At 39.8% G+C, this 142511-nt stretch overlaps 11 protein-coding genes across 13 annotated transcripts in view; 7 read left to right on the top strand and 4 right to left on the bottom strand.

The window, feature by feature from the left end:
• LOC138605810 (carbohydrate sulfotransferase 11) overlaps positions 1–1940 on the top strand; it is a 16708-nt gene extending 14768 nt beyond the window's left edge. Inside the window, exon 3 of the mRNA XM_069678250.1 lies at positions 275–1940. Within this exon, the coding sequence (XP_069534351.1) occupies positions 275–1120 (846 nt within the window). The 3' untranslated portion in view covers positions 1121–1940. The remainder of the gene's footprint in view (positions 1–274) is intronic.
• A 2512-nt stretch (positions 1941–4452) lies between these two features.
• On the bottom strand, positions 4453–13605 carry LOC138605805 (solute carrier family 41 member 3-like). The gene is made up of 10 exons (XM_069678246.1): positions 13411–13605; positions 11750–11857; positions 11262–11333; positions 9899–10043; positions 9473–9619; positions 8930–9074; positions 7832–7911; positions 5019–5153; positions 4742–4890; positions 4453–4632 (listed from the first exon to the last, which is right to left on the bottom strand). Exons 1-10 carry the CDS (start codon positions 13603–13605, stop codon positions 4453–4455), a joined length of 1356 nt encoding a protein of 451 aa, XP_069534347.1.
• A 7925-nt stretch (positions 13606–21530) lies between these two features.
• ppp1r3db (protein phosphatase 1, regulatory subunit 3Db) lies at positions 21531–22704 on the top strand. The gene is made up of 2 exons (XM_069679013.1): positions 21531–21567; positions 21755–22704. The coding sequence occupies exons 1-2, from the start codon at positions 21531–21533 to the stop codon at positions 22702–22704; spliced, it is 987 nt and encodes a 328-aa protein (XP_069535114.1).
• A 3797-nt stretch (positions 22705–26501) lies between these two features.
• phactr3b (phosphatase and actin regulator 3b) lies at positions 26502–77365 on the bottom strand. The gene is made up of 13 exons (XM_069677721.1): positions 77223–77365; positions 55387–55545; positions 55182–55256; positions 54841–54981; positions 53564–53794; positions 53276–53483; positions 51046–51236; positions 49893–50046; positions 30838–30893; positions 28834–28895; positions 28543–28683; positions 27507–27583; positions 26502–27047 (listed from the first exon to the last, which is right to left on the bottom strand). Exons 1-13 carry the CDS (start codon positions 77329–77331, stop codon positions 27032–27034), a joined length of 1620 nt encoding a protein of 539 aa, XP_069533822.1. The 5' UTR covers positions 77332–77365; the 3' UTR covers positions 26502–27031.
• A 6902-nt stretch (positions 77366–84267) lies between these two features.
• acot8 (acyl-CoA thioesterase 8) lies at positions 84268–90387 on the top strand. The gene is made up of 6 exons (XM_069678839.1): positions 84268–84432; positions 85011–85147; positions 85384–85609; positions 86070–86227; positions 86640–86831; positions 90140–90387. The coding sequence occupies exons 1-6, from the start codon at positions 84281–84283 to the stop codon at positions 90256–90258; spliced, it is 984 nt and encodes a 327-aa protein (XP_069534940.1). The 5' UTR covers positions 84268–84280; the 3' UTR covers positions 90259–90387.
• Positions 90388–92959: 2572 nt separating this feature from the next.
• Positions 92960–97717, top strand: ift52 (intraflagellar transport 52 homolog (Chlamydomonas)). The gene is made up of 14 exons (XM_069678369.1): positions 92960–93121; positions 93358–93526; positions 93644–93731; positions 93928–94057; positions 94171–94246; positions 94351–94422; positions 94521–94647; positions 94725–94808; positions 94940–95008; positions 95096–95250; positions 95333–95420; positions 95559–95667; positions 95765–95910; positions 95994–97717. The coding sequence occupies exons 2-14, from the start codon at positions 93405–93407 to the stop codon at positions 96030–96032; spliced, it is 1305 nt and encodes a 434-aa protein (XP_069534470.1). The 5' UTR covers positions 92960–93121; positions 93358–93404; the 3' UTR covers positions 96033–97717.
• Positions 97718–98223: 506 nt separating this feature from the next.
• On the top strand, positions 98224–104627 carry mybl2b (v-myb avian myeloblastosis viral oncogene homolog-like 2b). The gene is made up of 15 exons (XM_069678521.1): positions 98224–98362; positions 98813–98909; positions 99013–99084; positions 99193–99285; positions 99401–99621; positions 99747–99879; positions 99971–100030; positions 100166–100369; positions 100846–101118; positions 101203–101345; positions 101733–101832; positions 101924–102034; positions 103189–103305; positions 103387–103518; positions 103619–104627. Exons 1-15 carry the CDS (start codon positions 98343–98345, stop codon positions 103745–103747), a joined length of 1905 nt encoding a protein of 634 aa, XP_069534622.1. The 5' UTR covers positions 98224–98342; the 3' UTR covers positions 103748–104627.
• A 614-nt stretch (positions 104628–105241) lies between these two features.
• On the top strand, positions 105242–112196 carry rpn2 (ribophorin II). 2 transcript variants are annotated; one of them, XM_069678957.1, is made up of 18 exons: positions 105242–105297; positions 105629–105819; positions 105962–106057; positions 106394–106569; positions 106655–106730; positions 106856–106990; positions 107091–107267; positions 107358–107476; positions 107717–107822; positions 108027–108118; positions 108215–108329; positions 108448–108642; positions 108753–108839; positions 108953–109048; positions 109530–109605; positions 110279–110408; positions 111007–111103; positions 111538–112196. In XM_069678957.1, the coding sequence occupies exons 1-17, from the start codon at positions 105285–105287 to the stop codon at positions 111056–111058; spliced, it is 1932 nt and encodes a 643-aa protein (XP_069535058.1). In that variant the 5' UTR covers positions 105242–105284; the 3' UTR covers positions 111059–111103; positions 111538–112196. The 2 variants fall into 2 exon arrangements, with proteins under 2 accessions (XP_069535058.1, XP_069535059.1); XM_069678958.1 differs by lacking the exon at positions 111007–111103.
• Positions 112197–114348: 2152 nt separating this feature from the next.
• ghrh (growth hormone releasing hormone) lies at positions 114349–120131 on the bottom strand. Of its 2 annotated transcripts, none has more exons than XM_069678910.1 (6): positions 120059–120131; positions 119736–119844; positions 118866–118970; positions 114895–114999; positions 114637–114762; positions 114349–114513 (listed from the first exon to the last, which is right to left on the bottom strand). In XM_069678910.1, the coding sequence occupies exons 2-6, from the start codon at positions 119810–119812 to the stop codon at positions 114501–114503; spliced, it is 426 nt and encodes a 141-aa protein (XP_069535011.1). In that variant the 5' UTR covers positions 119813–119844; positions 120059–120131; the 3' UTR covers positions 114349–114500. The 2 variants fall into 2 exon arrangements, with proteins under 2 accessions (XP_069535011.1, XP_069535012.1); XM_069678911.1 differs by having other exon boundaries at positions 114895–114963.
• A 4555-nt stretch (positions 120132–124686) lies between these two features.
• On the top strand, positions 124687–132273 carry cdk5rap1 (CDK5 regulatory subunit associated protein 1). The gene is made up of 13 exons (XM_069677763.1): positions 124687–125191; positions 125273–125376; positions 125457–125491; positions 125636–125736; positions 125817–126027; positions 126178–126298; positions 126507–126737; positions 126959–127056; positions 127867–127922; positions 129662–129792; positions 129925–130074; positions 130491–130631; positions 131279–132273. The coding sequence occupies exons 1-13, from the start codon at positions 124900–124902 to the stop codon at positions 131420–131422; spliced, it is 1815 nt and encodes a 604-aa protein (XP_069533864.1). The 5' UTR covers positions 124687–124899; the 3' UTR covers positions 131423–132273.
• Positions 132050–136182, bottom strand: LOC138605483 (bactericidal permeability-increasing protein-like). Its single transcript, XM_069677764.1, has 15 exons — positions 136080–136182; positions 135878–135992; positions 135642–135773; positions 135401–135556; positions 135213–135276; positions 134015–134075; positions 133844–133935; positions 133571–133747; positions 133426–133485; positions 133179–133346; positions 133026–133093; positions 132876–132918; positions 132730–132793; positions 132360–132436; positions 132050–132192 (listed from the first exon to the last, which is right to left on the bottom strand). The coding sequence occupies exons 1-15, from the start codon at positions 136180–136182 to the stop codon at positions 132151–132153; spliced, it is 1422 nt and encodes a 473-aa protein (XP_069533865.1). The 3' UTR covers positions 132050–132150.
• Positions 136183–142511: the final 6329 nt, after the last annotated feature.

Below are 142511 nucleotides of genomic sequence, written 5' to 3'. Positions count from 1 at the left end.
GAAGGGAAGGGCTGTGATTAAGACCTCCAGAGGAGAAGTTACTGTAAATATACTTTGTCATACTCAGACAACTTACAAGGTTTGGCTACATGCAGAATGTGAGTTATCTGCTCCATTGAACTAACTTTAATGTTTAACACTCAAGTTTGTTTTTCTCAGACCCACCTAGGTCTGTTGACACAAATTCTTAAATGGCACCTGCAAATAAGCTTGGCTAACGTAGGGGTTTGTACAAAACTTGTCTGATAAATTCTTCTCCTGCTTTTCCCTGCAGGTCGAGTCAGCAGTACAGGCGATCCATCAGGGCCGACGGGAGGTGTTAGAAGAGGCCTGCCGCTCCTACACCCGTAAACGCAGAGTCCTCATCCCTGAAGACCTGAAGCATGTCATAGTGGACGACCAGCATGGCTTGCTGTACTGCTACGTGCCCAAGGTTGCCTGTACCAACTGGAAGCGGGTGCTCATGGTTCTGACAGGCGTTGGCGGGACCCACCAAGACCCATTGTCAATCCCTGCAAACGAGGCCCATGTTGCAGGGAACCTCCGTACTCTGTCTGAGTACTCCACCTCCCAGATCAACCAGCGCCTGCGCTCCTACCTTAAGTTCGTATTTGTACGTGAGCCCTTTGAGCGGCTGGTTTCCGCATACCGCAACAAATTCACACGGAGCTACAACACAGCTTTTCATAAACGATACGGCACAAAGATAGTGCAGCGGCACAGGCTGAACCCACAGCCAGAGGCTCTGGAGAGAGGAAACGACGTCTCCTTTGAGGAGTTTCTGTATTACCTCGTGGACCCAGCCACGCAGCGTGAAGAGCCTTTTAATGAGCACTGGGAGCGGGTGCACTCCCTGTGCCACCCCTGCCTCATCCACTACGATGTGGTTGGAAAGTATGAGACGCTGGAGCAGGACTCCCGCTATGTGCTACAGCTGGCGGGGGCGGAGAACCAGGTCAGCTTCCCTGCCTCGTCCAAAAGCACTAGGACTACAGGAGACATGGCGGCCGAATTTTTTCATAATATCAGCCCCTTCTATCAGAAGAAGCTGTATAACCTCTACCGCATGGACTTCCTGCTTTTCAACTACTCTATACCAGCCTACCTCAAGCTAAGTTGAGGCTGGGACGTCGTTCATCCACAGACTAGACTTGAACTCGTGGAGCTTGGACTCTTTTTGTAGGCCTTACTATGGACCATTGCAAAAAAAATAGACCCTGACTAAAGTCAAAAGTAACTTCATTACTTAAAAGAACATGAGGCCGGAGAATGTCTGTGCACACACAGGATATAAGAGGAGGTGAGAGTTGTTGCAAATGAAAATTTACTGTAAACAGTGATTCAGTGGATTTTGGTCACTGCCTTTGAATTTGCTAAATGCCATTTAACTTCTGGTGCGTCTTTGGTTTTCTGCTGTTTTAAAAGTGTCATTTTCATGACAGTTGTAATCTGTGGCAACAGAATTTAAGTATTGCAATCTTCAGTGAATGTCCCCAAACGTATGTGCCTTTGATTGAGCCTTTTCTTCACCTCAGCAGACAATGACAACTTTGTTTTAACTGTGACTGATTGTTTTTGTTGTGCTGCAGGAAATGTTTGATGATGATATGATTTTGTTTTAATTTATTGTGTTACTTTTTACTCCTTGAAGTCAGAAAAAGCAACATGGTTATATAATTCCAATCACAATTTTCAAATAAATCTATGACAGCAAGAAATTGTTTATTGGTTTAAATATTGGAGTCATAACAGTTCTGAATGCAATAATCATGATACTGCTATACAAACGTCCTGCAGAACACAGTAACCATGACTTGCATGTCAGTCTTTATTTCAGTGACAAATCATGGCTGCAAAGATGTCATCAAGAAGTTTTTACAAACGTGAGAGCACTACAAAGTCCAGTCAAGCTTTTTGTCATTGTGCAAATAGGATTATTACCATCTTTGGATGCTATTTCCAGATCAGTAAAGACAAGTATCTATCTAAAAGTGCATATCAAACACATGAACAGGCCCCATACAGAGAGATCCATACTAAATCATCTGTTCACAAAAATAGCACAAAAGAATATCTGCATTGTCAACACCTGGAACACATACTAACATAGAGACAGTTGAGTATAACTGGCTATATTCAGTGGCAATGTGCTGCACAGAAAATAAAATATCAGTAGAAACTCATGGAAACACATCAGAGAACTGAAGACGTATCACAGTTTAAAGGCACAAATCAACATGAAAAAAATACCTTAAATCCTAACATTCATTCACACAGTGCATCGTCTAATTTATCTTCATATACATTTACACACAATTCCTATGTTATTATTATTATTATTATTGCCTTAATACAATCATTTGTCATCTAACATATAAGAGCTGACAATAGGTGTACAGATGTGTCAACAGTTAACATACAGTGCTTCTACAGTTTTTCCACCTGTGTACATTTTAGATGTTGTTGATTACAGAGCCAAGCTGTGAAGTGAAACTCCAGGGAACAGTGTACAACTATTGACAACAGTGAGCTGGCAAATATGAAGACCAAAGTGCAAAGTATGTCACCTAATATATGTCACACCATTCCTCACCTCATTCTTTCTATACTGAGCCGGTTGTTTACGTTTTGCTGCCGTTACACTGTTTGTATTTGTGCCTCAATCCTGAGAACAAGGGCATATTTTGAGCAGAGAAAACAATGCTTTCAGGCCGATACATTATTATCACACAAGAAGTTATTTAATTAGAGCTAACAAATATTCTGTGCTCAAGAAATGTATGTGTGTGTTTGCATTTACATCTACAGCATCTAAAATCATAACCCGTTTTCTCTGTCAGTCTCTACTATGCCGGTTGTGGGCGGTTCAAACCCCAGCTCCTGCAATCTACATGTCAAAGTGTTCTTGGGCAGGACACTAAACCCCAAATTGCTCCAGAAGGGGATGGTTAAATCCTGATTGGAGACTGGCACTTTGCATAGTAGTAGCCTCTGCCACAGTGTGTGTGTGTGTGTGTGTGTGTGTGTGTGTGTGTGTGTGTGTGTGTGTGTGTGTGTGTGTGTGTGTGTGTGTGTGTGAAAGGGTGAATGTGACATGTTGTTTAATGATCTGAAGGCTAGAAAAGTGCAATGTAAGTGCAGGCAATTTACATAAACAGTAACCAAGTAACCTAGTTGGAAAATTGAGTTACTCTTCCTACTAAGCTATGGAGTTATAATCATTAATGTCGTGTCTGTAAAACTGAAGTATTACTGAAATTATCTATGATGTGATTTGACTTAAACTCCACATCTGTTCCCTGTGGCTACATCTATGGATCAATACACACTGTACTGGTTCACCGTTACATTGTGAACTTTAAAGTGTTAGGCTGTATGTCTCGTACCTCAAATACCGGTAACAGGATTGTATCAGTAATAAAGTAACCCCTCTTTGAAGAAGGACGAAGTATTGTTTTATTTATTGGTATTGGTTGTGGCTTTGCAACAAAATAGTGGTATTCACCCACAGGGCTATTTCTGAGGGAGAGAAGAGAGTTTTTGCAGCGTTTTGAATACATTGGTTCTGTATTAGTGGGTGAGCATTTTCTGTATACATACATATATATATATGTTAAAATTCTAATTGGTTCGTATTTTTTTGGTTAACTTAATTTAACGCTGACTAAAGGTATTGTGTAGCCAACATGCTATAAACTAAATACTACATAAGATTGACAAGAAATAGCAGCTGTGCTGGTTTACTTACCACAATGTTACAATGTTACAATTTCATTTAGGGAACACTTTTGTCCAAAGTGACCACCTGAGAGTTTATACAACACAAGCCTACCAACCTTAAATATACCACTAATAATATTTCAGTTTTTTTGCTGTGCACCGTCCCAATATAATAATTACTTGGAAAGCACTGTTACATTTTCACGTCTTTAGTCAGTGGAAGAAGTGATTTAAAATTGTATTCAACTAAAGTTTAAAGTACTCACGTTTTAGCATAAAAATATGTTTTGTTTTAAAATTGAAAGTACTCATTGTGCAGAATGACCCATTTCAAAATAATTTGTACTATATAACAGTATAATAATTACTCATCCATTATGTGTACATTAAAAATGCTATGCATAGAGTTGCAGCAAGTGAGACAAATGACTTAGAGCTTTGCAGTGGATGATGTGCAAACAACACATTTATGGGCACAGAATATTTGTTTGCATAAATTAAATTACCCTTTCACAATATCTTGTCCACAATATAAAACTTATGTACGTACAAAAAACATGTCTCTGTCCTGTCATATAATCAGTTTTGAGGCACAAATATGAAGCTATAATTACCTCCTTATTCTTTTCCCCCCACCTTCCCTCTGAAACCCAATGAACTTGGCAGTGTGTTTCAGCCACTTGCATATAGTGAACAGTGCATTCAGGGTGTGCAAGACCACAAGTCTATGTGTCAAACTCCAGCAGGAGAAGAACTGACCATCAGAATCAGTCTGAAGCTCAAAGCCAGTAAGCCAGTCCCCATCAAGTCACCCAGAGCTGTGAGGTAGGGGATGGAGAAGTTGTCTGGATCCTGTCCTCTGCGCCACAGCCATCGCACCATCAGACTAGCCACATACAGCAAAATCACCACCTGGGATAAAGCGATCATGAGGAAGATGTTAGAATTTGAGTATTTTGAATTGGTGTAGAATATAAACAGTTAAATATAATTATATCTAGCACATATAGGTTTATGTGACCTGAAGCAGAGCTGCAGAAAGGTAGCAGATAATGAAGGTGGGAGTCATGGCTGTATGGCCTCCCTGCAGGAGGTGGATGAAGTACAGGAAGAGGAGGTGACCCGGGACTACAAGGATGACCAGGACTCTGGCTGATTTTGAGTTCACATCTGGAGAAACAGAATGAGAAGTACTCATTAGTAATTTCCTCCTGTTTCTAAAAAGCAGCTTAGTGTTCTGCTGTTTGCTGTTTCCTGTTAAAGGATTCTACGTGCGGGTTTTTTTTTTTGCATCTGACCTGATGAGCAAAAGGTAGCACAGGGTCCAGGACAGTTCCCATTCAGTTTAAATGGAAGAACTCCAGGAACACTCCAGTAATGGAGGTAGGTGGACATCCTACTGGCCTGAATGGCCACCAGATTTCCCCCTACACCTGCATGGATGTAGAAAAGCGTTGCAGTGATAAATATGTAATCATCAACATGTAATAATATGTAATAAGACAACAATAAGTGCATTTCACGATTGGACCTAAAATGGCAGCCTGCAAAATACATTTAATTACCTTGTAAAAATCCTCCCAAGGCATCTCCTCCTTCTACCTCATTAAAAATTCCCAATTCTCCGTCGTCCCCGCCCACTATGTTCTACGTTTCTCCATTCGTAAAATTACAGCCGAAAAATAAAACACGTCCCCGCGTGTTAGTGGCAACTTGTTGAAACTTAGCTAGCTTGAAAGTAATTAGTAGCAGTAACGTTAATGTTAGTAGTCAGTAGTGAGTTTGCAAGAATTACAATGACGGTTACAGCTGGCTCGGGCATCGTCGAAGTGGTTGCCATAGGTTGCACATAATTACATGCATAGCGTCACCCCGTCCATTAACGGGATTGGCTCCTTAGGTTTGTGACGTCTCAAACCTGCCAATCTGAAAACGTGTTGTTCAGCCTGTCCTTGGTACACTGCAGTTTAAAAGCAGACAGGCCCAGCCATGGAGATGACTGCTTATGTTGTCCTTGATATGTCTTGTAGCACATGAAAGATACCACATGGAGGTGTTTACAAGGTTAAAGACAAACTGCAGGTCCTTTATTAGTTATTTATTTAGCTAGTGCTCTCTTACCATCTAAATGTCGTATGAGAGGCTGAGTAGTCGCTTTAGAATATGAGCGTTCTTGGAAAGTGATTATTTTACTTGAAAATGTATTCAGCAGTTATTCCTCAGTCTCCTAGAGGAGTTAATTCACTAAAGGCTCGGAAAAGTCATACTGAAAATCTGTGCCATGTTCATTATAAGCCTGCTCTCCCCTCAGGGTGATTTCAATGGGAGCTAAACAGAACCTCTTGGCTTCCAGAGCTTAAAAGCACATGGATCATTTGTACAAAACAGGAGCAGTGTTCCTGGCAGAGGGGGAATATAACCAACTATATTTAGTCAAGTTGTGTAGTAAATTTGAGCTACTGGTTCTTTACTTGAGTATTTCTATGTTATGCAACGTTATGCTTCTCTTCATTTCAGAGGAAATGTTGTACATTTTACTTCACTTCATCTATCTTACAGCTATAGGTACAGGTCCCTTTGTTTATCAAGAGTTTACAAAGTTGAATTCAAATAAAGTATGCAAATGAAATTAGTCCATTATCTATTTGTAAGGTACAAAGATGGAATAAGAGAATAAACTGTGATTATATTACACAGTGAATGTCCATCTTCATATTGAGTACGTCTTCCACCACTGGCTTCGAATCAACGGGGTGAGAAGGGAGAGGGCTGAATTGATATGCAAATGCACTTCCTGTACGATGACTTCAATACATGCTTTGGCAGCGGCTAGTCGAGAGGCTGTAATCAGGAGCCAGAGAATGCGTAGTTGGCATTCGGATCAGGTTCGTGGTCTATGTAAAGACCATTCTTATTCTCTCTACTTAGTATGCTGCTTTGTAGGCCACAAACTTCAGTCAGTTCAGTTCTGGCCCAAACTCCTCTTTGGGGTTCATTTGACAGGGAGGAGACTGCTCAACTTCAGTAACACTTTAATACCTCATGATTGATTAATAGCTCAGATATGAAGCCCTTATAAATAATAATGGGATTAGCTGCAGGGCATCTGCATGCTCTGACAATTTCCACATGACATCAGTTGCTATGAGGCTTTTTTTAATGGTAATAATGAAGCTTATAAAGAATGATTAGGACTGCTGAAACACCATAACCCCAAATCCAAGCTCAGTGCTGAATAAATGTCACAAATTGTTTCAGTGTCAGTAAAAGGAATGAATATCACAAACATATCTAAATTAGGCAAATGTTATCTTACGTTATTAGTTTTCACAAAGATCCTGTCTGACACAGTGTCAACTGAGTGCTTAAGCAGAAGTGGTCCTCACTAATGTGGGAAAAGCCTGACTAAAGATAAAATCCATTTTAAAACCTCATTTATGCAGGTTTCCACTACAAGACACTGTAAGTTTTAACAAATGTATTAACAAAATGCTCTAAAATCTCCTTATATCTGCTTATAAGTAGCCTTCATTGTAAAGTGTCATAAATAACTTGAACTTAAATGTTTGTATACTGCTTTTAATGTACTGCTTGTAAATGCTTAAAGGATTAGTTTGGGGGGTTGTATGAGGAGCATTTCGTCGTTTCCATAATATTGTATTTTCTTTTATTTGTTGCCTCTTCTGTAAACCGCTGACCCGGACAGCTGATCTGATACTGTCCACTGCATGCGGGCCGTTGTGCAGAGTCAGGCATACTGCTGAGGGAAAGGGCTGTCTGACGCCAAGATGAAGCAATAAAAAATACAGCATACACTTAAACTGTAATGTTTGTTTATGTGTGTAGGACTCTTTAAAGTGGCTAAAGTACGTGGTACTCACAACCCCGTCTGCAGCGATGCTTAGCTTCAGGGTAGGAACTCCGGCCGGCGTCTCCTAACAGGGCCTGTGCTGACTTATCTACTGTACATAGGAGACTTACTTTTGATAAGTATCTCGTACAAACCCATTTCAAAGCAGGAGTATCCCTTTAAGAGGGGGGTTAAAGGTAAGGTTTATCAACAAGTCTGATGGCTAAGATTATTTCTGAAGGAAGGTCATCTGCCACTCACCATTGATGACTGGAGTCAACACTGCCATACCCTCGAAGTCTGGATTGCTCACTGTCTTATCCAGAATCAGACCACCAATACTGGGGAGAAGACAACATACAGCACTTTAGTCCGAGTGGGACACCACCCCTTTGTGAAATAGATAGCAGAAATTCTTAAACACTTGTGTTCTGAGCAAGAAAAGTTGTAGTCATTAGAAGAAGAAGAAGAAGAAGAAGAAGAAGGAGGAGGAGAAGGAGGAGAAGAAGAAGAGATACTTCATTAATCCTCAAGGTTTCTCTGTCTCTCTCCCTCTCTGTCTCTCTCTCTCTCTCTCTGTCATATTAATGCAGCTCATTAAGTCTGTATCTTCTGGTCCCATTTACATTACTAACCATATATCTTACCGGGAGGTTCTTGTGCTCCCTTGTCTTGAAGGTTCCTTGGAATCGTTGCTGCAGACCACCTGCTGCTGTGGACCTGCTCGACTGCAACAACTACTAACATCAGCCTTCCCCATAGTATCATTATTGTTGCTGCTAATGCTAATAGTAGACCTGTTGACTTCACCTGTTACAATTACGATTACCTCAGCCTTTATCATTACTCTGCTTCTCTCGCTAATTTATTTATTTATTTATTTAGCTAATCTTCACCCTAGTCTACCACTATTATTGGCATTGTAACCATAAGTATGTGTCTGTTGTTGTTCATGTAACAAGGACATATGTTGTTGTTGTAACAAGAACATATGTTGTTGTTGCTCTCTTTGCCTGTCTCTATTCTGCATCTCCTTCTATCCCATTTTCGGCCCATCCAGTCGAGGCAGATGGCTGTTCAACATGAGTCTGGTTCTGCTTGAGGTTTCTGCCTGTTAAAAGGAAGTTTTTCCTTGCCAATGTGTCGAATATTGCTAAGTGCTACTCATGGTGGATTCATGTTGGGCCTCTCTTTAAATAACATAACAAAGAGTCGGTCTAGACCTGCTCTTTCTGTAAAGTGTCTTGAGATAACTCTGGTTATGATTTGGCGCTATACAAATAAAATTTGATTTGATTTGATTTGATTTGATTTGAGGAGAAATTCAATTAGGGCCTCTAGTGTCACAGGTTGGCTCACCTGCTGATGGACATGGCCAAAATGACTGGTGTCCAGCCTGACTTTAGGACCTCTCTGATTGGTGGAGAGTGACGGGCAATCATGAACCAGGCTGGGATAAGGAGCAGGAAGAAGCCACACACAACAGGAGGAAAATACCACAAGCCTGGATAGCAACATAGAACAGAATCAATCTGTTACAATCTTTTATATGATTTAGAAATTGGGGTTGGAATAGAAATGACCCTTGTGTCATTTTTATTGGAGAAGGTAACAAACAGTTCAAAGATTCTGACCATAAAAGAAATTGGGAAAGACAATAGGAAGACTTTTCAGTTGTAATGTTGCTATCTTGTGGACTATGGTGCCCTCTTCTGGAGAAAATACTCCTTAATGGCCAAAACCTTGGTGTTATGCAGTTGCATGGATTTTATCACTTTGCTCTTAATTAGGCCTCACCTTATTTTATCATTAAACTAGTGTCTTTAAACACAACAACTGCAGACAAATATGGTACCAGAAGTACTCATTGGTGCTCTCTTAGTGAAATGTGTGACCTCTGACCTTTGTAGCTGAAGAAGAGGCTGCTGACCCCAGCAAGCAAAGACAGAGTGGTGAGGTCTCCAAGGCTTGCAGCGATGGGCGTGGCCACATTATCCGGGTTGATGCCCACTTTCCTGGATCCAATAATCACTGCTACCATCACCAGACCTGACAAAGCACCAGATGAACACTTGACATAGAAGTGGTACCACCAGTCTCTATTGTTATATTTTCTGTTTGCTTTAGTTGTTGTTGCTTTCTCTGTTATTATTAACACTGAATTTCCTTCAGTGTATGAAATTTGCTATACATATAAAGCTTCCTTGCCTGTTCCCCTCTTCTTGTTTGTCTGTATTGTTGAATAAATTAATACATGCTCCTCTATACATTGTATTCTGTGTAGCTACTGCATTCTGAGCCATCCTGCAGCTTGTGTCTTTGTCTGACCTAGAGACAGTGCAGTGATAAAGGCAGTGGTGACGCTGCTGGCACAAAGAATGGCAGCGTGGATAACATTCACTCTCCCCCGGGTCAGAACCCCAAGACCCACTGCTGCAACTGCTGCCAGGAAGCCCACAACTGTGGCCTGGAGCTGGAAGAAGAAGGACAGAGCAGAAGGAGATGAGTCTATTTTTAACCATATTATGTCTGTGTCATTTCATCTGTTTGTCTGTCTCAGAGAGACAAGACAGCAGGTTGACAAATGATTCAGAGGAAGACGGTGAAAAAACAGAAAATAATGTCGTCACAAGTGTGTGATTTAAAATAGAATGTTAAATAAAACCATTAGGAAGTAGTCATATGATAAGATGAATAATACATGAACGAGCAATTGAAGAAAACTCAACTTTATACTATTGTTATTATACAGATAATAAATAATATGTAATAAAATCCCTTTATTTCATTCTTTTTTACATTTTCTACAGTTGAATGTTTCTGTATGTACCGCTCCAAGCTGGCATCAGGCGAGCAGCTGGTACATCCTGGGCAGGTCGCCAGTAAATTACAGGACAGAAAGCTATTCACACTCACACCTACGTGCATTGGAGAGGTGCTAATTAACCTGCATGATTTTGGGATGAAAAAAGGGAGTTTCCAGAGAAACCTACACAGTTGCAGGGAGACCATGCAACTCCAAACAGACAGAGCCACAGTCAACTAGCACGTAGGCACCCTGTGGGCGACAGTACTAACCTCCTGCCCTCCTTTTTTATGTCAAGTTTTAGGTTATAATGTTACAAAACCCAGAAAAAACACGCCTCATTCCACTTTGGAGCATTTATGCATTACCCGAAGGTGCTTAGTGTGCTTAGTCCTAGTTACATCTTTGTAGTCACACCAGATAAGTGGTGTAAATTAGCCACCTTTGCTGTGTTACATATTTGTAGCAGCTCATTAACAAGAGACGCCAACTGCCAGCACTGTTGCATCGGCAGACATTTGTGAATAGTGAATTTTTACAGGATGTGTCAGTGTCAGAAATACTAGATATATCAGACTTGGAATTTCAGGTAAGATGACCAAATTAAATCAATGATCTAACATGCCATTAAAGAATCCGCCCAATTATATCATTTAATGCTTTAATATCTTATCTGAATAATTTGGAGACCCTCTCCAACTGATACTCTATGAGATCAATTGACTGAGGTGCATAAGTGAAGTGTTTTGAATGTGAGAATGACCTTAACCTGCCAGCGAAGTTTCTTGAGTTAAATTGAAATGTCTAGGAGCCAGAAGAGACAGACCAGAGTGATGGAGTGCATCGTTAACAGGATGGAGAGTGTGCAGTGGAGCAGTGTGTCACCTGAATGAGAGCCAGATTACAGATCACCATCCTCCACTGCTGCTGAGCCTCGTCCATCTGCCCCGTGTTGGCCTGTGGATGGAAACAGTTTGACATCATCTCATTTCTCACTCACATGGTGCTGAGTGTCACCATGCAAATGAATCATTCCCCCTGCCTGTCACCATGAAGTCAGAATTACCTTTACAAATGTTCTGATGTGTTCACAGTGTGTATCGTTAATGAGTAATAACCCCTTTCACAGTAATCAGCAGAGTAAAAGTCAAATGCTCTATTATTAAATTAATATGCACCGATGCTGAAATTTCAGCACTAAGCATACAGTTCTCTGTATATTGTTTGGTACTGGTGTCAGGCATTTGTTGATTAAAGGAAGCTGAGAGACAGAATGGTTCCATTTTAAGCACATAGCCAGCATGTCTAGGAAGTGTGTGTGGCCCACAGTGTTTATGTCTCTGTGAGTGCGTAGTGAGTGTGTTTCGACTCACTGCTGTTGATAGTCTGGATGCCAATGTCATCTCCAGATTGCCCTTCAGCCCCACCAGGGCTGGCACTAAGATAAACACCTCAGAGATCTCCTTGAACACCTCCCAGTGCTGAAAAACACCACAGTGTTTTTAATACATCTTCTTTCAAGACGAGATTATCAAACACAGTCCACTGTTCAGATCGATGAAAGTGACACTACGCTGCAAGAAATACTGGGACTTCAATCTGTTCACCACTTGGGAAATACAAGTTGACATATATCCTTTAAGAACATAAAAACAGCTGCTTATTTACACAGCCAGCAATTATGGAGCAACATTATCATCATTTGAAGTCGTGTTTGTGTCTTCCATTTTTACTCTCTTTAATTCTCTGTTCTTTGGTCTCTACCGAGCCCTGAAGGAAATATCTGACTTGTGTTTTTGTCACAGGCTAGTCAATGGGCCTCATGCAGCAACAGTCTGTTACATTTCTCTTAATTTTCTGTTAAGAGAAAAAATAAGAGAAGACAACACCTGATGCACCAAATGTTCTTAACCATCCCAATCTGCTCTTTCCCAGGAGAGCTGAATGATGAATCCCACTTGATCTCAAATTGGAGGCGCATGGTTGATTTTTGTAATCAGCATAGGTAACGCCCCTTAAACACTATATAAGGCCAGGTGCTTGTTGTTACATGTGCAAATCGGGCACTAGGAGAAGAGGAAACACCACTGAAAAAAGGTAGTAAGAAGAAGAACTACAGCAGTAGCGAAATCGAAGTACTTTTAAATCAACTTAAACAAAGTAAACATGTGCTCTTACAGACCGTGAGTAGTGGCGTTACAGGTACATCAAAAATGCAGCAATGGCAAAAGATCTGTGATGCTGTGAATGCCGTAAAGTGAAAGTGAAAAAAAAAAGTGAAAATAAACAGCAAAGTTTGGGGCTGGAAGTTCTTTAAAGCAGATATGCAATACCAAGGAGCTTCATACCTGTTTGTATGTTAATAAGTTCAAGGCCCTGCCAATGGAGGTCCATGGTTCTTATTTTCAGTATACTGCAAATATCAGTCCTATTATTAAAACACACAAAAGCCTGAAAACATTTGTGTGAATGACATCCTGAGGCCTGCAAGGCCATATTTTTTTCTCTATCAGCTTTAAGTCTGAATGCTTTTGTTTTACGTGAACATGGAGCTGATTATGAAACAGATTGAAATTAATACTGATATCTCTATATGACCCACAAAAGCAGACTAGGCCATCAGCGACAAGTTTGACTATTTTTTAATAGTTATTTTTAACGCCAGTTACCGCTGCCACAGACGCGACGATTAACTGCACGCTGTAGAAACATCTTTGTCCACAGGGGTCCTCAAGATCGACACAAAATTTCCCACAGTAGCTAAAAAGCCATTTTGGTTACAGCGCATTTGGTTGTTGCATGCATTTTTTTGTGCCTCTCATTAGTCTGAAGTCACATCGACTCCCTTTCAATGTGCGCTCTCCCCTTCACTTATAAAAATGTTATTTTATTGATGAACAAAATTTGATGAAATATATATAAAATTCAAGTGAATCGAAGCTAGCATTTAGTGCACAAACACTTAATTATGGCCTCGTAATGTCATTCAGTCATCAATGTTATCTCTCATGCACAGACACTTTTTTTTCCATACTTGCACTATATCCATGACAATCCCAGCTGCCACCATGCCCAGGCCCGACACCAGGTATGGGAGCAGGACTTGCAATGCAATGATCCACGAGCTCTCAGGCAGGACACCGTGGGCAGAGCGGGTCAGTTTGCATGTGAAGCCCCTCAGCTTCTTCCCCTGGAAACGCAGCTCCAAGGCCAGATGGGTCACCACCATGGCAAATTCGTGTTAACCCATCCTTGTCTGGAAAGAGTCCGTGGTAAGGGGCAGTCCTCTTCGCCACTACCAAAACCAGCTTCCAAATGTGTAGTTGAATCACTCAAGCTGACTTGACAGAGATGTAATCATCAAAGCAGAGAAGACGATTTCCTTTTCTGACTTTTCCAAACTTGTTTTAACGTCACTCCCTCCTCTTTCAAAGTCACAGCAGATGGTTCTTTGTTGAAAAAAATGTCCATGAAGTAGTTTTGGAAAAGACAAAAAAATAGGGATTCAACAAGTTTGTTTGCCCTTCACCTGTCACTCCAGCACTAGTGGGGCAGCAACACAAAGTACTTTTGCAAATGGTGGACTAGGCACAGGAAGCTGCTTTCAAACACTTGAACAAAGCACACACACATATTAAGACACACACACACACACACACACACCGAGGTCCACTTGACAGCAGGTCTGTGATGGCTCTTCTGACACTCTGCAAATGACAGACCTCTGAACACACATACTCACACATGCACTGACTACACACACACACACATACACACACACACACACACACACACACACACTCTTTCCTTCCTTATGCCTCACTCTTCAGCAGCCGGGCAGCTGAGGCAGAGCGCTGGAAGCCCGGTCTCTCACGGGGCCTGAAGAAAGTCCAGGTCCTGTGGGACAAGGACATCCAGAAGGCCAGCAGCTTCTTCTCAGCCCTCCTGTGTTGCCATTCCTTCTCCTCCTTCTCCCACCACACCTCCTTTTCCTTCTCCTCGCCACTATACTGATGCCCCGACTGAGCTGGACTAATCTGGAGCCCCTTCCTCATTTTGATCAGGGGAACGTCTGGATGTCCGTCCAGGCTGCGAGCTGTGTGATGGGACACTGCTGGATGTTGGGACGTCTGAGGCTTCTCTGAAGAGGCACGGCAGCGGTCGTTTTGCTGCCAGGGCTTCCCTCTCGTTCCAGATGGAGATGAGTCGTGACGGTGCTCTGTGATCGAGGGAGGGATAAGACGAAGGACAGTGTGTGTGTGTGTGTGTGTATGTGAGTGTGGGATGATGCTGCAGGTGTCTTAGTATAAGCAAGGTGACCAGACTCTCTCAGGACTCTCCTTTCTTCAGCTCTCCTCTCGCCCCTTGTTTCTTTTGCAACCACTTCAGAGGATACTGCAGTTGTGCTCTCCCTCTCTTTGATAGCTCCTCCTTCCCCTGTTCTTCGATGCCCTCTCTTTTAGTGGGTGACGCACTCTAAGCAGCAGCAGGTGCTGTACCTGTCACCAACACGTGGTGCTGCTGCTGACTGGGAAGGACACAGTTTATCCTCCTAAATCAGGGGAAACACACAGGCTGCCACCAGCTCATCCCCTGGACTTTTTATGTATCAGAGTTAATACTGTTACATATTGATTTTGATTGTTTATGTATATATATATTTATATATACTTATGTAATTTGGTACTCCATATTACACAAGAATTTATCACAGTCAAGCACTGATATAACAATGAATAGCCTCCATCTACACCTGAATTGCCTATCAGCAGTTGAAGAAGGAGAAATAAAACAAGCTCTAACATTTTGTTCTCGTGCTGGCCTCCCATTACTCCTTTGTTCCCACTACATAATGTAACACAGGGGAGAACATAAGCCTGTACAGAACACTTAGTCAGACCATGTCCTCACACACACACACACATACACACACACACACGCACACACACAGCCAGTGACTCAGCTGAAAAGTGTCCTTGAGACATGCCATTAAATCTGTCCTCCGGTCTCTGCAGCTCCCCCTTCTGACTTCTGGCTGGAATTTGAATTATAAAGTAAAAACAGCTGCGTGTACACAAAAATTAGGAGTCATATCACTCTCTTTAAGGCCGTCTTTGTCATAATTTGCTAAACTGACAGTCAGGAAACAGAAGAAAGACAGGGTGAGAGGGGGTGACATGAATCAGGCCAGCACTGTCAAACAGCATGCAGCAGAGAGGCAGTGCTAACAGCTCTTCTCATTACTTTTCATTTAATGCTTTTATTGGCCTCTTTCCAAATACGGTAGTAGCTACAGCTTCTGTCAACGCCTTTCAATGTTAGTGATGATTCACGGCAGCTGTGCTGTGACGATGTGGTGAATTAGACATAATAAAGAAGAACCCTTACTATTGACATACACTCTTTGTTGCATAGCCACATGGTATAATATTGTGCAAAAGCAATAATGCAGGAACTACGAGAAATTTAGCTTTGTGTTGATTTTTGAGGCCCCTGTGAACAGAGGTGGTGCTCTGCATGTCGTACAGATTTTTTATCAAAATTTTTTTTACTGTTACAGCAGGATGCATAATATGATAGTGACCTATCTGCTCTGTCTCTTCTGTTGCTCGTTAGGGCAACAAGCCACACCTTTTATTCACCCCTCAACACCTGTACACAGCTATCCTTAACCACATTCTACACCTCTGACTTTTCAGAACTTCACCCCTCATGCCTTCAATATTTTAGTTAATCTATTAATGTGGTCTTATTTGATTAAATACAGTATTCTTTAGTTATTGTTTCTCATGGTGTGTCTTACTTTTACATAACAGTAGTGGTAGGGTAATGTAACAAAGTACACTTTGTTTTAATTGTTTGTTTGTTTGTTTAATACCTTTGATACGAATAGTTTAGCCTGAATCTAACAGATTTTGGCTGTTCGGTAATAGTAATGTTGATAAGAGAGCTAAAGTTATCTGTTATGTCTTCATGATAATAAGCCAACAGCAACATGAAGGTATTTTTTTCCCCAGGACATTAAGATTTCACATGAAGTTGACCTTTGAGCTTTAATATAAAAAGATCATCACTTTATCATTTTATCCTATAATGTGTTTTTTTAATAATTGGCACAAGAATTATAGCCATGCTTTGTGAAGTGACGCATTCATCCATCCATTATCTAGACCGCTTATCCTGTTCAGGGTCGCGGGGGGCAGGAGCCTATCCCAGCTGTCATTGGGCGAAAGGCGGGGTACATCCTGGACTGGTCGCCAGTCAATCACAGGGCTGACACATAGAGACAGACAACCTTTCACGCTCACACCCACACCTTTGGGCAATTTAGAGTCACCAATTAACCTTACAAGCATGTCTTTGGACTGTGGGAGGAAGCTGGAGACCCTGGAGGGAACACACGCATGCACGAGGAGAACATGCAAAGTCCCACAGAAAGGCCCACCTTGCCAAAACCGGGGTTTGAACCAGTGACCTTCTAGCTGTGAGGCAACAGCGCTAACCATGTAACACATCCACCAAATTCTAATGAATTTATCCTTGAGTCCAAGAGGATGTTTGTGCCAGATGTCATGAAATTACCTCCAGCTGTTCCTGAGATGTGGCGTTCACAAGAATGGAACAAATGTACATACAAACATTTGGCCTAACAACCTGAAAACATTATCATTATTTTATCTTTGACATTTGTCTGAAATACGCTCATAATTAGGCCACACAAAGAGATGAATGCTCATGTATTACTTAGGAGATGTAACTTTCATTAACCTTTTATGCAGGCAGTTGTAACTTCTGCTATCTTTTTAACATTGGCAAGGAGTAAAAAAAGATCAGGTCAAAATTACAAAGAATGGTATACATTAAGTGACAGCTAATAAGCAGTTAAAGAGCACTTTGATTTATATGTTGTTTTTTTGGGTTGGAAATGAAGTAACATCACGATAACTTTTTTTTTACTGAGCGGGAGTAGTTAAAACATACCGTGACTCACTCTTGTTTTTTTGTGGACTGTTTTGATACCTTGAGTTTGACCTTATGTTTATAGCCATCTTTGTTTTTGTAGGCCAGAAGGGTGACCATCCCAACACAAAAGATTGCTGGCCTAACGATCATTTAAGTAGCCGGGTTAGTTGGATCAACCGTCGATTCTTCCCAAGATGTGTTAGACAGAGCCACGAGTTCACTACTTTCAACAATCTCTCTTATACTTTTTTTTGTCTAAAATATGAAAACTCTGGTCAGCTACTGCCACCAATAGAATTAGTTCTGTAGGAAACAATCTTGTTAACTGGCTAGCCTGCTCATGAATTGGGATTAACTGTTAAACTATGTACCTTTGACAACTTAGCTTTCTCTCATTCCTCCTCTGCCACCTCTTGTCCGAAAATGATCACTTTTGGCTACAAAAATAGCGACAGCTTTGATGCACAATTCAGGGCTTCAAACTGACAGTCCAAAAACCAATAGGTGACATTACAGTGGCACTAAATATTGAAGGTTAACTTCTCTAACGGACCACCAGCACTTGCACTATATGTAGAATCAATCAGGCAATTATTTCTGTTTCTGTTTTTTCCACCCCAAGCAGGAAAAATAATAGTTACAACAAAACATTAACACTACTCGCAGGCAAGTTACTTATCAATAGTTGATGTATAACCTGCAGTAGATGTATGCAGTAAATGTTGACCGACATGCCCCCAGTTAGAAGAATCAGACCAGAGTTAAGACACAGAAGCAAAACTGTACAAAATAATTTTACTGCTGGGCACATGGACAGCAGCAAAATCTAATTTATCCACATAAAATAATTTATAGCCTTTCTATTACCAGTTAACCTGTTTATATTTAGTGTACCTAAATTCACAATATAGGCCTAGTCTTTATTGGCAATACTGTCTTCTTCTGTCCACTGTCTTCCCAGTTTATGCACAGCTGCATACAGACTTAATTTAGTTTGTAAATTCATGTGTATTGACAAGATGTCAATTTGTTCCCATGGGGCAAGGTCACTTTATACACAGATTAGGTCATTATGACCTCCCATCCCTCTGCCAACAGCTCACAGCTCAGTCCATTCACCTCAGAGACATGTAGACTTAAACAAGAACTTTTTCACTGCACCAATGACAAATGAACTGAGATTACTAAAGTAAAATAATTCAATCAAACATATTTTTTTTCTTTTGCAGATGCACTGGACATGTCCTACAGTAGTCCAGTTCATCTGTACTGCTGCGACAAAGCTGTAGTTCACCAGTCAGTGTGTTACTCACCAGTACCATGTCCAGCAGCAGGCCGGCTGTCACCATGCCCAGCCCGGCCAGCAGGTATGAAGGAAGCACCTGGAGGCAGATCACCCTGGATGACTCTCTAGAGAAAACATGGAGCTTCTCCTCCTCCATCTCCACAGGACAACTGCTGCTGCTGAGATTCACAGCTGCCAACATTCTGTGCACATTCAATCCAAACTGCTGCCAACTAAGAGCTAAAGCTGCCACCCACATGCATGATATGTAAAAGAAAGATTATCTATGTTATACAGATAATTACTGATGAGAGTTCAAGACTGTTGTTTTTTAATTTACAATATTTCTAGTTTTTCATCATATGATAGAATGAGCTAACTTAAATTGCTATTTTTAATACATTGTATCACTATTAAGGCCGAATAAAGTATTACTCTTATGATTACCATTTTCATGTAACTTATAAGATGACTTAAATTCACATTATTTATGTTCAGTTGGCTAGTTTAAAGATTGCACACTCTTCCATATTAATGTCAGTGTCCATAGAGCGCTGCAGAGACGATGTATTTCAATACAACTGTGCTGGTTCACTCGAGGAAAAAGAAAGAAAAGAAATGGGATCTTTCACTTTTTCCCCCTATGCTCCTTTTCTCTTTTCTGTCTCTTCCACTTTCCAATTTTGCCTTTCTGCTGGAAATTAACCCATGGGTTAAACTCCACTTTTGTTACCATGGAAACACCTAATTAATGAGCTAAAATCACATAACCCAGATAACATCCATGGTTTTAATATTCAAAGTCCAGCAGTGTTTCTTAAAAAGTAGGCTATGTTGGCAGTGCAGACTCTTTAAAGGCAGGTGTGCTCAGATTAGCAAATAGATGTTACATGAAGTCCATCTTCTGAAACTGTACTGACATGGACAAAGCATGGTGATCATGTTATGCACCTACCAGGAAATTACTAAGACCATGACCACAGCAAACTAGCTGACGTTAAATATTAGTTTAATGAGAAATTGGAGGGAAATTTACTTTTTTACAGTAGCTAGCATGTTTGTCATTAATTTCAGGGAGTGTCTTAACTCAATGGGCTGATTCATATCAGCTCCAAGTATAACTTTAGTTTCTGAAAACAGATTGAACCAGTAGTAAGAAACAATTAAGCTAACATAGCTAATGTTGTCCGTGTTGGAGGCTATGCTGTGGTAATGCTACAACAACGCCAATATCAATCAGAAGACAGAAGGTAAGTCCAAAAATCTCTTCCATCAGCCACATTATTAGCAATAGGCTACTGCAAGATATTTGACTTCCAAAGATACATAATAGTCTTTATTGTGGTACATTGCTGCTTGTAACAAGCAACTAATGAAAGACAATTTCCTTCAGGTAAAACACAAAAATTAAAGCTTTTGCACTCTTTGTAGTTAAAATCAGACATTACGGGGGAATTCACTAAGAATGAATTGTGGCCGCTGATAGCTCCATAAATTGCGCATCATTTACCACGCTATCTGCTCCGTCTCAGGGTCGGATTCACAAAGCAAATTGCACTGATGATATTCAAGCGCAAACATGCCCATATCGTTTCGTAGATCCGTGCAGTTTGCTCTTGTTTTGCGTCTGATTGTGGAAAGAAGCTGTCTGCACCTCCACTCTGCTGCGCGGTGCTGTGCTCTCAGGCATCAGTTGAGCACACACTGACAGATCTCAACTCCATCCACAGATGGACGATGAGCAGGGAGAGGAGGGGGCAGCTCTTTGAACAGCTTATTGTAAAGTGTCTGTGCCCATGTGCCGGGGTTGAGCCTCGCACAGCCCAGGACTGATTGGTCTCTCGATTATAATAATAATGACAATATATTATTAACAGATTGCTTTTACAGACAAATTAATTTTTTGATCACACAAAAGGTGGAATTTTGATCATGATTACTGGAACCTCAGAGTGTGACAGACATTAAAAGGTGCGCTGCAGTTACCACCAGCTCTCTGCAGGCGATAATATTTTCACTCTAACTGCGCGGTGCTGTGAGCGCTAGCGTTTGTGAATTAGGTGCTCTTTGACACGAGGCTCATTTGCATAGAAAGGGACCAAATTCGCCTGAATGTTTGAATAATGACTCATTTAAATACGCGCAAATGGCACCGGAGCACAGAGACGCTGTTTGATCTGCAGCACACTTTATTACAGCATAATACATTTTTAAAAATCGATTAGACCCTTTGTATCTCAGTAGTAGGGCTACATATGGACATGTGAACCCTTCCACATTACAGACGAAACAGTACATTGTCTTACATTTCTATGCAAAACAATACGAAACTGTTCACCTTTACCATTTAATGTCAGCAATTAAACAATCGAAATTTGACTGAGGGGATTTTGTGTGTGTGTGTGTGTGTGTGTGCGTGTGTCATTGTTCTATTCTGGGCACTCTGCAGCAGGTTTGACCCCCAGTGTTAAAAGGTGTGTTTCATGTCAGTTACTTTGAATAAGCAAGAAAGGCATCCTCTTTGAACAGATGCATACTACAACTAGCACTACTGCTGCTATACTGCTATAAATATCACTCTACACCTCCCATCCCCAGTTAAGGTCTCATGTTATATGTCACAGGCTGAGCCCGGAAGGTGGGAGCCATACATTTCAGTTTGTTCTCTGGATTATGTTCTGCAGTGTGTTGAAGCCAGCATGGGCTTTCTAGGAGGTTGTGTTGTTTATTAAGTCTTTTAAGTGGATCACCAGTTCTTTGCATAGCTTCATTACTATTACTCAAGATGTTGTGTTTGGTTTCCTGTGGAGAGTTACTGGCATTTATTGGCAGAGGCAGACTCATGTCTGTCATCTGCTCACAGTCGGGCTTGTAGCTACTTTGCTTCCAGACAGTAAACAAGGTCAATGCAAGAGAGCAGCGCAAGAAGTCTCTGCTGTAAAGGTTTGGTCTTTTAACACATTTAGCATGCAACAACTTTTGCATTGTCTTAGATTTTGGCTGAATGTTATTGTTAATTAATAATTGTTGTTTTGTCTATTTAACTTGGGGTTGTAAGGGGCACTATTTTGCCTGATGAGTTTAAAAAATGTAATGATAGGGTTATGTATTTGTTGGCTTCTTTGACAAGGTGTGCTGAATGTGAGGAACATGGCCGGAGCTTGTGAGAAATGGCAGCAGAGAGGTTCTGGTGAGAAGAGTGTGACCCAGCCTCAGTTCATCAATGGCTCCAGAAGTTTCTCCAGCACCAAAATCACCACCATTCGTCTGCGGGATCTTTATGATCCAAAGCCTCACACCCCCAAAGCCCCAGTCCGGATTCGCCCCCCAGGACCAAGACCTCCATCAGTGAAGGAGCTCAATTTAAAACACAGCCTGCAAAGTGATCCTCCCACCAAGCCAATAATGAGGAGACGCGCGAAGTCTCTCCCTCCGTCTACAGAGAGGAAAAAGGAGCTTAGGAGCCTGCAGGTACGCTTTGTGGACTCATTAGGACTTGAATTAGAGGAAATCAAGGTTTTTAAAGCACAAGAGCACCCAATGATACCCCAACATGTTACATTTAGACTACTGATGAGCTCTGAACTGGCTTTTGGGAAGTCATTGGAGCTGTCTCTGCCTTACTTCAAACCTTGTTTCCCTGAGAATATGGGAACCCATCCTGACTTCCTGAAGAAACTCCGCACTCAGAGCGTTTGTCTGGAGCAGGTCCTGTGTTCAGAGCAGGGCATAACAGGCACGATACAAGTACTTAATTTAGCTTATGAGAAAAAGGTCACAGTGCACTATTCTTTCACCAACTGGAGAACACACACAGAAATAATAGCCTCCTGGGTATCAAGCGGGTACTGTGGGGAGTGCAAGTGTGACGCTCCAGAAACAGATATCTTTAGATTTCGTCTGCCTGTGCCTCCCTTCATTTTGCAGCCAGGAGCCATTCTAGAATTTGCCATCTGCTACAATGTGAAAGGCTCGGATTATTGGGACAACAACAATGGACACAATTACAAAATGTCTTGCCACAACTACAAGGTGACAGTGCCGAGGGAGTGCGAGGACAGCATGCTGCATTTTACCTAAATGTCCACAGGGGGGAGCTGTGACACACACACACACACACACACACACACAAGCAAATACTGCTTCCTATGTTTCCTTGCGTGTTAATAGCAGTGGTTGAATGTAAATACATACATTTGCATTTATACTTGATAGCAATTTTAAGTAGTTTTCTACTCATCTGCATTTCAGGGGTGAATATTGCAGAGACAAATCCATGTTGTTTGTTGATTTCACAAACACCAAAGGGAATAATTTGTTGGTAATGCGAGCAGCTTTATTGTACTCTCTGCTATGACAAAATGTTATGACCTCATTCTACTTTTGTTTTTGGAGGAGGACTACAGGGAGCAGTGTTTACTCCACTGTTGCACTGTGACTGGCTCCCTTATATCCCCAATAGCAGTGACCTTTCACCAAAAAGTTTCCACTGATAAGAGAGGCCAGATTCCCTGGGAACTTTTTGGCAGGCTGCAACGTTTGGCTCACAGGAGGACATTCTTCAATCTGCATCACTGCAGCTGTATGTCATGCTTTAAACATGATAGCAGCTATCTGAACACCAAAAGCATGACACAGCATGTCAAGCCTTTATACTTTATCCTTCAATCAGAGAGAACTAAAATTAAATTAAAGTCAAATGAACTGTGAGTAAAGGTTACCATAACTAAACACAATAAAAAAACTATGATTCCTATTTTGATTGACAGGTCTTTAAATAAACCCTAGTATTTTTTTCTGGTACTATTTATAATTAGTACAGAAGTTTTAAGAGCAACACAGTATTTTCTAATATGATCTCTTGAGAAACAAAAAAAAGTAGATACAATTTCGTAAGTATGAATGTGACTCTAATTAAAATGGGAAAAGAAAACAGCTCATAGAGTTTGAAATTTTGTCATGATTTGAATTTCAATGATTTGTTATAAAATGTACATGCACATCAGTTATTAAAGTGCTACAGCAACGCCATAAACTCAGCACTCCAGGTACGCAGATACATTCATGTCATTTAAAGCAGCCAAATGTTGCTGTTATGTGACACTAGATGGCACCATAACTCAGTGTCAAGGTGTATTTGACTTGTGTTTTCAGTGATGAAAGATGTTTTCGTCCAATACTAAAGCAAATGTGACCGTGCAACATTGTAACAATTCTCTAATGCAAATAAGAGTCCTGCATGCTTTATCTTTAGTGTATGGAATGTGTTATAAGCAAAATGCATGTTAAGCATTCAAATTAAAAGCCCTATTAATGCAGCAGCATAGCCCCTGTCTTATGGAAGTTAATAGTGTATATTTACAGATTGTTATTACTACTGCATAAATACCTCAGATGTACGTCTGCTAAAGCATCTGCTAAATTAAATCGTGACATTGGAAATATGTAAAAACTATTTCGTACTATTAGTGTCAAGACAAAGCACATCACAACTATTTAATTCACTGTTAAGCAGCTCCATTTGTAACAATGTATATTTTTTTAGATAATACTACGATTTTTTTTTAAAAGACGGTACTATAACTAATGTTCATTGTTATGCTCCACCTGCTCCTATTATCTGAGATTCATGCAACATAAATTTGTTTTCTTTTTGAAATTGTTCCCCCTATTAGAATCCTTACAAATGTCCATTGCAAATATTGCTCTTTTGTTGAGCTTTTCTTAAAACACCATTAAAAACAATAATAACAAAAAAGGGAGTGGAGCCCTTTAAGTGACAGCATCATCTGTTTTGATATACAGTACACTGCAGTGGCGTACTCAGGCTGTTTGAGAGGCAGGAGCAAAAAATAAAAATAAAAAGGGCTCCAATTGTTTGCCATGGGGCACTAGTTGTGATGTGAGACAACAACAGGGGCAACTAGGGTCAACTATAGGCATCCCATGCGGCCATGATGTGTCACACGTATTGGAAGGGCACCTGAGGGGGCACTTTATCATTTTTTATCTACTACAAGTGCATCCATGAGGGCACTTCCGCGGCATTTTTACAAAAATGGAGGCACCAAGGGGGGCGACACCACTGGTACACTGTGTACTGATTATTTATATGGGCTGATTTATCCTCACAATCCCATTAACTCCTGAATGCATTCTGTCCAACCATTTGATTTTAAAAAGTTTGTTTGACTTTTTTATTCAAAAGTAAGATACAAATTCCACAGCTGTATTATTGTAAGGTGCATTGTATTAAAGCTTGTGCATAGCAAAAAACAAGCACCTATAGCACAGTAACAACAATACAGCACACATTTGTGAGCAGCACTCAGTGTTGTGAGGCTTTGGTTTTTCTTCTGTGCTTTGAATTAAGGCACTGATTCTCCTAAACCTTTCACAGTTGCACAGTAGGATGTTTATAGCTGTCATGCCAGTGTGTTGTTGTGGCATACATCCATGCTGCCTTTCAGCACCGTGCCTTTATTTGGGGCTGTCATCTTGTGCTTGCCGCCGGCAGTTATATAACAAGCCACCATATTAGGAGACAACATCATAGTGAATAGTGACGTTTTGCTCCATGCCAGGCTGCAAGTGAAATGTAGAAATCAATGCATGATTGTGGGTCTTAGTGATGGCGACTTAAATCATTAAAACCCCATTATGGCTTAAATGTCTTTTTTAGAATGAAAACTGGGTCCCCTGTAATTATTGTTCATTGTTAGTCTCATAATCATCACTGTTAATATGAGATCCAAAATAACAGCTCAGAGAGTAACAGTGATGTTGCATAAAAGTAAATTGGTCCAATTTATGATGTGTCTTACAATCCAAAACCTATTTTTGAATGAGAAAGTCGTCATGCTTTACAGTTGGCTAAAAACTGCTCAACAGATGTCCAGCATGTGCGTGGTTACCTTTGGCCCACGGTCATCTGAGGGACACCCGGAAGTCAGGATTTCCCCCTCACGCCCATGAGAGCATCCCTTGTTCCTCCCACGCAGCTCCACAGGTAACCGGCCTGTTCTGGACTGGACAGGTTGAAAATTGTATTACTCCACACAGCGAGCAGTCCTGGAGTACAGTGGAATTCAAACTGGAGCTGCCATCTGTTCCTCCACCCATGCCAGGATGGAGGCCGTGACTCACATAACGGGCATGTTGATGTCAGAAAATAAGCTAAAAACTGCACTGCCAATCTGAACACACCTCACAAAGATGCTACAGTACCATGTCAGAGTTACTTCTATCTTTTTCAAATTTTATATCAAGTAAACTGTGTCTTCTGAAAGAGGCTTTTTAATGACCTCATGTGCTTGTAGCATTTTAATTTGTTCTTGTCTGGGAATAACAAGCTGAGGGATAAGTGTGCCGCCACATCAAACTAAACCAGACAGAAAGGCTTATTGCTCTAATTGTTCCGCTGCCAGTGTGGCGCAGCAACTTAATTGTTAATTGATCAACAAAATTGCTCAGCTCCAAATTTGAGAAATGCAGCCAGGTGAGCTACTTTCAAGAGAGGATTTAACTAAATTAATCTGCCTAAACCCCTTCAAATGATGCCAGGTCCGGGTTTGTCAGAGAATAATACACGGCATGATGAGGGGAAAAACTCACTGCCTGCATTTTTAAACTAATTGCTGCTTGATCTGATGATGTTGAACTTACAACAATTTTATTATCTGCTTACTTAAGCATGAAAATGTTTAGATAAATCTGAAGGGATTAGTCAGTGCAGTTGACGTTTATCCCCCTAATTCTTTGTGAGAAAAACATGGCCTATTCACGTTTGTTAAATATCACACATTCCTGTTTTTTTAAAATGTGGTTTAAAAAATGACCAAAACACAAAATACAGAAGACAAACAAAGTTTGCTACAAATTGAAAACTTGTATTGTGCAGACAATAAATAGTGCTTACAAAGGGATTTTTGTCTTTTACACAGACAAGGTTTCTGTTTACATTTTTGATATGAAACGCATCTTCAACTGAATCAGTGAGACTCAGACACAGCTCGGGGATGTGACTACTGATACTGGAGTGGGACTGGTCGACTCGGTCACATGCACATTTCCCCCCTGTGGTGGCATCAAAAACAATGTCTTTCAAAAGAGTCTGTTTACAAAAAAATGTCTCTGCTTGTCTATGGCGAATAAATGACCTTGCTTCTTCCTGCCCCTCTGAAAAGGTGAAGAGAGGCTTCAGGTCATGTTCCTCTGAGCAGAAGTGGAGCTTTCCGCATGCGTCCTCGTCTACAGGCAGCTCCATTTCTAGAGACATAGCCTCTAAGGTTAGCTGGACATTAAACCAGGACACCCACTGACTGTGGGCCAGGGTGCTTGGAAGACTCCGTGCAAAGCCTTCACTGACAAAACCAGATATCAGCAACTCTTCACAGAAGAAACCTTGCTAAGGCCGGTGGAACCTACAAGGGGGAGAAGAGGAGAAAGTGTGAATGTGGGCAAAAATATTCACATATAAGGGTCTCATCAATCAAGAGTGCTATTATTAGCCAGTGGACGGTGCTGTTAAAAGCAGCCAATGACCTCTCCTCAAGAATGGGGTCCTGCGTAAGCATTACCCTGGTTAATTCAGTTCTTTTTTAGCTAAAGACAGCATAGACATAAGTTGAAAGCAAGCTAAATATGTACACACATTCATTATAATGGAGAGGTGGTGCAAAAGGTTGCAACTTTCTCCTCTCAAGAGGCCTGGTTGCAGCTAAATTTAGGCCTCGCCCAGCAGGGTGTGCACTTATTGATGTGAAACTGTAAGATGATGCACCTTTGAGTCTTTACACAATGTCACACTAACCTTGTTAAGACACAATGCAGTGATAATAAAGCAGAATGAAAGAGCAAAAACAGTAAAATAATATTCTCACCTTGTCAGATGTTTGCTTGAAGAATGAACTTCCATCTCGTTACTTTTAAACTCGTTAAGCTCCTTTCGTATCGCTGCCTGCAGGAGAAAAAACATCAAGTGTGAGCCCAGGTGTGTCCTTTCATACATCGATGGAGCTGCTCAGGTGGTGAAGCTTGAATGAGGATGTTAAGAGAATGAAGAAACATCTGCTGTTCAGGTGCAGATTATGTAAGCTTAACTGGGTTTAATGTCAAAAGAAAAGGCGGTGATGCTGACTTCAAGCAGGGCAAAACCCATTTTTAATACCACAGAATGGAACTTATATGAATATATGCTACAAAACAAGTATCAAAGAGCATCCTGCAGCACAGTCCACTGTAGGTTCATATGTGTTTAGTTTCTCCTTACAGACCTTAAGTGCAAAATAAAAACATTTAAGACTGTAAATATTTGCAAATGTTATTTCAACCAATGTCATTTATTTATTATATTGGTTGAAATAACAAATTGCTAACACTGCCAGTTACTAACAATATTTAATTGAAGGGTTCCATTAAACAGCTTAAACACCCACCCCTTTGTACTCAGTAATTTTTAAAACAGGAACTGCTCAGAGTCAAACAACTAATTAGGAATAGCTTGAGACACATAGCAGCCTGTACATATCTTTCAGCTGGAGGGTTGCGTGACATCAAACTGTGTAATCTAAAACAAAACAGTCTTTTCATCAATTCTTAGCCAAAGAAAATGCATTTAGTGCATCATTTGTTAAGGGGCTAAGCGGAGTGATGTGAGACAGACGATAGAGAGGCAGTGTGTTATGCATTGTGTATGTTAAAGTTTCCAACTGCAGCTTTAAGACTTTCTGATACTTTTACAGGCCAGAACTGAATACGAAGACTTTCTATGAACTGCAAAAACCTTGAGAGAAGCTGACAAAGGTCTTTTTCACGTTCAGAATATGGCCCCTGAATTATACTTTTGCTCTTTAATATATGAAAGACCAGTGTTGCTGATCTCTCCTAAAAACAAAAGTGCCTTGTTTTTTCATTTACCTTGTCAGCAGCTGACAGTCTGGTCCAGGGCTTGTCAGCTCTCCTGTCATAGTCCTGAGCTTTGGCCACTTCCACATAGTCACTAAAACGAATGAGGATCTTTCTGTCCCTCAGCTCGTCCACTGTCGGCCGCTGGTTCAGCTGCAAAATACAGATAACTGTCAGTTATCAGCTTATCAATGTATCTAATCACCAAAGAGATTGATGACTGAACCTGCTGTGTATTACGCTTTTGTACTGATTATATGGATGAAATGTTATGACACTGCTCAGACCACTGCAGTCACATACCTTTCTGTTCAGCCGCTGTTTGATTTCCCTCCTCTCCTCCTGCTCTGTCTGGTCATTTCTTTCTGTTGACACAAAAAAGACAAATATTATAATCAAAATGCAAGTCAAAATCATTTAGTATAATGGGGCCAAATGACAATCCATTTAAAGGTGGCGTATGCTATTCTGAAGAAAGTTTGCTGGTATTTAAACTCAACAGCTAAACAAATATATTCCCCTTTTCCCCTTACAAAGCTCCAACCACAAAATCATGGCTTGGCATTGCGAGGAACAAACAAACTACTAATAACAAGCACGGCTGACCTACATGGAAGAGGGAGCGTGACCAGCACTATGTGTTGCTATTTGGCTGGAATCATGTTGTGTTGCGCACCACTTAACTTAACCAGACATCTACAGCATGCACACAGAATAGACAGCTGATGGACCAAAAGGAGATATTTGCTGTATTTGACAAAATATATATCCATATCTTATCACATACCCCACTTTTTTTTTTTTTTTAATTGTTTTTTTGGCCTTTTGGCTTTTTTATTTATAGGACAGCTGAAGATAGACAGGAAATGTTGGGAGTAGAGACTGGGGGATGACATGCACCAAATGATCGGCAGACCGGGAGTCGAGCCTGCGATCAGTGCGACGAGGGCTGTAGCCTCTGTACATAGGGCGCCTGCTCTACCGACTGAGCTAAACAGTGCCCCTCATACCCCACTTTTAATCAGAAATGTTTAAGCATTTTGGAGATGCTCAGTTATTGTACCACATGTCGAGTAAATACACTCTCACTGAGCAATTCATGGGAGTTAACGGTTGCTTAATAACAACGGAGCTAATGTGTCTGATCCTCCCAACAATCAGTACACCTGAGAGAGACACATGCAGATTGGAGCCCTAACAGGAAACAAGGCCGGCCCCTTTTAAAGTCTGCATATGTTTACTAACTGGCTGACTCATTTATTTGCATTTTTACTGAAGAATTTTATTTTCTGGTTAGTTTGTTTGGTAATTGAATGTTGACCATGCTGGAACACATGTTCCTGTGTGAGGAGAGACAGACAGCTGCTCAGAGCACACAGATGGCCCGTCTTAACTGGGAGACACAGTTCACCAAAAGACGGGCCTTCATTCTGTATTTGGCTGTTTCATAACAGTTCTATATCATCAGGACAGAGCAACTAGTTTCAAAGTTGGAAGCTCTACAATACGCTTTTGAATTAAACAGTTTCATGGCTCCCAAATGGATCTTAACTACTTCAATGATTTAAACATGAGCTAAAATCCAACAACCACAACCAGGAATATAGTCAGCTAACTATTTATCTAAAGCTTCCACCCTTTGGAAATAATAGAAATATATTAAAACTTTGATTTTGACATAGGTGATTTGTGGTCAACAAAGTAATTTCACCAGAATTTCTATATGTGGATCCTAATTAGGGCTGCAAGAAATGTATATTTTTTTATAAATGATTAACCTGTCAATTATTTCACAAATGATTCCAAATGTAACAATGTCCAGAAAAGGTCTATCACAATTTTCCAAAGTCAGATAAAATATTATAATTAATTATTTATTATCCTATTTTTGCCCAAAAATGTAAAAATGTATTGTATTTGCAACTTGCAAATTTAATTTAAGTTATCATTGAAGAATTTGATAATTTTCTATCATTCACTCATTAATAAAAAATCACGTGCATCTTACTTTGAAATACCCACGTATCCCACATTACATTATCAGTCATTGTAATGATAAACTTTATACATTTTTTAAACAGAGGCATTAACTATAAAGTCAACATGAAAATAAATCGCTCCTGATAGGAATTCATATATTGATATTAGAAATATTTCGATTTTTAAAGTTTATTTTCCCAAATACGCCGATATAGGCCTATAGCATATTTTGTTGGACTATCTCAAGTGAGATGTATTTAAATAAGTGTTAAGTGGCACAAGCAGAAACTAGCTGTTCTTCCATTAGAGGTAAACACAGATACTCACGCTTTAAGATGTTCCGGCTCTCCAGCTCCTCCACGGCCGGCCTCTGGCTCAGTCTCCTGCGAAAAAACACCAGAATTACATTCTGGACCATCTTTACTCCCACGCTGCTGGGTCTCTTTCCACAACCCACTTGACACAAAGTCTATTCAGTCCTTTCACTACTACTAGCACTTCGTGTGCTTACGCCGGTGTGCAGAGCGCCAAGATCCGCACATCCAAAAAGCAAACACCGCGTCCCACCTCGAGTCCAAAAAGCGACTGGTTTTGGTTTTAGAACATTTAAGGCTCCACATCGGGAAAAAAGTCAGCGCGTTTAAAATCACGCGTCAGATCCAGCTCGGGAAAGAAAAAGGGAGACTTTCCCTGTAGGACCAACTTGTATTCAGTGTTCCAGTAGTAGAGAGATGGGAAGTCTAGAGAGAGGCGCGTTGGTTGTTGCCCGGCAGAGCGGTGGCGGTGCGGAGGATGCTGAGCGCTCTGAGCTCTGACTGGAGTGAGTGAGTGCAGCACCGCCTGCCTCCTTTTTACCACATGCATAGTAGCATAATACTAATGTGAAGGGGAGGGACCGAGGAGGAGATTCCCTCCACACACACGCACGCACAGAAACCTGCTGTGGCGGAGGCAGGCGTGCTAGGACTGCTTGATCAGAAAAAAAGTAGGCCTATTACTAAGCTCGAAGAAACAGTTACCCATCGAAACTCTTTTATCTATTTTGCTTGATTAGGCTAACTAATGACTAATCCACTTATCAACTCATCATTTCAGCACTAGCCTATTTAACATTGTGGTAAAGATGCAGCAATATGGACAAAATTAAAGTTAACAGACACATTGTTAAAGATACTAGCACTTGTTTTTATGTGTTAATTTTGTTTCACAAGATATTGTGGTTTGTCACACCCAGGCTTGGCCTGTGTCAGTTTTCCACATTCCACATCCTCTGAATCTTGGGATTCCTCACATGACTTTCCCAGATTAATCTCCACCCCGCCCCCAACACATTCACTGCTACTAAATTTGCCACACAGCTGTCAAGACAACACCAGATTCCAAAAGGAAAACTCTTATTGACTCATCAGGAAATACACAGAGAGCTATATGTTTATCCAAACTAGGCTCTAAGGAGCTTTAGTTTTATCATAAAACAAAAATCCCTTCCCTGATCCTCAGCTCATGTAGGTGACGTGGACAAAACCGAGAGTGCTAAATTTGATGGTACCTTACCTCCAAGGTTGTTAGTTTAAATCCCTGGAGATATGACAGTGCTAACCCTACAGTAAGACCTGTTACAATTCTGCCCTATTTATTCAAAAAGCTACATACAGTAAAGAGCAATACTGATCTAACTCTGACTTTTGTCAAGATTTGCCAAATAAACCTTATTCAATCCCTAGTGTCAGTTGATGTATTCATGCATTCATATGTCTTACTTTTTCATTTGTGTAGCCTACCTGAGTCTATCTCCATAAGGTTCTAAATGCTTTATGTTCTAACCTGGCTGCAAGACAAATTTTACCCTGGGCAGCATAAAGTTGAAGATAAAACATATTATGGTATAAAAATGTGTCATTTCTGTGAAAAAGTATTTTAAAGTGGCAGTAACTTCTAGCTAAAAAACTGTGCAAAACTCCACTGTACTGCTACAGCAAAAACACTACATCAGGGGACATAACTAATTAGCTAGCATTCTTAAGCTAAAACCGATTTAATTCTTTTTAACCACTTGTTATCTTTAAATAATCTTCTATATCTATATGTATTTTCTAAAGTATCTTGAAAATACAGTTAGCTATCATGGAAATTTAAATGTGGCCTTACTATTTATATTGTACAATCATGATGAAGAAAAAACAGGCTAAACAAATGCTGAAGCTAACTAGCTTTGCAGATCTCAGTAGCTACCATCATATTTTTCAACCTATTATAACTTATGATTAGATAAACTAATGTCATGCAAAGTGTAGCTGGCTAAACACAATACGAATTAATAAAACAACCCATGCATGATTAAACAGAGGTTAAAATGAATATATGAGTTATATATTTTAATACAATATAATCAGAAATTCATTTAGAAAAAAAAAGATGCCGGCTTGTAATAATATGTACTTTTATAATCGACCAGGAAAGGGTCAGACCACAGTGTGGTCACATGCTAACTGGAGATGTACGATGATTCAGACCAGCAGCAGGGGCAACGTACAGCAGACCGGGAGAGCAGAAAATTAGATCAGATGTTGGTCTGACCAGCACAAGAGCTTAACGTGCTGACCAAGAAAGGAACATTACATTTACTGGGAACACAATGTCTTTTTCGGGGCAGGCCACCCTCAATCTTCCAAATTATTGAGGTGGGTGGACAGTTTTTACGTCTGGGCTCACAGCATGGTGACCTGGCATCATCTTTAAATTGTCAAAATGACCCCTGAAGAACTTGCTGTCCCCTGCAATTGCTCTTCTCAAGTTTAGTCAAAATAATTGTTACATGGATTTAGCCAACTAGCCATATAAGCTATAAAATAGTCTTGATAATAAGGTGTAATATTTTGAACCACAAAATCAATTCACAGAAACATGTTTAGAAGCATTTTCTATGCATTATATTTATGTTCCTCATTTCTATATGAATCAACCACATCCAGAGACCAGAATGTTGATAGTTTAATTCAGCACTGATTTTCAGTGACTGACTTTTTTTCTAAACTAATGCCCCCCTTCAACACTTGGTTAAAGAATAAGAGAGTTTTAGACTATGGTCGATATAAAATAAATAAATAAACCCTCCAACCAACAAGATATACAAGAACTACTGACCTGTGACCTGTGAGAACTGTGACTCAAGGAATACACTGAGGTTAAAAAAAACTATTGTTCTCAAAACACGCTTAGTAATATAATTGTCATCTGAAATAGTATTATTTATGGAAATCTTATCTTATATTCTACATATTGTGTAAAACCAAATTGTCTAAAAAGAAAATTGTTTTTTACTGCATCTTTATCTGTTTACTTCAAAATGACTGACAAAATGTATTTTTGTCAGTTTTGTGTTGATCATTATGTACAACAAATGTGTCGAAATGATGTCAGTATCTGGATCAAGTAGCTCATGGAAAATAAGATGTGTCAGATGTATTAAGTACACTTGTTTTTTCAGTCTCACTTTGAAATGTAATCATTTTTTCATATCTGCTGCTATGTATACGTTTATTTTTATAATGTATAGTGAGCATGGTTCGCATAAATATTTCTTTTGGGATGAACTAAGGTCTGCCTCATCTCTTTTTCAGGTTGTCATTGGTGAGTGTGCTTTGGGCACCACCTGGGCAATAATGGACTTGGTATTGAAGCTTTGGGATCAGGGCCAAAAGACATTGGGACATGCCTCGTAGTGGTCATAAACTCTGACACTGAAATACTGTCATGATGACTTGATACATAATTTTGCAGGCAGAAATAGAAACAACTTTTTTGTGTAACCTCAAATCATGTAAGTTCACACAATACAAAGACAAAATAATGAAACCCTTTTATAAGCTTCAACGTTTTGTCCACAGCCCCGAAAATAATGATAGGAGGGATGGCACCTAGAGTGCAGATCTAAAAAAAGCCTCCTGTCCTGTGTCGGCTTCAGCTGTGACCGGGACCACTGAGGGCTTATGAAACAGGACCACAGACAAGGCAATATTGGATGCTGAGGAGAGTTGATGTGCTAAATGGAGCAGAGCTATAGAAGGATGTGTGGTCTGCAGCGGAAAACATTCAGGTCAATAACATTTGCCTCACTTCACAGAGTGATTCAAATCTGCTGTGGACATACTCTTTAACCCCAAAAAATTTGCACCAGATGTATTTCATATTAGAAGATTGAAGTGCTGTCGATTTAAGGCAAAAACAAAATCCAAACACTGTAACAACAAGAGTGACTCAGCCTGTTTCTACCAAACAATCCTACTGGGCCTTTAGTCACAGCCTCCTGCAGCGGTTCGCACTTCATAACAACTCACCCACTCTGCTTGGTCAGAGGTAAAAGTTCCTCGTTTGTTGGAGGATTCACCAGCATGTCAAAGCAATGAGCTGCCTGTAAGAGCAGGGGCTGAAGGGAATGTCAGCCCATGAAAAGTGGAGGAGAATGGGATGCGTCAGGCGCCACGGGCTGGGCGCCGGCCTGCTTCTGCCCAACGAGGTGTGTCCTAATCCCTCGCTCCTTCCCCTCAGTGACAGAGCCCGAGGACAGGAGTGCCACGGTCGGATGTGGAGTCTGAGTGAGCCCAGAACAGCCAGGGGGGGAGTGGTGCGGGCGGGAAGTTGCCAGAGATAATAAGAGGAACCCTCTTTAATGGTAGCCTACCAGAAGCTCTGCATTTATGTAACTTGGTTGTTTTTTGGTGTTGACCTGGATGTACCACACTGTTACTAGGTCACATAAATATGAAAGACTGTATTTATGAAAGAAAAATTATTTGATATAGTGTATATTCAAACATACTTTTTCTATAATTTTTATATTTAGTTACAAAAAAACTCCATACCAGTGTTCAAAAGACTCTCTGTGCTATTGATGATAGATGAATGGGACACATTCAAAGACTCAGACATGAAACCAAGAATCAATTCTTTATCTAGCATGTTGTTGGTCTCTGAGGCTTTGCCCTTTAGCAAAGGCTCACAGATAAGGTGAGGGATCATGTCTGGCTCTTAAAACCTACGGCGAGCACAGTATGAAGAAGGCAACTTCAAATAGCATGATCCTTCACTATTGGTTACCCCAGCTGAACCATAAGCTTTCAGACTGAAGAAACATCAGGTGGCTCTGTACGCTCAGGAAAAAATCTATTGATTTGTTTTTAGAAAACAAAGAAACCTGAGTTCACCGCTATCTGTGATGCTATATTTAGGCTGAGGTAATGCTAGGATGCTAACTTGCTCGCAAAGAAAATCCTAAAATGGGATCCCTTAACATTTCAGTGTAGAATTTAAGTTTGGTAACATTTACCTGTAAGCACCAACACAGACAGCTAAGGCAGTTGGTAATGTTATCAGGGTGCTTTCACACCTGACAGCTTTAGTCCGGACTTTCAGACTTTACTCTGAAAGTCTGGTTCGTTAAGCCAGGTAAGAACACGTATTTGAACTTTGGTGTGGATCAAATCACTGGACCATGGTCCACTAGAAAAGATAGAACGTTTCTAAATAAACCACGGTCTGGTTCGGTTAAGTTGAGAACATAACAAGACTTGAATCGGACCTTATATAGGAAGCAAACCAAAAAAACTGTGAATTGTGGATCGTAAATGGATTGCAGAGACAGCCAGGCAGCAAGATGTGTAGAGGACAGACGTGGGGGAAGCGACAAGGTGAGGGTTCTAATAGAAATATGGGCTGACCAAACAATTTCAGGAATGCTTGTCGTAATGTACAAGAATACAGAGGTATTCAAACTGGTCAGTGAAAAACCAAAGGGGAATGGAATTGATCGAACTGTGGAACAATGACAGTTAAAAGTATAAAAACGTTTTTTTCACGTGAAAATTCAGATCAACCTAGCAGTTTTCTTGGGCTTCAAAACTTTCAGTCCGCTGGTAAAAGCTTTCGTGTGACCACAAATCACTCGAGGCAGGATGCCACATTGTAACAATTACGGCCTTTGATTCGGATCAAACAAACAGATTTTAGGAGTAAAAGCACCTTCAGAGACCATGACTGTTTTTACCAGATTTTGTGCCGAGCCATCTCTTAAATATCGACACTGACTGGTTGGTTACTCTAAGATTTATTAATTAGAGATAATTCACTAAAGGGGAAAATGTCAATATGGCTCAAAAGGCCAGTTAAAAATCAAAGTCACCAAGAATATATCTGGATTAATATTCTTTGCAATCCATCCAGTAGTTCTAAAGATACTTCCGTCAAGACCAAAGTGGTGGACTGACAAATTGCTGGATGGACTCATTGATCCATGGACCACCAGACCAAAAATGCCACACCTATTGCCATGCTGCTACCATGGCTTAAAATCTGCAAATGAGTTTAGTGTCCATTCAAAGTACACTAACTGACTTCAAACAAAACATACCACGTACAATGGCTGGACTGGGAGAACAAATGAACACCATATTGTATCTGTTTATTAATAGGTTGAAAATGTAGCAGTGGGTGACAAGCAAACAAAAATAGACCCTTATGTCACAGGTCAAGTCTCTGATCACTGGTGATCTAACCCTTATTTTAGACGAAGCTCGAAAGGAAAAAAAACAACCAGTGTTCAGTGAGTGGGTGCAAAGGCTTTGAGACTTTTGACATTTCAATTACAGGGTGCTCACAGCTGGATCTCTAGAAAAGAATCCATTGTATAACGCTAATTACTACATGTGGGGCAGGGAAGGTCTATAATGGTGACAACATGTAATTTGACGATTTCGCTTCATGCCATATATGTGCAGGCTTTGTCATCCGGTGCTAACGTCTCTCCAACTGCTGCACAATACGTGCCAACTCCAGTCCTGTAATTGGATTGATGCCCGGCTGTGATGCTGCTCACTATAAAGGCTAAAATAGAAACGGAAGAGGCGCTTCCAGATAGTTCCTTATTTGAAGCTGCAGACACAAAAACTACACAGTCTTCCAAATTTTAGCGCTCAGCTGTTTACAGACAAATTATTTTAATCAGAATCTTTTCCTTAGCCTCACCAAGTAGTTTTGGTGCCTTAATACTTCAAAACTGCAGCAGAAAGGCAGTTTATTTCAAAGCTCGGAAAATAAGGCAAACAGGATAGAAATATACATGAATATATACAATATGACTGAATGTATTTAGTTAGCCTTATGCCTATGTAGATGGAAATGACAGTGTACCACAGGCACATTTGTGCTTGGCATCTATTGGTGCAAGATGAATTTTAGAACAGATCTAGACTTAATGATGTTGATACCTACATGTAAGGTAACAGTTTCTTTACCTTGAGGCAATAAGAGTTACATCTGTGTTTTTTAAAACCTTTTTATTCTGCCCTTTTGTGTGTTTTACATATGACACTTGTGCCACCCATTATCCACATTAAGTTAAATTAAATAGTAAAAATAATAATAAATATAAATTGGGGGAAAAGGCTAAAAGTAAGACTATGCACCTTTTGAAAGTACAAATAACAAAATGGTTTTCTAACAAATGAAAAATATAATTCATAAGAAACTGCAGATCTTCTGATTAATCGACAACCCACGTTTCTCCTGAGCCACAGCTGCTTACCACTTGTGGCCACAGCCAATTAACACAAACATTTATTCAACATTTCTACATTTTGTGAAAAAGATGACTTGCCTAGCTGAGTTTTTTTGTGACTGCAGGAGAGAAAAAAAAGAACAGAGGGAAACCCAAAGCAGAGCATGCGTTAATATTTCATCTTAGGTGAAAGGGTTATGAAACAGAAAACATTCTCTGCAGTTTCTCCAGTACGAGCAGCAAACTGCCATCTGACACTCTCAGTTGCCTGTATTTATACTTTATTGCTATACAACTCAGACTTTAGCACTTAAGAAAATATATTGGTAATGTGTTTAATACCAATTACAGAAAAATAAGGTGAAATTAAAGTGAATGGAAAGGGGATTAAAGATCCTTAACAATACATAAAGAGGGAGTTTTTTTGAACTAATTGACATATTATTCATAATCTGTCCTTTATAAAATGTATTTAATATCAGTAGACATATTTCTTTCTGACCTTTCTGGAGCACTCATTAGCTAAGAAGAAAGTAATTCTCAGCTTGAACGTACTTTGCACTAAATGTAATAGTTAAGGGGGACTCCATAAAAAGAGCTGCTGTATGGTGAGTGCAATACGGAGTTATTTATAGCAGCCCTGGACAGCAGCTGTGGTTAGTTACTCTGTCCCTGCTTCGTAAGGTTGGTTGTGTCAGCAGAAATTGGCCTATGTGCCACAAATATCCAATTATTTGTCCCTCCCCGTTTCAGCAGAGTGCGGGAAATGCTAAATAATAAGTAGTTACCTGTCATCGTCATTACTGTGTGTCTTCCTTCCTTTGCTTCTCTCGTCATCATTAGTCCTGACATTATCTGCCATTTGATCCCCCTGACATGCTGATTAGAATTTGAGTTATCTCATGAGGCAAATCAAATGAGGCAAACAAGGTTACAAAGTTAATCTTGTTAGTTAAGTTACACATTTAATACCATGGTCAAAGAGGTTTCTTTCTAGGCAAATAGGACAACAGCTTATTGTAATTAAAAAAATGTGTAGTACAAATGAAAAAATCACAATTGTAGAATGGATATAACTAATTCAGGAATAATAATCAGCAAAATCTTTTTTACATCAGTCAGCTATGATAAAAAAAGCTTAAAAGCTAAGCTGGTTAAACCTCTTTCTGCACTGTTAGGTCAATTATTTGGGTTGAGTAATGTTTTTTGCTTGTGAACCTCAGGACTCCCATATCAAACAAAAGCTATATAAGCTATGTGATTACAGCCTAGTTGTCTACAGTATCATGATCATCTTAAGTGCCAACTTTATCCAGCTTGATCTCAGGGTAGCAGCCTGGTATGGCCCTTGGCTTTTTGTTGTATAAGTAGTATGATTGTAAGATTTGAGTTGATCAGCCCTTATCAGACAAAGAAAATGTAACATTCTTGGTTCATCTGTTAAAGGGGAATCACATCAAATTCAGTTTAAAAGTTGTTCTGGATTAAGCCCAACACTTAACTGTCATCCACAAATTTAACGATGAAGTTTGTGTTCTGCCTTGCACCACAATTGTTGGTAAACAGGGAGTTAAACAGTGGTCTGAGGACACAGCCCTGTGGCACTCCTGTATACAAAATCCAGGTTTTTGAGGATCGGTCATCCTGATTGAGGTCTACCAGTCTGACAATCCAGGATCTAGTGGTATGTCCAGTTAAGAATAGCAAGGACTTGCTGAACAGCTTTGTAGGAATGATGGCATTACACTTCCAAGTGTCTCTGTTGTCAAGGTGCATGAGTGCGAGGTTAGATGGCTGTTTGATTGTATCTTCAATAGAGCAGTTATTCGGATAAGCAAACTGGAGTGGGTCTATCATTTCTGGGATGCATGCCTTGGAGCTATTACCAGCCTTGAAGCACCGCAAGTCACCGAACTATATCTGTAAAACTTAACCTGCAATCTACACACAATTGCTGATGAAGAATACATTCTAAACATCTGCCTCACCCCCCTGCATACTGCTGTTTCCTCTCATTTCACTCTCTTTTCTGCATCTCCAGCATAATCACCCCCCCCTGGCTGTCACATGACAGGCACAAGGTAACAAACAATGGATTCAAAGAGACACCCTTCTAAAAAAAGAAGCCACATGTTTCTACTAGGATTCAAGTGCATTAATGCTTCAGGGATTTTGACACATGCATGATCACAACCCTCTCACAACTTTACAGTGGATCAGGTGGACTGCAGTATAATCTCAGCAGTTTTTTTTTAAAGGAAGGCCTTCAGAGTGTCATTTTTAAGTAATGATGCTGAAGGTGCCTGCATGAAACCTTGTGCTGAGGACAGAGATGGAGATGTAGAACATTGCAGTAAACTTTGTCCTGAACAGCTCTCCAGAAAAGCGCTGCAGGGGAAGGGGATGGTTCAATCAGCGGGGAACATGGGGGAGGAAGCGCAATCTCTCTATCAGTGGGGACCTAGGCTGTGACGTAGATTGGCCATTGATTATGGCTGCTGCTGCAGCATTTTGCCGATGAGAGCTAAATTTAGAAACAGAGGGTTCCCTTCTGTGATACTGGGCCGGCACACTGCTCTGCATTCTGCTGCAGAGTGCAGTGCTTTAGTACTGCAAATCAATGCAACATGTGATGTGCTCTTCAATACATATCAGCGGATGTGTTGCATCACAGCACGAATGAAAACAGCACAATGATGTTCAGTGGTGATTAAATATACCATAGAGGCAACTATAAAGACTTGTATAATTATCATTATACCACTAGGACTGTACTCTCACTCTAAATGTATTTATGGAAAACTACAAGCTGTTAATTACACTGTGGTATTATAACTTTTTATTACCTCAGTTTGTTTGGCTTGTTTGGATACTTTCTGACAACCTTTATTTAATACATTTAACAAAATTGATGAATGAAACAAATTGTGAAAAGATTGAAAATCTGAATTTGAAATGTATTTTTTGCACATGGTGGTTAAAACTATTAGGTTACAATTGTAAGGTCACTATTTCTTTTTTTTTTTGCTTTTTGCTAGAAAAATCCAGCTTTTATATCCCACATAATCCTAGGATGTCCCTGCAGTGCAGTAATGCAGACATTACCACTTAGTGAGTCACAAGAAGGACTTCTGAATACTATTATTATGGAACTTCAATATAAATGCAACATCCTTCAATGACTGCATTTTTTGATCTTAAGAAAAAAGGGGAATAGTGAACATAAAAGGCATATTACACTAAAAGGTAGGCTATGACGAGGATGTCACTTTTTATGCAACTTCCTACTGTAGAACATTACAATGTGTGAACTTCTTGAACCTATTTAATGCTGTTTTAACATTTAGACGAATTTTGTGTTGTATAATAAGTTTCTCCCAGCTCTAATATAAAGTAAGAGTCACAAGGCTCCATTTCATGTGACAGATTTACATCAAATGATCATGTTTTGATCTCTCATGTTAGACTGAGTGATTTTAGTGCGTGGGGCCAATAGTGAGCTGCTAACTCCCCCGCATAGCTCCTTAGCTTGTTACCAGGTTTCCTGGCCCAAATTCCATTTTAACATTTAATTGTATTCCAATACTTTTTAGGTTGATTTTTGGAAGGGCATTTTGCTCAGCTGATGACAGAACAGCCTAAGGTAGACAGGAAAGGCAGCACGGAGAGAGAGGGAAAGACAAGCAGTAAAAGGGAATCAAACCCAGCCTCAGCCTTAATACATGTGTCACAAGCTCCACCAGGTACATAATAATCTACAATATTATTTTAATGATTGACATAACAGCTTTAACGTTTTTAACGGTTCACTATAACATTACAAAGTCCTGAATTAATTCATTTTAACCCATGTTGTCTTTGCAGGGGTCACTCAGGTGAATGCTTTTGCAAAATGTTGCCTGGCATGTTTGTTGCTGCTCTGCACGCGAGTCAAGGTGGAAATGAATGATTATTATCTCTCCTTGATGGAAGATGTTCTAGTCCTTTTTCTGCACAAACAGATGCACTGCCCAAGGCCCTTCACAGCACATAAACACTGCCACTAGTGCTTCAGACAGGACACAGCGTGCTAGCTGCCTCCACAAACATGCCTCTGTTCTATTCAGCACGCCTTATTCAATGCGACAGATTCAGTATGATTCATTCTGTGTACACAATCACTGGTACAGGATGGGTGTTTGGAGAGCAGGGTTCAGAGAGGGTCCCTTCAGCTTTTGTTGCTGCTGAGCGGGCTGCCAGGAGGGGCTCATCATGTCCTCCAGCAGACCATGTGGTCAGCAGGACAGAGACGCTGGCAGACGAGCACATGGTGCCGTCACCCTGAACAATGGCATGCCTCAGCTGTCCACTGCTCTGACTCGCTTCATGTTGTTGACTCTTGTTTACTAGCTAGTCCAGCCGCCAGTCACAGGCACAGCTGAGCACTACGACACCTGAGATGGCGGAGCCAGGCTGCAAACACAGCGTCTGGGGGACATTTACAATAAACTCTGCCTTTCTGATGTTTACTCAGTCTGATTCAAGCTGAGTCTGTTTTACAGGAAAACCATCCAAATACTGCAGCCTTGCAGTATACTGCAGTATAAGCAGCACTTTGATGGCTCCATTTTGGTTGCTAATAGCTAATTGGTTGAAATTGAGTTTCTTTAGGCGCCTTCTTTCTTACGTATGGTGGCTATCACTGCCAATATTAACATCCAATTTTTAGTCTTTTGCTATTAAGAACATAAAACACACTGCTGCCTATATGCCAGTCCTTGTTTCCTGAGAGGAAACTTTGTACATTGTAAGACACAGCAAATTTCATTTATGTCACCATATATCCTCCCATTTCTAGACCCTGGCTCTCACTCAAATAAAAAGTTTACTCCTCTGCTATCCAATTTCAATGAAGCAAAAGAGCAGTAGGCCAGTAAGACATTCATTTCCATGCATCACAGTAGTGATATCACAGATAATAAACTGAATGACAGCTGAATTCCATTTTGATGCTTCAGTTTCAGGGTGTATTAAAATCTGATCATTAAAGATCGTTTGTTGACCCACAGTCACACCATCATGTCGTACAGGTTCAATAGAATGAATAACAATGCTTTGGTTACTTCCAGGCAGAAAAACTCTGCATCACGAACATGCATACGTTGTTAATTCTTGTTATGTTTAGGGATGCTGGGTAACAATCCAGAGTGAAGAAGGGTTCGTATTTTTTCCAATTGTGGGTGGCAAACATGTTCTAAATCCAGCAACTAAAAACCGCCTGTGTTGTTCATTATTACAGCAGGTCACTAAGTTAGTTAAAGCTCCTATGAGGAACTTATGGTTGATTTTGGCGACCCTTGAGGAGTGATACCTCTTATCTCTTTGCTGATCTGGTCCTGTACAGGTGTAAGAAGTGTTTTTCTCCTGCTTTCTTTGAACATTCAAACGTTTCACCACAGAGAATTATTGCTGTGAAAAAATATTTAAAAAAGGCTGATTTGGAAGCACAAAGTTGACAGCTGGGATAGGCTCCGGCTCCCTGCAACCGTGAACAGGATAAGCAGTACAGATAATGGATGGACAGATGGATATAATCAGTCTTGTCACTGAGGGTCTTGTTTGCATTTGTAGGTTGTATAGAGGCATCAGTATTCATTTCGGTCCGTTTCATAACCAGCAAGAAACTCCTCACAGGAGCAAGTTTATGTTGGTAATGCGAACATGGCAAAAGAGTGATGTAGAGTTGGCCTTCTTTCTGTTGGACAGGTAGGTGCTTTAAACGGGTAGCACAAGCTAAGCGGTGGTTAGCATGCTAGCGCAAAGGTAACCAGTGGTTAGCATGCTAGCGCAAAGCTATGATGCTATTAGTGTTATCTCGGAAGGGTGGGCATGTTCTTGCACGAGAGAGTGAGCTTCTGGTGACGAAGAGCCCAGGAGAAGGGGCCAAGTTTGAATGTGTTGTTGACAAAAAGCAAGGAAAATCCTACTTATTATACCTTTAAGGGCTGAAAATGTTGCTTGGGTTAGTTATACAAGTGATGAACGACACTGTTGGGTAGATTTTGTTTATCATGAGATGTGAGCAAGGCAAAAACGTCAAATAAGCAAGACAAAATGCAATTGTGTTTTAATGTTTTTCTACCCTTTTAATGATCTCTCAGTAATATTAATTATTAAACTCTTTAAATGATAAGGCTGATGTTATTTTGCATCTTTTCTTACTGATAACATCAGTTGTTTATTCTTAAGGCAGCAGGGCAGTGTGTTCACAGTACTGAAGGAACATGTCACGCAATCTAACAGTGGGGCTCGTTGATGTTTTTTTCCCCAGACTCTTGATTCACACAAAATACTTGGTTATTGGTTTTGGTATTTTCTTGGAGTTCGTTGACAATAAGAAGAATGTCTGATATTGTGCTATCTAAACAACGCAAACTACCTCATTAAATAATGTCATACATTTCTAATTGATTTGTTATTGCTGAAGTGCTGTTCGGCTTGGATGCCCCAGTTGGAGAATAAATCGTTGCAGTAATGTAACACACAGAGAACAGTATGACCTGCAGGGAACCTGACTCACATCAGCCCTGCTGCTCTGACCTCTGTCTTAACCCGCACTGTGAACATACTGATGTAACCCAGCCTCCCACTGTCACACCTCCCCCTTATAAACATAATTGATTACATCCCGTTTCTATTATGCAAGAGTAATCAGGAGTTCAGTTTACATAAGCAGTTTGTTGTGTTAGAAAGAAAGCTTTGTCTCCCCATAATGCCCCCTGCAGACTTCAGGCTAAAGTACTTCCAGCATTCTCTCTGGCATGTTGAGAAGTTAACTAAATATGTTCCTGCTGCATAATGCCTTTTGCCATTCTGCAGTTACCCGCTAGAATTTGTCCACGTGCACATAGAGAAGCTCACATGGAGCGAGGCGTGTTTGGAACAGCTTTGGTTTATGATAACGTCACGAACAACATAAACACGCATAGCAGCTCCGGCTATCCAGATTGACACGCAGCTGTGAGATGCCTTGGGTGAAGGCGTAGGAAATAGGCACATGGAGAAGCGTAATGCCAGGCTAAAAGAAGCTGATGAGCAGTTTTATTTACCCTGTCTGAATGCCACCCTGGCTCACTCATCTTTCACAGTTAAGTTACAAATTGGGGAGCAAAAGGCTCAGCTGTAAATTAATTATTAAGACTTGCTACATTGTTTCCCTCCTAGTGTGGTTGGACAGAGCGGAAACCAGCTCTCTTTCTCTCTCAGCTCAAAGTTGCTCTAATTAGCTGCTCTGACCTGCGTTGGTACAGAGTATGTAATGAAATCACAGCCGGGATTCACAGGCGTCCTAGCTCCCTGGAGCTCACCGACACCAACACTATCCTTTATGCTGCATTAATTATGTAATGCTTATTATGCTTACCTGATCTTACTGGTTACTTCTCAGAGTAAGATTTAGCCTTTTGGCTTTTCGACCCCAAACAAAAAACAGAGTCTAGCTGAACTTTTGTGAGTTGTCACAGTTCCAATGAGACATTTACCATCTAAACTTCTCAAATGGTTTATATTAATACTTATTCAATGCCCAAAGAAGTACCTTTTTTCCCAGAAAAAGGGAAACATCAGAGCAAAGTCCAAATAAAAATGTCAGAACTATCAATTCTCTGCAAAATGATGACTTTTACTCTGAAATTCTACAAAATTTGACAAATAATATCTAATAATAAGGACTTTATATATTGTTTTATTGTTACTTTTACTTAAATGTACAGTGAGAAGTTTTAAACTGGTTATGAAGCAGATTGAAATGTATTCTGATGCCTCTGTATGACCTACAAAAGCAAACAGACCATCAGCTAGAAGACTGACTGTTACTATTATTTTTAATGTCAGTCACTGGGTCAGTATCAAACAAAAGGAGTGCCTTGTTCACATTATGGACACAAGAGGTCACAGAGTTCGAATGAGAGTACCGCTTACCCATGTAAAGGAAAGAATCTCCAAAGAGATAAAAGGTTCTGCTTTGTCCACACTTCCAACACATGTTTATACAAAACAAAATAAAAAATGTTTACTGTGTTTTATACCAAAGGGATTTAACTCTGTACACAATCTCAATTCCACGACAATGAAATAAATATGTGTGAGAATGAATGACCTAAAGAAAGAAAACATCTGTGATGTCACATCATGGAGCTGCTTTATCGATGATTAAAGTAACACCAACTTATAAGACTTCTTACAATTAAATAACTTTGATTTAAGTGTGACAACTCTACAGAACCCACTGTGGCACACACACAAGGAACAAAGTGAGCACTACAAAGTCTCCTATTCATTGTCAGTGAGTGCATTGGGTTCAGAGGCAGACTCTATTTTAAACATCAGCACATTGCCTCGCTTGCTGCTCTCTAGTGATGATCTGTTTGGTCCTAAGCGGAGAAGATCAGCTCTGGATCAGTTTAAGTATTATAAACAATACATTATTAAGGCTGGGGATTTAATCCTTGGCTTATTAGAGATGTTAAAACATGCTATTTCTTTTTTAACTACAACCTGTCCAGAATGCAGCAACTGTAGCATCAAGTTCATGCTGGAAAAAACATGTTAATACCTTGCAAGAAGAAAATTGACCGCATTTCATCCATCTCTTATCTGATAATTTCATGGATTCTTTCACAACTCAAGGAAAGGCAACATCCTAAAGAAATCATTTTACAAGAAAAGAAAGCACCTGTTGTTCCTGATTACGACACAAGTTACAGCCTTGCACTACTTACTGAACTTGTGAGAGTGACTTGTCTCAAAGAAGAAAATCCTGACTAAACTACCCAACCACAAGCAGCAATGGACATATTTCTTACGGCCTGTTTCATTACTTCATGTTTAGATTAAATTTTACCTGAAAGAAATACCATTGCTATCGAGTTCAGGTCATTTGAATGTAACACTCAATAAGAAGTGGTGGTTAAAGTGTTAAATGGTGGTATCCAGCAAAAAGCATCATTATAGTACATCCCCCAACAAAGAAAGTGGATATTAAAATAGAACTGGGATGCTCCTGACGCCTACGAACTATGGTATCAATTGTTTGAGCCAAACAGGAGCATAATATGTACAATGGGAAATCATACCTGAAAATGTCACAGCATGCTGCAATGCACCATGAATTTGGCAATAATTACTGTATTACTGTAACAATTTGATTGTTACTAAATAATCACATTAACTCAAGAGATCTTTTATCGTATTCCAGCAGTCAACATTATGTTATGTACTATATAAATACACAGCTTCAATGATAAGATTATTCTATGTTGTAAAATAACACAATATGCCATGATGTAGTTAATGTGTTCATAACATTCTGAGGATGTTAAAGTGCACATTATGGCTTCTGTCCAGTGTCTTTTCTAACAAGTTTAATTCAGTAAAAAGGCCTTTCAGCTTTTCTTTGAGCTGAGAGTCGATTAAAGCAGGGACTTATTTTAAACACTGATTAGAAGTTTGGCTGGAAGACATGGCCTAAAAAAGGAAATCTCCGATACCTTCACATCACAACTGGATTAACGATATTAATCGATTTAATGCTGCTACTATAACATCAGGTATTTTTTGTGTTGTGCAACTTGTAGTGCTACACATTTTTCCCGCTCATGCTTGGGATGAACTGCCCCTCTGAGCAGCGCGTCACGGCTGCCTTGCTAAACTTTTGCAGTTCACGGTATACACAAAGGCAGTGTGTCAGTTGCAGTAGTGCTGCAGTCGGCAGAGCTGCTGCTAGCAGCCCTATCTCTTAACATTGAGTTTGCTATTGATAATGAAAATAATAATCTTCAACTACTTAATTTTGTTTCAATATCAAGTTAATTTATATTGAGGTTAGACAGAAATCTGAAATGGCTACAGGAAGTTTGGGGGGTTTTTTCTACAGTTCTAACCTGTTGGGCCTAGAGCATTCACAGAAGTCACGTAGGCTCCCAAATAAAAAGTAAGAGGTTACTGGATGCACACACACTGCTCAGACTTGCACTTGTTGACCAGGTGACAGCTGTTTAAGACGCCGGAATTAATCAGCTCTGCTCCTTCTTTTAGTTTCCACAGACTTTGTTCAAACTTCAACTTCAAGTGAACAGTGGTGTCCTTAAGGTTGAGACGTTTCAAAATCAAATCACACTGTCAGTGTAAAGTCAAAGTGCCATTATTAAAAAAATGTGATGCCTCACTGTCCAGCACCCTCACTTAACGTAATGTACATGGATAGGCAGCCATATTGCTTCTGGTAAGTTACTGTATGTCCAAACAAAACATTTGGAATGTGAGTTTATTTTCAAAGAGCTGTGACCTCTCCTGTTTCCACTCTGAGCATTGCATAAGCGTACCAGTACACCCTGCCACTGTATTATTTGCTAAAAAAAAGGAACCTGATTTGACTGTTAATCCTATTAAAGTCCCCATTATGACAGCCTGTGGCCTTTTACATTACACAACAAATATGATTATGTTCTGTTTTGCATTCTTCCCCTGCCTTTCAGAAAATCCTGTAACAAAAAATCAGATGGCTTAACCCAAAAAAACTTTAACCGAGGGAAGCTGAGAGACAAAAATCTTAATAATTTTAATTATAAATATGGATGAAATAAATTACCTGGATACATGTCAAGTGTCAAAGAGACATAAGTGACATATCTATGAAAGATTTTAAAGGGGAGTGATATGAAAATCAAACAAACATCTATGTATAAAGGAATGGTTTAAAGCTGCTCTTCTTAAAAAAATCATATAAACAATTAATCAGTTGTTCCTGTGTAATGTCAAAGGTGCTGCTTGTAGTAAAAAATCCACAGGAAATTATCAACCAAATCTTTTAGCATCTTTAACCTCATTGTTTTATGGGGTGCAGCTTTAACTTTGGGCTAAGTTTTTCTCATCAATGCCCATTACGTGCAACAGGCCTCCTATATGCCACATGCTCTGTGCCAAAGTCCTAAGAGACCAATATGAGGACAAGCTGGACGGCATTGAAGCATTGCACTGCTAAAAATACAGATAGAAAGACCTAAATTGTGATTTATAGACCAACAACTCCAAGTGTTATACATATTAAAACAAGCTGACATGATGAACATGTAGCAATGTTTTGGTAGCAGCTAAGAATGCATGAAGATGGGGGTCTCAAAATGGTTAGCCTAGCTTAAAATAAAAACTGGATATGAGGAAACAGCAAGCTTGGCTCTGTCCAATGTAAAAATGTTCAGAATTGTTTCAGGCCCTAAATTAGATCAAATAAAAACACTTGAAATCCAGACCCTAGTATTGAATAATGTTGGTTGTTTCCGTGCAAGTCCTGCCTCGCAGCATTTGGTGGAACACTGTCCAAAGTGAAAAAAGAAAAAAGCCCTGGACTCAGATTAAAATGCTGTTTGCTCATTGCTATATGCTTATCGTTTGGGTGAAGAGGGATCAGTGAACTATGAAGAGAAGGAATTCTTTTCAGTGGACAAGGTTTGTCTACATTTGACAGATGACTAACAGAGTGATTAAAGTCTTTTAGGTAAAGCAGGGTACAGATGTAGGCTGTAGGAGTAGTTTAGTGTTGGGTGGCTGCTCTAAAGGTGCACTGGATAGCATCACAATGTGACTTAAAAAGGACGTAAAAAAAATCTATTTTGTAATTTGATGTGTTTAAGGACAAAGTATTTGTTCGGAAATGGTGAAAAGAAACAGACAAGCACCCAAAGAGCAGACAACAGTGATGTTGGGTGATGAGAGAGACATACATGGAGGGTGGGGGGGCTGATGGGGGGGGAGCTGATGGCAGGCTGATCTGGGTCCACACAGAGCGACTCACTTGGCCAGCTTCATCTCTATCTGCTGGCGGATTTCCTGCCGCTCCTGGTCGCTACGGACGGGGAAGATGTTGCGGTCCTCCAATTCCTGCTTGCTGGGTCGGTTCCGAAGCTTCACGGCCAGCAGCTCCTTCCTCATCCTGCGCGGCAGGGTCCCTGTTGTTGTTGGGCACATATTATGGTTATTCAAGCACAATGGTTTTCAAGCTGCCAAACATAGTTTTCCAGCTTAACCCTCTGAACTGTTCCTAATACCCACACAGTGTGCCTTTGTGTTCTCTTATAATAGCTAACACCTTATTAATTAAATACGTATCTTTGTACTTCAGGACGTTAAAGTATGTACTCAGTGTTCCATTTGCAGATTATTTATATAATCCAGTTTTTTTAATCTATGTAATCTATGTATGAATGTTCACCTTTTCATCTTTTTTTATACAACTTTGAATCATGAATGACTTACATTTTTTGTTGATGATAAACCGACAAACAAATAACATACTAACGTAAACACAAATATAAAAAAATTAAAACTGAATACACACTAGTTAAGTCAGTCGTAAGAAGCATCTCCAACGGTCGTCATAGCCTTAAGTCAATGTGGATAGGTTAAATTACCATTAAGTCACCATGTTTTGACAAGTCTTCTTACATGCTTCAATTTGAGATCTAGTCCTCTTAATTCATACAAAGTTTATCATAAAGCTACTTTTTTTCCTCTGCTGTCATCTCCTCCACCAGACATTTCCCTTACTGTCTCTGCAGTCATTACTGATATGTATAAGTTGCCACCTCTTGCTGGTGGCGCACATATAAGTCATGTCTATCATTACTCACCAGTTTATCCATTTAATATTTTTTTTATAGTTTCCCCCAGAGTTACAGACATATTATCCCCAGCCGGCGGTGCACCACTGACCCACATGTATGGCCAGGAATTAGGCCACCAGAGCAGATGTTGACGGGCCGCTGAAACTTAACACCAGTAAATCTGCTATTCGTCATCACTGTAAATCTCTCTGTCATGCTCTCACTGTAAACAAATATCAGCACAGATTATGCTACTTCATTAAGCACTGACAGGGTTCCCGGATTTGGTTGGCTTTCTACTTATAATAGGAGCAAACATTACACCACGTCTGTCAGCAGACCTACCAGAGATCACAGACTCGTTCCAGCTGTCCTGATCGCTCAAGTATTCGTTCAGACGCCAGTTCTCTTTGTTCTCATCTGACTCCTTCTTGCTCTCCGACTCTCCAGCCGGCTCCTTCTCTGTGCTGGACGTGCGGGACAGACGCCCATCCAACCGGCGTTTCAGAGATGACCGCCCCTCCTTGGTCTGGAAACTGAGATCACACAACACAAGACAAGCCTATCAATTACACTTATTTTACATCATGGCTACTAAGAAGTCTTAATTCTGATTGTAAGGTGTGGATTATTTTAGCTAACCAGACAGTAAAAGAGAATACCTGATTGTCTGCAGTTTTAAGACAGCAACTCAGGGAGTACAACACAAATTGTATTTCAACTCTCTTTGAAATGTATGTAAATTTTGAAATTCAAATCAACTGAGGTTAGAGGTGGAAGTGATAAATAATGTAAATAGGTAATCTATCTCGCTCCCTGTTTTGAAATGTGTGCAAAGTTTTAAACTTTAGCCCAGCTAACATCTTCCTGTATAGCTTAATATTGTCTGGCAAACAAACAGTTTGATTTTTCTGCTTTTATCATTCTAAGACAAAGCTCCTAAACCTCAGGATTTCTATGTGTATAATTGACAGCTTTTAATAATAACGATATCAACATGATAACACATGGCATTATGATATCAAATGGCCACAGAATAAGTTAGACCCTGTAATCTCTGTAATAAGTTAGACCCTGTGATCTCTAATAAGATTACACCCTGCCAGTATATCGATCCATTACATTGTATGTAATTGATACCTGACAAACCTTTCACTGAAATCCTACAACTTTCAGCTTGTCGAGTATTATCCCTCACTATTTGTAAACTCTTTGGATGAGGACTAAGATGTGGCATAGGTGACGTTCAGACAGTCTTCCAAGTGGTTATATGGCTCACTCGCAAAGACTGAATAAGGAACCGTAAGGTAAAGCTAACTGACCCCAAAAGAGAATAAAAAAAACAGTGATGAAAGCACAAAGAGCCCAAGTGAATAACGAGCCAAGGAGACTGGTACTTTATGACAGGAAGGTGCATTTAACACAGTCCACTGCTTCTGTTATTCATAGTGTTCAGTTTAGCACAGCAGCAAGAATCTAGGCTTTATTTCTTGTAACTGAACAAGATGGGACCTTGAGTTGTTAAGTGTAGGTTAAGACTAAAAGATGAAAAAATTCTTAATCTTCATTAGATTTAATTGACACTATAACACTTGAAAAGCAGGGCCCACATTAACTGTTAAAAGTTAGCAAAAAAAAAATCTACAACTTATTTTATAAGTTATCTATCAACAAAATGTGGTTTACAATACAAAAATTGAAAGCAGTACATGGTAGGGGTGGGAAAAACTAGCCAAGCACAAATACTGGTACAAAAGCCCTGAGTCAACAATAATCAATTTATGCTTACATATAAGCTATAAATTGAAATATCATTTACTTTTACTCCAACTTACAAACTGTGGAGTCAAGGTCAATTTTTAAATGCACATGACTTTGCAGTGCCTCATATATGGGGGCGGCTGTGGCTCAGCAGTAGAGTCGGTCGTCTCTCGATCAGAATCCCTGACTGCTATAGTCACATGTCGAAGTGTCCTTGGGCAAGACACTGAACCCTGAATTGCTCCTGGTGGCATAGCCATCAGGTATGGAGTGTGTGTGAATGGGTGAATGGGACATGTTTTTAAAAGCAGCTTTGAGTGTGGTTGTGAAGACTAGAAAAGCACAGTCCATTTACCATATACAGAAGATATAGATATAGAAGTGAAGTATAAAAATGAAAAAATCTTTAATAAATAATTGTTCACGCTAAGTTGGTTCTTTAGTGCACTCTTACCACCAGACATGAGGTCCTACTATATGACCAGTCCTGTAATTGTTTCTTGATTTTATTTAACTAAATTGAACTAACACAAAGCACACAAGGACATCAAATCCACTTCATATTGCACACATAGGGGATCACAATATGTAGAATTACACTGGCAGCAAAAGAGACAATATATTGTTATATATATATATAATATATCAGGTGTTCTCTGTGTTAAAGCAAATGGTTTGATTCTGGTTTAAAGGTGCTCCGTTCACATTATAATGCAAACTCTCTACTCCCCACATTCCCTGCCTCTCTTCAACTGTCCTATCTAATAAAGGCAAAAAGCCAAAGAAATAATCTAAAAAAAATATAGAGTCTGACCTGTCCTGTCTATGTTTGGTGGCCAGGGCGCGGTGCAGTTCCTCAATGATACAGCTAGGGGGCAGCTGTTGGTGAAGTGCCCCAAGGTGTGGAGACCCAGTAGGTGTCGAGATTCTGCCTCTCAATAGGGATCCATGAGGGTCTTTGGGAAGTGTGAAGTTCCTGGGTAATGTGGCTGGGGACTTCTTAATTGGCACTCGAGGAGCACCTGTCAAGGAAAATCATTAAAAGTGAGACAGTGCTGCAAGCAAGCAGAGCCTTACATCAGAGTCCTCCAGGTAAACTCACCATCTAGGCTGCCCAGTCTGGTGAGCAGTTTGACTGGCTTGTTGGGTGGATTAGAGGTGCTGGCTCGTCTCTGAGGCAGAGCTGCAGTCGCCTCTGGTTTCCCTTCAACAGCCTCCACCTTCCCCACTGGCTGCTCGTCAATGGGGTCGCTCAGTGAGGTGCTCTCATCTTCTCCATCTTCGCTCTGACTGGGTTCTCCCACTGTCTTTGTATCTTCAGTCAGGTCTTGTACTGAAAGGAAACATGAACAATACGAAAGCAAAGGTTTGATCGGGAAGTCTCTGTCTCTACCTGGTGGACAATAAGAGACACTGCATCTTAAACAGAAGCTGGCTCAAAAGAGCTGCAGGAGGAAAGATTTTCATGTAGAAGTTGAGGCATTTTCATCAGCCAGAATCACTCATCCATCCATCCATCATCTATACCATCTTATCCTGTGCAGGGTCACGGGGGGCTGGAGCCTATCCGAGCTGTCGTTAAATATATCTTTATAGTTAACTGTTGTTGGGTGAGAGTCACCAATTAACCTCACAAGCATGTGTTTGGACTGCGGGAGGAAGCCGGAGTACCTGGACGGAACGCACAGGGAATGCACAGGGAGAACATGCAAACTCCACACAGAAAGGCCCACTTCGTCCGCACCGGGGTTCGAACTAGGAACCTTGTCGCAGTGAAGCTAGAACAGCGCTATCCACTGCACCACCGTGCAGCCCAGAATCACCCATTTCATTTCAAATAATCATTGACTGTATTAGCTTATATCTTTATCTACATGGAGAAGAGTATCCAATCTTGAGTTACATTTAAAACTAGATGTCAGAGAGATGTAAATGATGCGCTAATTTGGCTGCTAAATGGTCCAGTTTGAACACTAATTTTGCTGGTCTCCAGCTGTGTCTACTATAGTGTACAGCAGGTTTATAAAGGGCTTTTTCATTCAAAACAGCTGACTGTAACAACTGGAAATAAGTTTAAAGAGAGCTGTGAAGACTAACCAAAACAGTCAATTTGTGGGGCATAAAATCAGAACAATGAGATGTTAAAATGCTTCGCACAGCAGAGAGGAACAGCAGTGTCACGTGGTAGTAAGAGAATCACTTGAGACATAAGACAGAGTCATTTGATCCATTGTTTTCATAAAACATTGATTTGGGCAGCTTTATGTTAAACATTTATGTATTTGTATTTCATTGTGCTGTCAGCATGTGTGATTGTCTATTTTGGCTTGAACCCTTTAACAAAAAACTCCAAGGAGAGACCACAGCTTTGCACTCTACCTGTTGAGGCCTCTAAATCGCTGCCCAGGTCTTCACTGGTGCTGGCCAGAGGTGCCACAAGCTCCTCGTCTCTGTCCTCAGCATCAGAGTGATTCGGGGTGTCTGGATCTTCAGCATTACCCCCACAAGCAAGATCTGACTCTGCATATGGTGCACAGTGGAAAAGCACAGGAGTTACTTTGTGTGGCAGTTGGGCATCATGTGGCTGAATAAGTGAACCAAGATCAGCCTGGAGTGCGTGTCTGTGTGTGTGTGTGTGTGTGTGTGTGTGTGTGTGTGTGTGTGTGTGTGTGGTGGGTGGGTGGGTGTGAGTGTGTGTGAGATCATCTTCTATTTTGCACCTGTCTCCGTCTCCCCAGGGTTCCTCCTGACGAGGTCATCTCTCTTCTGTCGTACAGCCGCCTTCTTCTCCACCGCTAAACAACAAAAAACATGACACTGGTTCACTAAATGGACACAAAATGAAAAATGCAAATATAGCGTTCCTGTTCTTGTTGTGAGTGATTCCGGCCACTGTCAGAAACATGAGTTTTGTGTCATACTTACTTGCAGAGGGCTTAATCTTCTCATTTTTCTTTTTCCTCCACTTCCATGGCTTGAAGATTCTCCCTAGGCTGGCCAGCTTGCTGTTGCGGCGGACGGGAGGCGTACGAACCCCTGAGACCAGGCAACCCGGATGCAGCGCCCTCTGCTGGTCCATCACATCTACAACACATAACAAACAACGGAATCTTAAAATGGGTTCAGGCATTTAAATCCATTCTAAACAAAGGCATTTGTGACATCAATCAGTCTACCATTATGGTGATTACTACAGGAAGTTCTTAAAACACTAATAGAGCTGTTTTAATACTCCTGACACCCCATCATCATCTAAAAGTAACAAATGTGGGTCAGCGGCTGTAAATTCCTTTTTGATTCCGCTCTAATTTCTGAAGGGAAGCAAGCGGTGTAGGGAAGACAGTGAATTGCATTGTTTGCATGTGACTCACATGGTTTCAGGGCAGCCAGACCTCCTTGGCCCCAAACCCACAGACAATAGAAGGCTTTTAAAAGACAGCTTGAAAAACAGAATAAATAAAATCGGCTTCAGCTCAACTGCTTTTTCTGAGATCACTGTGAACATCTGCAGCCAGCCATCCATACTGATTTTATTTGAGTCTGCCTCCTTATTCAAGCACAAAGGCATTTACACAATTGGACATCATACAGTGATGACAGAATTGGCAAACCTTACATGCTGTTACTGACAGTCTAGTATTTTTTGAGCATCATGCTGCTTCTTATCTCACAGTTGTTTATTTTTGTTGTCTACTGTTGTTATGTATTGGTCGCTATTTTTAGATACCAAAAAATATTCATTCCAGTGTGTCATAAGGCTTGGCTCTTCAGGTGTCTTATAGTTAAGATTTTAATGTTTTTACTTCAAATAACAGTCAAAGTGATTTTTAAATCATTTAAAACAGTTTTCTATTAGTTACACAATGTTCTGTGTCTGTGTGGATGCAGCTACGATTATATTCGTTATCACTTTATCAGCCATTTTTTCCTTCATTTATCGATTTTGCCTTTTGAATAAATGTTTCTCTCCGTTTGGCCTAACTGTTGAATGTTCTGTATTCTGTGATCTTCCTGAGTTCCTGCCTTTGCTTTGTCTTTCAAAGCATCTGTTTTAAAAGGTCCTATATAAATAAAGTTATTATTATAATTAAAAAATGTTAGAAAATTCTGACAAATTGTCCATCAAAGCTTCTCAGAACTCATTTTTGACAAATTTGTATCGTATTTTGTCTAAAACCCAAGATATTCAGTTTAACATCACGAAAGACACAAAAATCCATCACATTTGAGAAGCCATTTTTTTGGCACTGTTCCTTGAAATATGACTCAAACGATAAATTCATGTAGATCTACTAATCAATTGCTTGACTAATAGAGTGCAGAAGCTGTGATTGATTGATTGACAAAGACGGTTAGTCAATGGCCATTCCTCTTAGCTGGTACTTAGCGCTCGGTGTGCAGGATAAGCTGTGGAGGAGGCATCACAATGACAGACATGCAGAAGAACATAAGAGACCAACTGAGCTGACTTCTGCATCGAGTGGCAAAGCAAAAGGGAGTTAGAGAGAGAGGTTCCTTAGAGAAAGGACAGAAATAGGCCCTCCCACACAGTCTGGCTCCGACAACAAGCTGACACCTCAGGGAGCCTACAGCTGAGCAGTGGGCTGTACAGGGAGTGCTACATGAACGCATTCATTTTCAGCAGTGTGGGGTTTAGCCTGTGAATGAACTTAATTTCCCAGACTCCTTTACGCGTCCCCGCAATCAATTACTATTTGATAGTGTAACATAGAGCGATTGGAAAGGTGTAAACTGAAGTGGCCTCCAGTTCTTCCTGTGGGCCAAAAACACTTGTATGGGGATATCTAGAGTGTGACAACAGAATTTATTATAATCTATATCCTCCCTCCTTATTATATTGCATAAAATTACATATAGAAATGTTAGCTAGCTAGTTGGTAAAAGCTAACATTGGCTGTTGTCCTGTGGTAGCTAATGGGTTATCAAATATGAAGACTTTCTTTTTTCTTGAAATATGGCCTGCTTAACATTTTCAACCTTGTGTCTCTAAGATTAATTTTACATAAATGCTGCTAAAGAGAAGTTAACCAACTTGGTGCATGCGTTTGGATGCTAGGTCCAAGCAAAACTACACAGTTTTGAGCTATAGGGCGCCACAGTTATAGGCCGCCACAAAGGTATAAAAAAATAGTTTTCAAATTATGATAGATGGATCTTAAGTGATCCTGGTGGACAACAACAAACGTAACTGTGTAGACATTTAACATTTCAAACCTCAAAAAAGCTGATCAACCATAAGTCTTACAAAGTAGAATTTTGTAGCACATCCCAGCATCTTTGGTCAATTCAGATGCCAGTCACATAACGATACAAAAATTGACACAGACATCCACTGGTTAACTAGACATCAAGTATTTCAAATGGTGTTCAGATATAACAGACACTCAGTCTGCAGTGATATTGACTGTCTTACTGAAACTAGTACTGAATGCATTAACATTTTTTATTTTACTAAAGTTCACAAACTTCAAAGTATATGATGATAACCTTGAAACCAGCAGTGTGTGATTTATTTCAGAAAAGTATGACAAAAATGTTTTTGGATTTGGCCTTTCACTTTTACACAGCGCAGTGAAGAGTGACGGGGAAAGTGGGGAAGAGAGCGAGAGGATGACATGCACCAAAGGCCAAAGTCAGAGTCCAGCCAGTGGAGATGCAGCGAGGACTTTGCCTCCGTATTTGGGGTGCTGCTCTTCCAACTGAGCTAAACCAGCACCCCATGACCAAAATATGACCTTCGTTTTCAGTATCAAAAAAGAAAAATTAACAAAGTTTTGCAAAAGCAACGTTACATCCTTACTTTGTAAGGTGTGTTGAAAACCTTGCCTGCTGGTGCTTATTGAGGTCACACTAAATTACAGAATTCTTACATCATTTAAACCTTCTCAAGTCATCCATATCTGGTCTTCTGCTCTAAAATTCTCTAATTTCACTGAAGGTTCTAGGATACATCAAATGTTTCTGAAAGTAAATTTATTTACTTCAACAGGGCATCAGTACGTTAATTATTTTGAATAGTAAGAATTTTGCTTTTTGTCAATTAAACAAAATAAGAAATATGAAATTCAATAAGAAACAACAATTGATATTATTTCTTATCAGCTAGTATTGTGATCATTATTTAACTAAGGTGTTCCAAATTGATAGTTTAGTGATGAGAGAAGCCGTAGGACAAAGAAAATAAGCAAATTCTAGCATGAGAGAAGCTAAAGCTAAAGCTTTTTTGGTCAATTTTTGTTCAACTTCACTCCAGGTTTTATAGAAGCCATCTAGCTAGAGACTCTGTTCCAGATGTTTCAGTTGCTCACATAGGCTGCAGGCAGCTTCATTATTTTCACTACATTTACAAATGCAATAGATCAGCCCTGTGAGTGATGCACAACACATACACAGATACAGTCTCAGTCTAGGAACACAAGGCCAATGATGGTTAAGTTCACTGATCCATGTACAGCAGTCTTTTGGCATCTTGGCTTTTATTGACACAAAAGCTTCTGACTGCCAGCAATGAGAAGCAGGTCAGTTGCCCAAGTCATGTGTGCCTGCCGAGGATGCAGTGAAGAATTCAGGTCAAGCCTGTAGTAACTGTAGCAGCACACACCCAGGGTCAGGCTGCCGTTGCCATGGCTACCACGCTGGATGCTGCAGAAAAGGCCCTTGGAGGCAGAGAATCATCACAGCATGAGGAATAGGGAGTTGCTGGGTGGATGGGAAGGCTGTTGCCACACAGAGAGATGGTGAGCTGCAGCCAATCATGGCCAAGCATGCAGCGATGCATAATGTAAGTCAGGGAGGGGGCTGCTGTATTTTTAATTTGCAAGTTACGTTAAAATATTTATTCTCGTGTTAGGGTTGGAGTGAACACTGACATGATTTTTCCGCAGACGCATGGATAATAAATACCTTTTCAATGTCAGATACTGTACAGTGCAGTGTTGCCTAAAGCAGAACTCTGCTACTGCGAGGCTGCTGAGGAGGCTTAAGACAGCACCTAGAAATGTCCCAGCACCCTCATCCATCACATTTACTTTGTTACTTTCTTGTCATGAGGTTATTGCTCCCGGGGGTTCTTAATGAAGTTTACTGGTAGGCTAGGCTATAAGGGAAAGGTCATGTTAGAATAAAACTAAATTATGTAGACTACATGATAAAAGTAGGTAATTTATCACAGCGATTTAACCACACAAAAAGCAATAATATTCGTCAGTATTCACGTCAAACTTTGTGAAACGCTGAACACCGAAAGTCACTGTTTGTACATAATAGGAATATAATGAATTGTTAGGAGAAACTATAGCAACACGAAGTACCATACATCCGTAACAAATCACAAATCCAAACAGGCATATTACATGACCAGCATTATGTTTAGGGTAAATACAAACAATACTGCGGCAATATGACAAAACAGTAAATGTCTTACTCACATATCATAGGATACACAGCTATCCAGTCCTCGTGCAGCGCTCGGTATTCACATCATATGTTTCCAAAAGAGCCCAAGAGCTCACACTGACCGGAGACCAAAGAGCCGCGGTATAAAAAACTGTAAAAAAATACTCAAAATACAAAGTGTTTCACGGCGCCGGGAGAGACACGACAGAGTACAAACAAAGTGCGAGCGACGGAGTTAAATCTGCTGCTAGCTGCTAGTGTTGATGTGCCATGTGGACCCCGCCCCTCTGGACGGGAGGAGGCGGGCAAATAAACTGGCACACACTCATCCTCTACCGCAAAACATAGTACTACAGTACCCTACATTAGATTACAGTTGACTTACACATACACCAAGCACACAGCTTGATAGCTTAGTTATTGAAGTAAAGCTGTGTTGCAATTGCTTGTTATTTAGGTGATGATCAAATTTTATGTAATGGTAACAAATTATCCATTAGGCTATGATAAGTGAAGTAAAAGCTGACGTTTAAAAACCCCTATATGTGCTATCATTTCAGAGAGAGACCTGATGGAACCAAATGGACTCTGGATTCTTTCTTGAAAATATATTTTCAAAATTGTTTCAGATATATATTTTTGGGTGGTAATCATCTGTTAGTTTCAGCTTAATATCACAACACACCATGAATTACAGCCTCTAATATGATCATGAAGTTGAATTCTCACTTATGTAAAACAGTTTCAGTATGACAGTACAGTATGACACTGTATTTTAGCTAAGTTAACCTAATAAAAAAGCAACTGAGATTAAATGTGATCGTACATGCAAATTCATGTTAACTGGAAATTTAAAAAAAGAAAAACTCCTTTTTTGAGTGCAATCTTTTAGCCCACTCAAAAAAATATATTCTTTAGCATATGTGAATGTATAGGACAGTGTAAAGTCCGGCTAGATATAAATAAATAATGTCAGATATGAAGACGGGGCAAAATAACAAATAGAGTTACATATCACAAGACGTGCAGCTTTTATTTCCTTTTGCAGTTTAGTCACTTAATACTTTCCAAAGGTCAACTAGGCCCTGCCCTTTGGAAACTGTAGCTTTCACAAAGTTACATATTGCCTTTAAAATCAGCATTGTTCACAGATAAATTACAGGTACAGTATGCCAGACTGTGTATAGTAAATTGTTTTGAGTCAACAGTTAGCTTATCGCAGCACTCTGCTTACCAAGGACTGTATCAGGTTATTGGCAACGGACTGCTGCTTTTAATGTGTGCTCTGTCACACCTTGTTTAACTGACAGATTTCTAGTGACACGTTAAACTTAGACAAGGTTAATCTCAATCCTGGGACCTCAAAGGTTTTAGTGTCCCTAAATGCATCTTTCCGTCTTGTTCACCAGGCCCATTGCTTATGTTCATCTTTATATGTTAATATATTTATTCCTTATGGAAGAAGGGGCTAACCTTTAGGTGCATTTCCTTACTTTAGTTGTCTGCATTAGTTTAGTTGGATTTTTTTTTAATTGATATTAACTATTTAGAAAAAGTGATGGTCTTCTTAAACTAATTTGTTGAATGTCAAATAGAAGCTATGTGTGTAATTTCTCTGAACAGAAATCATAGACCACCTTAAACATACTCTGGTGACTCTGCAACAGTGATAGTGCCTCATTGAAAATGAAACACTGTAGTGAAATTGAATGAAGCTTTTTTTGTTTAATTGAAAATCAGGTCAGGTTGGATTCAACCAGAAAGTCACCATACTGACCTTCCTTCACAGGTATTGAACACTGACCTGCTCCTTGCTACATCTTACCATTATTTTAATTAAATAAATAAATCTGCATTATTGAAGACCTGTGTGGTTAAAACAACACAGTTGGATAAATGTTGTTTTTTAGAAATGTTTTAGGGTTTATTTTTCAGATAAGTAGCCAATTTGTCACCACCACTGAACAAAAAGTTTGTTTATCTGCTGGGTTAATGCAATAAATAAATAAATAAATAGAATTACATTAAGAAATATTTTAACATTTTCTAGTCCAGCCCAAAGTGGTGAACGGAACATAAAAATGTCTGCGACTAAGATCAGGAAATTATGCGTCAGACAATACCAGAGGTGATAAAAGAAGAAATATACTTACACACTCAGGCCACCACAAACTCTCTATATAGGCATATAAAGCACAAATATCACAGCAACAACATACGAATTCTGCCTTCAGATTTTTAAGGTGCTGTTGTTTTTTGCTTCGTTTAAATATATTTTCCCTCTACTTGCATAGACTTCTTAGCCACAGGAGACTAATTATTAGCTATTCTGACAACATCATTTGGGCTGTAAACAGAGCCTTTGTGGTTTGCGATCGATTTTCTACAGGACCACTCATACATTAACAGCAGGAAGGGCTAAGCCTCATCACAGATGATAAAAGTCAATGGCTGGATTTCTCCTCTGGGACACACAAGCAGTAAGCAAACAATATAAACAATGGTGTAGGCCACTCAGTGAACATGAATCTCATTCAATATTTACCAGACTTCATTTAATATGGCTGAGGACGGAGGGCATTCCCAAAAGGGTGAGGACAACACGAACTGTGATCAGTCAATAAAAACTGACACATGAACTCCACCTGCCAGACCGAAGACGAAGAAATGTGAAGCACCTGCAGTTATGCAGTGTTCACATAATAGGAGCTGGCAGAGCTTTAAAGGGTAGTTTTAAACATTTACTTTAGCTGAATAGAAACACTTATTACTGCTGTTGTAATGACTAACATTAACAATGGATTCCACTTAGGGTGTTTCAATTCCAAACCCTGGTTTTGTGCATGCTAGCTCACTTGCAAAGGTTATTAAAGTTGTCGGTTTCTCCTGTGCTTTTCCTATTCATTCTTGGTCACATTCTATGATTCAGGCTCTAATACCAAGCAGTAAGAATAATTGTTCAGTTTAGTTATAATCTCAAATCAGAGATGTCAGGAATTGTTGTTTTAAAATGTTACAATGTTTTTGAAGAGTTTAATACCTATTCTACCAATGAGAACACTAACATCTTTTCACAAGAATTGCAGACCATACAATTAAAATGAAGACCATTATTACTATAGCAGCAAGAATTTTCAAAAGACATGAGGCCTTCCTTACGTGCTAACATTGCATACATGCACCAAAATGTCTTTAACCATCAAAGGAATCATTGCAATGTGTGTTTTTTTAGGTAAAAGTACTATAAAAGCTACTGGCAAACAATTGTATACATATCTGAGGAAACTAGACAGAGTAATTTTGGACCAGGCCTCATTGAGCAGACCAGCTAACTGCCCAATGGCAGCTTTGTGTAAATGTGTATGGGTAATAAATAATTCAACACAACAAAAATGTAACTTTGGAAAAAAGACAAATTAATTTGATTAACTTGCTTTATATTATCTTCAAGGTTACACAGTGGTGCAGTGGCTAGGGCTGTTGCCTCACAGCAATAGGGTTCCTAGTTTGAGAAAGTGGGCCGTGTGGAGTTTGCATGTTCTCCCCATGCGTGGGTCCCCTCCGGGTACTCCGGCTTCCTCCCACAGTCCAAAGACATGCTCGTTAGGTTAATTAGTGAAATGTGAATGTGAAAGGTTATCTGTCTCTGTGTGTCAGCCCTGTGATTGATGGGCCATCAGAACAGGGTGCACCCCGCCTCTTGCCGAATGACACCTGGGATAGGCTCCAGCCACAATAGTATGTTCCTGAAATACCAGAGGCTGCGGTTTCAGGACCGCATTTTCAGGACCACATTTCTTGGACCTAAGAGTGCCACCTACCAAATTGGATGACCACAAAAGGTTTATTCCACCAAAAGTTTCTTTTTTCTGTTAAAGTCCTTACAGTAATGAAGGTTTATTCTTCCCAAAATACTACATTGTCCAAGTACTCTAGTCATTTTAAAGGGTTATTCCACCAAAATACTATAGCAACCAAAAATACTCTCTGAGCACATATGTGTGTGTGTACTTTGTTTTTTACGAAGGATATGACAAACTGTGAACCATATTTTTCAAAGGGAGTCTTTCAAGTGTTGTGCAGTCATGAGGGAGATGATGGAAAATGGAGAAACATGCTGCACATCAGCAGTAAAACAGCTCAAACCTGCAGTTATTGAGTGTCCATTAGCACAATTTGCTCCAAAGCACTTTACAATTGATTGCAGACCTCAACCGCAAAGCAGTCACATTGTCAGTGATGGTTCAGAGAATCTTTGTCTTACTTAGTCACAGAGTAACTGCATTAGAGGACAGATATTGATTGCCTGACATTATGTCCAGAGTTGAAAAAATATCAATTATAAAACATTTAGTCCCGAATTTCTTCATTCAGTTCATTAAAAGTAGACATATTGTCAAGCTGGAGTTTTAAAATGTTGACCTAATTTGCTATCCTGTACATTAAAAATAAGACAGATTAGAGACTGAAAATGTATAGAATCTATCAAGAACCAAAGAGGAAAGAGGACATTATAAGAGTTAAGGGTTGCTAAATCAGATTACAGCACACTATAATATTTATGTAAAAACTAATAATATTTCTTTTTCAAAGAAAGACTGTATATGAACAAAATAGTATTCAATTATAGGGAATATGTGAACAAAGCACAGCAAAAAAATCCCCTTCTTCTCTTCACTTCCCCATGCAAAGTAAACACACACACAATGATTGCTGTTTCTTATAGTTCTCCCTGTCTGTAAAATACTTCTTCTGTTTCATCAAGCATTTTACTTGTTTGTTTAAATCAGCTTTCACTTACTTGCCTGTCATCCTTATGCTGTGGCACGCTACTACAGTCATTGATATCAAGAATAAACCTAAATACAATTTGGGGCAAATTCACAAAAGGATTTCACAGTTTTTGCCACCACTAAACTTGTGCAAAGGAGACAAACAGGAAACTGGCCAAAGTGGAAAATGCACCCTAAACTGCGTTGCACAGCAAATAGCATCTTAGTACTCCTGTGCTGCTGGCATTTATTAATATTAGGTAATATGAATGCATTTGTTGCAAAAATGGTCCAATTCAAAAACACTACTGCTAATAGCCACATGCAGTTAGAATAAAATTATTAGTAATTAGTATTTATAAAGGCTGCCATGTCCAGTGTTCTTGGCAACAATTACACCTTTCCTTTAAGTACAGCCAGTAAATAATATTTTGCCAATATTAGTACATTAGGTGTTTGAAAGGTCCATCGCTGGACGGAGCTCAACCGCTGCTCATTATGGCACACTTGTTGACATATTCAAATATTCAAAGAAGCCAAAAAGATATTCATTAATTGCAAGATGTCAAATAATTTAAAAATTTGCCCTGAGATACAAAAGGCCAATTGTAAATATTTCGATTCAATAGACATTTGAGAGAGCCACAGACTATTGCCCAGGATGTCATGTATGCCTTGGAGCTCCTCCAAAGGCAGTAAGTGGGACTATGACTGTGTTAAATGAAGTGTTTGACCTTTAACTCTTAAACAGGCATTGCACTGTGACTGTGCTGCCAGTTTAAAAACATAAATTACACGTTCACAAAACTCTGCTGCTGCACCACTCCAGCTCTGTTCCCCTTTAATCTGCTGAATCATTCATCAGGTACAGCCTCGGCCTGTGCAGCCTACGAGCCAATGCAGCATCACAATGACAGATAGAGGACTGTAGCAGTGGGGAAGACACAGCCACGACTCTCTAGAGAGCGTGAGCTGCAAACTAAATTGTTTCTGGGGTTCCTCTGACGGGGATGTTTTAAGGTTGGGAGGAGGCCAGGTCTGACTTGCTGCTACCCGAAATTTGCAGCAGGGCACATTGATGTTTTTTTTTAGACCTTATATAAAATGTAAAAAAAATTGTGTTTGTATGAAAGTACAGCAATCAGTTTAGTTTTTTAAGGATAAAGGATTCAAATGAGGGCTGCACTGCGGTGCAGTGGTTAGCGCTGTTGCCTCACAGGTAGAAGGTCACCGGTTCAAATCCCGGTTTGGGGGCAAGGTGGGCCCTTCTGTGTGGACTTCTCCTTGTGCATGCGTGGGTTCCCTCTGGGGTACCCACAGTCCAAAGACATGCTTTTAAGGTTAATTAGTGACTCTAAATTGCCCATCGGTGTGGGTGTGAGTGCGAAAGGTTGTCTGTCTCTATGTGTCGGCCCTGTGATTGACTGGCGACCAGTCCAGGGTGTACCCCGCTCTTCGCCCAGTGACAGCTGGGATAGGCTCCAGCCCCCCCGCGACCCTGAACAGGATAAGCGGTATAGATAATGGATGGATGGATGAATGGATTCAAATGACTGATTCAATATATTACTGCTATTGTTCAGTTTTCCAACAAGTCCTGCAAAGTTCATAACAAAATCTCTCATTCTCACAGCCGACATGCGAGCATTTACTTTCCAAAGAATGTAACATATGACTGTTCTGTAATTCATAAAGAAGTTTATCCCATAAATATTATTATTTTGTTGCTTATATGTTATGTGATACTATGTCATTATACTATATATAATGTTTATGATCATCATTAGACTATTCTATTCATGCAGTAACATTATACCTAGTTATTTATTTATTAATTTTTCTGCCACACATACCCCCACCTGTCCAGGACACTCAACACAAACTCAACCTCATTTATACTCCCGGATGATATCAACACATTAACATTGTTGTAACCTTTCTTACAAACCTTTCTTTTTTTTCTTTTCAATGTCTTCTTGTTTGTAACGTTACACTGATTAAAAAAAAAAAAAGTTTTTCCCAGAAATTACATGGGTATGTTTAATAAAGATGGCGCCATTTTTTTGTACAAAAATGTAAGCATCCACAATAAGTGAAAGGTGTACATTTATTATTTTATTATTATTGTATTTTATTGTCTTGCCTTTCTTATCCATCACTTGTTTTACCCTGTCCTTTACTTTGACCTGTTGTAACAAGTGAATTTCCCCCAATGGGGGATAAATAAAGAACAATAAAAAAAAAAATTATATTATCTTATTTTATATTATTTTCTGGTAAACTCAATATTTAACTGGAAGAATGACAAATGTAATATATAAACAGTGTCTTATTTTTTGTTAATTGCCTTATTGTTCCCAACATCAGCATGCTTACCTCATAAAATAATGCAGGTGATAAAGATAGCTAGTTGGAAAGTATTTATATGTAAGAGAAAAATCACACTTCAGTCTTTCCGGGGGAATTTGGTTGCCTCTGTTAAGCCACACTTTTTAAATGCATGTTTTCACAGGGCTACCAGAGTCAAGTCAGAACAGCAGTTCAGTGCTGATTAGCAGCTTTTATTATTACTTTTTAGGGCCTCATTCCAGCAGACAGATTTTTGCAGCTGCTGCCCCCGCCCCTCCTCCTCTGCCTTCCTTTACACTGCTGAGATTTTCCAAGTCTGAGTGATCAGTCTCTCTATTCTGCTCTGGGCTTAAGTGTTTGTTTTAATTACATCTGCCACAGAGAGCAAACCGTCTCTTTTTGTGATCAAGCTCTCACTAGACTCTTTCTATTCCCTGTTTCTGTGGGACGCAGTGTAGATTTTTTAAAAACATGGCAAGTGACAATTAGTTATGAAAATAAGCTGGGAGGGTCTACAGCCTTTATTCTTGTCTTTCTCGGGCATCCAAGTGGTCATATCACAGCTCTGTTTCCATGTGTCTGGCCATTCCTATGTCAAAAGGATCAGCTGGAAGCTCTGGTGTGTTCTCATGTGCAACATATTGCTCTTACTCCGCTCTGAAAGGAATTAGGTCAGCACATGAAACATTCATAAAAGATGCATTATGTGTAAATGGCTGACAGCTTAAGTCAAGTAGCTCCCCCCAACATGCCAAGCCCAGTTACTGGGTAGATCTTTGCATCTGCTACACATGTAGTAAACTGTCTTTATATAAATAAAACTAAGTTATATGCACATCCATGCTCAGGATCACATTCTGTTACTACCAAAATGTGACTGCATATCAAGCATGTTAAACCCCATCAGGACGCAAAACAAAGGGGTACACATGCTGAACAACATCCATTTAAATTCATGAAAGCAGTTTCGCTCACGTACATATTATGGATATAGAGAACAAGGTGCAGAGCAGTCACAAGCCATTTATCTCTTTGGTCACGGCTTCACAATTTAAGAACATGACATAAAATCAGAGCTGTTTAAGTCCTACTGTATGTGTGACATCCTTGTTGTTAAGAGATCCCTAGTTTAGTTGGGGGAGGGGAGACAGTGTGTGTCAGTGTGCTTGTTTGTTTGTGTGTGTATGTAATGGGGAGGGGGTTAGTACAGTAAACCATTTCTGTTTGTGCTGCCGTTCTATCAAGTGTGTACATAGAGACCAGGACTTTTTTATTCTCTGTTCCCTAAAAGGGAAACCCTGCCATGAAACAGAAGAAGCACATTACTACATCTTGTTTCTCTGATGTTAATTTTAACCCTTGATATCAGATATTTTACTCATGATTCAAGCAGATGGTCAAATCACACAAAAGTGAAAAGCTGTTCAAAGCAACTCATTTTGCAAAAGCTTTGGCAGCAGTCAAGCAGTCGACTGGCACCTTTTGAAAACTGTATATTAACAAAAATGAACATGAGCAATGTAGAAGAGCTTAGCATCTTTTACCTTATCATCTTAAAATACTTCCTTCGATTATGTCCTCAGAGTCCATAATTGCCAAGACAAGGTGATAAAGGACCCTTCATGGGCTTAATACAGGGCCCATAAGGGTAGAATGCAGCCCATGTGAGCCTATCCAGTACCCCTGTTGACTGTCTGAATAGTATGTCATGTGGGCCACAACACCAACCAACAAATAGCCCATTCGGAGCCCATGCTCATTTTGAGTCCGAATAACCCATGTACAGGCCATGTGGGCAAATATTGGATGGGTTGGTTACATAAAGGTTAATCTCTATAGATTCTACATAGAAATGTAGAATCTGTCAGCAGGGACGTGGATTTCCAGGACAGCGAGTGTTCTGGTTTGCATTTGTAGTACGATTGTAGTCCGAGTAATATTGACTAATCACGTATCAGCAGGCTGCAGCGTATGCAGGAAATCAGTCTGTGTGGAGAGCAAAAGCAGGCGGAACATAATGCACTGTAATGTCATCCTGGCTCCCATAAGCATCATCTGGCGACGATTTAGCTTCTTATTAATCTCTTTAAACAGACATCTGCATGCGAACAGCTAACAATCCGTTCTAGATCTAAAATTCAACTTGAGATAAATTCACGGTGTCATGAAAGTCATTCAGCGTTCAGATTTCCCAACTTTCTTGAATGCATCTAAAATGATCAATCCGACCTCCGTTCAGAAAACGAGCATTTTAAAAGTAATTTCTCTCTCCTCTTGAGGACAGACCTGACAAAGCTTCATTTTTACTTTTTACAAATCTGCATCATGATGTTTTACATAGCGTTCTGGCGTTGTGGAAGCAAAAGGCGTGCGACTTGTGAACAAACGGTGCAAGCTTCACATAAATACACACAGCACTGTTCTGCCCTGCCGCGGTTGACACTGATGCAGTTACGCCTCTGTTACTGCCTCCGATGCTGGCTTGACAGTGGAACGACTGAAACGACGAGATGTAACAGTCCCGTCCTGAACTGGCAATGTAAAAGGGGCTGGTGTCTGCATTACCCACAATGCAACTGGGCTTCCAACAGTCCAGTCTGAGATTCTTAAAAAATCTTATGGTCGATTGGGTTCTGATGGTAGAATTTGGACTTGTGACCTCAGTATTTCTAAAATTCTTGCTACGGCCCTGTATGTACAGTGTGCAAGTCCTCTACAGAGTGCCGTATATGTCCCCTCATTACATTGGTGGAGGCTGATGTCATGTTTTGTCCTGCCTCTCTGCTGCTCCTCGGGGCCTTGTCGTCAGCGGGAAGTGGGGACATCTCTGCATAGTGCATAATGGCATGAGAGATGAGTTGGCATAAGAAGTAGTAGGTGCTTTTGAATTAGCCACTGTTCCACTGTGTCTTGGTTGGCTTATAAAAAAAAATCAATGCTGCACCAAAGACTCAAGGGTAAAACTCAGAGATGGAACAACGTTTTACTCTCTCAGCAGTCACATTTTCATTTATGGTCCTAGATTAGAGTCACATCACTCCTGCAATGCTCCACATTAATCATCACTATGCGGTCCATGCTAAATCCTTTATCACTGCTTCCAGTTGTTCCACTTTTGAAATAGACATGAGAACCGAAAAAACTCTGAGAAGTTGCATCAGCTCTATAAATAGCCGCTGAGGGGCATTAAGTAAGCAGTTTGCTTTTCTGAGTGTATTTTTTTCAGTTTTAGCCTCCTCTGATTGAACTTCAAAAGATTTGAAAGCTTCTCCTAATGCTGACGGCAGTGTTCTCACAGATTTGTCATGAAGAGAAGATTCTTTTAAAACTCATCTCACTTAAGTCTTATGCCAACTCATCTTAAGCCTTGCAGTATAGTCCTGAGTAATCCTGAGTAAATGTCTGTTCATGGAGACAGTATAGGCAACCTTGAAATTCATTTGTCCTTATTTGTGAGAGGTCAGGTGACTGCAGTGTTGGACACCTTTTGACAGTGACAGCTTACCTTATTTATGTAACATCTGTTCCAATGCTAAAAAGAGCCCCATTGTTGCAGTTCCACCTACTGATTCACTTTCAGCTGCTCTTGACCTCACTTAGCCGCATTTAAAGACCTCTTCTACAACGCAAGCATAAAAGATTCTGTTCTACGATCCTCCAGTCTCATGTCTGTCACAAACACACCGGAGACAGGGTTAGTAAATAGTGAAGATGTTACGGTGGTTAGGTCTTTATTGTATCTATTACTCATTCATTTTGGCACCCTAGGCAAGTTTAGAATTTGGTGCCCCCCACTGCAAATGGTAAAGAAAATCATTTTTCTGCCACACAATAGAATTTTTTATTTTGCATGCCAGTGTGCAACACAGTTATGCAGTAAAAGACCTGATCATTAGGTTTGATATTGCAATAAAGATGGATCGAAATTACTACAATGTGTTGGGATATGAGGACAGGAGGCGGGTCGGGGGGATTCTCCCCAGGAATTTTTTAATAAAAAGCTCTGTTTTGATGCAATTTTATACTTTATTTACATTCAAAGTAATCATTGAAAATTTAAAAATGTGCATCTCAACTGCTTTCATTTAACATTTATTGAAGAGAATTGAAAAAATGGGAAATTCAACACACTCAATAAACTTTTTAAGACAGATTTTCTTTGTCTCTTTCATCTCTCTCTCTTTCCATCACATGCTGCTGTCTCTCTTCCCCTCCCTTTCTTTTACAGTATGTGCTGCATGTCGTTCTCTCTGTCATCTGTAGGGCAAGCTAATGTACAACAAAAAACCTCTTACCCTCCCCTCTATTAAAAGATCAAGTTTGGGTTTTTCCAACTGGACTTGAACGCACCTCTCCTGTCTTGTAACGTGTCAGGAGTAGTGCACTGAGTGAGTGGTCGAGAAAGGGAGAGAGAGCGGCAGAGTGACGGTTAATGCGGGCGGAGCAGAGAGAGGTTGGGATTGAAGGTTGGGAGTGAAGGCAGTAGGCTTGAATTCAACATCGAGGCTTCATTCGAAATGTTTGAGGCTCATATATCGCCTATGCCTTGAGCCGGCCCTGCTCATTCAGTCTATTTATCAAACACTGCGGCAACAAATTTTGAATGATGTTGGAGCACTGCTTGGACAGAGATGGGCGGAATTTGTAGCTGAGATGACAAGGAGTCGCAGAAGTTACCGATGGAGCATAGCATCGCGCCAGAAAGGGGGCGGAGATTAGCGTGTTCCCATCAATGCTGACAGGAGCCAAGGCGATAATAACCTGGGTCTACTGCCTGTCACGAGTCATTTGACTCGGGTCTGAATGCCAATTGTAGCCTTTCCCAAATGGGAAAAGGGCTTTAGATCAGAGACAAATACTATCAACACAGATATCAAGATGCATTTTAAAGAGACCTTAGCTTAAAAGAAAATTTGAACGCCATTCTTGACAACCTTATGAATTGTAATCACTTGACTTGACTTCCATGTGCCCATCAGATCCAAAGCCGTATTTGTCATTCATCACCTAAGACCTGCGAAAGTCATAATGTCAGCATTGTCACTGTGCATGGATGTGCCAAAGAGCCTCTAGCAAGGCTTTTTGTCTTCTTCTAGAAGTTACGTAACAGTTACCCTGTGATCAAGCAAAAAGGAGTTCATTTACCAAAAAACAAGGTCTTATAGCTTTTATACTTGGAAATCAAACAAAACTTGTGCATCTCGTGGCTAAAGGAAGAGAAACACTTTATACCTAGGGACCCAAAACTCTTCAGGCTTACAAACCTTAAAGTTATAATCTCGAAGATTTTCTTTTAAATAAATGTCTGTTTACTCACTATCTATCGCCGAATGAGGTAACACAATGGTGATTGAGCCTATGGCCCACTGATGAAAGCCTTTGCATTTTACAGTATTATGGACTGGGTGTCTATGGCAACATTTGTGGAAAAAATCACAAGCGGCGTCCAGTTAGTGACGCGTTTTCCATCACCCAGCAGTGGTTAGTCTGCCAGAGAGGGTAGGTGGAGCTAAGCGGCTGCTTTTCTGGTCTCTGCAAGTGTTGCGAGTAAAGACTAATCTACTATGGCTGAACAAACAAAGAAAAGATCGATAACTACAGATACAGGAAAGCGACTGTCAGCTAGGAAAATCAATCGTTACAACCGGAGTCAATTACCGCAACTACCGTTTATCGCCATAGGTGCCTCAAAAGAGAACTTAACTGAGATCTTCGAGATGATAACTTTATGTTCATAGATGTGCCTTGTCAATATTTTGGTTATATTACATTCCAACACTTGAATACACTTTCTCTCTCTTCATGAGTGTACCTGGACTCTATGACGCAAGAGAAAACCCAGATTTTGTTATGGTCAGTTGGTCAGGGCTTTTATACTATGAGTCCCCGTTCTGCTTAGAATTATGTATAATACCCAAGTGGATACAAGAAGACAGATGATCAGCGCTTACCTCAAGAGACACGCATAATCATGTGTGTGTAACTTGGTGATGATCAGGCTGATTTAGGATCTGATTACAAGAGCAAAGTAAGGTAAAAAGACGCTGAGCAGTCGTTCCAGCGAGCTGAAGGTGGCAGTGTCGAGAAGAGATGAATACCTTTTTCACAGAGGTGAAATAGAAGATAAAGGAAAATGGATGTAATAAGGTAAAGCCTAGAAGCATCTGTTCTGTCTGGGCCTTCTTCATGCAATTTGTGGACAAAGACAACAAGATAGTAAGAGCTAAGTGTATTCCATGTGGCTCACTGTTACTCTCCAACTCAATGAAGAAGGCACTTCCCAGCAGGTCAAATCACAACAAGAAAACACAAAATAAATGACAATAAATCAAAAGGTAAACGACTTCGATGTAAAACCGGCATTTCAGATTAGTACAAGAGCACCAGCTCTGTGTCGACTCCTGCAGGAAAGAGACAACACCAGGGACCGATAGGGCATCCCAGTCATTTCTACATGCATCCAAAAAGATTCCCGCAGTCTGATGCTGTTTTATAGTCCCCTACTGACACTAACATTGGTAGGTGCAGCTTCAAGTTCGATTTGAAGCACTTCCAAGATTACCCCGCGATCACACAGGATCCATCTCCGGCGCGTTCCGTCTCTGCCGTGTTTCTGGTCCATCAGCGGCACGAGCCCTCGCCCACAGGAAGCGTGTCTGGTCAGCAGCGCAGCGGAGTGCTGGCCCAAGCAGCTGGATTCGCGAGATCACAAGATCGCGGGAGAACTACATTATCACGTGAGAACTGAGAAATCACGCGATAACATTAATGTTAGCAGAGCAACACACAAACTACAGTTCAGTTTGCACATCCGAGGTTGATTATCTGCTTATTTGGAAATCATTGAGTGATTTTTGTGCTTCTACCATGGAGGCTATTAAAAGTGTTCTTTTTTTGAGATTTCAGTGTGTTGATCTTAAAATAAACAGAAAAAAACAGGAGTCTGTACCGGTCTGAACATGGTGTTTTATTTTGAAATGACCGGATGCTGTATGCTGCTTTCGTGTGTGACTTCCTGTTTGGAACGATCTGCTCTGTTGAGCAGATCGCGTCTCTTTAGCGAAACAGAGCGGAGACACGCTTCTGATTGACTCCAGAGGTCGCGGCGCACATGGAACACGCCGGAGACGGATCCTGTGGAATCGAAGGGTTATGCTGCCTTGAAAATGACAGATTACATCTTACATATGGAGTCAACTTTAAGTTAACCAAATGCCAAAATGGAGTATTTGTGTATGATTATTTCATCATTCAGTTACTTCTTAATGAAACAAATATAGACCAATTTGACTTATTTTTCGCAATCACAATTTCACTAACAGCAGACTGTAAAAGTTGGAAGAATGAGAGTCCTTATGCCAAGTGCTGTTTGCAGGCACGCTAAGTGTCACAATGCATCTGCACCTGATGAAAGACATGAATATCGTTTTTTTTCTGGCTACTGCATTTGCCAAAATCTGAATGCAGCATGAGTTTCACCTTTGGGCTACATTGTTTTGGCTGCACTAACTGTTCTGCATCATCTAGAACAGAGCTAGTGATGTAACCTGTATGTCCTGAACAAGGTGGTTGCTTATCACAGACTCCGTATGAAACCATATACAGAAGTCGATAAAAAGAGATTTTAATCAACCTAAGTGTTTTATTCTCAGTCTGCTGTCTATCTGATGGCGCAGAGCATCAACAAGGCCTTCAGGCGGTAAGTTCTGCTTCACCTATATTCAGGTTGAATCGTAATTCTCAGTGCTATGTATGCTGCAAAATAAGCATCAACATGAGCACTAATAGAGTAGGCTGCGAAGCATTAATGGGAAGTGATTTTTCTGTATTTGTGCAGCCATATGCAGTAGAGAAAAGACTTAATGTTCTTCATTCATCATAAAGAAAAAGAACAAGAAGTCAGTTATATATTAAGTCCAGTCTACTGTGCAGCTTATGCACTGTGACATTGCCCAGCTGGGTGCCATGATAATGCCACCATCAGAGATCTGTCGCTCCCTTTTTTCTCCCCTTTAATGGGGATGATTCTTCAAGTGCCAGGATCAAAGCCGCAGTAGGGGTGCCAGGGCTATGAAAGGGTTAGCACCGAGCAGAGGGGATGGAGGCGTGGGGAAGGGTGGGGGTGGGATGGGGGGGTTCACTGCTGCATTGCCTAAACCCTGCCTGCCTGAAGCTGCACAGGAAACGTCAGCTTTGGATAAAATCTGCTATGGCACTTTAGAGAACCCAGGTGTATTTGACCTGAAGTTTTAGAAGGGAATAAGCGGTACATCCCAGGACAATCCTGCTAGCGTTATCTCAGAGTTGCATGTACACCAACGCTGTTATGTAACCATAACAACCACGACAACGTGACAAGCACTGGAATTCGAAACTGAGGGCATGAGCGCAACAATATTCACCGTTGGCAAGAGAGCTTGAAGATCCTTTCTGCAGCATTGCTGTGGCCCTCGTGTCTAAAGATAGCCGGCCCTGTGAAACGGTCTGATGTTCAAACAGACTGTAATATCACACACAAGTGAAAATGAAAGTGTAGTGCAGTATGAATGCATGTATGAATAATATGGAGCCCAGAATCCTGACTTATATATTATACTGCAACCCCCGCACACGTCACACTGTGATTCAGTAACTGAGTCCCTTATTTGCAACGATACAACAGCTGTACAGTATCAACTTTCCTGTTCATCCCTTTTCCTGCTGTCAGTCTGTCATGAAACCAGTTGACTCTACAGAATGTGGGCGATGATGGCTGGCAAACAGCGACGTCAAGAGCCTGCAAGTTTAAATCTGTAATTTTTTATGTTTTCATATCGATATATTGCTCAGTGCCTTTCAAACAGTATATCTTTCGTCTGCTGCTTGGTAGCACTTGAGCAACAGTTATTGCCTGCCCAGCGATTTCCCAGTGGAAATGTGAATCCCATCTCTCCAATAAACACGATTCACAGTCTAAGTGGCATTTCACTTTGAATGGCTGGCTGCTGTACATCACCGAGTGCATTGAAAAAAAACGACCAGTAAGTGAAGCAGACAAACACCATGTCGGCTCACAGTTGGAGAGCCAAGTGCTGCCTTCTGCCATTTGGATTACCATGGAAACAGCCAAATACACAACCAGCACTCCCATCAGCCTCAACTCAACATACTGCAGCACATGTGTGATGCCAAATTGCACGTTCAGTCTTTCAATGATGCCCATAGAATTTTGTTAACTGGACTGTTTTATATATGAATAGAATGTTGTATTTATGTTATAACTATCATTTATTTGTAATATGTTGTTTTGATCATTTTATACTTTGAGTCAAGTGTTTTCTTCTGATTATGTCAGAGATCATACCTCTACAAGTCTCACTCCCCCTTTCCCTGTGGTACTGGTTAATTCCAAGTTAAAGGATAAAACTGACTCAATACAGAAGGTACACAGTCACACATCAGCACTATGTTGAGCTATGCTGGATGAATATTAGTTATACACACCTAACTGCATGTTGAAATATGGGCATTCATTGATTTGCATGCTAGTCGGCTGGTACCAGGTGAAGTGATTGGCCATCCCTCACTCCAGTTGTGAAGGCCCCTCTCACTCTAGTTATAGTAGTGTGTGTAGGTGTGCTGACAGGTTACATGCCATTAGGCCTGTGGTCATGATAGATCCTACAAGGAGGCTGAGTGAAATAGGGTACTGCTGAGCTACTATTGAGCTTTCTGTTGGCAATGGAGCAAATGTCCCTGTCTTCTATGCATGTTCTGTTTTGTTTCGTTGCAGATTTTCCATTTTATATTTAGAGATGTAATTCACACCTTGATAGACTGGGCATATTTGTCTGTCACTGACCAAAATCAGCCAATCAATGCATCCTTTTGCTGTCATAAAGTGGATACCGCTGTAAAAAATTAAATGTCTCCAGTAAGACACCAGTTGGACAACAGCCTAATTCACTGTGATATTGTGAAGGGCATTATTATTGAAGACATTTCATGTGGAAGGCCTACAGCACTGAACAGTATTGGGTACATATCAGGGATACTAAATGACGCACGTTTACAACACGACCTACGTTTGTTGCATACCAATTCACTGAGATCACCGCGGATGTGATCGGCTGCAGGCGAACCCCGACATCGTGATGTGTTGCCCCTCCAACCTCCAGCCAAAGGAACAAAAGTATTGAGCAGGTGACAAATGTAAGATGCGTTTAGGCCCCCCTCTCCTCTTACCTGCTCTGTGCGCTTCACCCAAGCGGACCTCGGTGATGCTGCTCGGGTCACTCTGAGATCTCCCCCGCTGCAACACGCAATCCTCATCCAGCCCGTCCGATGATGCCATGGTGAACAGAAAAGCACAATGTAAGATTGTGAGACGTAATCACCGTCAGCCAAGGTCACCGGCATCAAGTGGTGGAGAAGATTTAATGTGGTTGGACTGCTGCAGCTGCAGCTTCTGGTCCCCGATAAGCAGCAGTGCTGGGGAAATCCATTACGCGCGCAGCATCATGCCACCTTCAAGTGCTGCTCGTAAACCCCATATTCAAAGATCTAACTTCGGCTTGACAGTTTGTCTTGGCTTTAAACAATATAAATTGTCCCAGTATTGCAAAGGAGATTTTAAATCCGTTTTCTTTACTGAACACACGTTCAGCTTTTTAGACAACTTGTAATTACATTGATGCTACTAGTTTGACAAATCTACAGTAAATTACACTGATTGATTTGGAGGAGAAATAGGCTAAATCGAGAACTAAAATTAACAAAGATGAAACCACAATGGCCGACTAGATATCTTCGAAGTCTAACCTTACAGGGGAAATATGTATGGGTTTAAATAATCTGCCGTTTACAAAACAGTACAGCTCATTTTTATGGGTGTAAGCCAGGATCGCAACTGCGCTTTGATTGCTCATATGAAAGGCCACTGTTAAATGCGAAATGTCCTACAGCCCTTTAAGGTAGCGTTGGATTCACGTCCGCTTGGGATTGAAAGAAAATGAGGACTTCTTAATGACCTTTTCCCAATGGACTAAGTCTTCCACATGTATAGAATAAAGCACGCAGGCCTACAATTAGAGAGGATGGAACTTGTTTCACGGCTAAGCTTAAACCTTTGGTAATCATCTTAAAATACTGAAGAGGACTTGGGCCCCATGTGAAAGAAATATTTAAAATTATTTAGATTCTAATTTATTTCTATTTAAATGACATTTTTAAAAAATGTATTATTTAATTGAGATTATAGTCATAATTCTGAGTTCAAAGTGAACTTTAAACGTAGAATATTGACTTCATTTGCAGATTATTGTTATAATATTATTATTATATTATTATTAATAGTAGTAGTAGTAGTAGTTAAAAAAATAGAACAAGTAAAAAATGAAATACAAAATTTTCAGTATAAAAACAATCACAATTCTGAGATAAAAGTCAGAATTCAGATTTTAAAGTGAGAACTCCAAGAACTATGGTCTGATTTTTGCAGACCATGTATAAACCTGGTATTAAAATAAAACACACAAATGCAAGGTGTAAATGCATCATGACCCTTAACTGTAAAAAAGATTGTCATGATCACAATGTGGTCAATTCAGCTTCACTACATCTGGAGGTAGTCTGATCCTCACTGTGTTTGGATGGGTGTTAACGTAATCCATACAACAAGCTGGCATCAGTACCTCCGTCATCATTCTGCTCTGACCTCTGACTGCAGGTTTTTCTCTGGAGGACAGAGATCAGATTTTAATCAGGATAACAAGAATGAATAACAAGTCAAATTGGCTTCAAATTTGGTACACACCTTGGGGCAGGGCTGGATTAGGAAAATCAACATCAAAATTTGGCCTAGTCCGGTATTGTAACAAATAGCAAAACATTGTTATGATTTTTCAGGCAAAGTGTGTTTAAAAATAATATAATCTTCTTTGTGGGGTTCATTCATGATGGTAAATGAGTTGAAGTTTGTAGTATATGAACATATAGTTTTATCAGCACATGTAGCAGGTTTCCTCAGTGAATCTGTCAGTAGCCTACTTGTGAAGGCAAACTGTTTGGCCTCTTTTACGGTGCGTTTCAAGCACTTTTGAAAACCTCTTTAAGGCCGTGTTCACATTTGGTTTTGGTGATCAGATCACAAGTGGACAGCCTTATGTACATGTGTGAACACACACAGGGCAGATTAAGGAGGCTTTCAGATCCGATCACTCAGGCCACATACGGAGGTGGTCTGGAACACATTTATCAACATACTTCTGGCAGTGTGTACGCACATGTGTCCTGGGCCACATTAAGTACAGCCCACTCTTCCCGCATCCATGCCAACGATCACGTGGATACAGGGGAGACCACTCAATTTCAATCCATCTGATTTAACATTTCTCTGCTGTGAAATTGTGATTCTAATTTACAAAAAAATAATGTCGGTTATTTATAGATCTTATAAAATATGTGCTGATAACATCATTGATTCCTATCACAGTTTGATCTGAAATGTCCTTACTATTAGGGGTTAACTGATGTAGCTGCCAAATTATTCATCTGCCACAATCTGCTCCTCAGTTCCCCTTACAGCCTCTCGCTCACCCTCAGCCCTCCAAACTGAAAATGTTCTTTTTCAATCTTTTATACGTAGCAATTCCAATGGTTAATTAACCATTATGTGATTATCAGTTAACCCATATAAATAATGCCACAATGTGAGCTATTAGAAAAATTGTGTGAATGATTAAGGATTTAATTTTGATAAGGATAAGCTATTGTCAATTAGGTGGTCATTCACGCCAAACATGCAAATATCTTTCAGTGTCAGCTGATGAAGTGAGAACAGACACCACACAGCGTAGTGTCCCAGGTCTTTGCAGTACCCCTGTGCTTACAGGTATCTAAATTCAAAGAATAGAAGGAAATAAATTCTTCTACAGCAAGATATGAACTGTTTAAACATTTGTCGAAATATTTTCCTCTGTGTGCAGGCTGGTCCATGAAGGGTTGTCAGAGATTGTTGTTCTGGGAAATTACATAATTGGATTCCCTCCCGCACCAGGAAGTGGAAGAGGTCGGTCACTGTTTCCAGCTGCTGGCCACAGTCCTGTGTTTGGTGCCACTGATGGATCCTACGTGAGAACAAAAACCCTACCAGTACACCTTGGCTGGCACTAGATGATTAGAAACCTTTTCCATACATCCGGCTGCAGGCTGTATGCAATGGGACAAGCAAGTTCTTAAACACATCCGTGGGGTACTCAGGGTCTGTCCAGGACACCAGGCTACAGAAAAACAGCAGGATGTTCAGAGATGCTGGGAACCCTCCTAGTCTACGCCTGCATTAACCAACCTACTGCGAACATCACCCCTTATTGCAAGTCACTACAAGGGAGATCATACGGCAGGTTCAGCCAGCACCAGGCCACTTATAATTGAACATGTGTTTGGCAGGTTGAAGACCCACTGGAGATCCCTGTTCAGAGCCCTGAAGGTGAACTACAACAATGCATCAGCGATCAACACAGCTTGTACTGTCCTGCACAATATTTGCCTGACAGCAGGGGACAGCTTCTAGTCAGTATAGGGCATGGACAAACCCCCCGTGGCTCCAGCAAGTCAACTCAAGAGGGAGAGGGGTGAAGTTACTTGCAGGGAAGGAGTGGCCGGTCATCTTCCTGCTCACAGGATCACAATTTTTATTATAATTTTTCAGTAGCCATGTTGTTGCCCTGCCACAGTTTTAGACACTGTTAATTTTATTGGCACTCAAGCATATTTGTCTTTTTATTAATCCATTTTATAGAATGGCCTAGATAACACCCTGGTATTTTATTCCTCTTGTTGCAGTATATTAAAGTGTTCTGTTGGTAGTATTTGTGTGTACAACATATGCAGCTTCAAATTGATTGCCCTATAGTGATAAATAATTATCTTTTATAATGAATGTGAAATTAGAACCATCTGATAAATGTTTATATTTAGCTGTTTAATCAAGGGTGTGTCGTTACCCTGCGCTGTGGCCTAGTATCTATAGCCACTTTCCCACTGGTCAAAAAAACCAGTAATACCCGCAAACACTTTGCTTAGTGTGAAAGGTTACAATCGGCATTCAGACCCGGGTCAAAAGAATCTGCAGTAGACCCGGGTAAATATCACCTCAGCTCCAATTGGCATTGATGGGAACACAAATCCTGTGTTGACACGCTAATCTCCTACTCCTTTCCAGCGCGATGCTATGCTCTGTCGGTAACTTCTGCGACTCCTTGTCATCTCAGCTACAAATTCAACCCCTATCCGTCCGAGCAGTGCTCAAACATCATTCCAGATTTGTTGCTGCCGAGTTTGATATATCGACTAAATGAGTAATAGATACAATAAAGACCTAACCACCGCAACATCTTCACTGTTTACTAAACCTGTTTTGGGCGCATTTGTAACGTCAGATGGTGACGCAGCAGAAAAGAGACCGGAAGGAGTATACTCCACTGGGAATGGGAACAAAGACATTATAAGTGGGTCTTCCCGGATCTGAAAAACCTGCGTCAACATGCTAAATTTAGGTGGGAAAGGGGTAACTGAGTGAGAGTAGTTAGTACCCCCTGGTGTTGATGGGTTGTTAAGCTCACATGATCCTGAGTGTGAGTGTGATTGTGATCTCAGCTGTTTGGGCAGAGAATTCAACACTGCATTGTAAGTGGGTGATAGGTGATGTCTTAGGCCACCACCTCTGTAAAAGGTTTTTCCAGCTTAACATAGATGGCTTCCTTGACACCTCTTTCAAACCAACCACCTTCTCTGGCCAGGATGTGAACCTTGCTGGCTTCAAAGGAGTGTCCTTTGTCCTTTAAATGTAGGTGGACAGCTGAGTCCTGACCTGAGGAACTGGCTTTCCTATGCTCCATGCATTTGTGGAGGGTTGTTTCCAGATGTACAGGTCACTGCATTCCTCATTGCATTGTACTGCATACACTACATTGCTCTGTTTATGTCTGAGTATTTTGCCCTTAGGACAAGCTTCTGTCTGAGTGTGTTCAATGGTTTGAAGTGTACTGGAATATTGTGTATGTAAAATCCTCCAGAGTTTCTCGGATACTCGAGGGAATAACAATGCTGTGGCGTTTGTTGTTCTCTTCCTTCCTGTTGGAATTGTGTTTTTTAGAAGTCTGACTGAAGGTCCCATTTGGGTAGCCTCATGTCTGAAGTGCCTCCCTAGGATGTTCCTGTTCCTTCTTCTTCCCCTCTGTCCTGGTGGGTACATTTTGAGCTCTATGGTGTAGGGTTCTAATGACTCCTAGCTTGTGTTCTAGTGGGTGGTGAGAATCAATAAGTAAGTACTGGTCTGTGTGGGTGGGTTTCCTGTAAACTTTAATGTTGAGGCCTCTGTCCTCTTCAATGTGCACTGCACAGTCCAAGAAGGCCAGGTTTCCTCTCACATCTCTGGTTCTCTGGTAAACTTGATGTTGCTGTCTACTGTGTTGATGTGTACAGTGAAGGCTTCCACTTCCTTAGATTGGATTTTGACCCAGGTGTCATTCACGTATCTAAACCAATGGCATGGGGTAGCTCATTTTCTCTCTACTTTCTCCATTTACAGATTCTACTTCCTCCATGTGGATTTGCCTCTATTGGAGACACAGGTGAACTAAGTCTTGTGAACCAATTGTTCAAGACGTTCCAAAAGCTGTTCAGTCTGTGCCCAGAAGCGCTCATCCTCTTTTGCCACCTCCTCCTCCAGCAGCTGTAACAGCACGCTTTCTCTTCTTTTGAGCGGACGGGACAGGCCGAAGTGGAGGAATTACCCCCCTGTTGCACACTCGTCCCCTGCTCTGCTGCCTCTTGCTCTTTCACCTCATTGCTTGCTGGATGGCAGGTAACCAGAGATGTAGAGGGAATCCGGCAATTGCCTTCAATGACCAGAGCATCCACAGGGGCCTCGCTTTCCTCAATGCACGAGTCATAAAGACAGAGGGCACAACAAAAGGATTTTCCTCTACCTCATGCAATCGGGTAAACCAGGTCGCTGCTCTGGCCTCCCCTCTGTTTGTCCCAGTCTCATCATCACACAAGTACAATTGAAAACATTGCTTATCACAATGCAAGAATAAACAAAATCTGCAACAAAACAGCAAATAACCGACGTACCTCAAATTCTCTTTTCAAGTTGTTCCACTTCTCAGCCAGTTGAGTGTGGCTTACTGTGTCTTTCAGGCCCATCTTCATCCTTATTTGTCTGAAGAATGGAAAACAGCTTTAGTGTTACAGGCCAGTCTTGACCAAAGGTTCTCAGTTATATCACCACAAGGCTTTGTCAATATATACAAGTGGCAGTTTATTGTACTCACCGGCTGTGTATTTAAAACATTATCAAAGCTACACATCAAATGATAATTATCACAGTCAAGTATTAATAACGTGTGTTGCTGCCCCGTGAACAGGAGGTCACTCTCTGCCCTCAGTTTAATTAAACTTACAAATAAAATAACATAGTTGTACATTTATCAATAATTTCTTTAAAACAAGGCTTAACAAAAACAAGGAGCACAGTAAGAACATTCTCTGCTGTTATATTAATGTGGCTTTTCATGGAACTGACAGTTGTTATTAAAGAGCCTAACTGTGTGCCATGTGAGGAGTTGTGGCTTTTATACGTCAAGCCATTTGATAGAAGACCCCACATTGGCTACACCTGTGTTTTCTCACTCTCACTCTAGGGTAGGTAGAGGTAAAGATTTCTGGGTCATGAGAGAAGAGAGGACACACAGAGCCATAAGTTAGCAAAATGAAAAGCACAAAGTATCCAGTCTGTTCTTAGTCTCCAAGGCTGTTTACCTTCCTCCTGTTCCTCTTGCCATTCTCCAACAGATTCCCTTGAGTGTCCCTGCTTTCCCCATCTACACACCTGTTCCCACTTACCTGCTGACTTGCTCACCAGACTCCACATCCCTCATCAGTAACTAAACAGGTTGAAAATTGATGAAACGACTCAAAAGTCTCCAAGGTCCACAGTATTCTGCACTGGCTTGCAAGCAGTATCGAAGGAGTTTCTCTGATCTGCCATAATAATACAACAAAACTGAAGAAACAAACAAGTTGAGCTCTGGCAAACTTTTGACAAAAAGTCGAAAGGGGACCATTTTTTAAAATAAATCTTTTGAAATTCTTTTAAAAAGTGGTCGTTTTAATTCGATAATACAAATCAGTTAAACTGTCTGTGGAGGGCAGCATTATACTCTTTAGTGTATAGCCTGCCGGAAATGCTGAAGAAGAAGAAGCCGCAGAGAAAGAGGAAGAAGTTGTCAACAAACATGGCAGAAAGCGAAGGAGATAATTCTGTCTCACTAAAATCTCCTAAAAATGAAAGTTCGGAGAATTCTACTTCCCAGTTTACCCCCGACCTCAAAAGCGTCTTGGTTACCAGCGTTTTGAACCTCGAAAAGCTCGACGTAGACCTCTACAGGTAACTGAGTTACGTTTGTCGCTTTACCTGGACATTAAACGACATTAACAACATATGCTAAGTACATCGCGTTCACGTAAACGTTCAAGTCCTTATTATGACTGGTAATGGTTTCAAAGCCTCCGATGTATTAGACGTAATAATTTGAAACGTTAAGCGCTAGAAAACCAAACAGTTTTGTTCTGGTGACCTCAGCCTGCATTTTGATTAGGGCTCATTATCATATTCTATGAAAGAAACAACTAGTCACGTTCTGTTTTGCAATTCTCTAATGCATCTATTGGATTTCAATAGCATTAAAATTAGTAAATGTGATGTGTGGTAATGTGGTAAGAAAGTGCTGATAAAAACTGAGCAGACTTTAAGTTATTGACAACACCAAAGGTTCACAGTTTACATCTATGAATTACAGTCTCAAAAATAACACTCTTTCACTTTTCTGGTTGAGAAAAAAAAATGTTGTTTGTCTACTTAATTGAAATACAAAAGGCCGCATCACCCTGACTGTCAAAGCTACACAAGCATCATATCGAGAGAATGCATTACATGTATTTAAGTTGTTTTCTATTTTTCCACAGAGGGACGCACCACTGGGTGCCTCGCAGTCAGCGTTTGTTTGGTGGTCAGATAATTGGTCAGGCCCTAGTCGCTGCTGCCAAATCTGTCAGCGATAATCTCTTTGCCCATTCCCTCCACTGCTACTTTGTACGAGCAGGTAAGATGAAGCACAACTATAAAGGTAAAGGACCTGGCCGTTACATTGACCTGTGCCTTACCTTACAATAGGTTTTATCAGCATTTTTGAATTCTAATGCTTGCATAGCAAATACATGAATGTAAGAAAACCCCTCATTTTTCATACTCTATACACTCTATGGAATAATCTTGCTAATTAGCCGCAGGAAGTCCAATAACTTTTTCCTTTTTTATCCTTTTTTTCTTTTGGGTCAGGAGACCCTAAGGTGCCAGTGCTGTACCAAGTGGAGCGTACAAGAGATGGTCGCAGTTTCACAGTACGCTCTGTCAAGGCCATCCAGCATGGACAGCCTATACTCATCTGCCAAGCCTCCTTTCACACGCTACAGCCGAGTCCCCTGCAGCACCAGTTCACCATGCCAATGGTCCCTCAGCCTGAAGACCTGCTCACTGTAGAGGAGCTTATTCATCTTTATCTCAGGTAAAGCTGCTCGATTAGTTGATAACAATTTATCATTGACATGCAAAGATTCTCTCCGCTCTAGTACCATCTTCTGGCTTTGACTTCTTTCAGAGGGGGATTGTTGGTTTGCTTGTTACACTGCTGGTGTGTAGTTCCATTGAAAATGAACATTGAAATATAATTATTTTGATTGGAACTTTATGACAGTTCAATTCTTCAAATAATTTGCATTTATTTCCATGTTTGGAAAAAGAACAAGCCATGAATAATAAATTGACTCCGGTTAGAACCAATCATGTAATCCCAATAGGCCTACAGATGACAGACACACACAACCTATGTTTGTGTTTGATCTTCTGTCTCAAATACAAACTAAGCAATACTTGTGTATTAAATAACGCAAGGTTCATTTTTTAAAACAATGCTGTTTACAATCACATCTCAACTATGATCTGTTTTTTCTTCTATTGTTTCACAGTAAACCAGACATAGCAGAAAATGCTAAACAAGGCCTTAACACCCTGCTGGCTAATGAGGTCCCCATTGAGATAAAACCAGTCAACCCACCGCACTTTTACAGACTTTCAGCAGCTGAGCCGAAGACGCTATTCTGGGTGCGAGCACGAGGACATATTGGTAAAATGCATTAATTGCACATTTGCTTGCAAACACTACAAATATTGAATAGCTTATGTACTAGTTCACAGGGTACTTGTAGAGTATTTTCAAAAATGAATAGTATTCCTCTTCATAGCATTTTATTTGCAGCATTCTTAGGATTAACGGTAAGCTGGGATGCTTTGGATATTGTATAAATGCATCAGTAAAAATAGAACGCAGTTATATATAACATGATGAAATAAACTCAGGATACTGAAATATATTTTACTTCTAGATTTTATCATCGAGTGGAAACAATTTCAAAACTAAGCTCGAAATAAATTATTTTCAATATGAGAACACATGAAAAATGTTTGTAGTATATAATGTCTGTAAACCAGTATCGAAATGGTATTATTTTATGTCTTTTATTTGTGTGTTTATGTAGGTGAAGGCAACATGAAGCTGCATTGCTGCGTTGCTGCTTATGTATCAGACTACGCTTTCCTGGGCACAGCACTGCTGCCTTATCCAAACTACAGGGCCAAGTTCTCAGCTTCCCTGGACCACGCCATGTGGTTCCACAGCACCTTCCGCAGTGACGAGTGGATGTTGTATCAGTGTGAGAGCCCATGGGCAGGTCAGTACTTAATTTGTTCTGTCTGTAACAGCACCCCGGCCGGTTCCACAACAGGAACTTAAAGGCCAATCACTGAGAGTTTCCCATAGCCTGAATCTGTAGGAACCTGTGAGGTCAGGCTCTGTGTTCTAGATAATGAAAAAGTATCCAGTTGATTGTCGTGCTTTTAGATTGCTATGCTTTTGTTATTTGGTATTTTATTTTGACAAAAGATCAGACTGATGTTTCACAATCAGGAAAACCCTGAAGGACCCCAAACAATAAATACATATACAAATATTAGGGGTGCAACAAAATATCGAGACGGCGATATTTCGTCGTCCTGACCGTTGCAATACAATTATCAATAGGCTGGCACCAAATATCGCTATTTTAATATACGGTGATCTAAGCAGATTTTTCTGCCATTTTAACTCACCCCGTCACTACTACATGATCCTCTCAGTGGCATTTATGACGTGAACGGAAATTAATTGGCTAAAGAAGTTAATCAGATATCGTAATGTGATCATTTTATGATTGTCTTGCAATATATCAATTATCACAGAATCACTGTATCGTGATATTTTCATTATTGTGGGCCACATACATATAAAGAGTGCCACCATATGGCAGCATTGGAACAATTTTTTATTTTATGTTTTTGTTTTGCGCTGCCCGGTCAACGAGCAGTTTAGTTGTGGAGTTTGCCACAATTGAAAAGTGTTGATTGTATAGATTTCCTTCTTTTACATTAAATGATTGATGAATGTCAGCATTGTTTATAATATTGGTAAATAGATCAACAGAAGGGCCCCACCAACTGTAAGATTTTAACTGAATAAACCAAATAGAGAGTATTTATGGGAAATCTACTGCTTTTATGATCAAATTCAGAAAATTGCAGCAGAATATGCACTGTATCCTGTATATTGAAGTAAATTGCTTATCTACAGTGCATACGGAAAGTATTCACAGCGCTTCACTTTTTCCACATTTTTTTATGTTACAGCCTTATTCCAAAATGGATTCAATTAATTTTTTTCCTCAAAATTCTACACAAAACCCCATAATGACAACTTAAAAAAAGTTTGTTTGAATTTTTTGTTAATTTATTAAAAATAAAAAACAAAGAAATCACTTGTACATAAGTATTCACAGCCTTTGCTCAATACTTGGTTGTGGCACCTTTGGCAGCAATTACAGCCTCAAGTCTTTTGGAATATGAAGCCACAAGCTTGGCACACCTATCTTTGGCCAGTTTCGCCCATTCCTCTTTACAAAACCTCTCAAGCTCCATCAGGTTGGATGGGGAGCGTCGGTGCACAGCCATTTTCAGATCCCTCCAGAGATGTTCAATTGGATTCAAGTCTGGGCTCTGGCTGGGCCACTCCAGGACATTCACAGAGTTGTCCTGAAGCCACTTCTTCGATATCTTGGCTGTGTGCTTAGGGTCGTTGTCCTGTTGAAAGATGAACCGTCGCCCCAGTCTGAGGTCAAGAGCGCTCTGGAACAGGTTTTCCTCCAGGATGTCTCTGTACATTGCTGCATTCATCTTTCCCTCAATCCTGACTAGTCTTCCAGTTCCTGCCGCTGAAAAATATCCCCACAGCATGATGCTGCCACCACCATGTTTCACTGTAGGGATGGTATTGGCCAGGTGATGAGCGGTGCCTGGTTTCCTCCAAACATAACGCTTGGCATTCACGCCAAAGAGTTCGATCTTTGTCTCATCAGACCAGAGAATTTTGTTTCTCATGGTCTGAGAGTCTTTCAGGTGCCTTTTGGCAAACTCCAGGCGGGCTGCCATGTGCCTTTTACTAAGGAGTGGCTTCCGTCTGGCCACTCTACCATACAGGCCTGATTGGTGGAGTGCTGCAGCGATGGTCGTCCTTCTGGAAGGTTCTCCTCTCTCCACAGAGGAACGCTGGAGCTCTGTCAGAGTGACCATCGGGTTATTGGTCACCTCCCTAACTAAAGCCCTTCTCCCCCGATCACTCAGTTTTGAGGGACGGCCAGCTCTAGGAAGAGTTCTGGTGGTTCCAAACTTCTTCCATTTTCGGATGATGGAGGCCACTGTGCTCATAGGGACCTTTAAAGCAGCAGAAATGTTTCTGTACCCTTCCCCAGATCTATGCCTCAAGACAATCCTGTCTCGGAGGTCTACAGACAATTCCTTTGACTTCATGCTTGTTTTGTGGTCTGACATGCACTGTTAACTGTGGGACCTTATATAGACAGGTGTGTGCCTTTCCTAATCATGTCCAATCAACTGAATTTACCACAGGTGGACTCCAGTTAAGCTGTAGAAACATCTCAAGGACAATCAGTGGAAACAGAATGCACCTGAGCTCAATTTTGAGCTTGATCGCAAAGGCTGTGAATACTTATGTACAACTGATTTCTTCGTTTTTTATTTTTAATAAATTTGCAAAAATTTCAAACAAACTTTTTTTAAGTTGTCATTATGGGGTTTTATGTGTAGAAATTTGAGGAAAAAAATTAATTTAATCCATTTTGGAATAAGGCTGTAACATAAAAAAATGTGGAAAAAGTGAAGCGCTGTGAATACTTTCCGTATGCACTGTAAACACATTGCCTGTGTAATTATTTTGGTCTTTTGCCATGCTGCAAACCAGCTGTTTACATTCTGTACCCCTGGGAGTGAGGTAAAACCCCCTGAGCAGAGTTGAAATTTAGGTTTTGATACTTGATGCCAGAGAGGAGGGAGACAAAAGCAGAACCTTTAAGAATGGCTACACCTAAGCAATGGGTCATTCAGTTCCTGTATTGGAGGTCAAATTATTACAGATCACAAAAACATATGCAAATGCAATCGGATGTTTAGTTTTTATACAGTGTTTCATTGTTTATCTACTCAGATGCTTCACACTGCCCACTGCACATTGTAAGTTTTTAATGCAGCTTAATTTGATCTTTTTTTTTTTTACAAAACCAACAACCTAATCATTTGCATTGAGAACTCAGGTACAGGAAATCGCTAATCATGACTATAGAAAATATATAATTTTTAAAACATATTTGTACCCAATAACAAATTATTTTGTACTAAAATTAACTGGAATTGTATAAATGTATTTGCACAGTGAGTTACAAATTTCATTCATATTCTCTGCCACATGTATTTGCTTAGTAATGGCGTAAATCTGTAAATTTCAAAATATTTTGTGAGCCTATTGCTAGTATGCTACAATTGTGGCTAATCTCCTAACACCCATAACATTAATCTTTTTACCAGCTTTGACACATCTGACATCTTTTTGCATTCCTGCTTTAAGCCTAATGCGGTTTGTGTTTTTGTCCCATAGGGGGCAGCAGAGGACTCGTTCAAGGCCGACTATGGAGAAGAGATGGAGTGCTGGCTGCCTCTTGTTCCCAGGAGGGTGTCCTGAGGGTAAAACCAGTCACAGAGCCTAGCAAACTATAAGAACATTCCAAAAGTTTTTATTTTTTATTTATTTGTTAATCTAATTATTTTAATTTTGATTTAGAAATTCAATTGATCATGTATTTATGGATTTACTGATTGTTTTAATAAGACTTATTTCAAGGTCAATAAAGACTGGAAAAGATTAGAATGGATGATTGTTTGTCATATTTTATAATGAGATGAGAGGTGTTTCTAAGCTATTTACAAAGTAGAAACCCAGATAGCGTAACAATTGTATGCCTGTCTTGCAAATGCAACTACCACTGCTGTCTCATGGGGTTTTCTTGGAACTAAAGTTTTGTCTGTGACAGAAAGAATAGCAGGTGAATGGAATGTAGAACAGGACAACAAAGGACAGGAACAGTCTGATTCACCTGTGGAGAATGAACACAGTGAAATGATTGTGGTGTAGGACAGTCCAGATTATAAACAACCTGATCCACCAAAGGAAAATTAAATAAAAGTGCTGAAGAGTTGAAGTCACTGAAGTGCAGGACAGCCCAGACAATGTACTTAAAAGGGCGAAATGATTGTGGAGCAGCTCTTGACGCTACCATTAAGTGTGTACATTTAAAGTCCTATACACAGAAGCTTCAAGCAGCACCAACCTGCTACCATGTCACATGAAATTTTTGGGATGCTAAGAAACCTTTTTCAACATTTACCTTGTACAGCTTGTTTTTAACATAATAGACAAAACGTATCAAATGCTTTGTTAACCTGATTAACTTACAGTACATCTCCTATCCTTTTTAAACATTAACGCATCAAAACATGCTGAAGGACCTTAAAAATAGTACGAAAGCCAATGTTGTAGAGGGTCCAGTGAGCCAGGAAGAGAAGAGGTGGTGAATAACTATACTTTTCTCCAATCAAGCTAATTTCCAGTCAGAATAAACGCAAGTTAAATATTGTATTGTAATACTGACAGAAACTGTTGTGCACTGACTCCTTTTTGAATACATCATTTTTCTGACAGTTCTCTTAGTCTAAATGTTAAGAGTTGAAAGCTGCTGGGCTGTGCTTTTGAATTTTGGTGGGGGTCGACTTAGAATCACATATTGTGCAGTCTTCTTGAAATGTGGGAACCACAGAGTGGAGCAATCAGAGGTCGAAAATTACATTTGCCAGTTAATTTGCACACACCCTGACAGCTCAGAAAACTTCATCAGGTACAGTGCAGAACGTATAAAATACCATTTTAAAGGTAATCCTGTACTAGGTATAAGTATATTTTCTGAATATATTGAGTAAAGAGTGAGATTCCATCGGCAGATTTTGCGAGGCAGATGCTGCCCAAACTTCCAACTACAGCTTACGCTATACCTACAGCTGCTGCCTCCTGCAGATAGCTACACCACCTCCATAGTCCTTAACCTACAGGAAACATACTGAAGCCTAAACCTCCACCTTAAATCTTCTGCCAGCAGATATTAGTAGACAACTGCTACCCAAGCATCCTACAGCCTCCACCTTAATTTCTCTCTCAGCAACCTAATTTTGGTGCAGGCAAAGCCCAAACCTCCACTTAAAGCTATTAAAGATATTCTTATTTCTCATTATGTAGAAAAATGTGCTTAAATAAAGGACCTAATTGCGATCAGCCTAAAATAATGCTATATAACCAGGAATTCACTGCATTTTGCTAAAATAAGTCATCCTAAGGCAATGTAATTTTACTAGAAATAGCACTGGCTTTAATAACGAGTAACAAAATAATAAAGTTATACTACAGCACTTTGTGTTGATTTTGGCACCCCCTGTGGACAAAGCCGTACCTCTTATCTCTGCTGATTTTGTCCTGTACAAGCTTAAGTGGTGTTTTGTAACAAAAAATCTCTTCCTGCTATTAACTATATAGAAATAATCAATCTTGTCGCTGATGGTCTGGTTTGTATTTGTAGGTCATATAGAGTAATCAGAATTAATTTCAGTCTGTTTCATAACCATCGTAAAAACTCCTCACAGGAGCTTTAAGATAATCCCACTTTCTTGGCCCATCCAGTCGTGGTTGTTGGCCAATAAGTCTGGTTCTGCTCAAGGTTTCTGCCTGTTAAAATAAACTTTTTCCTTGCCACTTTTGCAAAATACTTGCTCATGGTATATATACATATATTTTTTCCCTAAAAAGTAAACCAAAAAGTGTAGATAAATAAAATTAAAGAATTATACATAGTAGAATATATAAATACATTAAAAAAAGCGAGTAAATAAACACTTTCAGTTGCTGCTGCAGTTATTTAGGCAGACATACTGATTGGATCCGTCCGGTCAGCCTGTGAGTGCAGTCGGACTCTCTGAGCACCGCGGTTGTCTTTCCCTAGACCTTTCCTTAAGAATTCTCCTTTACACCTTATCTTACCCTTAAGATATTTAATATTTAGAGAAGTGTGTGTGTGTATGTGTGTGAGGTTTATAGTCCGGCTTCCGCACTGTGTCCAAGCGGATGAGTTCCGCCCTTATTTCGTTCCGCTATATAAATTACGGAACTACGTTTTTATGAAATTCGATTTCGGCATTTGTGAATGTAATCCTTATTATGAATGGTATGAATCACGATTCGGTACGTGACTTTATTTTCCCCATCCATCCAATTTATTTGACCAAACAGCTGCACCGCTTGGTTGTTATGTGGTTAGCGCCCTTGGTTACCATTTTCCACCCATCATGCATCACTGCAGGGAGAGCCAGAGAGGTAACTGAGGCAACGTCAACGCCACTTTTTAACGTGAAATATATGAAAATACAGCGTTACAGTAGAAAGTGAATGTTTTACCATTAGTTAAACAGTTACCTTACCGCTCTCTTCTATCACCTTTGTAGAATAGATAAAAAAGAATATCAAGCATCAACCGCTAAGGTAAGATACAACTCCATATAGCTAGATTAAGCTATTGCTATGTTTGCTAGCATAACCCGTTACGCTACTACAACTATTGCAAGTTAATATTGGCTAACTATTCACAGGAACTGTAATTAACGTAAACTTCAGTGAAAGAACTTTGCTAACCCGATGTAAGTTAGCTACGATAGTAATAATGCATTAAACAGAACATACTGTTAAATGGGATCTAACTTCGAGTTACATGTTGAAAGGTGTATGGAACCAAATAATACTCTTATTTGATGAGTGCATTAAATAAATGATGGAGAAGGAACAGCACAACACAGTCGTCTTCAATTGTTCGAAAAGGGAGCTGTTCACTGCGAACAATGGAAACAAATCCATGCAGAAAAGACTACGAGCTCAGTGGAAAATCCAAAGGTAAGTGATTTGGTGAATTACTAACTTTGCTGTCTAGTTTGATCTACGGAAATTTCCTATAGTTTAAAAATAATTTTGGGGAAAACTTTGTTTCAAAATATATGATGTGTGTCCTAGCATGAAGGAAGAGCTGTCTATGGAGAGGCTAAAAGGTGTCAAGTTGTGGATATCTGCGGGTCCAAGGGAGAAGTTCACAGCATCAGAGGTGATGTATCAAAAGCTAACGTTTTAAAGAAAGAAATAACATTGTAAACGTTTTGTTGATTTCCATGTTACAGTTTTGTCATGGGATATTGTGAAAATGACAACGCCCCAGTGAAATCAAAATTCCCTTTTAAACTCTCACGTCGGTATTCACACAAGCACGTTTTCTCATGCACAGTTTTTCCATTTGATTGCAGCTGGAAGTGCTGAAGCATTATCTGGATGGAGGAGGAAATGTCCTGGTCATGCTCGGCGAAGGAGGAGAAATGAAATATGAAACCAATATCAACTTTCTCCTCGAGGAGTTTGGGATAATGGTCAACAATGGTGCATATTAAAAGTTGTTAAAATTACATTTCACATTTATATAGTTTTTTTTGTTACAGTCTGCAAAGTGAATTATAAGCTGTCTTTCCCCCCTCTTTCTGTCACTCCTGCAGATGCTGTTGTGAGGAATGTGTATTACAAATACTTTCATCCTAAGGAGGCACTTGTGTCCAATGGTGTTTTGAACAGGTTTGTTGGTACTGCGTAAGAGTGTTTGTGGCAACATGTATACATATGTTTTCAAATTTTACTCTAATAAACGTAAAACAAAAACTCTGCCTTTTTCTTGTTAGAGAAATTAGTCGGGCTGCTGGTAAAGTTGTCTCTGGAATCATTGAAGATGAGAATGTTGGAAACAATGCACAGTAAAATATTAACTTTGATATTTCTTTCTACTACATTAAGTACTGCATTTAGAGTTTTCAAGGATTTAATGTGGGCTTTTCTGTCTTTTATTGTGTAGGGCTCTAACATTTGTGTATCCATATGGTGCCACACTGAGTGTGATGAAGCCTGCTGTGGCTGTTCTCTCAACTGGCTCAGTCTGCTTCCCCCTTAACAGGCCTGTCCTAGCCTTCCATCAAGGAAAGGTAGGAGCGAACACATTCTCAGACCATGTATTTAAACTTACGGGATGATGTTAAAACGTGTCTTGTGTCTTATGAAGGAGGCTGGCCAACTGGTGGTGTCTGGTTCCTGCCACATGTTTAGTGACCAATACATAGACAAAGAGGAGAACAGCAAAATCCTGGTGAGTCCAGTTGAAAGATTTATTTCAGCAATTTACATTCCAGACCCGGGAAGAGTATTATATTCTGATGTGGAATTTGTTAAGCATTAACTTTTGTGCACAAAAAAGCCTCTTGTACTTTTGTATTCAAGGATGTTGTGCTCCAGTGGCTCATGTCTGATAATATTCAGCTGAATCAGATTGATGCTGAGGACCCAGAGGTGAGAACTTACACTTAACAGTTTCATGGCATTAATCATAATGTCTTTTAAATTAGCTGACATCCATCATGTCCTTTTGTCCCCTAGATCACAGATTACACCATGTTGCCAGACACTGGGTGCTTGTCAGAACAGCTCAGAGTGTGCTTACAGGAGGGTGATGAAAACCCCAGGGACTTCACCTCTCTCTTTGATATGTCTTTGTTTAATTTGTCAACCGACACTTTACCCCAAGTCATTAGGTGAGAATGCAAAATAAACGTTTGAATGTTATCCTATTGAAGCAATTTTTCTTCATGGATTACCAAAAAACGTTTTCTGCAGTGCTTACAAGCAGCTTAACGTCAAAGATGAGCCACTTCAGCTGATCACACCGCAGTTTGAGACCCCTTTGCCACAACTTCAACCTGCTGTAAGTTAAAGTATTGCATTCTTGTCCCTACTAATGGTTTTCCATAGCTGCAAATTGTTATTTGTGGAGTAATATACAACAGAAATGTTAAGGGAACATTTTGCTTTAAACCCCTGACATTGACGTTGTGTTTTCTAGGTATTTCCACCTGCCTTAAGCGATTTGCCTCCACCTATGCTCGACCTGTTTGATCTAGATGAAACATTCTCTTCTGAGAAAGTGCGCCTGGCACAACTCACCAATAAATGCAAGTTATTTCCTTTACACAGCAGAATTGGTGAAGTTGAAAGTTGTTAAAAACACGACTATCTGTAATCATATTTTTTTTAATGTCATTTTCTCAGGCACAGACGATGATCTCGAGTTCTATGTGCGGAAATGTGGTGAAATTCTGGGGTTGACTCCAAAGTTGGATAAAGATCAGAGGGATGCCAAGCACATCTTGGAACACATTTTCTTCCAGGTTGTTGAGTTCAAGAAACTAAATCAGGTGAGACACCCTTAAAAGGTGTGCAAGTAAGTTTATTATGCATTCAATGCATTGTCTAATTATAATTCATTTTTTCCTCACAGGAGAATGATATCGAAACAGAGGCAAGATTCACTCCATAGTGATTGGATTCATGAACCTTTTTTTAAGACTCAACTCTGCCTTTTCAATTTACTGTACTCTGACCGAGCAGATGGAAGTTTGTTCTGAAGTAAAATGAGGTAAAGGGACTGTCACAGGAGTTGTGGACAATGCGGTATCAACATATGGTACTATGGTGATGAGAAATTGTATATAAAGTTAATGTTTTCATACATTTCTATTGCATTATATTGTATTTCACAGAGAAAAAAAAAAAGTAAAATACACTTAAATAAAGTCATTGATAATTTTATTTAAATAGTCAACTCTTTAAGAAACTTTAAAAAAAAGAAAAGAAAAAGGCATTTGGATCCCTCGCACAGGTCCTGATGAATGGATCCTGTAAAATAAACGAAAAGTTAGAACATGTATTTGACATAGAATTTGCAGAATGATGAACACTAAAATAGTCATGTTAACTGAGCATCTTACCATCACACATACTTGCATGTTAGAAGCAGAGAATCATGCGTTTGCTTGCAAAGAGACATTCTCAGGGAGAAACTTCAGCTAGTGAATGTTGTGTTGACTGGAGTTTCGGACTCTTTGTTTGCTCCAGAGCACTGGACTCCATGTATGATTTGGGGCTGTTGCTTTCTGGTTTAATCAAAGACACATCCCATGACATTTGAGAGGAAGCAAATTCACTGTACGACTGGTCAAAACAGGCAGGCTTTTTTTGCTTTTGAAGGAGCATGTGGGGAGTGGAGGACTTTCCCTGTAAAGGTACGGCCAGGTGACAGTTATCAGTCTCTTGAGTGATGTTCACTGAAAAGGCCTGAGAGGGAGAAATGGTGTCGGCTGACAGGCTGAGAGTAGCCAAGATGGACCGGCGGGGGTCAAATCCATCAGCCACAGTGTCATTTGACACTCTTGACACGGACAGTTGTTCCAGAGACAAAGCAGACATCCAACTCTGTTCCCCCAAAAATCTCCTGTCATGTTCCAATGGAGATAAACACTCAAAGCTTTTCATGTCTAGAAGGTAAAATGTAGAATACCACTTATAAACACATCATTTGGTCAGACTTGAATGAATCATTCTGTTTTTAGAATAAAAAGTGCTCCTACCTTTAACAACAATAGCTTTCTCCATTGTCTCCTTAGGCCAGCGAGTCTAAACTGAGCTCCAGGTGGGTTTTAACAGCTCAAGATGTTTGTTAATTGACCCAGCTGGTGGCTGAGCTGGTCGTCAGGGTCGAGGAGGTGGGGGAGCATGCAGACCTGTGGATGTGCAGGCAATTTTAGTTGTAATCTTATAAAAAAAAAAAAAAAGTTTTAAAATAATAATTTAAATGATTTCTTGAATGATAATTGTGACTTTTAGTGATGTGTTTTTGAATTGTTTTTTGTTCTGAGAGAAAGTTAAAATAAAAGAGTTTAGAAATATATACAATACAAATAAATTTTTTATTAATTGAGAAATTCATTTTGGACAAAAAACAACAACAACCAAACAAAAAAAACATAAAAAAGAAAAACAAAACGGCTCCAGCTTACAATTATTTACATCACTGATTAATCCATTAATATTCCAACCTTTTTCTTAATGTCTCTAAATTTAATTAAGTAGTCACTATATTTGAGACGCAGAGATGACACTTTCTTATTTTGAATGACAAATAACCAAAAGGAAAGAAAAAAAGATTTAATTTGATTTTAAAAGCTTGGGACCTGATAATGTAGTATTTTTGATAAATAATCTACTTTATTGCCAATTTAGATTTTCTTTTTTTCATTTGATTAATTCACTCGTTGTTTCAGCTAAGAATAGAAGTCTCTTAAAATTGGATAGTGAGGTTATTTTAACAACTATCACACATAAAATTTTCAATTTAATTGGTGCTTTTTCAAATATTTTATTTTCCTTTAATGTTTAAAAGGCACTCGGAATATATGATTTTTAGGCATTTGAAAAAAAATTGGTTTGGACAAACACTTTTTAAAAGATTTTATTTTGAAGCTTCATCGGAAGCTTTCCATGTGGCTGCTTGACCCTCCGCGCACATCTAATGCGCATCTACGTCACTTTCCGGCTCCTACGATAGAGAAGGGCGCGAGATAGAAATCCAGGAGCGCGGACAACCCGGGCGCTCTGCTCCAGCTGGCTACAAGCTGCTACATAACCATTCAACACAACAGCACCGAGCCTCCATCATCACCACCGGTCACCTTATAAAGATTAAAAACAAGCGGAATACAACGCCACAGTACCGAATATTCATGCACATGACTTGCAACAACAACAGGATACACCACCGTCTGACCGTAAACAACAGAAACCGAGGGAAATGTCTTGGTGGGCGCGCGGGTAAGATGTCGATCTTTGTATTTTAATGAACAGTGGCATTAGCAATACATCTATCACTGTTAACCTTGCAGTAGTAATGTTATTCAGTTGGCCATGGTTTGCATTTTTAGCAAATTTTGCAACATTTACGTTTATAACCCACTCTCGCGAATGCCGCCCTTTCCCGGATAAGGACTATAAACAAGGACCAGTACTTTATTTGACGCCAGACACTCTTCCTTTTAACTCTGAGCAATCAAATAAAACCGTCTGATACTGTACTTATCGTATAACTTTAACCAAGCAGTGGCAAGTTCATGCATATAGACTAGTAACCGTTTATACCCAGTAAACCACACAAATAAACCTGATATTCAGGTTCTCCTCACCGCAACACAAAGGCATAACAGGAGCTGGTTTCTGCTTTCACTGTCAGCTTTGTTGGTGCTCATTACACCGTTTGTTTCCCAGTGAGGATGGAGAGGAGGCCATGCATCAAGACACTGATTCTGATGTGGCAGATCAGAGAGACGGTGGGAAAGTGAAGGTGAAATGGACACAAGACGAGGTGATTGCCATGACTTGTCCTAATGAGGTGCATGTTGTCTCGAAGTAAATAGTGGCTCTGTAGCACAGGGGACATCAAAATGCTTGTGTGTTTATGTTTACAGGATGACAAGCTCAAGACACTGGTTCAAAAACTAGGACCCAATGATTGGAAATACATTGCCAGCTACATACCAGTGAGTTTAACTTATTTGTTGATAATTGTAAACTGTTTTGGTTATTTTATGTCAGCAGAAATCTCTTTCAGTGCTTTGATGTTTATTTCTATTTTCTTTTTTGCTTAGAGTCACAGTGAACACCAATGTCAGCACCGTTGGTTTAAGGTCTTGGACCCAGAATTGGTTAAAGGTCCTTGGACCAAAGAAGAGGATGAGAAGGTAGGTAACTCCTTAGCTATTATTTCAGGGATTTAAACAAAATAGCTCACCAAGTGTATCCAGTGTGAATTGATCAAAATGAAATTACATTTTGATGCTTCCCTTTATTCCGCAGGTTATAGAGCTTGTAAATCTATATGGAAACAAACAGTGGGCAATGGTCGCCAAGCATCTGAAGGGCAGACTGGGGAAGCAATGCAGAGAGCGTTGGCACAACCATCTCAATCCCAATGTGAAGAAGTCATCATGGACAGCCGAAGAGGACCTCATCATCTACAAGGCTCACTGTCTGCTGGGAAACCGCTGGGCTGAGATTGCCAAGCTGCTCCCTGGAAGGTAAATATTCTCCATTTCATTATGATCTGCTCAGAGGATGAGTTTGAAGTTGTTGGTGTAGTTTTGTATGTAAAATCAAAGCCTTTCCTTCTCTTAAGAACTCTTGTTATAATATTTTTTCACAGGACTGATAATGCGGTGAAAAATCACTGGAATTCCACCATCAAACGCAAGTTAGAGATGGGCTTTTATGCAGGGGAGGTCTTTAGGCCCAATGAACTTGAAGAGCTGTTGGCCCGTGTTAATAAAGATATGCAGGTGGGCTATCTTTTCATCATGTTCTCCTCTAAGGTGGATCCAGTGTTGAACTTTACTAACATTGTTGAAAAACTGTTCTCCGATCACACAGATGCCCAGTTGTTCTCAAGATGGTGCAGAAAAAGACCCAGAGCAGAAAACACATCTTTTAGTATGCAACCAACCACATTTATATAAAAAATTATTAAAATACACAAGTTACGATCAATGGACTTGGTCTAAATAAGGAATATCTGTATTATCATGTTTTTAATTTCAGTATATTAATAGATGAATATTCCACCAGATGCAGGAAACTCCAGATTCTGAAGCTGACACCAGTGAAGCAGGACCATCAAAGGTTGAGTCCTCCCCAAAAAACAGTTTAAGCCCCAAGAATGAAGCAGACGCCACAGGAGAGATGAGCTGCTCCAGCTGGGTGGTAGACAGTTCTGGCTTTCTCTCCCCTTCTGGCCCAGCACTGAAGGAAGTGCTGGACATGGTGGATGGGGTATGTATCCCAAAGAACTGACAAATAGACACATAGCATAACATTTAATTTAATATAAAGCTCAATGGGAGTTCATAGGGAAAAAAGCAACATGAATTTATTTTGGCGTGTAATCAGTGATAAAGACAAGAAGGCAAGAAACACTACATTAAGAAAATGAAAACAAAACAAATCAGTCGAATTATATAAAGATTTCTTCAGTCTAAAACAGGTTATGGTTGAATAAAAATCTTATTAAAAAAAAAGCTTTAATTAATCATTCCTGCAGCAAGATCTTGTTATTGTACTTTTTATAAAAGGTGCAAGCTTTTTATGACTAGTTAACCTTTGTTCTATTTCACATAGGTTAACTTTTATCACCATTTACCTTATTACACCTCCATTCTTAACTAAGAACGGAAAAAGTCTATCTGGTTGTACTATTGCAGAGTAGAGACTACATGTTCAGCTAACAACGAAAATGTGTCTTCTATCAGGATCTTGATGGCTGGTGCAACCTAGCAGCCTTTGACCTGCCAGAGGATAGTCCTAGCCCAGAGCGTCACCAGTTTCGTCTAGAGGCCAGTTCCTTGCAGGAGTTAAGCAAAGGCAGCAAGGGAGAACTCATCCCCATTTCTCCTGGAGGTGTGACGCCACCCTCCACACACATTCGGAGAAGCTGGAGATGCATTGCCTTGTCTCCCGACGGCAATAACTCCATGACTCCCAAGAGCACACCTGTCAAAATCTTGCCCTTTTCTCCATCTCAAGTAAGTCATTTAATCCTGTGGCTCTGGCTTTGGTGATTCCTCTAATTCCATTTGAGATAGTTTGCTAACTATTGTGTGTTCCAGTTCCTCAACATGTGGACCAAGCAGGACACTCATGACCTGGAGAACCCGTCCCTCACGTCCACGCCAGTGTGCAGCCAGAAAGCTATTGTTACTACACCACTTCAGCGTGACAAGACCCCCCACACTCAGAAAGAGAACTCAGCGTGAGTGATCTTGAACAAGTGAACGGACTGCAATAAATATTTTTGTTATAGTCTTCTCACCACTGCATGCTTTTAACCTGATTCACACACACAAACACACCTATGGCACAGCCAATTGGGGCAATTTGGGCCTCAGTGTCTTGGGCACAGGTTTCGAACAGTATAAAACACTACAGAGTTCAAAAGTTGATAGATTGATGATTGATAGATGTATTTGGGTTTTTACTTATTTAAGCCTTTAATTACCATACTTGCAATTGTAAAGAGGTAATCCTACTGAGATTTGATGAGAGATTGCAATCCGATTCTGATCAGATAAAAGGATGTAAAACTGTATTTGAATTTGATCATAGGTCTTTCTTTTGAATGAATTTTGTTTTCACATAGATTTGTCACACCCAATCACAAGTCTGAGCTTTGTACAACTCCACGAACTCCAACACCATTCAAAAATGCCATGGAGAAGTATGGTCCTCTGCAGCCTCTGGTGAGTATCTGGTTGCCCGTGAAAAACAATGTGGTATGGTAATGATTTAAAAACACTGCATTAACACTACTTTTCTGCTGTGTTATACTAGCCTCAGACGCCAAACCTTGAAGATGACATAAACGAGGTCATCCTAAGAGACGCGGGAATGGACTTGGTTGTTTTACGTTCGACTCCACCTGAGCAAAGACGCAAAACAATGGTAACTATAGCTTTTTTCACACATGCACTGTACTCTTAGCAAATGTCTGTAAATTATTTAGGGGGCCCTCAATGTGAAAAAGCAAATGTCCAGATCCATTGACTTGGACTTTTAAGTAATTTAACCTGCCAGCCCCCTAGTAAGAAGTCTGCGTGAAGTCTCGTCAGTCGATGTGTGAAAGCAGCAGGTAATAGTCCAGGCAGTTCACAGCAAGCAAGAAGACGTGTTGATGACATTGTTCACGTTGAGCGGAGCTTAGCTGTTTTATACACCTTTCTCAGTTGCCTGTATTATGTTTTCCACTCTTGTGTGTGAATTGTGAATACGTATTTTTACATGTTGTAGTGATATTAACCCAAAAAGAGTCACCATAACAGAAGAATTCTCATCCCTCTCCTGCTCACTCTACACAGGCACAAATTTGTAGCTGTGTAACTCTTGTGAAGGAATTTATTACGAAAGCAAATATTCAAACACATTTTTCTTTTACATTTATACATGGATAGTCAACAAAGTTCAAATAGGTCACTGAAAACAAACCTGAATAAGACTGTAATAATTTTCAGAAGCTAGCGTAACAACAGCTTAGCTTAGCTTTGGGGTCAGGGTTCAGCTTTTTATGCCACATGCTAATGCTTTAACACATTGTAATGAGTTGTAATTAGTTCATAGTGCAAGCCAGCCTTGACACCCCAAATAATAAAGAGCAGGGAGTGTGATCTGTCCTCAAATTTGATAAAATATACATTGTGGTGTTGATCTCATACCTGATGTAACTTGGGTGAATGCCTATTGAACTAGCACATTGCTTGTTGAAGATGAATCTTAAATGCTTTGGAACACTGAGTACTTTCTGTTTTTCTGCTTCACACTGTATCACCTTCACAAATTCACACTGTGGAGCTGCGACTTACGATGACTGTCTTTCATTGTTGGGCAAAAGGCAGGTCCACAGGAGCAACTGAGTGTGAAATTCCTTGTTCATTCAACTCCCTAAACCCAGATATTTCTAGGTTTTTGCTGCCACCTCAGTTCAAGAATGCTTTGAATATGTTTACGCACCATGCTACATAACATAAAGGGCATTCTTCTTATTTATATTTTTGTAATAACTATTGACCTAGATATCCATGTTTTTTTTTTTTTTCCCTAAGCATCGGCCTCCTATGAAGAAAGTGCGTAAATCATTGGCCCTAGATGTCATGGACTGCCAGGTGATGCCTACATCGAAACGCAAAGCCCTTAAAACTGAATCCAGACAAAGCATCAAGGTAAATAAAAAAACAAATGTGTTATTCACCCACCCATGAATTTAACGCATCCTAATTCTCGTTGTAATTTTTTCGCCACAGGAAGAGCCGGTGATAGTTTCTCTCAACTCTTCATCATTTTGCAGCAAGAGGCATGAAAATATCTTGGATCAGGGTTTCCTTTTGGGACCCAGTGACAGTGCCATCTTTCCCAGCACGGTTCCCCCTTTGCCGGCAAGTTCTTCTTTAACCCTAAAGGAAATTGTCAAGTATTTTACCACAGCTTTTCTACGTTTGCTTAACCTTACTGTGATGATTTTTGTTCTGTCTTTAGATGTCAAAAGAATGGGAGATGGTTGTTTGTGGACAAACTAAAGATCAGCTCATCATGACGGAGAAAGCAAGACACTACCTTCGTTCACTAAAATCCCACGCTCCCAATCGGGCTCTGATCCTGTCCTGAGACATCTCTCATCTGTACACCAACATGTTACACATACACAATCTAATGTTGCTGTTGCTCCCTTACTTTTTGCGGTTGCAATTTTTGGTGGAAAGAAGAACATTGCATATGTAGGTTTAATACAGTTTTTGAAAGAAGTTGATAGAAATCATTACAGATTTTTTACATCCCCATTAAATATCTGAGAGTTGCTTTTAGAGTTGGCCCTATTTCAATGGCCTTGTGCAAGACTTGGTAAACAAGTTAACCACATTCCATTGTATCATTGTCACTTCAACATGTCTGAAAAGAAAAATGAATGTAAAATTGAAAATCACGAAAATGTATATTTGCTATCATTGAGGACATTGTTTTACATTGCATAATGTGTCTGTAATTTACCAGTTTTTAAAGTTGTGAAGAGTACATACACTCAGTTTGCACCTCCATACATTCTGTTTTGTAACTGGAATATGAAGTAAATTCAAACAGGTTGATCAGTATTACATTTAGTAATTAGGGATCTGTGTTAAAGTGTTAAGTGAAATTTGTCTTGTTGTAAGATCTGTTTAGCATGTGTCTGGATTTCTAATATGCATCTCTTTATGCATAATAGCAATTAGAACCTCAGACAGAAAAAATCTGATATCTGCTGAAAAGCACACAATAATCCTTCAAGGTGGTGGTCTACTTAAGTGGATACAACAAAGTGATGAACATACTTGGCAATATTTTATGCAATAACTGGGTAGTAAAGATGTTAGGGAGGCATGGAAGCTGTGCCAGCATTCATGGCAGGGGTATAATGTTATTTGGCACTGTGTAAATATCGTAGAATAGTGTTGTATGTTTTTACTCAATCGTACAAAACTTTGTTAAAAAAATTTAATAAAACACGAATATGTCCTATTCACATTCTCCTCCTGACTATGCCACTTCAGCAATTACTATTTACAAACAGCAGAGAAATTATACATCTCTCATTTAACATTTAATTAAGAGGATTTTTTTTTAGCTAAGAGACAGCTACACGATCGATTGAGGATTATCTGGATTATAGTGTACATACACATTTTCACATTTCATATAAGCAAATGGGTATGATTTCAGCTTTTGAATATGCATTTGATTCCTGTTCCTGTTGAAACAAATGAAAACTTGTTTAAAACAAATTTGTCTTTTGAAATGTTAATGTTTCATATTATATTTTTTTGGCCTGTAGTCTATTTGAAATCATAAATAATAGGGTCAGTTTTATCTGAGAAGATTAAATGCCATCAGGTTAATCAATTAAAACTTGCTATTACCTACTAACTAAGATAATATAATATATTTCTTATGTAATCGTCATGAAATTGTAGTGACAGTGTTAATGATAATATTATCTTTATTATAAAAATACTATTACATAGCACATATCGTAGTCGAATTTAAAAAGTTGTGTTTTATTTTGAAATGACATGTGTACAACCGGATATTATACTTCAAGTGACAGCTGGCTTCCTGAGACACCGGAAGCAATCGTCGGTTTTGGTGACGCTGCATAAGACTGCAAGACATGGACCGGTCTAGTAAGTGAATTACATCGTAAATGTTGAATGTAATTTTACGATAGGTTTGTTCTTCTTCTTATTTAAGTTTTGTATGGTATTGTAGAATTAGCAGTCTTAAACTAAGTGTAAAAAACGAACCTGGTACATGCAGTGTGTTGCTTCCTACTGACGCTAGCTAGCTTGCCTGGCAGCTAAACCTGCAATGAAAGAGCGAGCGGTATCTCAATGAATGAGTAAATATCTTCAAAAGAAATATAGCGTATCTTTTGTTTCCTTATCTAAATGGTAATAGGTAGTTACACCTTTAGACCAGCTGGTAGGCAAACTTGTCTCCTCTTTATGACTGCAGGGTTGTTCGGGTTGGTTCTCCTCAGCCTGGCTCTCGCTGGGGCTCAGGCACTCACACCGGCGCACTACCTCTCCCTCTCTGATGTGGCTCGACTGCAGAACCTCTTGAGCCAACAATTCGCTGACCTGGACTCTGCGTACTATTCTGTTGTTGGTCTGACCAAACTTGGAGCGGCTGTTCCCGATCACACGGTAAGAAAACCACTCCAGTAGGCGGAAGTTTAGACACTTGAATAAAGCATTCAGTCACAATTTAGTTTCTTGAATAATTAATATGACATTACACGTTGATTGTCAATGTTCTTCAGCTGAAAATGTGTGTTTTTCTTTGTAGGGAGTATGCCAGTTCCTCAAATCTCAACTTGATCCCACTAGTGTTGACTCCATCTTCTTTGCTGCTGAGACCAGTCAAGCCATTTCAGGATGTGAGGTATGGAAATTATATTCTCACCCTGACCTTCTTATCTGTCCTATAGCATTTCATTGTATTCCAAAGCATTTATGGAGAAGATAAGTTTAGTTAGACAGGTCGAAATAGGAAAAAAAAAAGATTTGAAAGTTTTGAGAAGACCTCTTTATAACAAATCACAATTTCCTTTGGGATTTGAAATCCACATTATAGCCTCGTGGTCAAGATGTAAAAAAATAAAAATAATATGACATTAGTTTGGCCTGAACATTGACAGGAAATAGTTGAAGACTCTGTATTATATTGCAAACTCTTGCGCATCAAACTGTTTATATTAGATTTTTGTTAACTTCACAGATCCCTGTGTCCAATGAAACCCGTGACATCCTCCTGGCAGCAGTCAGTGAAGATTCGACTATGACTCAGATTCATCGGGCTGTGAGCGCCCTCAGCTCTCTGGGCCTCCCTCTGGCTTCCCAGGAAGTTGTAGGTGCCTTAACAGCTCGCATCAACAAGGAGGACAATGTCATGGCGTAAGTGTTTGTTGTGTTGGTCAGGGAGTGCAGTAGCTTTTTTTGCAGTTTGATATGAAATGAAATGTATCTTCTCTTTGGACAGGATCACTTTAGCTCTGCAAACAGCAGCCCGTCTGTCCCAGCAGGCAGAGCTTGGAGGAATACTGGAGGAAATTGAGGTAAGTTCTAAAACGTCCACTAGGTGGTGCTGTGTGCTTTTTTTTATTCAGAGCAATATAAACTGGACTTTTCATCATGCACAGAGATTTTTTAATGATCAAATGGTTTTGCATTTTCCTCTCAGGATCTGACGGCTCGTCTCGATGATCTTGGTGGCATCTACCTCCAGTTTGAGGAAGGACTTGAGGCAACTGCCATGTTTGTGACTGCTGCTTATTCCCTGTCAGATCATGTGGATATGGAGCCCCCCCTGAAGGAGGTATTATTTTCCTCAGTCAGGTGTTTAATCAGCTAGTTTGTTGCTTTTCTCTGCATGTTTTTTGTCTGTGAAACTAATGGAAGAATTGTTTCCACCACAGGACCAGGTCATCCAGCTGGTGAACTCAATCTTCAGCAAGAAATCCTGGGACTCTCTGGCTGAGGCCTTTAGTGTAGCGAGTGCTGCTGCTGCTCTCTCCAACAACCGCTTCCACGTTCCGGTCATTGTCACTGCTCAGGGCCCAGCCACAGTGTCTCATAGCCAACCCACCCTGCAGGTACAGATGTCAGTTCTCAATCTAGCTACATTACTTTGCATCAATTCAAAAAACCTCCATGGTGATGCTGTCTCTCTGTCTGATTCACAGCTCCTTGTTACTGATGTGATGTCTCAACCCCTGGCCTCAGCCAGCGTGCTGGTGGAGTCTGCGCACGCTGTTGCCTCCAAGAGCATTATTCTTAACCAAGCCCCTTTCACACTTAATGAGTATGTATACATACATTACCTTTCATAACCTCATTGCTCATCAAACAAAACTTCCTTAATGTTCCTAAGAGTGAAGTCTGAATGTTAATGCAAATTACAGTATACAGATGTTATTGTATATCTATTTGTTGACTGTGTAGAGTGTGTGAAATTACTTAAATTTTCTGTCAATCATTTGCAAGTGTTTTGTAGGCAGTCTTTGCTTGGTAGAACTACACCATATACATTTCTGTTTTTCAGTGGCGTCTTTGAACTGAACTTCATGTCCAATCAGCCAGCCAGTGGATATTACCAGTTTACCATTGCGGTGACTGGAGATAGCCGACTGGTTGCTAATCACGTTGAGGTGAGAAGGCGGGAGTGGGATGGATTAGCCAGTGGTTCACTGGTTACATATTAATTTTTTAAGCTTGTGGTCACTTCTTTGGGTTGTGTGGCTGCAGCTGACCTTGTTTGACTGCATATTATTGTAGTCACACTGTTTAGGATTTGTATGCTGCTATCATGCCCTGTCTTGATGTAACTTTATTTTTTGACTGTTTACCTGTAGCTTAAGGTGAAGGTGTCCACTGAGGTGGCTGTCAGTAACATGGACCTCTCTGTGGTGGATAAGGACCAGAGCATCGGCACAAAGACCAGCAGGTTAGGAAACAAGTTTTAATAAGTGAAGCCCTTTTCACTTGCCCTTCGTAGCTCTACAATATAATTCTAAATGCTTTTCTCTTTAAAATGACCCAGGGTGGACTATCCTTCCAAAGCCAAGACCCCCTTCACCGCAGACAGTCACCAGAACTTCGCAATGTCCTTCCAGTTGGTTGACATTAACACTGGAGTGGAGCTTACCCCTCATCAGGTGTGTAAATGTTGCTATGCATCTGTATGACCAGAACAGTCATGACAACAGCCAACCTCTTTAAACAGGTAGGAAGAAATTAGATCAAAGTCTTACCTATTTGTCTTCTCTGTTACAGACATTTGTCCGGCTGCACAATCAGAAAACTGGCCAAGAGGTGGTTTTTGTAGCTGAACCCGACAGCAAGAATGTGTACAAGTTTGAGTTGGACACAGCAGAACGTAAATCAGAGTTTGACTCCACCTCTGGTACCTATTCTCTCCACCTCATTGTCGGAGATGCTACTTTGGAGAATCCCATCTTGTGGAATGTGGTGAGTGTGTGTTTAGACATTCTGGTGGTAATAGGGGTTTTCAATTGTTGTAAGTGCCCAGCCAGTGACAGGGTTTTTATCTCCAAAGTTAAGTTTTAATCTTTCCATAGGCCGATGTTGTTCTGAAGTTTGTGGATGAGGAGGCTCCAGCTGTCATTCAGCCCAAGACTCTTTATGTACCCAAACCAGAGATCCAGGTAATACTTCTGTACTCCTTATTTGTATCAGATTTACTTCATGATGATGGAAAATCAAACAACATGCACTAGGTATCTGCTCATCAGTTTGAAATTATCTGTTTTCTCTGAAGCACTTATTCAGGGAACCAGAGAAGAAGCCTCCCACGGTCGTGTCCAATACCTTCACAGCTCTCATCCTGTCTCCCTTCCTGCTTCTGCTTATTCTGGTAATGTTGAAAAACTGTTTCCACAATGTTTCCTGTCATTTTCTGTTTTTTACTTATTTTTGCATCCAGCTTAATTGTACCTTTTATCAGGTAATTTCAAAACTAACCCCAATTAAAGACACACCTAAAAAGCATCCTACTTTCACTATTAAACAAAACCTTTTTCAATTGAGCATCCAGCTCTGTTGTTATAGTTGTATGCAGTGACGTCGTTTTGATCCCAGAGAAAAGCTCTTCAGAAGAAGCCTTCATACACAGTGAATGAGGCTCCAGTATTGCGTTAATATAATGCTTATTTAATTTGAAAGCACAAAAGCTATGGTGTGTTTTTTCCCTGGCATTTGTAGTGGTGAGTAACAGTTATTGTTGTGGTGAATCAGTGCATTGTTTATTAGGTGGTAAACAATTTTTCAGCCCTTTTGTTTACAGCTCTTGCAGGGGATGAAATCACATTGTCTTTTATTCCCCCTCTCATCTGTAGTGGTTAAAGCTCGGAGCTAACATTTCCAACTTCAGCTTCTCTCCCAGCACCATTCTGTTCCACGTGGGACACGCAGGTTAGTCCCAACAAAATGAAATGTTTATCACACACATGATTGTTTTAAAGCCTTGTCATCTACTATTCATCTGCTGTTGTTCAAGTTGATAAGTGAATTGCAGTAATGACTGTGTGACATTGTGCATCATCATAATTAATTTCAGCATGCATTATTCATGAATTTCACACCCAAAATTACAATATGAAATGTCCCCCAATACCCACCAACAGCATCTCAACAGCTGTGTCCAAATGTCCTGAAAATCTGCAAAAAGAGACGTCATATTAGAGTGCATTTTTATTCACTCTTTTTAGGTGTATATTCAGGGTTGGATGCATGGTGTCTTTATTTGTGGACATTTGCTGTTCATTTCAATAGTTGGCTTACTTAATTTGGTAATAAATTACTCCTTGATCATGCAACAATAAAAAAAAAGGCAGTTTTTGCCTTTGTTTGATAGAAGACAGGAAATGTGGGAGAGAGAGGGGATGATATGGTGCAAATTACACATTATTTAGAATAAAGTAAAAATTAAGAAATAAATCTTGCGGCGTCCATAAACTCACTTACTGACCTACTGTATAAGTAAATTTTTTATTTTAAATCTTGATAGTAAATTCAGAATTGTGTTAACCAGCAGCTGATTTGTTTGGATGTTAATGTTCAAGCCTGCTTGGTTGTTTCGTTTCAGCAATGCTGGGTCTGATGTACGTCTACTGGACCCACCTTAACATGTTCCAGACCCTGAAGTACTTGGCGATTATCGGCGGAGTAACTTTCCTCGCAGGGAACCGCATGCTGGCCCAGAAAGCAGTGAAGAGGTACGTCCCCCGATGGTTCCTGGAACAAATGGTTCTTAGAGGGTCCTTCATCTCAGAGAAAAAGCCTGGCCCCTTTCAGATGACGAGGACTCTGGTGTTTTGAGACCTCTTGGTAGTTCTTAGCCTAAAACCTGAGGAAAAGTGCCTATTCCATTTCAGTAGCTTCTGAGTGGGTCCCCAGAGGCTGATTTCAGTGCCGGGCTCTTCTCCCAGGAGGGAATCTCATGCCTACTTGGACCGGGAGAGAAGCGCGGCAGCAAAATCTGCAAGAGTGACGATCTAAGTGGGCAATTTCCTCACCATCAATATGTAGAGCCCTCAAAGGGCCAGAGTGAGCAATTTGTATCCTGTGTCACAGACTCAAGACATCACTCTGTAATTGTTCACTTTAACTTCCTGCTCTTACAATAGCTCATTTAACCCTTTAAAAGCAAGTAGAATATTGCCGATAATGCTTTCAAAAATATAATTTTCCTGTGAGGATATTTTTCCTTCTTCTCTGCTAATTTCTATCTCCTTCTAGCTGGTGCCTTTGATTTTTTTTTTTTTTTTTTAACCCTTCTATCAACACCTTGCTGTCTCTTTACTCCTCTTTCAGGATTGCAGCAGAGCAGAGTAGTAGGTTGGCAAAGTATAGGAGCCTACGATAAAGCCCTCCTTTGTAAGAAATGAGTCGGTTGTTCTTCCAGGCTGAAGTAAGGGCATCCACAGTGTATTTCCATAATGGCTGGCAGCGTGCATGGCTGTGTGGTGCTCACTCATTCTAACTCAGAGTGTTCACATGTACTTGCCGCCCTCCCCCTGGTTTGCTTCTCACTCATTCCACCATGATCATTACAAACATAGCCATACCGGTGCTATGGTAATGCCTCCATTGTTGTCTGACAATCATGGCTCTGGTTGTGCCATTACATCGAGTGACATGTTTTGCTTTCATGAGTCAAGAAATGCATTGTCCAGATCTGAGACATTTGTCATGAGAAGTTCTATGTGTTCTGTTTGTTGTGGATGGGTGCACATTGAAATGCATGATCAACCCTTTACATAATTTGTTGTTTATCAGGTGTTAAATAAAGGTTTTAATTCATATATTTTTGATAACTAATGTTTACTTTTTTTTCTTCCACAGAATTGAGAAAAAATAAGGCAAAGAAAATTAAAAGAGGAGACTGATGGAGCACATTTATTGTTTCCAAGGAGTCATTCAACAAGGCATCAAAATCTGACTTTAAATACAAAGTGGCAGTTCAAGAATCCAATCGACAGTTTAAACATGCAGTTTGTCAGTGTTGCCAAATGGAAAGAATCAAGATATCACAGCGTCTCCGAGGACAAACACTCACTGACAGATCCTCCTACTGAGGGCTGTAAAGCTACTGATCGTTGCACTTCATCTTCCTGTGAGATTTGTTTTCTTATTGTCCAACTTGCCAGTTTTTTCTAAGTGAGCTGGGATTTTTATTTGTGGTTTCTTGATGGGTTTTGTTTGATTTGTGGTTATATTTTGTACATTCCTCTCTTGTTTCCACTCAGTGCCCATTTCACCACATAACAGAAGCTGTTAGTTAACATGTTTCAGCTGACCACTGGCAGTAGCACTGACACTTTGATCGTTAATAACTATGCCAGTGTGTTTGCCTGTTTTTGGTGCATCAGATTTGTAGGAGGAGTGATTATTTGACAAAGAGTTTGTATCCCCCAGAAAAAAATGTTAATAATGAAATATGGGCTGTTTGAGGAACAGATGTTTTTGTAATGTGGAAGAGGAAATAAAGAATCTCTGGTGAATCTAAGTTTCTTGTCTTTTAAGTTGAGAAAAAGTGGAATAAAGGGCGTTTTTACAAAACTGTGAGGAATTTAGTGGCATCAAGTGTTTTTAGATATCAACCAACTGACGCTCCCCTCCCTCACCCTCTGCTTCAAAGCCAGTCTGTACTTGGTTTATCCTTCCTAAGCTCCTGAAGAATCATGGCAGAGTGACATGGTAGGCTGTGGACGATACCTGCTCTAGATATAGGGCCTTTCTCCTTCTCCTACACATTTCAAGCCCGTTGTGCTCTCGTAGAAGGTCCACCATATTAAATGCCATCCCAAACCACCTGATAGGAGTTGGAGTGGGAAATAAAATCCTCTAGCATCAAAGCCAACTTAATAACCATGGGCAAAGCAGTGTTGTGCTCTTTTCAAAGTTCTGATGGACCTGCTTTAACTAAGATGAACATATAAGATGTGTATATATATATATATATATGTATATATGTTAAAAACTTAAAGGTTCCACTGTATATGATTGTAAAGTGTATATTTACAGGGACCATTGCAAAAACAAAAACATTAGACATCAGATTGAAAAATTAAAACATCTTTAACAATAGGAGTCAAAGAAGCTGTCGACTCAAAGTAATGATTGTATGATGTCTAATGGGCAATATTTCTAGCAGTGTAGGCAGAGAGATACTGTGATACAAAACCAAGGTTACCCAAAGTATGTCAATGAGATATCTCATGTAGATCGCATGATTGTCTGAAAATGGCTCGATAGCGCCCCCTGCAAAATCTAAAAGAAGTAGCCCAGCAGTATGTTTCACCAACACAAACAAAATGTGGTAATCAATGTAACATGACTTGACATCCTATCCTACCATCTGTTAACTACCCTGTTTCCATGAGTTAAACCCAAGAGGAAGTCAGTAAGTTAGCTTGAAATACATTTGGATATGTTGGATAATTGGATATGTTAAATTTAAAAGAGCAAGAGGGTTAAAATCACACGGTCACACTTTAACTCCAGCAGTAAACCTAGACCCTAGAAGTAAAGAAATGGAATGCGGTCTTCATTATGAATTGTACCTGTGCTTCCAGTTGTGCAATATCAAAATGTCTGACAAAGGTTTATTAGGGGTCAGACAAATATGTGCCAGAATACTAACAGGAGAGTGAAAAAAAACTTGAGCCCAACACATGCACAGTTCTGAGATTAGGTTTAATCAGGTTACATAAGTGATAAGTGTACAAGTTTAAAGAAGAAGAAGATTTACTTAACCCTTACCTGTTTGGGTCAGGAAGTTCTGTGGTGAACTTTAACTGAAATCAAACTTCACTTTTCTCAAGGTTTTAACGATGGGGCATGCTTGTGTTTTCCGGGCTGTTCAAACAACGACTGTCCTGGTCACCGTATTGTGACTATTTTATATTCACCTTGTTCTGTTGCGTCATAATGACCTTGGACAGCTTTGGCTAGCTGTACCGAATGTAAACTTACCATACGACAGAAGTTTTTCTTATCTTTGTCGATCTGTTTAAGTTTTTCTTCTGTATATTCTGGTCCATAAAAGTATCTTCTTGTCTCCACTGTTTTTTATGCACTTAATTGTTTTCATTATAACTCTATTTTCTTGTTTTAATTCCACAAACCTCTAGCCTGAACAGCTGATCAGTTACAGTCACTGCATTTGGAGAAATTCAGATATTGTACGGTCAAAAAAGGAAAAGGGCTTTCTGACGGCAAGTTGAATTTGTGAAAAATATATTATAAACTTTAGTGGATCAGTTTTTCAGGTTTATAAGTTTATCTTATTTTTCAGTGGCTGAAATACATTGTACTGCAGACTGCTTCAACAGTGGTTCATAGCTTAGCATACATGTCTGTACTCCAGCTGGCTTTTATAAACAGGGGCCATGCTCCCATCAATTGTAGGTATTACACTGTTTGTATTACACTGACTACTGATGAGTACCTCATGCAACCCTACCTAAATCTGAACTATCCCTTTAAGTAGTTTACTCAATTTTAAAGTATTTTCAGCAGAATATACCAAAATAGAATGTAGAAGTACTAACCATGTAGAATGATGTTTTTGAAGAGTATTTTCATTTTATAGTTTGACCCATGTCCTATCTGTGAACATGGAGAAGGCGGAGCCATGAGCCAGGCACAAGGTTTTCTCAACAGCTTTAATGACAATAAAAAAATGATATTATCATTTCCATCTGCAAAGGTTTAAGGAAGTATTAGAAAACAAGCAGTGATGGCTCTGAAAAACGCAGCAGAGAGGAGCTGTGGCAGCCACTAATCTGTCCAATCCACCAATCTCAACTAAGCAGTCTGTGAAGAGGAAAGACTCAGTTTAGCAAAATGCTCACATCATCATGCTTGAAAAGTCAGATTTGTGTTTCTAAATGTTTCATTAGAGCTCATAGTGTATTTGATTTTATGGTACTTAATTACCCGGGCCTCATGACATTCCCGTGCACTCCTCTGTATCTGTGCTTGCTCTGGATGGAAGTAAGATCTTCTTTATAGGTTCCTTCATAAATATCTGACTGACGTTTCATGAAGCTCTCACTTTCCTCCCTGTGGAAGGAAACACCAACACTTTATGTTCCATTGTACATTTCAGTCGGTTACCTAAACACACACTGCAAATATTGCTCCTGTTGAATTTGCACAGATTGAAGTGCACATGATTCCTCTTGTGCTACCCACCCGAGCCGTTTTCCCATGATTGTCTGAAGGAACTTCCTGGCAGAGATTTGGCCCAGGACTTTCCTGTAACTGTTAGTAAAGATGGCGTCAGCGTGGCGTCCTGAGCTACAATCAGAAGGTGGACAATTTACATCAGTTCAGTTATTACTAGAGTACTCTTGAGTAGCAGAGAAATTGAACTGCAGTGCAATGAAGCAACAACGAAAAGACAGGACAGACAGAAGCTGCTATACGATTGTCCAGCGTAAAGGGAAGGTTCATATTTTCTTTAGTTTTATGATTAGAGTTCATTTAAAAGGGGAAATACTAATAAATTAATGTCTCCCTATTGTGACTGCCCTGCCTTGCGCTTGGGTATGTGGAAGATTTTATTATTTTATCAGATTATTATTATTTTATTTTAGATGAATTCCTATGATGCTATACGGGACTTTAAAATCTGAGATTATTTGTGTTTCTTTCCCCCCCCCTTTTTTTTTTTACAAGAATAAGTAAGTATAGGAATAAAAACAATTGCATCACTTGCGATTTATAGGAAATCAGTGTAATTAATTTTATCAATCAAATCAATCAAATTGTATTTGTATAGTGCCAAATCATAACCCAAGTCATCTCAAGACACTTTACAAAAACAGCAGGTCTAGACTGTACTCTTAATGTTTTTTAGAGAGAGACCCAACATGAATCCACCATGATCCACACTTTTAACAGGCAGAAACCTCGAACAGAACCAGACTCATGTTGAACGGCCATCTGCCTCGACTGGATGGGCCGAAAAGTGGGATAGAGGGAGATGCAGGATAGACATACAACAACATATGTTCTTCTTACAACAACAACATATGTCCTTGTTACATGAACAACAACAACAGCGACAACAGATAATACATATGGTTACAATGCCAATAATAATGGTACAAATGTGTAAAATTGAGCAAGATAGTAATGATGATAGGCTGATAATAATAATTGTAGCAATTTGAAGTCAACAGGTCTACTATTAGCATTAGCAACTATAGTAATGATACTATGGGGAAGACTGATAATAATAGTTGTTGTAGTCTTAGTCGAGCAGGTCCACAGCAGCAGGTGGTCTGCAGCAACGAACCCCAGGATTATATATATTGATGTAGGACTGTGAGGGGAGATTAAACACAGGACAACACTCATGAAACTAAATTACAATATTCTTTTTTGCCATTTAAATATTATGGTATACCCAAGATTCCTTAAAATGCTCATGCAATCACTTCTAGCAAACGAATAGAGTTTGCTACTTACTGAGGACACCTGTTTGTTTAATAAAACTCTGAAAAAAACTGATTAGAAATTTGTCAAAAAGAACCTAAATCTGGTGGTGCTTGGCACTTACCCTAACCCTAACCCTAACCCTTTTAAATAATCTCCTATAATGTCAACGGCCTTAGAACTCTTGTATTCCTAAAGGACACTCACTTGATCTAATCTGGACATTAAAAGTCAGGTGAATTGAAACAGCTTTGTTTTCCATTTATCCTATAAATCATCAAGGGGAGGCAGAGCATTTTAATTCAGGCCCTGCTGTTTCTTGTGATAAAGAAGGGTGACATGCTCTAGGGATTGGGAACATTGATGATGTATTGGTCTCCATGGTAAATGTGTTTAATCCCCAAGTGGAAGGGTTGGATTTAATAACAAAAAACAAGTGGTGGATATAATAGCTTCCCAAAGTCAAGGAATAACAACAGTCACAGGAGACTTTAACCTTATTATGAATGCCAATTTGGATTCCCAAGGTACTATAGAACAAAGCTTTGAACCTGCCAATAGCTTACTGAGAAGAACAACACAAGAGTTGGGAATAGTGGATGTTTGGAGAAAGCACCTGACCACCGTCTCAGACCATTCTTTATTATCATTAATAATAGGTATAATAGGGGGAAAAGTAGAATGTCATGGGACTTCATATCTCACTCTTGCAATGGGAAGACTTTACAATAAAGGTGAAACCGTGGATGGAGATGATCTAGACATTAATAATACAGAACCTATAGTAGGAAGGTTTGAATGTTGTTATTCAACAGAAAATCATCTGCATTTAATCCTAGAAAAAAGGGAGACAACCAGCCAGAAACTTAAGCCAGCCAGACAAGGGTCAAGGCAGTTAAGGCTTCACTTTAGGAAGTACAATTGAGGACTTGGGCCTAAAACTTTAATAAAACAAAAACTGATCAGTAGTTTACTAGCTGACTGATAGTTATGAAGTTATGCCTGATATTATAGATTTAGACCAGACAAGATTTATAACAAATAGACAATCATCAGATGTTGTCAGATGTACAATAAACATCATAGAGCAGTTACAGTAAAGCTATGGAGGTAAAGCTTTTGAAAAAGCCTTCAATGAGTCGTCGAGCCATGATCGTTTTTGTGACCTGTAAAAGCTTTGGCGTAAGTTGCGTCTTCATTTCTTGGTTACAGGCTATGTGTGGCATCTCACAAGCTCACAGTTAATAGAATATCAAGTGTCTTTGAGCTTTGAAGAGGCACTAGACAGGGGGATCTTCTCTCGCCTGAATTTTCCTTTTATACATTGAACCACTGGTAGTGATTATCAGAAGAAAAGAGGAAAGAAATGGCTGGTCAAAAGCATTTACCAGCAGTTGTATGCAGACGACAGAATCCTAAACTAGAAAGAATTCCTACAGCTCCAATGAAGAACATCAAAGAATATGGCACCATATCAGGGTATTAATGTGTACAAATCTAGCATGATAAACTTGAAACCAGGATTAAAACCATTAGAATGAATACAATTCCTAGACTGTAATTTCTATTACAAGCACTTCCTTTGATTGTCAGTCCAAGTGCGTTTAGATTTCAGGAATAGTGATATGTATATAAGAAAAGCACTTTGACTCAGTTCTTGTAAATTAAAACACACATCTTGTGAGTGAAGTGTGTTAAGGTCAAGGGTCAAATCTCATCAAATCTGCTACACAACACCTTCAAAAGTGATAAAGCCAAAAACAATTGAGAGGATAAAATAAAATTTTAATTTCAGTTAACTTTCAAATTGATTGAAAAATATACATTTATCTTCTCAGAAGACAACAGCTCATCAGTTCTGTTTGAGAATATGCATGGAAGTTTCAGATGATTGTTCAGCAAGCTTCATTTCAACAATCAACACCAAAATTATACTATTATACATCTATTACATCTTTATCTTTGGGTCATGTCCTGTTAAGAAATGCCAAAGAGGAAAGTCATAACTGAGGTACTTTATTAGATTATTAAGGAGCTCTTGAATGTAACATAAAACTGGCTCCAGAATGTAAGGCCTAGTAAAGAAAAATGGAGGGACTTAATAAAACATGTAAGAGAAATAGAGCAGTTAACATATAAAACCAGAAAGAGACACAAACGGTGGGCCAAACAGTGTTTCATTCCTTTTGTTATATTTATAATTCAATCCTGATTTGTTATTTAACTTGTACTCTAGCCTTATATTTATCAGAATTCACCTATCCCTATGATATATGTAGTTTCACTTTCATCTTGTATGACACTCTTTTTGTGGTAGGACTGATGAGGGAAGTGAGTGATAGAATAGGTAAGAATAAGATCGGGGGGGAAAAAACGATTTAATTGTATGGATGGACTGTGGGACTGGGGCTGCAGTGTGGACGGTTTATAAATATTTAATTCATACTTTATTTTTGACATAAATTGTAATTTTTTGTTTTTCCTTTAACCCTTTTTCTGCCTTTCTTTGTTACATATCTTTTTTTTGTTACCCTTAGGTGTCTTGTAGTTGAAAAACACAGTAATAATATATAAAATATAAATATAGTTAACCTATACACAAGTATGAGTAAAGCCAGAAGAATATATACATTTTATATACAAATGTTTTTTTTCTTTTAATTAAGGTAAACTGATCCTTTAAGGTGTATTTTTGATCAGCCACTCCATATGAACAAACTTACCGTAGCTCTGCTCCCTCCCTGTGAGGACTCATGTCTTCCTCCAGCTGCTCTTCTGGATTCTTTATTGAAGACGTCATCAGAATGGAAGTATCAGTCTGGCCAAACCTGAGAAATATCCCCGTTAACTAAATTACTGTAAATCATTGTATTCAAATTGCTTCACCAATATTATACTGACATTTATACTCATATGTAAATGTATTCACATTTCAATTTGATTTCATCTGTATGCAGAGTCTTGATGTTAGAAGGATTTTAGACAGCAAAAATGTCCTCAATCTTACTTGAAAAGTCTCTTGTAAAATGATGTATTGTGCCGCTTTATTACAGGATGGGGTTGTTAAGGTGCTGTGTAAATGTAACACTGTGATTAATGCAGACATCTTAACCCTGTTTAGCATAACAAGGGCAGAGGGCAAAGCTATGACATGCAAAGCAACCAGGTTCATCAGGTTAAAAACGTCGTACACCATGTGTATCTTTTAGATCAGACACTGAAATCAAGCCAGGGTCTCAAATCAGAGTATGTTCCGTATTTCCTTACAAATGATGATGTATGATGGGAAAACTTTGTTTCACATTTCTCCCTTTGCAGTTTTCTAGCTATTTCAGATGTTCTCTAGAGTAGTATAGTAACATAAATGATTACATGGAGAGGATTTACTGTAGTGTTGTGTGCTAATTTGTCAGATTTCTATTAAAATATACTCAAAGTAATAATCTTCAACCACATTTAGTATTTCTGCTTCTAGACATGGACACCTGAAGAGCTGAGTCAACCAGTCATAAAGTATTTAATTAACTTTAAACAAACACTGTGCTGAATTTTTAAACACTTACACTAAAAACCATTAATCTGTCAGGACTTACCTAATAGATGGGTAAAGTGGCGAGCCTGATAAAGACATGACCAGGCAACAAAACAACAGCAGTGCAGCTTTCTCCATCCTCACAGTCAGTACTGGAGAAGAATGGCCAGCTGGAATAAATAACAGGAGTAAAAATTACATTAGAAAAAACGCTGATACCACAGTTCCCCTCAGCCGGCCTGTCGCTCTGCTGAAGACACTGAAGTTGTAACATGAAGAGATTTATACTAAGATAGAAAACATTAACGTCTGAGTAAAAATGTTTAAAATGACCACAGACGACACAGACATGAAATATTACATTTACACAGGGTATGGAATTACCTGGTTATTTTGTGTGAATTCTGAGTGTCCCCGCAGTTCCTCTTTATTTGGTGCCCTCCACTCTCATCATCTCTCACTGCCAGGAAAGACTGGACAAAAGAAACACTGGAACAGTACTGTTTGTTATCTCTGTGTCCATGGTCAGTTTATACTGAACCTGAAGCTCCAAGTCACTCCCACATAACACATGATCACTCTCTCTCCTTGTGCTGAGCTGTCTACATGCTCTCTCTGTCGGTCTCTCTGTTTTTTTTCCTTTTTGGCCTGACGTACATACAGAAATGCCAACGCATTTTGTACCACGTTGAATGTATGAGATGTAGCGTAAATCGGTCGATTAACTAGTTTCTTGACTGACTAGTCATAGAATGCCTGCACTCTATATTGACGAGAATTTAACTTTAACTTTAATAAAAAGACTTAACCTATCATAGGTATTTAACGGGGCACCACCCTATTTTGAAAAAACAGGGAAACTTATAAATAGTTACATAATTATTGTAATTCAATCTCATAATCTGAAGGTTGCTACACTCTAGAGTTGAATTCGTTTTGCGGTGTACAGAGGCTTAGTACTTCACACATACAAAACACGTAATGCAGATCTTTATAAATGAAGGATTTATTAACCAAACTACTAAATATAGGCCTACATGAGATAAATGAATATGGTGATGAGCATGAAAACGATTAATAACAGGATGAATATGATGAAAGATGGACTGAAAATGAAACCTGTAAAGCAGCACGGTGCAGCAGCTGAGATATTGGGAGGTATCTTTGCTAAAGTTCTACTCTAACCCCTAATACCCTTATTACTACCACATCAACTGCGATATACAGTATAGCAGAGTTAGACCAACTCTGATGAAGGAGAGGGTCAACTGCACTGTTGGTTAGGTGTGTGGAGGTCGTTGGACTAAACATAAAGTAGTTAACCTCATCTATATAACCCCCACATATTCGACACCTCTTGACTCTCAGCTGCCTGTAGACTCCAAACATCGCTGGGATATGATACACAGAATGAGATTAAATAAACAGTTCATGAAAGTAATAGATAATTCAGCAATAAACATGTCATGGTGAACACACATTTATATGTGAATGTATATGTGTGGATATGTGTGTGCATATATATATGTGTTTACAGACCATTAAACCAAATAAAAGAGCCACAGTGATGAATCAACATTTTCTCTGTCCTGAGTTAGCTCTGTTTCACCCCTCCCTTCTCCTCACTGTGTGAGGTAGAGGGGGGAAAGCAGATAAGTGACCCACAAACTCTTTCAATCCCCAGGGATCTGAGGTGTGACTCTTCTCTGTTGTCCACAGTCCATGGATCAAAGAATTTGGTTACTTATCCTCAATACTATTCTAAATGTAAATGTTAACATTTAAACAACGACAATCATTGCAGTTTATTGGAGGTTGTCCCAAGGTTTACATCCTGAGTCTGTGGAATGTTGAAACAAATGGGGGAGAGGGTTCTCTGATTCCTCTGATTCCATTAGTGTCCTCTTGATTAATAGCAGAGCTAGTGGTCTAGCTCTCTTCCTCCTGGGGTCAAATGACCAGGTCAGGCCTGGATCAGGCCACGGAAAAAAATAAGAGACCTCTGCAAAAGTATGTTTTTCCCTGGTTCTTCTATTTATAGGTTCGTGTTCGAGTAGAATTAACTTTTGTTTTATTTAGGTCGTTGATGAGCGGAAAATGATGAGTGGTTAAGAAAACCAAAAGATGCAAAAAATGTGTTTTTCATGCTTTAACTTTGGAAGAGTTCAGAAATCAATACTTGGTCACCTGTTTTTTAATTACAGCTTTAATACATCTTGGCATGCTCTCCACCAGTCTGTCACATTGCTGTTGGGTGACGTTAGTCCATTCTTGGTGAAGCTCGGCTTTGTTCGATGGCTTGTGAGCATCCATCCTCCTCCCTATCAAATTCAGGAGCTTTTCAATGGAATTTGGATTGGGCTGGCCATGACATGTAGATAGAGATGCTGAGTTTAGGTTTAGGTAAATTTGTGTCTGCATCCTCGGCACAAAGTCAAACACGTTCCCGGTGTGTGTTGGCCTCCACCAGGGCTGTCCCGTGTCACCGATGCTGTTTGTGATTTTCATGGACAGGATCTCATGGCCTGCCGGGGGGAGGAGGGTTTCCAGTTTGGGGACCTCAGGATTTCATCTCTGCTTTTTGCAGATGATGTTTTCCTGTTGGCTTCATCAGGCTGGGACCTCCAGCAGGCATTGGGGCGGTTTGCAGCCAAGTGTGACACGGTTGGGATGAGAATCAGCACCTCCAAGTCCGAGGCCATGGTTCTCTGCCAGAAACTGGTGGTTTGCCCCCTCCAGGTGGGGAGTGAGTCTTTTCCTCAAGCGAAGGAGTTCAAGTATCTCGGGGTCTTGTTCACGAGTGAGGGTAAAATGGATCGTGAGATTGACAGGCGGATCGGTGCAGCATCAGCAGTAATGCAGGCGTTGTACCGAACTGTGGTGGTGAAGAGGGAGCTGAGCCTGAAGGCAATGCTTTCGATTTACCAGTCGATCTACGTTCCAATCCTCACCTATGGTCACGAGCTTTCGGTAGTAACCGAAAGAATGAGATCGCGGATACAAGGGGCCGAAATGAGTTTCCTTCAGAGGGTGTCTGGGCTCAGCCTTAGAGATAGGGTCAGGAGCTCGGAGATCCGGGGGGAGCTCGGAGTAGAGCCGCTTCTCCTTCGCGTCGAAAGGAGCCAGTTGAGGTGGTTCGGGCATCTGGTTAGGATGCCTCCTGGGCGCCTCCCTTTGGAGGTTTTCCAGGCACGTCCAACTGGGAAGAGACCCCGGGGCAGACCCAGAGCTCACTGGAGGGATTATATATCCTGTCTGGCCTGGGAACGCCTTGGAATCCCCCAGGAGGAACTGGGAAATGTTGCTGGGGAAAGGGACGCTTGGGTCACCTTGCTGAGCAGGCTGCCACCACGACCCGGCCCCGGATAAGCGGAAGATAATGGATGGATGGATGGATGGATGGTACCATCTCTATTTTACACATCTGTTATGCAAATTGTTCCCTACAACAAAGTGCCTAAAACTATTGCTTGTTAAGGGAACCCAAATATATCGACTATCTTATCTGGAGATCTTCATCTCGAAACATTTTAACAGTAAGAACCTTGGAGGAAAACAAACCAACCAACAAAACAAAAGCACCTCTTAAAGTGTGGATGTCTTGTGTGATGTATGAAATAACCACATTGCTGTCTCATCAGATGTGATATAGTGAACATACCTCTCTCTGACACATTTAAATCAGGACATTAGTCTCTCTCACCGGATGTAAACTGTGCATAAGCCTGCTGTTTGCCACCTATGTCAGGTCTTAGACTGTATAAGAAGTGGAGGTAGCCACTTTGACATCACCTTTGGTATGTGGATTACCAGTTTGAAAACTTGATCTTGGAATTTTAGTTGTTGCCATCTTGGTTCTTTGGAGCCATATTTATTTGAGAGGGTGGATACGCATTACTTTTCCTCTGTTCTTCAGGTCGCTGTGGCAGTGACTTGTCAATCACAGGTAGCCAGGCCCTAAAGCTTACCCTGCTTTATTAACATTTTAATCAAAATAGGACCATAATTAAAAAAAACTATAGATTATTAAACTTATTAGTTAAAATGCTAAAAAAAAACGGTAAAAAAAACCCAACAACAACAACAACAACAACTGAGAAGTTAAGTCATATTCTCATGGAGTGGACCAATTGTGCAATGAGGTTCATCATGATGAGTTAATATTTAAATATTGTTTTTAGTTTTTTAAATCTTCCTTGTAAGGTGACCTTTAGTGTTTTGAAGGGTGCCTATAAATGAAATGTATTATTATTATTATTAGTAATAAATATTGTAACTATAAATTATTTTCCTAATACTAACCAATGATGGTTGGTGCTTGAATATTTTGTGCCAAGTGCATTGTTTACGTTTTGAAAAGGTTTGCAGGTTGGTTTGGATATGGCAACAAACCCAACTTGGTTAGATTTAGGAAAAGACGGTGATTTTTTTTTAACCTTTTTGAAGCGTCCACGTTGTTTCCACATTGTATCTTGTAGCTCGTGAGCACAGCGTAGTTGAAAAAACGACTTCTACGGTAAGGTTAGAAAAGACGTTTTCGCCGACGTGTTTGAGAATTTTTTTACACGGACGGTGAAGTTAGACGTACCGGGGGACATATTTAGCGAACGGACTGTCGGGTTACAAGAGGATACTCTGATATTTACTTCAATCTTTGCTTAGCAGAACACCGCAAGGTATTAAACCAAAAATTTCTTAAACAACGAAATTATTTTTACTTCAGAGTTACATACTTAATTTACCCCCCAAACGTGGCCCTGCTGGTAAAAAATATGCAACAAATTTCCAGTCTGTGTTATGCGTGTGCAACCGAATTTGCGCTAATATGAAACAGATTGGATACACATTCTTACGTATTATCTACCGTAAGGTGGAATTTTACAAAAAAGTATATAAATACCTAGCAAAATCCACATTTTAGACATCTCAACGCCTTTCCGGGGTTTCATAACGTTACTTTGGAATGGGGAGATACCCCTCTTGATGTTAACACATCTTTGGGACCAAACAACATGAGTGGCTGAATGACATTTAGCACATGCACTTAAGCAGCGTAGCACGCACTCTTAACAGTAATTCAGTGGTATAAACAAGGGACAAAATGTTAGATAACGTTTCTAAATAGAGCTAAAAGTAGCTTTACTGGAGTATCTGGTTTCTCAGTTACTGCTTAACCAGACAGGTAGTTACAGGACCTCTGGTCTTGCAGCTATCGCTAACTAATAATGGAGTACCTTAGATCTTTAAAACCCTTGTTTAACGTTACCATTCCCAAACACTGGATACCTATCAGCTGTTTTCAGCCCAGATATTGTTGTAACTTAGCTAACACCAATGTGAATTCAAGAGAGAAGAGGAAAACCGTAGAAGAGTTCAGGTCCCAGCTGTCTTTTGGTCCAAGTTTTCAGGATTTTATCCATGGCGTTCCAGTAAAGAGGATAGCTGCTGCAAATGGACAGTATTCTAATGAACAAAGTTATCTATCAGAGGACTTGGAGTTGGGGAACTCAAGGAAAGGTTGGTTTGCATCACTGAAAACCATCACGTTCTTTTGTATTTTTGGGTGTGCTAATCTGATGTTTTGCCTTAATGTTACAGTGTACTTCGAAACCTATGGATGTCAAATGAATGTAAGCGACACAGAGACAGCCTGTTCCATACTTCAGAGTAAGGGATATCAACGGACGCTTGAATTAAGCGAGGTACAGGAAAGCCATATTGTTATACAATTTCAATATTGTTAATGTCAACAACTAAACCTAAAAAGTCCCTGTGCTTACAGGCAGATGTTGTTCTTCTGGTTACATGCTCCATAAGGTAAGACAACAATAAACGAAAAATGTGACATTCCAAGCATGTGTGTTGTTTTCACATTGTTAAACCCTTAAACTTAAATTGCCATTTTTTGAAGGTTTTAATGAGACCACACAAACTATATCTCCAAAAATCTTCTATTAACAGAGAAAAAGCCGAACAAACAATTTGGAATAGACTACAACAACTAACAGCTATGAAGAAGAGACGGCTAAAGACCCAAACACCAATGAAAATTGGAATTTTAGGTAAGTTGGTTTACTAATATACAATCATTTGAATCTGTTACAGAGGCTACAAAAACATATTAATGGATATATTTGCCCAGGGTGCATGGCAGAGAGGCTAAAGACAGAGCTTTTGGAGAGGGAGAAGCTTGTTGATGTCATTGCCGGACCAGATGCCTACAGGGACCTTCCCCGCCTTTTGACTGTAGCAGACGGAGGTCATCAGGCTAGCAATGTGCTGTTGTCATTAGAAGAAACCTATGCAGACATCATGCCTGTCCACCATGCTCCTCGGGGTTACAGTGCTTTTGTGTGAGTGTGGTAGTTGTCACTGAGCAACTATGGTTTTTGGATGGAAATTATTCATTCTACACACAACCTCATTTTTTCTACAGCAACAATCTGCCTCTGTGTTATAACTTTACATGACTTTGTGCTTTTGTACTACTTCTGTACTTCCAGGTCCATCATGCGGGGTTGTGACAACATGTGTAGTTACTGCATTGTACCCTTCACCAGAGGCAGAGAGAGGAGCCGACCCATCAGATCCATACTTGAGGAAGTTCGTATACTCTCTGACCAGGCAAGTTTTAACCTCAACACAAAAGTAAGTCAGTTAAAAACTTCTTGTTAAGACACTTTTAAAAACAAGTAGACATGCACTGAAACTAACACTAGATAGCTGAGGTCCATGTTTAACATCACTTACTAGTTAAGTTAAAAAATGAATATATATGTTAAGTAATGTGTGTGTGTGTGTGTGTGTTGGTTGGTTGGTTGGTTTTGTTCAGGGTGTGAAGGAGGTGACTTTGCTGGGTCAGAACGTGAACAGCTACAGAGACACGTCTGAAGAACAGTTCTGTGGCTCAGACCTGACCCAGCTCAGCAGGGGCTTTAAGACCATCTACAGAACCAAAAAGGGAGGTCTGCGCTTCTCCGACCTGCTGGACCAAGTGTCACAAGTTGATTCTGACATGAGGATCAGATTCACTTCCCCTCATCCCAAGGATTTTCCTGATGAGGTACATGATGCACTTTACTTGCTTTTAATACCACTAAAAAAAAGCAACTGCTGAATACACTTTCTCAAAAGCTGTAAATCACATCACAACCCAGTGTTGATTTCCAGCTATTACATAAAAATGTAGATGTTTGTCATGTTCGATCACATTTGATAACGAAACCTTTTTAGTTAGTTAACGTTTGAGGTTTTCAGACCTGGTACATATTCTGGTGTTTACAGGTTTTGCATCTGATTGCGGAGCGAGGGAACATTTGTCAGCAGATCCACCTTCCGGCACAGAGTGGGAGCAGCAAGGTCCTAAAAGCAATGCGCCGTGGGTAAGGGACCAACAAGGCTTTTTTAAAAATTAACTGAATCATCCAAGCAATTTAAGAAAGGCTGCTCGTCTTTTATTTTACATTTACTTCTAAAATTCTCTTCAAGTGCAGAATGCCAAAGAGTTTTTTTTCTTCTATTGCTCTTGCAGTTTAGCTTTTTGCTATTCGTGTTCACAGACATGTTCCCCTGATGACCAAACTGGTGTCCGTCGAGATTGCATGTAGAAGCTAGTTAGTTAGCTGGTCTGCAACACTCCAATTTCTGTTGGATTACTTTCTAAATAATGATAACCCATTCTCCAGTGCCTCAATAAATCCAGTATTGTGCAGGATATCAGAGCAAGTCCCGGTCATTTCATTGCACCCATTAGTTTTGGAGGGATGGAAGATAAGTTAAGCTGTAAAAAGTGGGTCAATGATCAGTCCAATCTTCACGATGAAGTTGACCAGATTTATCATGACAACAGACAGTATCTATGTTAAATGGGAGAGGATGTATCAATTATTAAACATGCCTGCAATAATAATACAGGGTTCTTAATAAGTTTCATAAGATACATTGACATTCTATCTTGAGATAGCCTCACTTCAGATTCTGGCTGTGAGACATTTATTATTAAATGGCAAATAAAGGTATATTTACTCAACCGGTTATTGTCATTTAGCCTAACTCATAGTTCAATATGTGTATTGACTCAGAAAAATATGCCCACATTTTCCCATTTTATTTGTGTTTTATGTAGCAAAAAATACCTTTTAAATGCTCGAGTAATGAGTTTATCCTTTATTTTCTTTTTTCCTAATTTACAGCTACACGAGAGAGGCGTACCTTGACCTTGTGAATAACATCAAGAAAATTATCCCTGGTAGGCAATCAGTATTTGTTCCTTCAATTAGCATGGATGGAAAAAGTATGACCATGGCTCAGGAGATAAAGTGGATAAAGATCTGCTGTTTGAGCCCCGGCTACTGCAGTCTGCATGTCAAAGTATGCTTGTGCAAAGATTCTAAAGGCGAAGCCTTGGTGTGAATGTGACTTGAATTAGATCCTGCATGGTCCATTGCAGCCTCTGTCATCAGTGTAATTATGTGTGTGTGTTAATGGGTGAATGTTGACAGGTATTGTAAAGGGCTTTGAGTGGTTGGGAGACCAGAAAGGCTCAAAAGAAATGAAGTCCACAAGAATACTACAATAAATAACAAGTGAAATTAATTAAAATGAGAGCCTTTATGTCCAAAACTGCTCTTTGCAGCCTGCGCATACAACTGATAATGAGTTTGAAATATGCAACCTCTTTTCTTCTTTTCTTTCAACTCAGATAATTAAACCAAAGTAACCAAAAGTAAACAAAGGCAGACAACAATTGCTGTAATCACCTGTTCTTATGTCATTCTGTGTGCCACTGTTGGCCCTCAGTTCAACTTCTCTGCTTACTCAGACATTACTGTAACCGCTCCGCTCTTCCTCTCTGTCCCACTGCGCTCCTAAAACAAAATTAGCATAATTCACATAATAAGCTGAATGACCTCTCTGCCGTAACAACTGTGGCAGAATGTTCAAAACAGCAAAAAGGCGTCAAACTCATTACAGAAGCTAGTCATTCCTCAGTGAAAGAAGTCACTTTTGGAGGATCCACCATGTGTATTTTATCTGGACCCAGCATGTACCTGTTTGTCGTGAAACATTGTGTTTGACTGGATAACTTAACCCGGAGGGTGGTGCAATAAATCAGTGACTGATTTAAGTAAATACAATCAGTATCGTATACTGAGGTACTGTGATGCTAACCTAAACTATATAACCCTTAATTCTGTGCCACCATGGTAAAAGTTCACTGTGACCTCACTAAACACGATTTGGCCTTTACAAAAAAAAAAATTTGGTTGGGCACTGGTTTAGCTCAGTTGGTAGAGCTGGCGCCCCATATACAGAGGCTGCAGTCCTCGACGCACTGATCGAAGGTTCGACTCCCGGTCTGCTGATCAGTTGGTGCATGTCTTCCCCCACTCTCTACTGCCCACATTTCCTGTCTCAGCTCAGCTGTCCTATCAAATAAAGGCAAACGCCTAAAAAAACAATCTTAAAAAAAAAAATTGGTAAAATGACAACATAGTGATGACATTTTGTATCAGAAACGTTCAAAGATCAGCTTTATTGGGACATTATAATATACGCAAAAGACTTTCTGGCCTTTATAGATTGTGATATTTCACATATTTCACATTTGGTCTGATACTGATTTGGTGACAATAACCCTGGATGCTCACCTTGAAACTGAAGTGATGGTAAAGATTGTGCTCTCCTTATTTATTTGCACTGTTCATGAACTGCTTGGCCCATCCTAGTTGTCACCTCTCAGGGCATCGGGCTCTGCCCTCCTGGGTTAGCAGACGCAACCCCAGCTTTTTCTCTGCTTCACCTTACTTGGATTTTTTCATGTGATTTCTGTATTCACTTTGTTAATTATGCAATTTGAAATGTAGCAAAAGTCTTAGCAGAAATCTTACCCAGCCACCAAGCGGATCATATTTCCCCAATATAATATATATATATATCTTGATAAAGCAGTGTGGGGTCTGTGCTTATGACATGTCTGTGTTTCAGAGGTGAGTCTCAGCAGTGACTTCATCTCAGGATTTTGTGAGGAAACAGAGGAAGACCACCAGCAGACCTTGTCTTTGATCAGAGAGGTGGGCTACAATGTGGGATTCCTGTTTGCCTACAGTATGAGAAAGGTGAGCTTTGTTACACCACAGAAATGTTGTGTATTTAAGAATAAAATAATGCTTTTATTTGCTAAAGTGTTCTTTTCGCTAAATATTCTTAAAATATGTCTTTGTAACTCCCCTTGTGGTTTTCTTACCCAGAAAACCCACGCCTTCTATCGGCTACAAGATGACGTGCCAGCAGAGGTGAAGCAGAGGAGGCTTGAGGAGTGTATCAGATTGTTCAGAGAGGAAGCAGCGAGGGTCAATGCTGCTCTCATCGGCAGCACACAGCTTGTCCTGGTGGAGGGAGTGAGTACTGCACACATGTTCATCTTTCACAGGATACGCAGAAAAAGGAAGAATTGTACTAAAATGTGGGGCACAGGTGTATACAATTAGTATACAATTACATGCTAACATGCTAACTAAAATGGCAAGCATTGGAAACATCACACCTACTTAGCATCATAATGTTAGCATGGTAACATTTGCATTAAGGTCATAGCGCTGCTATGCTTTGGTGCTGCCTCACAAAGCTGCTGCTGTGGCTAAAGACTCCTAGTAACACTTAACCTTGCTCTTTGTGAGGGAGAAGAATATTGTGTTCCTACAGAAATACTGAATTTATATTAGGACAAAAGTAGGAGTCCTTTACCACTGTACTGCCTTCCACTAACCTGTTACCTAGCAACACTGCTCATCTCCGGTTAACATTCTTTATGCAGGAAAGTAAAAGATCTGCGAAGGACCTGTGTGGAAGAACTGATGGAAATATGAAAGTGATTTTCCCTAAAGAAGATGTTGCTGTTAAGCCTGCAGAGTCCAACACTGCTCAGGTCAATGTTGGAGACTATGTGCTGGTGAAGGTAGGATGTGGTTCATACAGATATTACATCTTTAAAGAGTCTACATATTTTAATTATGTTTAAAAATCTAGAAGTGGCCTGTGGTATTTGTACATATTTGTTTATGAAAGATTAATTGGTTTATATTTGTATTTTATATTTGTATTTGTATAAGTTGATGACAGAAGAATACATTTCAGTACAGAAAAGTCAAAGATATGTTTGAGGTCATTTAGGAACAGCACATGGTTTTCCAAATACAAAATGTCAGTATGTATCTGCCGCAAATCTTTTATAAACCGACAGGCCAAAACGGAGCCTGAAAACATACTTTCTAAATCACATAAATCATAATGTACTGAGTTTTTCAAAAACTAGATGATGTATTGTCATCAGAATTTGAAAATATCAAAAACATAGAAAAGGTCAGGCTCTTCTTCAAACACATAAGGTCAAACTGCTTTCTCAAGTAAAAAAAAATTCTACACAGTTTTTAGTTTTATGCTTTTTAATAAAATCAAGTTAGACTCGTGATAAACTGTTTCATACACAAGGTGAGAGATTACATCATTAAAAACAGTTTCCTGCCAGACAGAGGTAGGAGGACATTGTAAGTACTAGAAAAGTCATTCATGTTTTGTATTTTGTGCTTTGTGTCTATAATATAGATATTGTCGTCCACCTCTCAGAGCCTGAGGGGGCGAGCCCTGCGTCACAGCTCGCTGTGCGGAACAGTGAAGCACTACCAGACTCTGCCAAGTGATGATGAACATATGGCTTCAGACACAACCATGATTGAAACCTGCCCCTGATTGACTCCACAGGAATAAAACTAGTGCTCTGCCTTCCTCTATTGAATGACTTTGGAGACACAGAGGCTGTTTTACAGGATTGCATTTTTTCTTACAGTCCTACAGTCACACTGGACTGCTGTGATGAGAGTAATTGTCATTTATATAATCACTATGTTTGTACATATCAAACTGCTTTAAATACTGTAAACTATTTGAATGATTGAAGTATTATGGTTGTTTAATACAAACTACTGTGTCAGGTTTGTTTTGTCTGAAGCGGTGGAGCTTGATTGATGTCTTTGCAATTTTTCCTGGGACTCCTCAAGCTGCAGTAAAAATGTTATGAATCAGCACATTTCCAGAATAGCTCTCTGGGCAACAATGTTATAAAGTAAGAAGAAAAAAATTGTGACAATGTCAGCAGCAGAAATTGCTCTGATGTGCTTCGGAAAGACCGTGTTATTACAGAAAAGATTAACAAACAGCAAAGACCCTCCTGTGCCCTGCTGTGACTCGACTGCAGAAGGAAAAGTTTACTGTCCTCATTTATAAACACAAATCCTGGACTACACAGTGAAAGTGAAAGGAAACAAAGGTATTTCTGTTACATAGTTTTCAAACTTGCAAGTAATATTTTTACACGAGTCAGTTATTATTTGAAATGTTTCTGTCATGTGACTGTACTCTAGTACTCTCCATCTTGACATGCCCTGGTGCTGAATCTTGAGAGTATCCAGAAATGTCTCTCAACCTGTGAACTGAACATCCGTTCCAATCAGCATGTAGTCCTAGAAATAAAACAAAGCACAGAAACTGCAGTCAATAACAAATAAGTGAATTCTGTCAATTAACAGCTTATTTAACATGGTCTTGGCCCTCATTAAAATCCCTGTTGTAGAATGAATACAACTTGCTCCAAAACATGCAGTTTGATAGAAAACGTCCCATCTCTGACCTTCAGCACCTGAAGCTGAGTGTTCACAAGCTTCATCTTTCCAAGTGTAGGAAGTGGGTATCCCTTTGCCAGTTTTGCTTTAATGCAAAATACAGAAATTTAGTTCACTTAGTCACATAAACTAATCATAGCAAACATTATATTGATATTAAAAACAAAATTATGTAGTATGTAACACATTTCATGCATTAAATGCACCTCAAAATGACAAACCCTAAACATGGATATTTCTGTCATAATTATGTTTTGCATGGAGGAAATATTGTTACACAATCATATAATAAACAATATGACCATGGGGGGGTTTCCAGAAAAAAAAAAGCATTTAAAGTATAAAGTTTAAAGTATTTACTGAAATGCAAGAACTCACCGTTCAGTTTAGGTATCACTACCAGTTTGAGCACCATTTGGAGGATGTTGTCGAGGGACCTGACCTGCAGGTTAGGTGGTGGGGTCAGTATGTACTATGGGTACAGATGATTCACACTGTGACTCGTGTTTGAATGCTACTCTCACCTGAAACTCTCCAACATAACTGGTCCCCAGGGTCAGATCCATTCTGTGCAAATTAGGCAGAATTATTCAGTGACGTTCATCTTAACAAGGACCTTTTGACCCCATTTTGCTCTTCTGAGAGCCAGTGCTGATTTTCTTTTAGTAACTCACTTGTTTAGGGTGACAGCTCCAGCCAGCCTCATTCCACTGACAAACAATTGGGCGCTGACACTTGTATCCTGTAAAAACAATATAATGAGAATTTTTTATTGTTTTTTCTAAAACACAAAAACAACTTATTACCATGTGAGCTGTGTCACCGACCAAGTTTAGGACAAAGAGAGGGGAAAGTGTGGCGTTGGGTTGGATAGCGTAGGTCGTTACTGTGGCAGTGGCCTGAACTGTGGCATTGTTGGGTTCAAAAGTGATGACAGGATTTTTCACGGTCTTCACCAGCAGTTTCATCATCAGACCTGGGAAACATTTGGCAATCTGAAAATGTAGCGATATAGCCGATAAACTGACAGTAGAGATGACGACTCTCATAAAATTGGTTGAAATGTGTTTTCACCTGAGGGATGAAGGCTCCAAATGTTCTGGTGTTGAGTCGGATGGGAGAGCTTTTTGGGATCTGATGCAACATAGACAGAGAGGTTGTTGATCAGTTTAAAATCCTAAATGTAGATTGAATAGAGTATCAAGAGGAGACTGCTCACCATGTCATCAGTGATGTACAGGCTGAGGACTCCAGCTTTGTAGTAGACGAAAGCTGCAGAGTTGGCAGTGAAGGTTGACATGCCAATGGACAACATGTCATTGACCTGCGGCGGCAGGGAAAATGCTGAGGGGGAGAATGGAGGCTCCTGATGCTGCCCGATGTTGTAAAATTCACCCTGAATGACAAAGAAACAATAGAAACAAAAAAAAGTTTTGGACATGACTGTCCACTCCTTGCCAACTCAGACTTCAGTATGCAATACAATGTTTACCTTCAAGCTCAAGTCAAGAGAAGATGTTGAAACTGTGGGCGATGACACCATGGAGTATTCAATCTCTGCATACTGGTCCACCTTGGCTAAAACTGCAGGAAGGTAAAACGGCTGTCATATATTCAACATAAATTAAAAATCCAAATATCTGAAATGAAGAGAATGTTTTACCATTGAGAGTTTTCAACCTAGGATTCAAATCAGACACTGCATCAGCCACCAGAGGGCACATCTGCAACAATAAAGAAGACATAGTACCTCAGAATCAGACTGTCCACAGTAAAAAACAAAAGGCAAATAATCTCTTTCAAAAGGATTTTAAATTAAAGATTACCACTGTTTTGAAATTGGTATAACCTTCTTTCATGTTAATAACAAAATATAAATGGCTTTTTGATTATTATTTGATTCACATTTTTCAGATTGCAGTTTCTTTGCCTTTTCTGTTACAGCATCCCCTCATATGAGTTATATTTTCTAAGTTGCTGTATCCACAAACTATCCTAAGACAAAAAGTTGCTCCTAAAATGCATAGTTTAGAAGAAAATTTGTGTGAAAATGTGTAGGTCAGACAACATTTAAGAATCTGCCAAATCTTTGGTTTGACAGTAATTCATAATGCTGGCATGTCCCACAGTCTGAGCGGATCCATTAACACCAGAGGTGATTGTTTGCACAACTCTTCACTACTATGAGACTGGAAAATGCAGTTTGCAGTTATACTTAGAATATCTTTACTCCCTGGAAGAATTATTGATCAATCCAAAAATGTGCTCTTCAGCCCCAGTGGTGGAAAATATATTAACTGAAGTACAGTTTGGAGGCACTTAGTTTAATTGTTGACTATATCACATTTACCTGACAGCTACAGTAAACTTAATTTACAAGATAACATAAATACCACATAATAAGCTTATTGTTAGAAATTAAACTGGTGGTATCCAATCCTTTGGGATTGTTGACCCTAATAAGAAAATCTGGTCTAGCTGGGGCCTCTTGTCACATTTCTGATGTCTTTGAGTTTTTAGCAGTTCCACCAAAAGACATTTATATCCTCCAAACCTTTCAGATAACAAAAAAATATTAGAGAAAAGTGCAAAAGTAGTAGTATGAAAACAAATACAGCAGTTTAACTTGCAATGGAGGTTTTTTTTCTTCAACATTTCAATTGTATTTAACTAAAATAAAATATCTAAATACTTCTTCTATGGCTGCTTTCAGTTTTGGAACCTGTTCCTGTTCCTGTTTTGGAACATTTACTTTTATTTAGGCTGATTCCTTGTGGTACAATAATATACTATGTGAATACAACCTTTAAGAGAACATTCGGTCAAAAATAACAGTGAGCTTAAGGCTGGTTTGCCCTCACCTGTTTCTGCAGTGCATTTCGCAAACCCTTATCAACAAAGTTTTTGAAGAGATTGTACAGCCAGCTGAAACAAAAAAACCACAGGATTCAGGGAAGTATGAAGCGTATCAAACACGTCAAGACACACTGAAAATCCACATTCTGTTCCCTCATAGGGGTTCATACATAGAGCAGGGCAGGGTTTTTACCTGGCTCCACCGTGGAATTTGATGCTCGCACTGCTGACCGTTGCTGCACAGTTGATACTACTGACAGTAGGTCGGCCTGTCTCATCACTCTTAATGGCAATACTTGTAGTGATAGTAAGTCCTTTCACATTCAGATCAAAGGAGCCGTGGTCCTTCCTTTGAGGGAGAGGAGTCATTGCTAAAGCATAATGATCACAAAACAGATTTAACTGTACGGTGCAAGGAAGTAATCTTTACTCACACAAATCGGAGGTACTTGACCCTCCAGTTTCCATTCATGCTGATGAAGGCGTTACCAATGGCCAGTCTGACACCAGTCCCAGGCACCAGATCCACCTCAGACTGTGGTAATCCCACATCCAATATCTTCATACTGTAAGATACAATATGCTTCTTTGAAAAGGTCATAGAGAAAAATAAAACTTTAAGTTTCCCTGTGTCCAACAGAAATAACAATAGGGTAAATGGTCGCCTTACTCTGACAGGCTGTAGTGGACCTTGCCAATTGGAGACACGTTCTCTGTCCCTGAAATATCTGGGACTTTGATGGTTTTGAGTTTTTGCTGGATTGAAGCCATCCCCAGTTGTCTGCCTAGCAAAATGTAAGAGAACTTGATTAGGAAATTCTGGAGTGATCAGTGCTTTTCTACTGTAACACAAACCTGCATTTAAAACTTACCATATTCAAGTCCTTTTTCTGTCAGTTTGACCTTTACACCGGGACTGATGCTAAAACTCGATGGGATTAAAGCCAGCAGAGCCAGGCAGCAGCACAGAAACATCCTGGCTGTTGGGAGATATAAAGGAGAAGATAGTTCAGCAAATGCTTCTGACTTTATTAACATGATGCTATAAACCAGAAGTTCTGCTTTTATGTGCTTCATAAACCTTGAGTTGCAATGTCTGGGTAGCAATATAAAAATGCTTCCTTTTTTAGAGAGGTGTTTCTCCTTTTTATGTCAATGTACTCTTAGTAGATGGAAGCTGTGAGGAACTTTGATTTAGTAAGGATCTTGGACAAAGTGTTACCTAAGCCTTAATCTCTTTGCTGGTCATGTCCTGTATTCTCTGTAACAAAGAAAATCCTCCTGCTGTCTTTTAAAAGTCAAACCTATCACCCACTATAAATCGTTTTTGCCGGAAACAGACAGGTGGCCGTGATTACAGGCTTTAAATATAATTATGTTGAAATAATCAATCTCGTCGCTGATGGTCTCGTTTGCTTTTGCAGATAGAGGCAGCAGTATTAACTAAGTCTGTGTCCTAGCCAGCTTAAGCTCCTCACAGGAGCCTTTTTTTAATTTTTTTAATTTTTAAGTATCATGTTTTTGGCCTTTGCCTTCATTTGAAAGGACAGCAGATAGGTTCGGAAATATGGGAAGAGAGAGTGGGGATTACAGGTACCAAAGGGCAGAAGGTCAGAGTCGAAGCCGGGCCTCCTGCGTCGAGCCTCGTGGGATGCACTTGTACTACAGAAATATGGTCTCTATGACTCATATACATCTATGCTTATAGACACACATGTGCTAACCAAACACTATTTTGTGTGAAGAATCACAACTTCTGAATATTGGCAATGTTTAACCTTTATTTTTACTATTTGATATGCTTATAATATCTCTAAATTTACAATCTTTATAAAGTAACTTGACAATAAATGAAGTGGATTAAAAAGTACTAACTCCTCTGAAATGTAGTGTAGACATATAAAGTACAGTAAAATGCTAATACTTAAGTAAGTCTCTTTAAATTGTACTTTAATACATTATTTAAAAGTAAATGTTCCCAGCTCAGCCTTGGGTCAGGGATTTCCTCTCAGTGGAAGCCTGTGAAAGAGCTGACTGTTACAGCTGCAGAAGAAACCACATGACCTCATGATTAGATTAGACTGAGATTAAAAGCACAGTTTTGTCCATTTTGAATATAGATATTGGAATCAGTTAAGAAATCTTCAAGATTTTACAGATGGAGCATTCAAGTAATCACACATCAAGACACAGTAGCAGTATTTGAGTGTCAGCCTGATGTTATGACTGTCACGAGTTGTGTTTCCACAATCAAGCTGTCCATCAAACATCTAGAGATTAATAAAATCAACCCGATTCAATCTGTCCATTTTTTTGCTGGTTATGTTGCTTGAACTTTAATCTGTTGCATTTTCAAATGAAAAATGTAGTCTCTGAACGTGTCAGAACAAACTCAATAGCGTAGACAGACTGAACTGACAAAATCCAAAACATGTGACAACCAGCGGAAAGCTCTCTTTCTGTGGTTTCTGTCTGGGTCAGAAGTGCAGTACAGGGAGAAGGCGCCTGATTGGCTCTTGTTAAAGTAAAAACATTATAAAAGAGTTGCTCATCAAAGAGAAATGAGTACTTCACAAGTGGAAAACAAATCAATGACTCAAGACCAATACAACAGCACTTCATTTCACCTTTATCTTTCATCACAATTCACATTAAATAAGGTACATTTTTCTTCTGCATTTGCAGCCTTGCAAAACAGCGTCTTGATTTCTAGCCTCTAAACAAACCTGAAGGGAAATCTTCTCCCTGGAACGACTTTGTCATTGCCAGTCATCAAAAGACTGAATTCATCTAATACTTTTGCAAATGCATTATACAAAAACTATAACTTTCTGTCAGACAACTCCTCAACACTTATCGTTGCAGGAAATGGATGTAAAAGCACTTCCCACCAAACAAATCAAAAAAAAAAAAATTAAGCTTTGAGCAAAAACGAGGGAAAAGTTTGTATATTTGTCTTTTACAGTAAATATACACCCACTCTTACCTGAAGCAGCAATTCGTCTGGTTTCTCCTGATGTGTCTGTCTGTCTGCCAACAAGCCAAAGTGAAAGAAGAAGGGAGGCACATGGCCTCTAATTTACTTACTCTGGGAACTACCCAAGATAAAGAAACAATTGCTTTATTGCCTCCATTGCTTTATCTAACCCCCTAAAGATCATAAAATACTAACAGTGTTGTAGAAATGGCTTTTCAGAGTGTGATTTATTTCATGAAAGAACAAACTCTGAAAAGTAGACGTTTAAAAGCTTGGCATGGTGTGAACAAACCTTTGTCTGCCTATTGTTCCTTGTGTTCATTTCCAGTAAAATTATGCATAAACACAATGAAAAGGAAAAAGGTTCGTCAAACAACCGTATTACAATTCTGCGTGAACGTACAGGCAGATAGTAGACCTAAACACTTCCGCCAAGTTAGAGACACTAAACTGTTTGTGATGGTAATCTCCTTCTGCCACTATTTAACTGTGTAGCAGAACAAAATGATCTTCCTCGTGTTGAGAATAACAGGCGATTAAGTGTTTCCCTATTTTACAATCACCCCTTTTCAGCTTCAGTCACACAGAAAGCAAAGCGGTAATGCAAAATAAAACTGTGCTCTCCCTCCTCCAACAGGGACGGAGCAGCCTGAGAGAGATAGATATAAATCAAATTATTATGTTTTTCTATTAGTCCATGTGAAGGTACCTCATTTAGTTCTCCATAACAATCTTCTGTTTTGTGAAGGTTATTGATTCAAAAATCTTTCCTTCATAAAGGATTAATAAAAGCTTTTATCATCAGAGCTACAAACTATTCTATGATTTTAAGAAATACAAACCAGAGGAACCTTTTCATCGCTCTAAGAACAGATGAAGAATCCTGACCCTTTTTCATGTGTTTTCCTCAAAGTCTCAATGCACAAACTGGGAACAATCTTATTGCTTTAACTGCTTTTTGAGAGACTGTTGGAGCCTCTACTTCAGAGTACTTACTTTAAAAGTGCAAGAGGAACCACGGGTATGTACAGTTATTGCTCCATTGGTTATTGCTGATTGGTCGAACAGATGCCAATGAAGTCATCATCAATATCAGCTTTAAAATCCCTCTAACTGCTCATAATGGTGTCCTAAAGAATAGACCCCAACACGGACAAATGGACAGTAAAGACTACCAAGGCCCTGCAAAGAGTGATTCCTTCAGCTGAACATACAAAGCACATTTACACCAGGCAGAAAATCTACAAGGATCCCAACCGAACAGATAACGGCATTTTTTTAAGCAACCACCAAGAGGCTCAGGAAGAACTCCATACCCTCAGGTCACTAGAATCCTGAATGTTGAAAGTAAGTGAACAGAGTCATTGTAGTCTTATCCTTATTAGCCGGCCTTTGTATGGGATAGCATTATGCAATTTTTGATTAATACATTTTTGATCACTGTCACATTACTTCATGAAACATTTAGGGATTGAATGGAACAAAGAGACACAAAGGTTCTCCATTATTATAATTTTTTTTGCTGCTCTAAATGGAGAAATTGAATATTACAAATATTGAAATTGTAATACAATGAACATTTCCTTTTTAGGATGACTTAATTCATTTGTCACGACCTTCAATAAAAGAGAAAACAAGAAACAATTGAGGAGTATTTGATGTACTTTTTGAATAAACACAGCGCAGTTTTATCCCCGTGCTCTGTTGCTGTCTCCAGGGCACAAAAGTTACCAGAACACATGCACATTCATTTTTAACTGATAGCGCAATCCTGCCCCCATGAGGCTAAAGGCAGTATGGCATCAAGTAGTGTCAAGATAGAATCCAAGAGTACAAACATGTTTGAATGGCAGCTAAACTACAACAGTTCCGATGTTTGACTGAGCAGAAGAGGGCAGCTTTGCTATCACACTGTTTCTGAATCAGTGTGCTATTTGTGAAAAGCATCACAACTGCTGTCTACTGATCTAAGATCTGCTGAGAAACCTCCGCTACATTTCGGCCTTGTGTCCCTCAGGGCCTCCACACAAATATCTTTTTCATTTTGATTGCTTGTGCAATGAGTGCTTTACAATACTGTTTTCACTTCCTCAGAGGACATTAAAACCTGCAAATAAAGTAGAACTTCTTTATCATTGTCGTACATTTACATAACTGGATTTGTGGAGAATGTGATGAAATATCATGAGTTAATGAGTTTTTAATTCTATTGGTTCATTTACATGTCATGGTTCTATTACATGGCTTGTATTTATTCATTTATATAAATATTTATTTCAGAATGTCATTTGTCAATTTACTTAATTATGAACACTTTGGTCTCCATACAGTTTCCTTTCTTTCAGTTACCCCAAAAAAGCACACAAGCCTTTTCACCTTTAAGCTAATAATCATATGATATATGCGAATCATGCATATATATGCATATAATCAAACATATTAATGTGATATCATTGAAGTGTTAAATCGAGAGCTGCTGGGCACACCGAATAGAGAAAAACAGAGCTGTATTATAGGCCCAGTGAGTGATCATTTGTTTATACTAATATATAGTCCTATACATAACATATGGCTGAGTAGAGACTGGATGCAAATGCAGACTCCTTACTAACCTGCTTGTTTGCGTTAATAGTCACAGAAATCAATATATTCAAATAGATACACTAACTTTACAGCATTGAGTAAGCGGCTGTTTCCACTGTGGTGTGCTTCCAAACCTGCAGTACATTTTGGGGTATAAATAAAAGTTAATATTGACAACAGAGATTTCCATGAACTCATGTATCTTAGAGGTAAACCAAGGGCACAAGACAAGGGAAATGTGCTGGCAGTAACATAATGGATGGCTCAGATGGCCTGGGCACCCTGTGGTCACACTGTGGGTAAACTCATTACTCCTTCCTTGAGGGTGGAAAAGCCTCAAGGACATTGTACACCTCATTTCACTTGCAGCAGGAAAAAAAAGAGAAAATCTTTTCTTCTATCACAAGGTAGCTACGACCTAAAGCAAACCCTGCTTCCCTGCTTAATCAGCTGTTTTACTCTAAATGGGATCATCATGCTGTATTGAAAATGACTTAAAATGTATAACTGAAATAATGATTGAATTTGGAACATTTTTGTGCGGTTATAAATCAAGTGAGAAGGAATTGTCATCTTCTTATAGAAGTAACTGCAACAGGTGGAGTCTCCTGCTGCTGGCCTTTACAAAGAAGGCAGTTTTAAGGGCTTTTAAGGCCCAGAGATTACATACACTTCTTATATACAGCCTAAGTGTAAAAACAGGCTTTGGAGTCATATTTGTAATCTGCATTTCCTGTTTGTGTTGCAGCGTTCCTATCTCTGACTGTACATATTCAAACATTCTGTAAATGGAAATGTGCTCTAATGATGGTGCTCGAAGCTCGAAGTTAAAGGAGCTGTGTGTAAGATGTAGTGGCATGTAGCGGTAAGGCTGATTGCAATCAACTTATATCCCCTCCCCCTCACCCACCCGTTTCAAGTGTACAGGAGAAAATGTGGTGGCCACAAAAGTCCCAGAATAAGTGTGAGACCCTCTACTGTCTACTGTACCAGAGAAACATGACGATACAACATGGGAGCATCAATAGAATTGAACCCACTTCTGTAGATATTAAGGGCTCATTCTTAAGTTACCAGAACACAACAGTTCGTATTTTCAGGTGTTTATAGATTCATTAACACATAATAATAATTAAATCAATTTTTTCCCCCCTTTGAGTAAACACCAGATTTTATGGAAACATATCCAGTTGTTGAGACATTTCACACAATATTTCAACCTTATTGCGGCGCAAGAAGTAAAGCCAGGGGGTCACTCAAGTGTTACCAAAACTGCCAATCTGCGTACCGTGGCACAGGATGAACAAGAATATTAATGCTGAATGTAGCGTATTTTTACATGCACATATGTAAATTATATATCTTAAATGCAAACTCATGCATATTATGTTCTTGCACTATGTAGGTCAGTTAATATGTTATCATTGTGATTGTTTTAATTTCAGATTACCATGAAACTAGGACAAATTTTCTCAGCATATTTTAATTCCGAGCTAACCAGATGTGGTTAGATCTCAGTTTCATCATTTTAAAACACATCACACACTGTATAAATCAGAATAAAATTTCAGGTGATGAGCTAAAGGCTTAAGGCTTACTAATTCGAAACACTCATATTAGTCAAGGACATTGTGGACATCACCAATAGTGGAATAAGAAAGTTTCTTTGCAGAACAATGAAAGAGCCTCAGCCTCGTATTGATTGGTTCCTCCCACTGAGGTTGTAAAGTGGTCAGTGCTATAG

The sequence above is a fragment of the Semicossyphus pulcher genome, unplaced genomic scaffold, assembly GCF_022749685.1.
Source record: "Semicossyphus pulcher isolate SPU_LCO1_2020_fin unplaced genomic scaffold, fSemPul1.0.p SCAF_3, whole genome shotgun sequence".
Classification (NCBI taxonomy): Eukaryota; Metazoa; Chordata; class Actinopteri; order Labriformes; family Labridae; genus Semicossyphus; species Semicossyphus pulcher.
This window is presented reverse-complemented; position numbering and strand designations above follow the sequence as displayed.

Coding starts and splice junctions, on each gene's coding strand:
- ppp1r3db (XM_069679013.1), top strand. CDS start 21,531: ATGCAAGAGAGCAGCGCAAGAAGTCTCTGCTGTAAAG. Junction 21,568..21,754: donor AAGAAGTCTCTGCTGTAAAG/GTTTGGTCTTTT, acceptor TTCTTTGACAAG/GTGTGCTGAATGTGAGGAAC.
- phactr3b (XM_069677721.1), bottom strand. CDS start 77,331: ATGGCATCATCGGACGGGCTGGATGAGGATTGCGTGTTGCAGCGGGGG. Junction 53,795..54,840: donor CGATTTAGAGGCCTCAACAG/GTAGAGTGCAAA, acceptor GTTTCCTTTCAG/TACAAGACCTGACTGAAGAT. Junction 51,237..53,275: donor ACCAAACATAGACAGGACAG/GTCAGACTCTAT, acceptor GTGTGATCTCAG/TTTCCAGACCAAGGAGGGGC.
- acot8 (XM_069678839.1), top strand. CDS start 84,281: ATGGCAGAAAGCGAAGGAGATAATTCTGTCTCACTAAAATCTCCTAAA. Junction 85,610..86,069: donor CTTATTCATCTTTATCTCAG/GTAAAGCTGCTC, acceptor ATTGTTTCACAG/TAAACCAGACATAGCAGAAA. Junction 86,832..90,139: donor GTGTGAGAGCCCATGGGCAG/GTCAGTACTTAA, acceptor TTTGTCCCATAG/GGGGCAGCAGAGGACTCGTT.
- LOC138605483 (XM_069677764.1), bottom strand. CDS start 136,182: ATGTTTCTGTGCTGCTGCCTGGCTCTGCTGGCTTTAATCCCATCGAGT. Junction 133,094..133,178: donor CTCTCTTTGTCCTAAACTTG/GTCGGTGACACA, acceptor TTGTTTTTACAG/GATACAAGTGTCAGCGCCCA. Junction 132,193..132,359: donor CTCAGCTTCAGGTGCTGAAG/GTCAGAGATGGG, acceptor TTTTATTTCTAG/GACTACATGCTGATTGGAAC.
- ift52 (XM_069678369.1), top strand. CDS start 93,405: ATGATGGAGAAGGAACAGCACAACACAGTCGTCTTCAATTGTTCGAAA. Junction 94,247..94,350: donor TCCAATGGTGTTTTGAACAG/GTTTGTTGGTAC, acceptor TTTTCTTGTTAG/AGAAATTAGTCGGGCTGCTG. Junction 95,421..95,558: donor TGCCACAACTTCAACCTGCT/GTAAGTTAAAGT, acceptor TGTGTTTTCTAG/GTATTTCCACCTGCCTTAAG.
- LOC138605805 (XM_069678246.1), bottom strand. CDS start 13,605: ATGGTGGTGACCCATCTGGCCTTGGAGCTGCGTTTCCAGGGGAAGAAG. Junction 5,154..7,831: donor GTTGACTCCAGTCATCAATG/GTGAGTGGCAGA, acceptor ACATCCATGCAG/GTGTAGGGGGAAATCTGGTG. Junction 4,891..5,018: donor TGCTACCTTTTGCTCATCAG/GTCAGATGCAAA, acceptor CTGTTTCTCCAG/ATGTGAACTCAAAATCAGCC.
- mybl2b (XM_069678521.1), top strand. CDS start 98,343: ATGTCTTGGTGGGCGCGCGG. Junction 99,286..99,400: donor CCAAAGAAGAGGATGAGAAG/GTAGGTAACTCC, acceptor TTTATTCCGCAG/GTTATAGAGCTTGTAAATCT. Junction 99,622..99,746: donor GCCAAGCTGCTCCCTGGAAG/GTAAATATTCTC, acceptor ATTTTTTCACAG/GACTGATAATGCGGTGAAAA.
- ghrh (XM_069678910.1), bottom strand. CDS start 119,812: ATGGAGAAAGCTGCACTGCTGTTGTTTTGTTGCCTGGTCATGTCTTTA. Junction 115,000..118,865: donor AGGGAGGGAGCAGAGCTACG/GTAAGTTTGTTC, acceptor TTCTGATTGTAG/CTCAGGACGCCACGCTGACG. Junction 114,763..114,894: donor ATCATGGGAAAACGGCTCGG/GTGGGTAGCACA, acceptor TTCCTTCCACAG/GGAGGAAAGTGAGAGCTTCA.
- cdk5rap1 (XM_069677763.1), top strand. CDS start 124,900: ATGGAGTACCTTAGATCTTTAAAACCCTTGTTTAACGTTACCATTCCC. Junction 126,299..126,506: donor TTCGTATACTCTCTGACCAG/GCAAGTTTTAAC, acceptor GGTTTTGTTCAG/GGTGTGAAGGAGGTGACTTT. Junction 126,738..126,958: donor CCAAGGATTTTCCTGATGAG/GTACATGATGCA, acceptor TGGTGTTTACAG/GTTTTGCATCTGATTGCGGA.
- rpn2 (XM_069678957.1), top strand. Junction 107,823..108,026: donor TGGTTGCTAATCACGTTGAG/GTGAGAAGGCGG, acceptor GTTTACCTGTAG/CTTAAGGTGAAGGTGTCCAC. Junction 110,409..111,006: donor GCCCAGAAAGCAGTGAAGAG/GTACGTCCCCCG, acceptor CTCCTCTTTCAG/GATTGCAGCAGAGCAGAGTA.